General features: G+C 45.3%; 1 protein-coding gene across 1 annotated transcript; it reads right to left on the minus strand.

Annotated features, from left to right (window-relative positions):
* Window positions 1-18,651: 18,651 nt before the first annotated feature.
* Tbh (Tyramine beta hydroxylase) lies at window positions 18,652-120,129 on the minus strand. The gene is made up of 12 exons (XM_037414043.2): window positions 119,885-120,129; window positions 106,730-107,090; window positions 76,968-77,114; window positions 63,497-63,670; window positions 57,827-57,913; window positions 54,594-54,773; window positions 52,818-53,087; window positions 49,930-50,112; window positions 48,801-48,860; window positions 48,199-48,326; window positions 45,183-45,336; window positions 18,652-19,228 (listed from the first exon to the last, which is right to left on the minus strand). The coding sequence occupies exons 2-12, from the start codon at window positions 107,036-107,038 to the stop codon at window positions 19,124-19,126; spliced, it is 1,797 nt and encodes a 598-aa protein (XP_037269940.2). The 5' UTR covers window positions 107,039-107,090; window positions 119,885-120,129; the 3' UTR covers window positions 18,652-19,123.
* Window positions 120,130-135,285: the final 15,156 nt, after the last annotated feature.

Below are 135,285 nucleotides of genomic sequence, written 5' to 3' on the forward strand. Positions count from 1 at the left end.
GAAAAAGAGTGTTTGGCTCTGGTGTGGGCGCTTGGAAAGTTCCGGCTGTACTTATACGGCCGCCCGTTCGATCTAGTAACTGATCGCCACGCGCTTTGCTGGCTCTCCACGTTGAAAGACCCTTCTGGCCGCCTTGCGCGATGGGCACTTCGCATCCAGGAGTACGACATTCGCGTCGTATACCGCTGCGGACGCAAACACTCTGACGCTGATGCCCTGTCCCGCTCACCTTTACCACCAGATCAGACGTGCGGAAACACTTGCCTCCAGACCTTGTCATCGCTAAATCTCGACTCGATCGCCACCGAACAACGTCATGACCCGTGGATCGCCTCTCTTATCGAATATTTATCTGGCACGCCCCACCTTCCAGTATCTCGATCCCTCCGACGTCAAGCTTTCCATTTCGCCATCCGCGATCAACTTCTTCATCGACGCAACTACGCTCCCGATGGCCGCCGGTGGTTGCTGGTCATTCCACGCACTTTACGATCGCAAGTATGCGCCTCCCTTCATGACGATCCGCAATGTGGCCACGCCGGAGTGTTCAAAACATATGAACGCCTTCGCCATCGCTATTACTGGCGCGGCATGTACAATTTTGTACGTAAATTCGTGCAGTGCAGTCCTGACTGCCAGCGACGTAAATCAACACTGCCACGTGCGACTGGCGCATTGCACCCACTTCCATGCCCTGCCAAGCCATTTGATCGCGTCGGCGTTGACCTCTACGGTCCCCTTCCATTGACACCAGATGGTAATCGGTGGATTTTAGTGGCGGTTGACCACCTGACACGCTACGCCGAAACAGCCGCTTTGCCGAGCGCTACAGCTCAGGATGTCGCCTCTTTCATTTTGCAACGCTTTATCCTTCGACATGGTGCACCTCGAGAGCTCCTTAGTGACAGAGGCCGCGCTTTCCTTTCCGAGGTCGTCGAAACTCTGCTTTCGGAATGCCACGTCATTCATCGGAAAACGACAGCATACCACCCGCAGACTAACGGACTAACGGAACGGTTCAACCGCACGCTAGGTGATATGCTTTCAATGTACGTGGCATCTGATCATAGCAACTGGGACCATGTTCTCCCATATGTCACGTTCGCATATAACACCGCAATACAAATCACCACGGGATTCTCACCTTTTTTTCTTCTTTACGGACGTGAGCCTTCCCATACAATTGATACCCTACTTCCTTACCGTCCTGATGCTTCCGAGTGTCCACCTATCTCCGATGCTGCTAGACAAGCCGAAGAGTGCCGCCAGCTCGCCCGTGCGTTCACCTCGGAAGAGCAACAACGCCAGAAAGAAACCCGTAGCACCTCTCTTCCGGATCCCACCTATGCCCCAGGGTCTCTTGTGTGGCTTGCCATCCCATACCAAACACCGGGACTCTCCTCGAAACTTGTCCCCCGGTACGAGGGGCCTTACACCGTTTTGGAGAAAACCTGTCCGGTTATTTCCTAATTGAACCAGTTTCCCGATCGGACGACATGCGCCGGCGTGCACGTGACATCGTCCATGTTTCCCGACTGAAACCGTACCATGAGCCTTTGCCTGAAACGTCTTAGGTCGCCAGGATGGCTCCTTTTTCAGCGGGGGCGATTGTGAAGAAGAAGATGTGTTTGCAGCGAGCAGCATCGCCAACGCCCGGCTCGCTCGGCTCGTGCTTCGGTCCGTTGCTGTGCCGATCGCTGGACGCTTCTTCACGCTGTCTCGTCGCTGTCTTAACGGCTAATAAACCTCCTCACACACACACACACACACACACACATATATATATATATATATATATATATATATATATATATATACCAGATTCTTTGAACGTCATTCACTCTGACGAAGGCTGGTCCACCAGCTGAAAACGTTTAGTAAAGACGCTTCCACGAAAGTTTCGTCGTCTCTTTCTTGCCTATATATATATATATATATATATATATATATATATATATATATATATATATATATATACATATATATATATATATATATATATATATATATATATATATATATATATATATATATATAGGTGTGTGTGTGTCTTGTAACGGAAGTTATGTCGCGGACATGCTGATTCGTTGCTGAGTTATGCTGTGAGCGCAGGCTATTTAAATGACTTATTTGTCGCGTTGGAATGTTTCAAACACCATGGTTTGGTTGGTCCACTTGTACAGTACTTGTTGCACTTTTGCCGAACGGTTACTTGGTACGTCAGATGATCCCACAAACGCGTCCAAGTCCTGGTGGTTCACGCAAGTGTTTCCTGCAGTGATTCAATTGATAAGTCCAGCGATATTTATTTATGCTGTCGCCTTCGTCAAGCAGTGTCAAAAGCAAGTGAAAATGACCGCCCTTATAGCAACATCTGAACCTTTATTACAGTCTCATATCTAGACGGCGGGAAGTGACGTCAACCTTACACATTGTCCCTAGAAATTCAACAGTTGCGGTGACAGCCTACGGGTAGCACGAGGGGAACAGAAAGAAAGCAACGATAGTAATTCCAGGGATATGTGGTTTCGTGATCGCCGGGATAGATATATAACACAGACATTTCAACAGCTATTTTAATGTCGACGCTGTGTCCTTTCGTGATCACGAAACATTTTCTTTTTCAGAAGACGCACTCTAAACCATGACATGTTACGAGATCAGTAGTTCCTTGGGTTGTCAAGAAAAATACTCTAGCTGTATAAGGAATGGATTCCGCTTTGTCTTGGAGCGTCACACAGCACAGCACTGTGATGCTTCACAACACAACACGCAGGCTTGAGCAGTATGTTCCTAAATTGACTTTACCCTTTCTCACATCTCTTCTCAGAGGATGCGTTTCTGCCACTCAGAATAGTGGGAACAGGGAATGCCAGGTAAAGTGACAAAGTAGACGCGGACTACCAGTAGCATGACGCACGCGTAATCATGAGGATGGGAGTTTGCGTTCTACCGGTGGTATTTCTTCTTCTTCTTCTTCTTCTTCTTCTTCTTCTTCTTCTTCTTCTTCTTCTTCTTCTTCTTCTTCTTCTTCTTCTTCTTCTTCTTCTTCTTCTTCTTCTTCTTCTTCTTCTTCTTCTTATTATTATTATTATTTTTGATGTGGTTGTTGTTGTTGTTGCTTTTTCCATCGCTTTCCAGCTTATAATTTCTGCTATAAAACTGAAAAATAACTTCCCAAACATAATTTTGTTGTATTTCAATATTTACGTTAAACGTATATCTGATGTAATACAATATAAATATGCAAAGCATGTACATTCATCGTGTGCAACTTAAGCGAACTTCACAAGATTAGTGAAAGAAAAAAATCGGCAGATCCCACGTACCTGGGAATCGACGTTATGCGAAGCATGCGGAGGGAAGGTGACCGTGTTGCAAATTTTTCATTGAGCGACACGTCATGAAATGACGATAAATATTTGTACAAATGTTGCACGCACAGACATATGTTAAAGAGTTGCAGATGTTTATATAACCAGTTGTTCGCACTTGCGACACGATGCCAACTGGAACTTGATATTAGCAACACCAGAAGCTGATATGAAGCGCTTATGCTCGTGAGGATGCTGGCCCTGGACACTGCTACATAAATCAACTTCATCGCATGGCAACTAACCATAATTGACGTTAACTCGACGTGACGGTTGTATCAAAGGAGTACATATGTAATGTTCATAAATTGCGTAGGCAGCACTGCAGCCACTATTGACGTTGCACAAAGACTAGCGTTATTTGAAGAGTAGTTCGGAGACCTGGCCCAGCTCTGTGGTAAAATACTTCATTGCCACGCAGAATGCTTGGGTTCGATACTAGCTGGGACCCTGACATTTATTCTTTGCATTCGTCGGGTTGACGCTACCGAGATGGCGGGTATTTCTTAAAGCTTGAACCTTAACATTGCACATGTGTGTTCTCGTCGTTCCTGGGTAGATACTAATGGCATCTTCAGCTGAGGTGCGCTGGCACCGTGACGGTATAAAAAAGTTACGTCAAACACCGCCTGAGTTTCATGCCTCGCTACGGGCCAGCCGAGCGTGTGAACCACAAAACTCGAATCCGCTACAGCAGCGCTGTATGCGAGAGACAGATTTAGCAGACGACAATTGCCAGCGTCCTGTTTGTACTGGTAATAAGAGAGCAAACAAAAGAAAATAAAACAATGACACACACTTGCGAGTTACTAAGTGACTAGTAGGTGTGCATCTGTTCTCCAGGCGGTTGTGCTGCATCAATTTTGTACCAACTCGACGAGGGTTACGTTAATTTTCGCATCGCCTTCGGTGTCCAGTGGAATCCTGGGTGCAAGAGTAGCCTTGTGCGAGTATGGTTGGACAATGTAAGCTTACGCACGCTTTTGCCATCCTGCCCGGCCGTGTCATGCGGCAGCGCCAGCTGTAAATCACGCCTGAAATTATGGAACGTCAGCGCGTCGTCTGCCAGCGCGCGCAGGCTGATGGGATTGCACCGCGCTCCACCGTCGACCTCCGCGGTGCCACCGTGGCGTGCACTCGTGTCGTGGCCGGCCCAGCCGAACATGCGGCACAACACGCATAGTGCCCAGACGAACGTACGGCATGGCACGGGTACACAGAAAATGCCACCGGTGCCGCCACCCGAAGATGCCATAAGTTTCAATAAATTGTGGCGCATAGCAGCATATTGTATAGGTGAGCGTAGTAGGGCTAAGTAATTAGTATTTTTGCTTTCCGACGTGAAACCTAATTAAGACGGTAGACTTACTACATTCGACACTATGATAGGCCTCGATCGTGCTTTGATGTTTTCTGGACTTAAAGGAGCACTGACATCAAATTTACTCTTGCCAAGATTTTTGCGTCAGCGAGTAGCTATAGACCCCTTAGCAGCGATTCGCGACCTAAAACGCAACTTAGGGATGAATAACTATCAATTTTATTGATTGATATTACTGGAATCTAGCACTATTCAAAAACGGCTGGTAATTCCGCCATTTTCAGCGCTGGAAGCACCAGCAGTGGCGCTACCTCACAGTAACCTCCAGATCACGGCACAGCTGACCACTTCTCGACAGAAAAGAGTGACGTCAGGCTCAGCTGCTCCGTAAACATTTCGTCTGCTAGGCGAACACATTCAGTCATGCCTTGTCACCTGCCTTACTGTAGTCGCCGTACAAAGTGTGGACTCAGGTTCAATACGATAGTCTGGAGCTTGGAATCCCCGTGATTCATTACGTCGCGAATTATTTTTCCTTCAATGGACGTTTTTCAGAACAGACCTTTTGAAATGGACGAGGTTCCAAGCAGCACAGCAGAGGTGCCCGAGGATGCACGCTTCAGCCATGTTCGGTCGTGTGTCTCAGTTAGCTATATTGGTTTGTTTTGCCCAGCAAAGGAAGGAAGGAAAATAGAGGGAAAAGAAAGGCAAGGAGGTTAACCAGCCTATAGGCAGCCGGTTTGCTACCCTGCGCATGGAAGATGGATGGGGGAGATGAAAGAGAGCAGAGAGGGAAGATAGAAACAGCACATTCGGCAGCACATGCGCGCACACTTAGTCATAGTCCAGTCTTGTCTTTCGCGGTGTGTGACATTGCTGTTACAGTCGCTTGTTCAAGTCGGTGTCGCGTAGGAATTTCAACAGAGCTTTCGTCGCCTTCTGTTGCAGTGTCTTCTCTCGGGCACTTCACAGAATAGTGTCCACAGACATTTGGCTGTTGTCGATTCGCGCAAAAGCAGACGCCAGTGCCTGTCTCTGGATTTCATACAATGAACAGTCACACAGGATGTGGTGTAGCGTCTCTTCGCAATGACAGGCATCTCAGAGAGCGTTGTCGGCCATTCCTATGACAAAGGAGTAAGATTTTGTAAATGCCACTCCTAGCCATAAGCGATGAAGTAGGGTGGCTTCTCTTCGGTCGAGTCCAGTGGGCATGCGGAAAGCCATCAAAGAGGACAGGTGGTGTTGACGATTCGTATCGATGCTTGGTGGGCACCATAGTGAAAACGTGATTTCACGCGCAAGTCGTCGAAGATTACTGGCAGCATCAGTCCTCGAAAGTGGTATGGCTTCTTCTCGTGTTCCTTCAAGGGCTGCCCGCGCGGCAGTATCGGCATGTTCGTTCCCTATGATGCCGCAATGACTTGGCAGCCATTGAAGCGTCACATGATGCCCTTTCTCGAGTAAAGTGTGGAGAAGGCATCGAATTTCGAAAACAAGCTGTTCGTACGGGCCACGACGCAGTGCTGAGAGCACAGATTGTAGGGCAGCCCTTGAGTCGCTGAAAATCGACCATTGTTGCGGTGGTTCCCGATTGACCACACAAAGTGCAGCGCGCAAAGCAGCTAGTTCCGCTGCTGTAGATGCCGTGGAGTGGTCAGTCCTAAAGCTGATGGTAACATCTCTTGCTGGGATAACTACTGCCCCTGACGAACACTGGTGGTTCGTGGAACCATCGGTGTATACATGTATGCTGTCTGAATATTTCTCGTGCAAAAAAAGAAGAGACAGTTGTTTCAGCACGGGCGACGAAAACTCAGATTTCCTCCGGATTCCTGGTACACTAAGATGAACTGTGGGTCGAATAAGACACCAAGGTGGTATGGATGGTTTAGATGCATGAGTGAAGCCCGAGGGAAGTTTATCGTTGTATTTCACGATAATTTTGGCGAACGATGCTTGGCGCCTCTCTGAAGGCAACAGTGCAAGGTGATGGCCGGGGGCACGTGCGAAGTGTCGGATGTGCGTTCTCAGGACTTCTACAACAATGTGAGTTTGTATCGGATAGTCACCAGCAATTGCAATTGTTGCTTCTGTTGACGTACATCTGGGGAGACCGAGGCACACTCTCAGCGCTTGGGCTTGTACTGCCTGTAAAACACGAACATTGGTCTTGCAGGTATTGCTAAGCACGGGCAAGCTATATCTGAGGAAACCGAGAAACAGGGCCCTGTAGAGCTCTATCATTGCGTCTACTGACATCCCCCACGTCTTTCCTGCCAGGAACTTGAACAGTTGAGAAATAGCGGTCAGGCGCTTCTTCATATAGGTCACATGCGGACTCCAACAGAGGTCCCTATCAATAATAATGCCCAGAAACCGGTGGGTTTTGGCGTAAGAAATCGGTCGCCCGCAGATTGAGATGACATAAGGGGTCATTGCTTTGCGAGTGAAAGCCACCAGCGCGCATTTTTCTGGTGATATGCTGAGACCTTGTTTGAGCAAGTAGTTGGCAATCATAGTTGCTGCTTTTTGAAGCCGGGAACGTATCTGAGGACGCGTGAATGCCGATGTCCAGACACAGATGTCGTCTGCGTATATTGAGATTTTAATGGTGCTTGGCAAGTATTCAGCAAGGCCAATTAGTGCAAGATTGAATAGCGTCGGGCTAAGAACTCCGCCTTGAGGAACACCCCTGGAAGTATAGCGTCGCGTAGTTGGGCCATCTTCTGTTAACACAAAGAATGATCTTGCAGCCAGGTAACTCGAAATCCACCGAAAGACTCGACCACCAAGGCCAACCACCGCAAGAGCACCCAAAATGGCTTCATGTAGTACATTATCATAAGCGCCTTTCACATCTAGAAACAAAGCTGCAGATAGTCGCTTACGGGATCTTTCGTGCTGAACGTACGAAACTAGATCAACGACATTGTCAATAGAAGAGCGGTCGCGTCAGAAACCAGCCATTGAATTCGGATAAGTCTTGTAGTATTCAAGATACCACTCCAGGCGGCCTAGTATCATCCGTTCCATTATCTTCCCTACGCAGCTGGACAGTGCTATTGGGCGGTATGAGGTTAGTTCGAGTGGAGATTTGCCCTGCTTCAAGATGGGTAACAAGCGGCTTACTTTCCAGTCATCAGGAACATTGCCATCCTGCCACGAGATGTTGTAGAGGCTCAACAGTTCTCTCCTTGCACCTTCCCCAAGGTTGCACAAGGCTCGGTACGGAATACCATCTGGGCCCGGAGAAGTTGAACGCCTGCAGAGAGCTAGTGCCGCCTCGAGCTCCTCTATTGTAAAAAGGAGGTCCATGTGGTAGTCACGGGAACGGGGGACGTCACCTCTCACTGGAGAATCTGGACGAGTGGCTTGGTTGGCGATCTGCGCACAGAAATCTTCTGCGACATCGATGTCTTGCCTCCTTTGAAATAGCGCGAGCACTTTGAATGGAAAGCGCTGTTCCGTAGGGTGACGCCGATTTGGGTGCACGTTAAAGAACCCCAGGTGGTCTAAATTTCCGGAGTCCTCCACTACGGCGTCTCTCATAATCATATAGTGGTTTTGGGACGTTAAACCCCACATATCATCATCACCGTAGGGTGACGCCGACCTTGCACCGTTTTCCAAATGTGTGAGGGTGGCTTGCGAGGGTCTAGTGACTGGCCAAACGTTGTCCATAGTTCCGACGCTAATCTATCCATGCGACGCCGAATCTTTTTTTGCATCCTCCTGGCTGCCCTAAGATCGTGAATTGATTTTGTACGCCGATACCGACGCTCCGCCCGGCGTCGCAGTGCTCGGAGTCGCTCCAACTATATATCAAAGTCGTTTCGTGTGGAAGATATCATCACCGTGCGAGTGGCGTTTTGCATTGTGCTCTTAATTGTTCCCTCTAACCCAGATTGTAGGCCATCGCTGCAAGCATCTTCCATGTCAGATTTGAAGTTGGTCCATTGGACTGCTCGAATGGTCGTCCGTGGACCATAACTAGACAAGCCTTTGATGTTAAGGTAGATTGGAATGTGATCACTTCCTCGTGTCTCAACATCTGGAAACCACTTGACGTATCTCGCGAGAGAGTTGGAGACAAAAGCAAGGTCGAGACAGCTGCCATATGTCACCCCTCGAAGAAAAGTGGGGCTGCCGTCGTTCAGGAGAGTAAGGCCATAGTTGTAGGCGATGTTTACTAACCTGCGTCCTCTTGCATTTGTCCGCGTACTTCCCCATGCGTGATTGTGAGCATTGAAATTACCTATGAGGACCCATGGTGCAGGACACACTCTCAAAATATCCGCTAATCTCCTGGAATCGAGATTACTTGACGGCGATATAACAACACCTATGAGAGTAAACATGAGTTGGTTCTTTTTCACAGTGATGCAGACATACTGATTGTCATCGTGAGGTGCAATTGGTTGCACAATATACGTCAGTTCACGACGAACAAAGACGATGATTTTGCTGCACGCACCGTTCGTTGAAGACATGACAGCTTCGTACCCCGATAGTCTTATTGGTTTCGACAAATTGGGTTCACAAATGACGATGATTGGAAACACGTTGGTAAACACAAACTGACGAAAATCTGAAAGGCGTGATTTTAGTCCTCTGGCATTCCATTGGATGACGGATGCAGCCTGGACTTCTTTAAGAAATGTTGAGGCGTGAGTAGCCATCTTCCTAGTTGAGAGATTCAAGCACTGGGCTTAGGGCGTCCAATAGTTCAAGTGCGCTTCGAGCAGATGGTGTCTTCATGTCGACTAATATCGCTCGGATGGCTTCTATAAGGGAACGAAGCACCGAGATCACTTGACGATCAGTTTTAGGCAAATCTTCCATGGTTGGAGACGGCTCTTGTGTGGCCACAACCTGCAGAGGTTCCTTGGCAGAAGAGCGCGTCGGGAGCGTGGGCCATTCCCCGCAGGGGCGCCTGTGAAAGCAGGCGTTTGGTGTGTAGCGACACCACGGACCCGAGCTAACGGGGGAGTTTCTACTCCCTCCCAAGCCTAGCCGTGCGTGGCTTTGCCGTGTCCGGGGAAAAGGGGATCCTGGGGGTTGAGCCGACGCTGGGTGATTGGACCTTTAAGGCCCCCCGGCAGAGGCAACACACCCCTTTGGCCCCGGCTTCACGTAGATGGCACCCCTGGGCTGACCCACTCAGGGGAAATCGGCAGTCGCCTTTTCCTATCCCTCTCTCCCTACATCTTAGTCTTTATCTCTCACTTTTTATCTGTCCTGTCTTATCCTCTCTTCTGTTTACTTCCAAACTTCCTGGCGGCTAGGGTTAACCTTGTGCAAATAGCCTACCGTGGTCTAGGCGCATTGGGTTATAGTAGCGTTGTACGGCTGGCGTCTGCAGGTTTTAGCACCCGCAAACTTGTAGCGTCCCCTCGTTGGGCTCCGTGGTGGGTGGCCGCCAACGCTTCTGAAGAAAACTAAACTGGCATGCATAGAGCATTTCCATTATTAAGTGATCGTACCACCTTAAAGCGCGTACGCACCGAAGACTTAGGATTTTTCAACCGATCAACTGAGAACTTCCCCCATTTTCATGTTATACATAGTGAGATAAGCAGCAAGCAAGCCAGAACTGTATCCCCCTTTGTAGTAGCCAGATGTCTCACAGAAACTCTAGGAGCCGGGTACAAAGTTACCAAAATGGCCAGCGGAGACCTCCTCCTTGAAGTTCGAGAAAAAGAACAGTTTGAAACGCTACAGAATCTTTCAACTTTTGGTGACACTCCCATCACTGTAACGCCACACAGATCCATGAACACAACCCGTGGAGTAGTATCTGATGCCGATTTGCTCGGCTTGACTGAAGAGGAACTTCTGGAGGGGTGGAAGAGTCAGAATGTGACCAATGTACAAAGGATCACCATTAAAAGAGACAACAAGGTAACACCAACAAAACACCTAATACTCACGTTCGCTTCCAGTAATCTGCCAGAAAGTATTCAAACATTGTACACTAAGACGTTGATCAGACCATACATACCTAACCCACGTCGTTGTTTTAAATGCCAGAAGTATGGCCACGGCTCACAAAGCTGTCGTGGTCACCAAACTTGTGCACAATGTGGAGTGTCAGGCCACAACTCTGACAATTGCGAAGAACCATCACACTGTGTGAACTGTGGCGGAAATCATGCCGCATACTCACGGTCTTGCTCATTTTGGAAAAAAGAAAAAGAAATTATCACATTGAAAATTAAAGAAAATATTACATTCAAGGAAGCAAGACGAAGAGTGTCGCCATTTTATGGCGCTACATATGCTGATGCGGCGCGTCAGGGGGCAACGCCGCACCAGCCCTCGTCACTCCTTCGGCCAGCGCAGAGCGAGCCGACGGCTGTGGCACCTGCCCCCAAGGAGGCAGTAGTTCAGTCTACTCTGCCGCCTAGCGAATTGAGGCCGGAGACTCCAGGGTCCTCTGGTCTCAAGGCCTCCCCTCACCAGGCGAGGCCTAAAATCCGAACCACCAGCTCGCATGTGCGGGCAACCAGTGCCTCTGGGGAGGCAATGGATACAACGGTACCCTTGGTACCAAAAGAGCGGCGCGCCTCCTTGGAGCGCGTTAAGAAAAATAAAAAACCAATAACGGGGCCGGACGACCGTCCTGCCACCTGAATTAACGAGCTCACTCCAACACAGGATATTCTTTGTACACACAGCAGCATCTCTCTTGTTTAAATATGCAGACAGAAATATTACAGTGGAACATCCGAGGCCTTCTTCGAAACCTCGATGACTTACAAGAACTCCTCCATGAACACAATCCAAGAGTGCTGTGTATACAGGAGACACACTTAAAACGAACTAACACAAACTTTTTACGTAACTACATAATCTTCCGAAAGGATAGAGATGATGCCATGCTACCATCCGGTGGTGTAGCGGTTATAGTTAGTCAAGGGATAGCATGCACACAATTACCCCTTAAAACTTCCCTCGAGGCGGTGGCTGTCCGAGCAGTTATTCTAAACAAACTTGTCACAGTCTGCTCTTTGTACATACCTCCGCACCACCGTCTTGAAAAACTTCAATTCCAGTCTTTAATAGACGAACTACCTGAACCTTATCTGGTCCTTGGGGACCTGAACGCACATAATGGTCTGTGGGGTGACTCTCGCTGTGATGCCCGAGGTCGTCTCATTGAACAATTCCTCATTTCATCGGGTGCTTGTCTGTTGAATAGGAAAGAGGCAACATACTATAACCTTGCCAACAAAACTTACTCCTCCATAGACCTCAGTATCGCATCTCCTTCACTTGTACCCTTACTTCAGTGGAAAGCCATAAATAATCCATACGGAAGTGACCATTTCCCTTTGGTTTTGAGTACACCAATAATAAATGAATGTCCTCCACATGTTCCCAAATGGCTGGTAAACAAAGCCAACTGGGAACGATTTCAAAAGCTTACTCACCTAAATTGGACTGACATATGCGGGTTAGGCATAGATGAAGCTGTGCAGTACTTCACGGCTTTTCTTACTGACGCAGCAACCAAGTGCATTCCACAAACATCTGGACTGCCCGGCAAACGACACGTTCCGTGGTGGAACACTGAGTGTCAGAATGCGCGAAAGGAACAGAACAGGGCATGGAGGTTGCTGCGGAACTCGCCGACAGCGGAAAACCTTGAGAGCTTCAAGAAAATAAAATCTCGAGGCAGGAGAACGCGTCGGCAGGCCAGAAAAGAAAGCTGGCACAAGTTTTTATCAGGAATAAATTCATATACACAAGAGGCTAAAGTCTGGAACATGGTTCGTAGGGTAGCAGGAAGACAAGTACACTCACTCCCACTCGTAAACACACAGGGTGATAGCCTGGAAGATCAAGCGAACTTCCTCGGTGCACACTACGAGCAGGTGTCTAGCTCGTCACACTACACTGAAGCTTTCCAAAGACACAAAGCAAAGATAAAAAAGCAGAAACTAGAATCCAAGTGCACAAATTACGAGGAATACAACCAACCTTTCAACTTAGCTGAGCTACAAACATCACTAAACTCTTGCAATAATCCTGCTACAGGCTACGACCGTGTCACATATGAAATGTTGAAAAACTTGCCGCTCGAAACGCGAAAAACTTTACTCTCTTTACAATGCTATCTGGCTTTGAGGCACCATCCCTGCTTCCTGGAAAGAGGCTATTGTTATCCCAATTTTGAAACAGGGCAAGGACCCTTCCTCAGTTTCAAGTTATAGGCCCATTGCACTAACGAGCTGCGTTTGTAAACTTTTTGAAAAAATGATAAACCGCCGACTTTTACATTTCCTTGAAACACACAATCTGCTCGACCAGCTCCAGTGTGGGTTTCGAGAGGGTAGATCCACCACCGACCATTTGGTGCGTATCGAGGCACAGATCCGAGACGCTTTTGTCCACAAACAATACTTCCTCTCAGTGTTTCTCGATATCGAGAAGGCTTACGACACAACATGGCGTTTTGGGATATTAAGAGACTTGTCTCACCTGGGTGTGCGCGGTAGAATGCTTTCCATAATCGAGAGTTACTTGTCCAATCGGAAATTCCGCGTCCGTGTGGGCAGTACTCTCTCCCAAATATTTGTGCAAGAAACGGGAGTACCGCAAGGTGGTGTACTTAGTTGTACACTTTTTATTATTAAAATGAATTCCTTGCACCTGTCCATCCCCCGCAACATGTTCTATTCCACATATGTCGATGACGTCCAGCTTGGCTTTAAGTCATGCAACCTAGCAATGTGTGAGCGGCAGGTTCAGTTAGGTTTAAAGAAGCTCTCCAAATGGGCAGAGGAAAACGGATTCCGGCTGAACCCAGAAAAAAGCACGTGTGTCTTGTTCTCCCGAAAGAGAGGCGTGCACTCAGAACCTGACATTGAACTGAACGGTCAACGTCTGTCTGTCAATGCGGAGCATAAATTCTTAGGCTTAATCTTGGACAACAAGTTGACATTCATACCACACATCAAGTATTTAAAAACAAAATGTTTAAAAGCCCTGAGTGTTATAAAAGTGTGTTCACCTACTACGTGGGGTAGTGACAGGCAATGCCTCATGAACCTGTATAGAAGCCTCATTCGCACCCGCTTAGATTATGGGGCCGTTGTCTATCAGTCTGCTACTCAAAGTGCCTTGAAGATGCTGGAGCCCGTGCACCATTTGGGCATCCGCCTTTCTACGGGTGCTTTTCACACCAGCCCCGTAGAAAGCCTTTATGTTGAGTCAAATGAGTGGTCGCTTCATCTGCAGAGAACTTACATGTCCTTCGTTTATTTCCTTAAGGTAAAAGCAGACAAGAAGCACCCCTCATACTCTACTATTAATGATTTGTCGAGCTCAATTCTGTTTCAAAACAGGCCTTCGATGAGGTAGCCCTTCTCAGTTCGCCTGAAGAGTCTAGCTGAGGAAACTGGAGTCTCACTTGAACACAGTTTAATGGCTCCTGTAGCATACCCGCCACCGTGGCAATGGCAGACTATATACTGCGATGTGTCTTTTCTAGAAGTCACAAAACATGCGCCCATTGCCCATATTCGAACATATTTTCTGGAACTTCAACACAAATACACACGTCCTGAGTTCTTTACAGATGCCTCTAAGACCAACTCCTCTGTGTCCTACGCTGCTGTTGGCCCTTCCTTTTCGGATGCTGGCCCTCTACATCCAGGCACAAGTATCTTCACAGCGGAAGCTTACGCGATACTTGTGGCAGCTAAACACATCAAACAATTACAACTACAAAAAGCAGTAATTTATACAGACTCCCTCAGTGTGGTAACGGCTCTGCACAGTCTTAAAAAACAAAAAAACCCTGTCCTTGTCTCACTTTACTCTATTTTTTGCACACTCTACACACTCAACCAACATGTTGTAGTGTGCTGGGTGCCAGGGCACCGTGAGACCCAAGGCAACCTGAGGGCGGATCAGCTCGCTGCATCCGTCCACAAAAACACTGCCCCTACACCCATATCAATCCCGGTCCTTGATCTGAAGCCGTATCTCAAACGAAACCTCAGGGACTACTGGCAGAGCAAGTGGGATAAACACACACAAAACAAACTACACGTTATCAAGCCACACCTTGGACATTGGCCACCAGTATCAAAATCTCGTCTAACAGAGGTAACACTAACAAGACTCAGGATAGGACACACATACACGACACACACACATCTTTTGTCCGGTGGCGACCCACCATTGTGTGACAGATGTGGTGAACCACTAACAGTTCTTCACATTTTAATTCAGTGCAAACAATTGGACACTATAAGAAAACAACACTTTCCATTACCCTACCGACAACATATGCCTTTACACCCTGCAATGTTCGTCGGTAGGGAACCGCTTTTTAGTTATAAATCATTGCTAGCATTTTTAAAAGAAATTCATAGTTTTCATATCATATACCCGGGCATTCCGTAGCACGACCTCTCCTGAGAGGTTTTCGCTGCGGTGGCTACACAAGAAAGCACTTGCCTCACGGCCCTTGGACGCAAGGGTATAAACGAGTGAGGCACTTGTGCTAATGCCATACATATCCACCATCGTCTTTTATTACCACCAACTTTGTTCATCTATTCGCACCACACACACCTTTCACGGCATGGTCATGATTTTATTACTTGTATGTTTTTACCCGCCTTACCGCGAGGAATTTTATGGCCCTTATACAGCCGCTAATCACAATCATTGTCCACATCTCTTGTCCAATGAACTGGCGCTCTTTGGCCATCAAATGGCCCTTGCGCCAAAAAACACCATATATCATCAGCGTGGGCCATTCCTCCAGAGAAGGAGGCTTCTCTGTTTCTTTCGTAGAGGTGGTGGGCCTTTTCGCGGCGCTACTGGATAGAACCGCTAAAGAGTGGGAAGGAGCGTCTCGGGAATGTGCCTTCTTTGAAGACTTTCGATGATGCCGACGTCGACGCCGACGCCGGACTACTTCGGCTGCCTCCCTGTGTGTTGAGTTGTCTCGGGCCATTTGTCTGAGAACCGCGCGCTCCTTTAGGATTCGAGGACAGTCTTTCGACGAGGCAGCATGAGGACCACTGCAGTTGGCGCACTTCAGAGTAGTCGCCCGACAGGCGTCTTCAGCATGAGATTCAGCGCAGCGGGGACACAGTCGTAAGTTGGGGCATACGCCCTTGACGTGTCCTAGCCTGAAGCACTGATGACATTGAAGTGGCTTTTGGATGAATGGTCGAACCGGATGTCGAAAATGTCCAACTTTAACGTGGGACGGTATGCAATCTCCCTTGAAAAACACTTTTACGCAGCGCGTATTTCCAAGGCGCCGCACTTGCGTAATGACAGTTCCCTCATTTGCAGGCTTGATGAGGGTAGACAAGTCAGCATTAGGAATGGCAGTGTCGATGTCATAAATTACACCGGCAATTGATTTGTCATCCATCGGGATAAAGGGGCGCATTTTAATGCCACCTAGCTCAGTCATTTGCTGCAGCTGTCCTAGCGCACTCACATCGTGTACGTCTATGGCGAGAATGTTCTTCCTTGGGTTTACTCGTACGTCCTTAATTTGATGTGGCACCACACATTCGTGAGCAACCGAAAGGGCTTGCCTGTTCAGGAGCCGTAGGTTGCTTGATGGATCTTCGGGCATGAAGATGATGACGTGCGGCCAGCGCGCAGGTCTTGAATGCACAGTCGCTGTGCTTGCAGGAGCTGATGCTGCTGTATTCGCCGTCCTTCTCTTTGCCCTCTTACCCCGGACAGGTATAAAGCTGCCATCGGATGTGTCGTCTTCCGACATAGAATAGAGATCGGTGTCCTCAGTGTCACTGGGAGAGCCAGCTCGCTTCCTTGTGGTTGACGGGTGTGAGGACCTGTGACCAGGCCGGCCTCTGGCATGCTCCATGTCCATCACCGCAAGATGGAGAGGCGAGGCACCTCAAAAGACCGATGATTTCACTAAAATGAAACAGAGCGCTGAAACAAGCGTTCTTCTAAAGAGTCACTTCTTCTTCCTCCTGCAAAGCATTCGGGTATACGCAGAGGGGTCAATGCAATATAGCTATCGCGAATGGGCATCAGCGAAAAAATAGAATACCTTTCCTGCTTGTCAGGTTCTTTTTCGCGACTCTAGAAGGCCCCACCTATTTATCCTCTCGTGGTTAACACGGCACTACCACTTTTACGTGGACGCAAAGTCTACAGATGAACTAAAATTCAACGATACCTGCATGTTACTTGTTAGCGATGATATCTGACTACATGCTGTTTCACTTTTGATAGCTTGTGGTAGTGTTGATGTGTAACACATACGTGATATGAAAAGACACCCTCATTGCGCTTTTTCCATGCTTGAACTAGACGACTGCAACTCACCTGCAACTCACAACGATTCCCCATCATGCTGACCGACAAGCTCACGTTTAAACATGCTCTTTTGTTTTACCATTAGGTGGTTTTTTATCTTGATTATTTTATGAAATCATTCAATCCGGTGCGATGAAAATGAAACGCGACGAGCCACAGCCGGGCTAGACTGCACCTGCGCGCGCTATAGCCAGGCCCTAGCCCGGCCGTGGACGAGCGAGTGCGTTTCTGCACTTCGTAGCCAGTCAGCGCCACGATAAGAACACTCGGATCGTACACGTCATCGCTACCAGGGCATCGTCACTCTGGATGGTATTTGTGGAATGTATCACGCCGAACACGTAGCACTAGTGTCGATGTTGCAGGGCAGTCTATTTTTCGTTTTTTCTCTTTAGCTTTTCAACGCTGTTTGACATCGAATTAAGAAAACTTCAACGCGATGGATGCCGTTCAAACTTGGCCAAGAAGACCAATGCTTACAAAGCGATCAAATCATGGGCAGATCTCGATCTGGAAATTTGATGTCAGTGCTCCTTTAAATGTGCGTCTTATAGTTTTACTTTGCAGTCTATAAATTTTGTTTTGCTCACGAAGGTAATACGCCCCAGATGAGGGCAGTGTTTCAGATGCGAACGGAACAGTGAGTTGAATAGCAGTTGTTTAATTTTCAATATGTGGTAGCTCCCGCTATACAGATTCAGCTGACCGATGGCATACGCTGATTTCGACAATGTGTGTCCTACGCGTGGTGAAAAACGAGAAAGTGTTTCGAGTTTATCTAGAGTTTCAAGTTGATGAGACCATTTTTGCATGTCTTTTGCATTTTTTTCAGTGCACGTGCAATGCATCACGCCCGTAGGAAGTGCTCTTCTGGCTTGATCGTAACGATGTAAGCTTTCAAAAGAATACTTTTCTCATTAATGTGAAAAAGAAGTATGGGGCCTGACACGCTGTCTTAAGGTGGTACTGTGCATGCTAGCGCATTACTTTACCTCTCTTCTGTTTTCTATTTTTCCCCTCCCACTGTGCAGGGTGGCAAGCTAGGTGCAACATCTGGTTAACCTCGCTGACTTTCCTTTGCTTTTCTTTTTTCTTTCAGATGAAGAGGCGTGATATAATCATGTTCTGGTTTCTGATCAGCGATTGATGAACAAAGAAGTCGTAACTGTAACCCTCTGATTCCGTGAAATTCAAGTTTATTCAATATGAGCTCTTTATCAAACATTCAGATGCCATAGATAAATCAGCACATATCCCAACTGCAAATTTCTTGTTTTCGAGGATGTCTTCCTTTGAGTGAAGGAGTGGTAGCTGAGATTCATCCTTGAAAAATCAGAACTTTGTGTGTTATTGTGTACATTACTGTCATGGTGTTGGGATAGCCGGCTCTAACGTAACCTACCTTCTCATATTGTGCCAAATATAAATATAAAATAAGACCTTGGGAATTCAAGGACTTTAAAACAGGGGCAGGTGACTATGCACATATATAGCCTATTGGCAGCGTTATTAGTGCCGGTTCACGGCTGGTCTGCTCACACAATGAATTTAATCACATATTAATCGTGTTATGATTTTTCTAATGAGTAGAACATGAGCAAGTACATTAAAAAACGCCTCGTAGACAGGCACGCAACATTATTCACCTTCTTTTATTGCAATGAATGAAATGCATATGTTGCTGCAGATGCTGCTTGACTGCGGGTGACAGTTATATACTCGTGCAGTGCGCAACGCGCACTTAGTTTCTAGGATGGAAACCTTGGTATTTCAGAATACGCATCCTGTGAGCAAGGGTGGTTGGCGCCATTCGAACTGAACCGACAGTTATAGACACGTGCGGGTCGCGCTGTTTGCGTGTGCTGTGTTCCGAGAACGTCTGTACATCTTGAGTTGCGCGATGGTGTGGAGCCACAGTCTACCCTTCTGTCACTCGAACATATAGGTGCAAGATGTCTTCGTGAGACACCGTTTATCGACGCTCATAGCGTGAGCCAAGCCCACAGTGGCGGTGGCACAAGCGGTTTCGCTGATATCCTTCGTTGACTTGCGCAGCTGCGGCCACTGGTCCTGGCGACAAGGTGTATGCAACCCCCTACTCTTGGCCGGGCTGTGGCAGCCCTTCAACCTCTGGGCAGTTCCTGGTTGGTGGCGGCAGTGGGTACAGGAAATCGGTCACCGGCATTCCTTCCCAGTTGCCCTGCGAGCACGCCCATGGGTTATATACGGCGCACTGCTCACACTGGTCACATCACAGTTCTTCACGCATTTGGCATACTCTCTATTAGTGCATAGCTCAGTTTTGCAGCACTGAATAATGCATCGGATACTACTACATCCATGCATGAGTTAAAGAAGGCCAAGTAGTCAAACATTACAACTGGTACTGAACTGCACCCCTAATTGCCTATAGGTGTAGATATGGAACAAAACTGCACTAGTCTTATCGTCGATGCGTCTCAACAAGGTATCATCATTTTCTTCCAATGGCCTTAATTATTATGAGCATTCATATGAGAAGACTCGTTTTCAGACCACGTGCTGGCTTAAGATTTGCATAGATCACTAAGAACAAGCTAAGTGGCTACTCGTGCCCATCGGTCTGGGCCCTCAATACGAACTATCCAGGCCGTTGTAAAGCAGTGTACTTGGTCACATTGGTCACTCGCTCATGTGTGGCTTGAAATATCAAAGTATGCTTTCCCCTTCGTGTTTCTGTATACTTACCTCAACCAGTCTATTCACATGTTGTAGACCCAATAGGAAATTGAACACCGCGCTAAGCATAACCATGCCCGGCGGGTAATAAGCAGCACACTTAATATAATAGGTATGGGTCGGCAAAAACTGTGGAGCTCACTCAGTCTCGTTCATGAATATATAGTTTGCTCTCAAGGCTCTCGATAACTCAGAATCACCTAACTTTTCCTCAACTGGACTCACTCAAACTTACACTCACTAAAATTTCTCTCCACAGCACTCCCTCGGACGGAAACTCACACGAATGATAATTCACTCGGACTTCCTCCAATTCAGGCACACTGCTTGATCGTAGTAATCGGAGTGAGTTGACTCATGAGTCTGTTAGCTTATAATAAACAATTTTCACCATGGTGTCAATGTTATTCCACGCCAATATTTCCCATAATTGGGCTCTACTTCACGCCATGTTATACAATACCTTAAAATAGGAGCTATCAGATATTGCAATTGAGAAATGACATGTTTAGTGGAAAACCTTACTCATACGAAATATCATTATCAAGAACTTTCAGTGAAAAGTGTGCAGGGGGATGTTGAGGCACCACCGCTTCCCCTCAAGTCCTGGTGCCACCCACGGCTCTGATCTATATATATTAGGCAGTGACTATGGTGGCAGGGCCCATCAACTCAGTACTATCGTTAGAGTAAGGGGGCTTGTCAGCGTAGTGTAATCGTTACTACAGTTACGGGGCCCTTCAGTGTAGCACTATCGCTAAAGTGACGGTGCCCGTCATAATAGAGATGTAGCTATAGACCCTTTTCATGAATACGCCATCTGACGGTGAGCTTTTTGTCAGTTTCGCTTTGCAAAGGAGCGTGGGATAGCTCTCGCCATCATGAGGGCATGAAAAGCGAGCCATCAAATGCGTCAGTGCTGTGATTGGGTTGGCGGCTAGTTCTCCGTATCATCCGCTAAAATAACACCTGATTCTAGCTTGAACGAGCTCCTAGTACTCTCCGATAAGCTTTCTGAGCTGCTTCCGCTGCACAATCAGCAATATTTTGTACCCTTCAACGGGTTGAACGAGCAGTTTGGCTTGTCATGACTAGCAATGCATGGATCCAGCCTGCAAGGGACACTCATCGGTGTGCCCTCCCGACGCGGTCCGCGTCCTGCAGGAACGCAAGAGGTGTCTGTGTCAGCGTCGCTGTGACACACAGCTTGCGTCGTCTGCTGCAGTGCCCTCACAATGGCGGCGGCGGACTGTAGTTCGCGTCCGCGGCACTAGGGGCGCCTTTTTTCAAATAGGGTCTATAGCGATAGACCCCGGCACCGTAAAGTAATGACTACGATGAGGGGGCCCGTCACCGTAGTGTGATGGTAAAAATGAGGAGGCCCGTCGCCGTGAATTTGTAGTCGTTTAGTCGCCACCACCTAGCTGTTGTGGTTGCTTAGTGGCTTGACGCACAGTTGGGGAAACAGTTGTGTCGTGACGCAAGTCGTCGGATCAAAATGCCGTTTAGAATGTTTTACTTTTTCTTCTTTTTTTTCAAGGTAATGCTGCAAAAAATCATGTCGCTGTCTGTGGTGGTTGTTAGACAGTCATAACATGTGGATTTCGTGGTGCAGCGTCTTGTGTCGTTGGTGCCCTACTTCAGTGCGAATCACGCTCTTTTTAATTTTCTTCCTTTACTATTGTTTCAACTATTGTTACTTGTTTTTAAATAATAATCGTGTTCATTCATCGAAGATATAACTATCAACTTTCTTTTACGTCCAACGTGGGATGATTACCTTTCCTGGTAGTTTCCTATATATACTGCACTGGGCAAGCAGATTCTGTTGAATGCGTGCAAATCAATTTTATTATCGCATTGAACAACCACCCTCAGTGGGGTTTCCGTTCCTTAGCATTGATACCGTATCTCCAACTAATAATTTCTTACACATAATGCGATGTTCCCAAATCAGTCCATTCCACGCATTTTCCATGTCGCTGTATAAAGGCGATGTATGGGCGGATGCCAGACGTTGTGCAGGTCTACATGGAATGTGTTCCAACCCTGATGGCTGTGTGGGTAGACAGTATGTTTGAGTAAGCCCCAAAACTAAAATGCATATGACTACAATACGTGTAGCTCCGACTTCGGGCCTATACTTCGGCTGAAATCACACACAGACTTATTCATGTGATTTAAGTAGGCTTCTTCAAACAAGGTCATATGCAAGTCGCTTTCACTTCATGAACGTGTGCTATTGCTACATGTAAACGTATATAGACATTCGAGCTCTCTACGGTGCTGTAGATACTCGCACGATGGTGTGCTCTCTGTGGCTGTCTTCGCATCCTGAGATGACGCTTGTCCTGCGGGAGCGAGACGTGTTCCGTATCGTTCTCGGTGATTAACATGCCAGCGCGATGAAGTCGTTGGCGTGACCGGTTGTCTGGATGCTTTAATTTGCAAATTGAAAGTGCTGGAATGGTGCGGTTGTGGGCTTTTGTAAACCTCAAGGTGCCACCCAGTCGATGAAGCGAATGCGCAATAATGAGCGTGGCTCTGGCAGCGTCGATGTATCCTGCGGTGAGGAAAGGTAGCCGCAGGAAACTTGAACTCGAGGCAGTAAAGAAAAAAAAAACAAATAAAAAATGGCAGCATATCCACGGAGTGAATGATGGAGAGTGGGGCGAAGCATTCGTCCGTCCATGCGTCCGTCTGTGTGACCGTCGATGCGTCTGTTCGTGCGCCCATCCCGGCGTTCGTTCATGCATCCGCCCCTGCGTCCGTTCATGCGTCCATCCATGCATCTGTCTGTGTGTCCGTTCGTCCATCTATTCAACACTCCAAGTCCCACCATCTCGCATCTTTTTATCATATATTCCTCATATAGAAGCACCGCCATTCAGTGGACATTCCAAGGACTAAACGAGAGGTGGCACACGCACACTTTTTTACGGCTTGCGCTTCGGGTCTACTTCCCACCTTCAACCACCTTGAGTTCATGGTATATACTAGTTCACTGTATTCATGGCACTGCGGCCCAATGCTCGCTAAACCTTTCTAAAACCAAGAAGGTTACGCCCAGCGAGTATAACGTAGCAACCTTTTCCTGTCAGATAGTGCTCAATGTGCATGCCAGTGGCTGCTAATGTGAAATGAGAGACAGGAGGGTTCAGCTTTTAATTTCTTACGGCTTGCGCTTCGTATCTGCTTCCCCCCTTTAACCACCTCGAATTCATTCATGGTATGTACTAGTTCATTGTATTCATGGCCCTGCGGCTCAACGCTCGCTAAGCCTTTCTAAAACTAAAGAGGTTACACCCAGCGAGTATAATGTAGCAACCCTTTCTTGTCCGATAGTGCTCAATGTACATGCCAATGGCTGCTAATAGGGATCGCAGCGTGCGCGTTGACTAAAAGCCGAATGCTCCTGTCTCTCATTTGCCATTAGCAGCTATTGGCATGTACATTGAGCACTATTTTTTATTGTTAAACAACGCACAGAAGAAATCTCTCACCGGCACCACCTTGGAGGTCAAATGTTATACCTATTTCGGGTATGTGCCACTGGTGGTTACGTACTACGGGAGACGCACAAGCCACGCCATAAGGAGCTTCGCCCCTAAAAATTCTCTAATCACACCAGTAGGAGCACAAATAGCAGCACTATGTTGAGGTCCGTCACAATAGGCAGCGTTGTTTAAAGGAGCCACCTCATAATTACATCATTACGGAGCTGCCTCGATGTGGTATGTGTCTGTACAGGCGATTTTAATGGTGGCAGTGAAAACTCGTTACACTTGCATTACTTGAGGGGATATCGTGGTGGGGGCAGCTCAGATTAGAATTCTACGGTAAGAGCATGCCTTTCAGCGGGCCGGGTCCGTCAGCGCGAACCTCTACTCAGCTGATCGCCCTGGTTCTCGCTCATCGCTGCACTGTAGAATGCTGCCTTTAAAATCAGCTACCTTACTCTGAACAATATCGAAAGCAGAGAAGAAAGAGAGAAAGTTCTGTTGGTCAGCGCGACTCGAACCGAAATTGCACACCAACAACGCATCATGTTGCACACCAACGTATACCCACTGCACTTCGAAAAATCAACGTGGTAGGGCTATCAACCGGCACAAACTACGCTGCGATTTTCTTGCGAAAAAAGCAAAATTATGACTCCTTGAAAGGTGTTAGGTCAATATTGACGCATTACTATAAAAATAAAATAAAAATAACAAAATGGGATTTGAACTGCTCACCTGCGGCACGACCACACCCCCAACTGCGTTTCAACTCACTGCACCACCAAAATAGCGAGACAATGGCGTCTAAAAAGGCTACAAATTTACGGAAACGGGCCTCCCCCTCCCCTTCCCTCATTTTTACCATTACACTATGGTGACGGGCCCTATCACCGTAGTCATTGCTTTTACGGTGACGGGGTCCATCGCTATAGCTGCATCGCTATTATGACGGGCCCCGTCGCTGTTACGATTTCACTACGGTGATGGGCGCCGTCACTGTAGTCACTGCCTAAATATTAAGCTGACGTGTGAACGGTAGTGTGTTGAAGTGCGTGTGAGTTGACGTGAGCATAAACGGGCACCTATATAAGGCTGGTAATCCTGAAGTTGAGTAAAGTACCATAGGTTGAGGAAAAATGAGGAGCTCACTCATACTCACTTCTGGAATATATTTTGCCCTCAGGGCTCACTCAGACTCACAAAAATTTTTCTCAAACGGACACACTCGGACTCATCATAATTTTTTTCAGCCAGATTTACTCGGGCTCACTCACCAAATATAACTCACCCGAACTCACTCAGACTCGTGGCTCGATCCGAGTCTGAGTTAGCCCGACTGAGTGGACTCGTGAGCTACGGGGGCATTTTTGTGGGGAAGAAACATTTCGTAGGCTTAGAAAGGGCTTATACTCAGTTCACAGTTATCAACGTCGCCATGAAGGCACCATCTTCCGTGACTCAATGCATCACACGTTCATGATTTATGAACTGTATACAGTCAATCTGCGATAACTTATGTGTCGTTCCACGCCAAGCAAAATAGAATTTAGCATCTTTTAATTGAATTTCACTATATAAGAAACCATGGCACATGTGCTGGCCTTTCGCACTTTATCACTGTATCATGTAGCGCTGTACATTCAGCACTGTATGATGTAGTACTCTGTACGTGACCTTGTTATGCGAAAGCGCGCACTGAGCTCTATAGGGAACCTGCGCTGGAGTTTTCACGGCCACCCTGGCGGTGAGAACGCGCACTTCTCAGCTGCTCCCGCAGACGAAAGTGGCGGCTGCTAGAGGCGGTGCGTGCGCGCATCACCGTAACAAAACCAAAGGGCGCTGGCGGTACTGCTGCGTATTGAAGTGCAACAATATGTAAAAAGGGGGAGGGCGTATAGAGGAAAGGGAGGATGTGGAAAAATGAAGCGGCGTTGCATTCAAGCGCTCGGGAGAGCGAAATTCTGCTGTCGCTCTCCTGTCTAGTGCTGTCGGGCTCGTTTCGAAACCAAACGGCGCGCGTCTGCTATATTTATTCGATAGTGAAGACAGCCACCAGTGGAAACGAGGGCCAAACAGTCGAGTTTAAACGGCGTTTTGCCGGAAATGAAACGAGTGAGTTATGCACAATGCGGCATATGTAAACTACTTTTTAATCTGGCCCACTGAGCGTCGAGTCGTGCACTTCAGAACTAACAAAGTGTCCATGCGTCCGTCCATCTGACCACCACAACCAAACTCCATCTGATGCCACCAAGTGAAGTGAATGATACGATAGGCAGGTAGTCTCACTCTTCTTTTTTTTACGTGTAAACAGTTGCGTGTAAAGGAAAGCTGCTTTGTCCACAAGCCTTGTGCGTGGCCATGGTCACCTATGCCTCTGAGCTGTTATAAAAGATACTCTCGCGGTGAACACTCGATGCCGAGATGAGTCTGTTTAACTTAATTTGTGCAAAAGTAAGGGCTCTTGTTACTAACAAAGCAGCGGACTACTCGAAGCTTAGATTTCTGAAATCAGGCGATGCGGTAAGAGTTTTTCTCACTGACTGCCATGGCTAAGTAACATCGGAGTTAATGCCTTGCTAGAGAAGTATCAAATGTCTTCGATTTTTACTCGTTGTTTAGTTCGCCTAACACCCAGTTTCAGTGTTTCCGCGTGCCTGTGTCATTCTGAAATGAAGGTGTCATTCTGAAATGAAGGTGTCTGTTCAACATCGATAATTGTTAGGCTTTCATGCACCAAACAAGATATTGTTGTGGGGTATGCTGTAGTGTGCGTATCAAGATTGTGACCACTCGGGGTTCTCCGAGGCGCACTTATATCTACGGGTGTCTCCTTTTCATATTTCTCTCCCACCGAAGTGCGGCCGCCGTGGTCGCTAATCTACCCCGTGCCCTTAAGAATAGCAGCGCGACACCACGCGTGCCACGCTGCCACGGTGGTTTGCTTGATCAACGTCCCTGTGCATACATACCGTGGACAGCGCGTACGAATTATGCCAAAAAAAAAAAAAAATTGACGCAGCTACCACTTACTCTGCTTTAGTTTTTGTTTTGTTTTACTGCAGATTTTGGCAGCGTGGTATTGTAGCAGCACAGACTTATCAATGGGGGCATGTCAGCCAGCACTAGCATTAGCCCGAAACCTAGTACGCAACCAGAAAATGAGGACGAGGGAGCTGCCATCACGGCACAACACTGTCCATTTGATACTATATGCATAAACGCAGTCCACTTGCAGGGCTTCTCTCCGTGTTTCAGTGGTTTTTATGTGAGAGTATCCTTCGGGCAAAGTTATTTTTCTAAACCACAGTGCAGTATTACTGGCGCTATGCCTTTTCGAGCTGCTCGTTCCAAAATGAAGCACGGCAGCGGCGCACGAGCGTGCTCTCGGAGTGGTACACTGCGGCCAGTCGTCTGGGCGCGAGCTGCTGAGTTGCGCCGCGACTCTCCGCCAGGTGCTCTTTTTCGGCGCGCCACCTATCCAGTGCTGGTGCCCCATAAAAACCAAAGCAATGCTTCGTAGCCCTATAACTTTGAACAGACAGCGCCATCTCTGGCATAAAAATAAAAATTCGGGACGCACGTCGCGCGTTTTCCCTTCATTCCACCGTGCTGCCGCTCCCTTACGTGCAAGTGCAGGGCTCTCGCACTGCACCTGGAGTGAAGAGCACTGCTTGAAAAAAAAAAAACTCCCAGCAGGACAGGTATTTAGAAAGAGCGAATGTAGTCAAATCAGAAAAAGTTCGTTATCACGTTTACGTTGTGGAGCAGACGACAACGACGCCCGACGTAACGCGAAATGCATCTCCGAAGTCCACGACGTTATCGTGTACGAGATGTAGAGGTAAGGATTATTCAGTAATGCGTTAAATATACCTAATGGTCTATATGAAATCCGAAATGAAGCCACACACGTGATCGGTGTTCTACATTGTCGGCAACGAAAGTTACGTGACCGTTGTTTAGATGTGCATACTGACAGTATAGCAGACGCGTAGTGCTGTGAACGAACGTGGCATATGAAACGGAAACAAAGATGACACGGCCATAGCACTAAAAAGCTCGATAAGGTTAGAGCTGTGTCCTCCGTGCCACTGGAGCATCAACTGCTGACTTAGCCGCGAGGCGGCTAGTAAAGTTGAACTGCTACCCTCGTTTTTTTTTCCTTTTCGATTCTCGCGTCGTGCTTGCACCCCCATGTTATGAGAATATCGACTGCACAGGTGTATTAGGCCTGCTGTGCGAACACGGCTCAGCGTGAGAGGTGCCGAATTTCGGGCACGATGTGATATCTGGAGTGCGACGAGGTCACGCAGTTAGCGCACACGCGAACGTACACACACTGAAAGCACATTACGGAGCCTGTCACACATACACGCAGCGCACGTGAAAGAAAACCACAGATCTCTGAATGCATTAAATGCCAGTTCGAGTCAGCGGCTCGAATAAATACCATCAATATGAAGCGACAAAAATAGAACAAACCAGCAAGGCGATGTCAAAGTTTGCTGAAAATACACGGACATTCGTTCCGTTGCGACAATGCAGCCTTCCCGATGCGTGAATTTCCGGCGGCGAAGCTTTGACGATTTGCGCAGTTCACTTGAAAGCAACCAATAACACAACGCCAACCACGGTATGAATTATGCGAGTGTGAACATCCAACACCGACAGCTACGTTTCAGAAACACAAAAACGAAAACACAAAGTTGTTTCTACGTACAACCATTACTGGACTTTCACAATGCGAGGAGACAGCGAGCTATCATTAGTTCAGTCGTTCCATGAACGCGCCGTGTTACGCACTGATTCATGCAGCCGAAACAAATGATTTCAAGCCAATTGATACAAAACAGAAGGCGAGACAGACCTAGAACTTAATTTTTTTTAACTGCAGTGATCCACGGTTGTTTCCTTTCTCTCTCTTACGACATGTCCGGCAACCGATAGTTTTACAGGTGGATCGCGTGTCTTGGTACTGTGTGCACTCTCGTGGCACAGAACAATACTTCGGACCTCGCTGACATGAGATCTCTTCTGCCAGAAAAGCGAGCGTCTTGTTCCAGCGAACCAAGCTGATGGCACGGCGCCCAAGTTATAGAATGCGTGCCGCACGTGCTCCCGCTGCGGTGAACGATATGATGACGATGCGGCCAACCCTTTGAATCGGGTGGGCGTAAGGAAAGAAACACTTTATTGGGCGAGTGAATTTGGGTCCTTTATAAACTCTGGGTCCCCCCACGATCATGAATCACATTGCGCGTATGTGTCCAGACCATGCAGGACCAGGGCACTGGTACCTCGGTTCACACTACCACCGGGCGTGTTGATGATTGGTCTGAAAGAACTCGATGAGGCTATTTCTCTATGTGATAAAGAGAACGAGTGCCGTGGGTGGTGCAGACAAGGTCATCAGCTTAATTGGTCTTTTGCGCTCCGATTACCTGACTTCACACCAATTTATCTCGCAGAATTCCTGGCTATTACATTGGCTCTTCGAAAACTAAATTATCAGCAATCAAAAGCTATTATTATTTCGGATGCTTTGTCTGTATGTAAACATCTAACGTCCGCAAAGAAGTCTCTCTCCTCTTCTCAGGATATTTTGGTCTCTCGTACCGCATAGCCTATCAGAAGTTCGGTTTATTTGGGTCCCCGGGCATGCTGGAATTAAACTAAATGAAATTGCTGATTCGCTCATTTCGGCATCTTCAAATTTCCCGGTGGTGCTAGTAGCTCCACAGTTTCCTTTTATTACTGCCGAACGATTCAAACGCCTGTTAATTTTAAAAATGAACGAAACGTCGCTTCTACAATCTGAAGAATTTCGGCACTTGCAGTTCACATGGAACACCACAAAATGCCTTTCCCGTCAATGTGAGGTGACCCTCACAAGCTTTCGCTGTAGAGTTCCTCTGTTAAATTTTTATCTCAACAAATCAGGATTTTCATTAACTAACCTATGTGTAGTTTGCAATCAACCGGAAACAATAGATCACTTTCTTCTCACATGCCGCCGCTTCGCCTCACTGCGCCGAATAATCCTTGAAAGACCGATTGGTATGCTCGGATTGCCAGTCAATACATCCACCCTATTATCGTTTGGAGCCAGTCAGTTGGGTGTGGGCCACAGTGCTATTCTGTCAGCGCTGCAAAAATTCATTCAGGCAACCGAAAGGATACGCTGCTAGTGGTACTGCCAGATATATCCAATTCTTTCTCCCCCTTCCTCATTCTTGTTAATTTGTTTTATATATTCTGGTTTATCGCATTCTTCTTTGATGTTTTTTCAAAGGAACATTATTATTGTTCCTATCTAATTTCTCTTTATTATTTTTAGCAAGCGTTGTAAAAAATGATCTATTATGAGGTACAGTGTGGCCAATCCCCCATGTGGGTATGAGCCAAGATCTCCTAGGAGACAAGACAAGACAAGACAAGGTGTTGAACGTATAAAGCTGCAACGGTGGCTGCTTTGTACGCCTTCATCTTGCAATATGCTGCCAGGTATGATACGTGCCGAAAAAGAATTGAGGAAACTTTTTTTTTCAGTCCATGTCATACCTGGTAGCGCATTACAAGATGAACAGTTGTGCGACATAGTGCATTGATACGGGGGTGCGTTTCACAACAGTCGCTCATGCAGAGCCATGCTTCCCCGGTTGCCTCCCTCCTCCGCCTCGGCACCTTCCTCTTGCTCCAATCACTGCTACACTCATGCATTCTGTGATGCGCTCGCTCCCTTTCATCCTACGCTGTGTCAATCACTCATTCGGTTACACGCATGACGTGGGACGTACGAACGTTCGCTTAAGAGCTCTTAAAGAATTTCCTTTCTCCCACGGCTATGAGCACGAGGTCAGCCATCTTGTCCGGGGCAACACGAAAAGCGAGCTAGTTAATTCCTTAATGTTAGCAGTGCTACGAAGATAAGGGCACAAGTCACATAAACAATACAAGCTGCAATACAAGCCACCTGCCAACTGCTTATCAAGGAGACATAAGGACTTGAAGTTCGCAGCCAGAATCTCAATCAAAGCCACAAAGTGGCAGTGTACACGCCTTGTTACCGCTATCACATCGGCTGAAGAAGATAGCTCAGCGATTTGGGCTCAAAGTGGTTTTTTTCCGCGAGTACAGCAATTTTACCAGGATATATGTTCGATCGGAAACAGGCTTGACAACGTCGTGACACGTGATTGCACTATTGATCTCAGTGTGAGGTTCGTGTCTTGTAGAACCAACGCTGTGTATTTCATCCTTCTGTCGTGTGGACGTGCTTACGTTGGCTAGACAGGCCGATGTGCGAACATACGTCTAAGGGAGCACCAGTCACCAGTGCCGATGGCAAGTGACGGAGATCTTTTAGAGACACCGCGATGGAACCACATGGGAACTGGCGAAAGCTTATTACTAGAGACCGGATTATAGGCAAATGCCTATTTTGTTTCTTGCACTCCCATCGTGCCATTTTTATATATGAGCATGAATTAGAGGTTAAGAAGGGCTTTCATGGTGTTTTTATAGTGCCTATAAAGCCAATTGGTTGTTTGTGCCTAAATGCCTATGAGTGCCTATAATTGCCTATTTTTCAAATGAGCGCGTATATAAGCGCTATTCAAGCCCAAATTTTGTTTTCGAGCGTGGTGTGAAACCGTTATTCATGTAAAAATGGCAGCATTGATATTTCCAGACACTATAAGGTTCAACGAGGACAAAGCTCACATGTTGCGAGCGATTAAAGGAGGAGCATGACGAGTGTAAAAGATGGTATTTCTGCAGCCCTAAGTGGAAGAATGTCTCAGCGTCGGCAGGGGAAGGAGGAGAGAGTATTAAGGATGGGGTAAGCAAAATAAAACTGACGTCTGTGGCCGAGGACAGGGCGACCCCCTTCTACAAATAGCTGTCCAATGCCCTGAAGGAACTGAAGAATTCCTCTGAAAACCTGGGTTTTGCGGTGGGGAAAGAAGAACAAGTTTTTCTGGGCAGCTGCGGGTAGCTGGAGAACGAATGAAAAACCATGGAAAACCACTCATGGAATGCTCTTGTTGATTAAGTGGGGGCGAAGGTCACGAAATTATTGCACTTTTAGATGCGGAGCATCTTATACTCGCGCCTTGTAGTGCGCCGTCCGCGCCGTCCGCACCGCTTCTCGAACATTTGACAGCTGACGCGCGCGCATGCGCCGTCGCGCCGTCGCCCACTCTTCCACCATCTGTGCATCCCTTCCTCCTCTACACACCGCGCGCGCTTCACTCCTCCACCATCTGTGCACCCTTCCTCCTCTACACACCGCGTTCGACATCTACAATTCTCCTGATTCTCCAGTGGACGCGCATGTGGCGTCGCGCTTCGAGAACATTCAACAGCTGACAGTGCATGCGCCGTCGTGCTGTATATATACTCAAGGTCGGCGCTCGCTCGCTCAGTTGCCGCTCGTCGGTTGGTTTGTACGGCGCGTCGACGTCCAAGGTCGCGGTGAAATGAATTCCAACGAATCCACAAACACAATGATCAACGTCCCTTCGACCAGCGCCGCCCTTTCGCATACGTGTGTACGTGTTCACTCATTTAACACCCCCTCCTACAACCACGTTAACCAATTTAGCCATCGACCCAAGTAAGTCGCAATTTAACACCCCATTTCACAACCACGTTAACCAATTTAGCCATCGACCCAAGTAAGTCGCACTTTAACACCCCGTTAACCAATTATATGGTCCGCATCCTCCTCAGTGTTCCCCCGAGGGAAGCTGCGGGCAATTTTTTACATTGAAGCCTGAGACAGGTGCCGGCATGTTTACGATCAACGGTACATTTAGCATGCATTCACCATATGATTAAGTATGCTTGTTCTGTACGAGATCCCTTGTCATATGTCTTGACAGTGACAAAGTGACAAAAATGACAAACAAACATCAAATTGACAAGCAAGTGACAAACATGAAAAAATACTGAACATGCAGTACTTCAAGGTTTGTCCTAAGCCATTATTCAAAAATGACAGCTGTAACAATATAAAAATTAACTAGTATGAGAATTACTATCATGGCGTCGAATTAAACTGTGGCTAAAACTCTTAGGTCAAGCATTTCATGCTAAACTCACATTCGAAAATGAATGTACCTAAACAGTCCTCTTCGCGCTATGGTAAATCAGATTTTAGAATGTCGTATACAATATATCTTTCTAATAATTTGTTTTTTGTTACTTTCATGACAGAATAAAATGAAATATAAAGAGATCAAAGTGTGTTGTGTCAATGAAGGCGTGTTTTCTTTGACATTATAACCCATCTGCTGCAGCGCCTTCAGGTAAAAATTGTGATGTGCACGAGGCTATTGTTTGGCTTCCATTTACTTCTTAAGCGTCTCTCTCTAGGGGACATGATGAGTTGTAGTTAGACACTACACGTTCTTGCGTGCCCAATGAAAAGCATTCTACTATGGTGATTTTTTTTAAAAATTGGTTCGCTACGAGCCATCAAAGCATGATGCGAAGAAGCAAGCTTGAATCCCTTGCCTCTCGTCCTCAGTAGCCATTGTGAGCTCTATTGCTTCCCCGTTTTCTTCGGTATCGGGGCTGGAGAATCAGATGACGCATACGTCCAAGAACAACATGCGGAAGCAAGGTCACGCTCGCATGACGTGCCCCAGCCTACTCATGCGCGTACGCCATCGATGTTGTGTCTATTTGACGTTCTCTGGTAGTGCGGCGATGGCGCAGTGGTTAGAGCATCCGCCTCGCATGCAAGAGGTCCGTGGTTCAAATCCCGGTGCCGCGCAGTTCCCAACCAGATTAAAAAAAAATCCGCGTGTTGATGGAACTGCATTAAGAGGCCTGGGGTGCGGCCTCACCGGTAACCACCGCCGGGAACGCACTCCCTCACCAGAGAAGGATTGGCCACCCTGGTGCAGTATCTGGCCACTACCTCCCACATGCATACGTCAAATACCTCACGGCCTTCAGTCCCCAGCAGCTGCGAAGCAACTGACCACGGCAGTGGTCAGATCTGCAACGCAGCAGAGGGTGCTAAGAATCTCTGGATCCGGACAGGCCGCCATTGGAACCTGACCTTGGCAACGTTTAACGCTAGAACCTTATCTAGTGAAGGAAGTCTAGCTGTACTATTAGAGGAGCTAGAGGGTGTTAAATGGGATATAATAAGGCTCAGTGAGGTTAGGAGGACAGATGAGGCCTATACGGTGCTACAGAATGGGCACGTCCTTTGCTATCGGGGCTTGGCAGACAGAAGAGAACTGGGAGTGGGGCTCCTAACTCGCAGAAACATAGCTGGCAACATAGAGGAATACTATAGCATTAATGAAAGGGTGGTAGGTATCGTAATTAAACTGAATAAAAGATACAAGATGAAGGTAGTACAGGCTTACGCGCCCACATCCAGCCATGATGACGCTTCAGTTGAAAGCTTCTATGAAGACGTGGAATCGGCAATGAGTAAGGTAAAAACACAGTATACTATAGTGATGGGCAACTTTAATGCAAAGGTAGGGAAGAAGCAGGCTTGAGACCAGGCAGTAGGAGATTATGGCATCGGTACTAGAAACCGCTAGAGGAGAGCTACTAGTAGAATTCGCAGAACGCAATAATTTACGGATCTTGAATACCTTCTACCGAAAACGCGAAAACCGCAAGTGGACATGGAGGAGCCCCAATGGCGAAAATAAGAACGAAATAGACTTTATAATGAGTGCACACCCAGGAATCGTGCAGGATGTGGAAGTGGTTGGCAAGGTACAATGCAGTGACCATAGAATGGTGCGGTCTCGAATTCGCCTAGACTTGAAGAAGGAACGACAGAAACTGATACGCAAGAACACAATCAATGAACTCGCACTGAGAGGGAAAGTACAGGAATTCAGAGTGTCGCTGCAGAACCGGTACTCGGCTCTTAGTGAGGAAACCAACCTTAGCGTAGATGCAATGAATGATAATCTGACGAGTATCATTACGGAGTGTGCAGTGGAAGTTGGAGGCAGGGTAGTTAGACAGGACACTGGAAAGCTTTCCCAGGAAACAAAGAACCTAATTAAGAAGCGTAAAATCATGAAAGTGTCAAGTACAACCGACAAAATAGAACTGGCAGAGCTTTCGAAGTTGATTAATAGACGTAAGGCATGCGATGTAAGAAGGTATAACATGGAGAGAATTGAACACGCTCTGAAAAACGGAGGAAGCGTCAAAGCAGTGAAGAGGAAAGTTGGAATAGGCAAAAGTCGGATGTATGCACTAAGAGACAAAGAAGGCAAAATAACTACCAATATAGATAGGATAGTTAAAATAGCGGAGGAGTTTTACAGAGATCTGTACAGTAGCCGAGACAACCACGACCTTAATACTATAAGAACTAGCAGTAACCCAGATGACACCCCACCAGTAATGATAGAAGAAGTCAGAAAAGCTTTGGAGAGCATGCAAAGAGGCAAAGCTGCTGGTGAGGATCAGGTAACATCAGATCTGCTGAAAGATGGAGGACAGATTGTGTTAAAAAAACTAGCCACCCTGTTTACGAGGTGTTTCCTGACGGGAAGAGTACCAGAGTCTTCGAAGAACGCTAACATCATCTTAATACATAAAAAAGGAGATGACAAGGACTTGAAGAATTACAGGCCAATCAGCCTGCTCTCTGTAGTATACAAGCTATTTACAAAAGTGATTGCAAACAGAGTAAAGAAAACATTAGAATTCAATCAACCAAAGGAACAAGCAGGATTTCGAACAGGCTACTCAACTATTGACCACATTCATACTATCAATCAGGTAATAGAGAAATGCTCAGAGTATAACCAACCACTATACATAGCCTTCATAGATTACGAGAAGGCGTTTGATTCAGTAGAAATATCAGCCGTCATGCAGACACTGCGGAATCAGGGCGTAGATGAAGTATATATAAACATTCTGGAAGAAATCTACAGGGGATCAACTGCTACCATAGTGCTTCATAAGGAAAGCAACAGAATACCAATCAAGAAGGGTGTAAGGCAGGGGGACACAATCTTCCCAATGCTATTTACCGCGTGCTTACACGAGGTTTTCAGAAGCCTAGAATGGGAACAGTTAGGGATAAGAGTTAAAGGAGAGTACCTTAGTAACCTGCGCTTCGCCGATGACATTGCATTGCTGAGTAATTCAGGGGACGAATGGCAACTCATGATTACGGAGTTAGACAAGGAGAGCAGAAAGGTGGGTGTTAAAATTAATCTGCAGAAAACAAAAGTAATGTACAACAACCTCGGAGAGGAGCAGCGCTTCAAGATAGGTAATAGTGCACTTGAAGTTGTAAAAGACTATGTCTACTTAGGGCAGGTAATAACCGCTGAGCCGAACCACGAGATTGAAGTAACTAGAAGAATAAGCATGGGGTGGAGCACATTCGGCAAGCACACTCAAATTATGATAGGTAGATTGCCGCTATCCCTCAAGAGGAAGGTATATAACAGCTGTATCTTGCCGGTACTTAGCTATGGAGCAGAAACCTGGAGTCTTACAAAGAGGGTTCAGCTTAAATTGAGGACGACGCAGCGAGCAATGGAAAGAAAAATGGTAGGTGTAACCTTAAGAGACAAGAAGAGAGCAGAGTGGATTAGGGAACAAACGGGGGTTAAGGATATCATAGTTGAAATAAAGAAGAGGAAATGGACATGGGCCGGGCATGTGGCGCGTAGACAGGATAACCGCTGATCTTTAAGGGTAACTAAATAGATTCCCAGAGAAGGGAAGCGGGTTAGGGGGAGACAGAAGGTTAGGTGGGCAGATGAGATTAAGAAGTTTGCGGGTATAAATTGGCAGCAGCAAGCACAGGACCGGGTTAACTGGCGGAACATAGGAGAGGTCTTTGTCCTGCAGTGGACGTAGTCAGGCTGATGATGATGATGATCATGATGATGATGATGATGATGTTGTGCATTACCAGTTTTTGTGGGATGGATCAGTCAGTGCGTGTACTTTAGGAGAGGCTGGCAAGGTTCATATATTGTGACCGCTATACGCCACGTCACACCGCTGAAACTGCGTTCAGAGACGACGCACCAAACAGAAGCTAAGCGTTTCCAACGTTGGCGAAGGCACGATGCAGGAACTACGAGGAGACTAACGCAAGCGAAACGGGGTTGTAATAGTAGTAGTGGTAGTGGTAGTATTGGTAGTAGTAGTAGTGGTAGTATGAGTGGTTTTACGTAAGAAAAAAACAACACAATATGAATATGAGGGACGCCGTTGAGGAGGTCTCCGGAAATTTTGACCAACTGGTGTTCTTTAATGTGCACTGGCACTGCACAGTATACGGGCATCTACTCTTTTCATACCTATCTGAATGTGACCGCCGCGGCCACAATTGAACTTGCGGCATCCGGGTCAGCAGCGGAGCACCCTATAGCGGCTGCTCCACCAAGGTGGACGCTAAACGAGGGCTGATTAGTGAATAGCATCTAGAGGCTGTTCAAAACAAAAATAAAAATAAGAACTAGCTGAGATTTCGTGTGCACGTTTTATTATTTTTTTCAGCGTTCATTCATTACACTGATTTTGAAAGGGCAGTGCAAAGACACAGGGAAAAGAAAGACACGGGGACAAAGAGTGCTGTTTTTCTTTTCCCTTTGTTTTTGTGCTTCCCTTTCAAAATGATATGAAGCAGCTAGACCAAATCAAAGTACTCTTAATTCATGCTACATAAGACAACACACAAATTGCACATGCCAAGTAAAATAATGTCACGTGCAACACTCCAAGGAGGTACCTTTATTCTTTTTTCTTTATTCGGTGAGTGCCCCGCTTTGCTCAAAAAGGCGTTACAGCAGGGGGGTTACAGACTGGAATAAAACAATTCTTCGTTTATACAGCACACTTGCTTGTCTTGCAGCCGGTTCCTATCTCTAATGTTCATCACAAAAAAGGAATTATAAAACATGGTCGTTCTTGCACGATACTCTTTCACTTTGCGTCGGTGGCCATGTCGACTAGATATGTAACTGGGTTCACTGAAATAGTTATGACGGTCAATCCCAGTCCGCCCATGAAAAACAGAAAAGAAAAACTTCAAACGCAGTTTTTTCCTGCGTAAAGAAAGCAATTCCCAACCCAATTCAGCTTTCATAGCACTGAAGCTGTCTCTCCGGTCGTACCGCCCTAAAACAAACCGCGCAGCTCTGTTTTGTATTTTATCAAGCTTATCAATCAAGTTCGCCTGCATCGGGTCCCACACAGGACATGTGTATTCCAAAATCGGTCTAATACATGTGAGATAGGCTGTATTTTTTAATGTTCGGGGTGCCAATCTTAGGTTTCTCTGAATGAAGTTTAGAGCCCTTGCCGCTTTGCCAGCAAAGTGATCAACATTGGCATTCCATGAGCAGTCATGCGACAAAGCAACGCCAAGATATTTGAATGTTGGTTCGGTAATAACAGTATGCGTATCTATGGTGTACGCCGTTACTATTGGTTTCTTTTTTTTGGAAACACGCATATGAACGCACTTTTTGGGGTTTAGCGTCATTTGCCACTTCTGGCACCACTGTACAATACAATCCAAACCGTTCTGCAAATAAGCACAGTCACCTTCGTTCTGAACCTGTCGATATATCACACAATCGTCGGCAAATAAACGCATGCGCGACGAAATACCCACAGAAATATCATTTACAAAAATAAGAAATAAGGGAGGCCCAAGGACAGAGCCTTGGGGCACGCCTGATGTAACGTTAACATAGGATGAACACTTCCCATTTAAAGAACGCATTGACGCCCGTTCAGCAAGTAATTGGTTATCCAGATGAACACATTTGGGTCGAAATTTAGAGTCTGTAATTTAGCCAGGAGAAGGGAGTGTGACACGGTGTCAAAGGCCTTTCGAAAATCTAAAAACACACAATCTGTTTGCCCACCTTTATCAACGTTGGAAGCCAGCTCGTGAAAGAACTCTACAAGTTGCGTCGTACAAGAAATACCTTTACGAAAACCGTGCTGCTCATTTATTAATACATTATTAGCAGTAAGATGGGTCAATATGTGCTTGAATAATATGTGCTCGAAAATTTTGCATGCCACTGACGTCAATGAAATGGGTCGGTAATTTGTTACATCTTTTTTTGAGCCACCCTTATGAACCGGAACAACATGAGAAATTTTCCAATCTTCGGGTAGAGTTCCCGTTCAAAGGGATTTTGAATAAATTATATAAAGGTAAAGGGAAATTGGCAGTGCACATCGCTTTAGAATACGAGGAGAGATGCCATCAGGACCAACTGCTTTGGATTCATCTTAGTTTTCTAGAAGAGAACATATGCCATGGACACTCAGTTCTACCGGTGGCATCGGCGGAATCGTGGTTGGGTGTGGTTTTAAAGGAACGTCAAGCTTGGGCAAGAACACAGACTGGAAATATTTGTTTAAACAGGTAGCTTTTGCTTCCTCATCAACTACAACCATATTATTAAAGTTTAGTTCAGCCACTCCAACATGATCAGACACACACTCTTTGATATAATGCGAGAAACACTCTGAATTAGTTTTCATTTTATTGCTGAGCCCTTCGAAATATTTCGTTTTTGCGCTTTCCACACATGATTTATACTGCTCCGTTAATGCTTGTAATTCTTTCACGTGGTCACTGCTTCCAGATTTCTTTAATTTACCAAAAACCCGTCGCCTTTTCCGGATTAATCTCAAAATACCGGACGTCATCTATGGCTTCTTGCGTTTACGAAGCTTTCCGGCTTGTTTCGCAGGTATATACTTATCTACGAGTGCTAACAACTTGTCCTTAAAGCTAAGCCATAAATCATTCATACTGTAGTGTTCAGCTAGGCATTCAAACACGGGCAAATAATCTTCTAGCTTTTCGACTATTCTTGTGTAGTCACCCCTACTGAACAGAAAAACCTTTCTTGCCGCACTATTTGAGGTGTTTTTACATTCTTTTTTGATTTCTGCAACAACAGCCATGTGGTCGCTGATTCCTGGAATAACATTGACATTATTCACCAAACTGGGTGAATTTGAGAACACAAGGTCAAGAAGGTTATTATTTCTAGTTGGGCAAGTAACAAACTGGGTAAGGCCGTAGTTGTCTATTATATTTTTCATTTCTATGTTTGCGCGGCACCCAGTGCCTCGTACGCATATTCCATCATGCCATTCTAAGTCTGGCAAATTGAAATGACCAGCAAGAAGGAATGTTCGGTTTGAAACTTCCGAGATAATCTCATTTAACGACTGAATTGTTTTGTTGTCCGAGTTTGGGGGTCGATAAAATGCACCTACAGCGAATGAAGAATTATCATCTAGGTTAATCGTGCACCAAACAGATTCAATATCACACTGAATGTCGAGGGCAGCAGATTTCAAAGAACTTCGCACAAGTAAGAATACACCACCCCCATGGCTTGGTCTATTTTTGCGGTACGCGACAAAGTCACTTGGAAATCACCCTTTAAAATGCAGGATATAATAAGAAGGCAGAGCATTTTTTGTGTGTTCTTATAGATACAGCTAGCTTTCAACGAAGTTCTGGTCAAGAGCGTACAGTATGCGACGTCAGCCCACCAAGGTCAACGTAAAGAGCGACGTAAAAACAGGACCATTCCTTGTTGTACGTCCCTCCTTAGACCTTAAGGCGCAGGCCCATGAGAAGGGCAGATGCATTCATTAGAAATTGAGCATTTTTCCGCGACTTGTAATTTTTAAAATCTTAACAGGAGTGATCCGGAGTGCGCAGTGCACTATTACGCTTGGAAGCTCGAAATGCTCAAACCTAGTGAGGGGTTCTTCATGGTGTTCACCGATAGGAGAGAAATTGGTCCTACGCGATTAGACCTAGCATGCCTCTCTTCTGGGGTATCAGTGGTCTGGTTATTTGCTCCTGCGCTGCCCTTCCCAGTCATAGCGAAACGGAAGAGACACATGAGAGTGTTAATTGAATGGTGGACACTTGACGCACAATGCTAAACAACAAAACGAAAGAAAACATACTGCGAATCACGCGGGAAATGCATGCCTATATTCAGTCGCTGGTACCTTTCTGCTTTTTTAAATATAATTTTTTTTGTTTCATGCCGTAGATACAAGTCACCGACGTCGTTGTTTTGGGATAATTCAGTTTTTGTAGAAATTCATTGTGCCTGTAAATATGATTTTGAGGGCCTAAACTGGTGTTTTACCTGCTTGTCTTTGGCACCTGAAACACACTTATTTAGTGCCAAAAAATCGGGCCTCTAGGTATAACATGTACACTCGGGCGTCCCTATGTATAAACAATCCATCTTTGGCCATGTCGGCACAAAAAAAAAAAAACCTACAGGGGAGAGGAGGTAGCTCATTTGGGGGGGGGGGTCGTGTTTATTTGACATGCGTATTCATATTCCGGTTTTTGTTTTGCTTTGTCCATGGTGAGCACGTGCGGGTTGCTGGGTCGAGTTAGGGCATTCCTTTTTTTTTTCGAGCAATACGCTTTTTAGTTGAGGTTACACTGTGTTTGTGAGTGAAAAGCACCCATGTCGTTGCCTTTCTAGTCGTTGTCTTCGTAGTGCTTCTATAATTTAAAGCTTGTCCCGGGCCTTTTCGATGATTAGCCTACATGTTTACGTTTACAGTGTGTATTATTTCGCGTATCGAATGATGCACAGTTGTGCAGACACGGTGACACAGATTTCACATTCCTGTCATTGGACGGTCCCTTCGTCGCATCTCGACGACGTGGGTGGTGGAACGATAGCATCTGTGAAGGCTAGAGGACACTTTTATAACGCTTTCTAAAACAATCAGGGTGTTTCCGCACATTAGTAAATATAAGCGATCGGGCTTAACTGACCCATTGGTGAATGAGTGCAGTATTACGTCAGTTTGGGTGAACGTTGCCGATTGCCTATGTAACTTATTGCTCGAAATATTCACTTTAACCTTTCATTACTCCACAAATACTTATTGTTCAGGAATGTCCTTTGCCTGTACTGTGGGCGGCAAGCTGAAAAATACGTTTTGAGGTGATTCTTCACACATGTAACATTATTTTTTGCGCCTCCATTTTTGATTAGCTTTTTACTAATGTGTGTCCTATGATCCTAGCTCTACGGGTACGCTGATCCGGATGTCTGAACGACTAAGCACGGAAATAGTCTCCGCAGGTAGGACACACGGAAGACTTAAGTCGGAGTCGAGGACGAACTCAATGTGGTATGTTTGTTTAGGCTGTCACACACGGAGCTACGAGAAGATTACCAGCCGGGCTTGTCGATACTGTGTGTTAGGCTGCGACACTCGCAAAAAGAATGGCGACTGTCCCGGATAATGAAGGCTCATGGTGGAGGGCATAAGTCAAACGCAACAAAAGATAACCAAAACAAACACACAAAACACACCCACACAATGACAAGGTGAAGAGGAAGTATTCACAAGCCACGGATGGCGCTCAGCTCTATTCCGTATACACGCTTTATTATTTATTTATTATTTTGTGAATGACATGTTTTATGGGAATCGAAGAAAACGTACGTGGCGCCATAGTGCTGAAGACTACACGCTTGCGCAAGACGCTTGTCAGCAGTTCAGTCAAAGAAGTATGCGAGAAGAACATACAGGTGTACTTACACGCACGCACGCACGCACACACACACACAATCCTAATCAGCATCGAAAAGATTGTTCTTGAGTTCGCTTGCTCATTTTTTTATTATTTTTGACTGAGCATATATCTCTGTTGAATACCGATGCTGCAGAGCTTATCACTTTCTCAAAACAGATAGAAAACAGCTTTGCAGAGGAGCCTGCTTTATAAGAAAAAAAATCCCTTTGTCTGTTTTCTATTTCTTTTTTTAGTTTCTCTGAACATTTGTCATAATATTGAATGAGTACTTCTCATTCCCGTGCTAAGCAGAAAGAGAGCGAGTTCCTCCTAAACACGCCCTGCTTTGAAATTCACCGACAAGAGTTTGTTATCAAAGCTTTAACTGACGGCCTTGTTTACCTTCTGAAATTTCGTTGACGCAAATTTTATACTGCTAGCAACAGTTACGCAAAAAAACGCCAAGCCTGCGCGGAAGGCTCAGCACACTCACAGCGAAAGCTAGAAGAGCAGCCCTCAGAGCCTTTTCAAAACACTCATTGGGTAACTACTGCAAGCACACTTGCTTGATACACACTAGGGCATTAATAAAATTTCTGAGCAGTAGGCCAGCATTTGCTATGCTATTTTTCGTCATTCTGAGGAGCGTGATACCCGCTAAACACTTGTAAGTATTTCTGTGCAATTTGTTCATGCAGTGGTTGATGACAATGAGGAAATATGGCTGAATTGGGCGTGCGCCACAGTTAATAGGGGAACAAAAACAAGCTTTTGTAATGGGTTGGACGACCCACTCGTTACGCTATTCAGATTGTGTGACGACTGTTTGTTTTTTCGCTGTTTTGAAACGCTTTATAGGTCGTATTAACGCGACTGCTTTCCCGAAATAAAGTCTGGCTAAGGCAAGTTTGCCGACAAGTCCCAAGCACCGGTGTGGCTCAGTGGTAGAATACTGGGCTGGCACCCAGCGGACCCGACTGACACCCAGCAGACTGGCACCTAACGGACACCGGTGGCGGTGGCGGCGGACAACTGCGCGTCACCCGAGCTGTGATCTCATAACAAGTTTGGCTGTAAAAACAAAAAAAAAACAAACAAAAAAACGGTAGGATGGATGCTTGCGAGGAAAAATCCGTTAACAGGGGTTGTGTCGAGCCGACGTTTCGACAAGTGGACTTGTCTTCCTCAAGGCTATAGAAGTTGACTGATTTCTTTAGCGTTAGCGTGTCTACGCTTCGTGCCCTCTTCTCCATCCTAAGAAAGGAGGGTGAGAGCAACATTGGTTACTGGCGTGTGGGAGAGCGGAAGGGTGCTGCGACAAATTGTGTAAGTGAAGAGCGAACAGGTGTTCTGTGAATAAAAAAAAGAAGCGGTGGGGATTTGCTAGGCGTGTTAAATGAAACTTGAACAGCGGCAAGCCTTCGTGATGGTATGGGGCGCGGCGCCGTCCACTTATCACCAAGGGCAGGGACGAATATATGAGCACAGCTGCCGAACAGGATGCGCGCGCCTGTCACTCGCGATAACTGCATGGTGCGCACTATACCATCGCGAAGGCTTGCCGCTGTTCGCATTTCATTTGGCGATGATAGTACGCGTGTCGTTGAGCTCCGGTTGTCGATCCGGTTGTCAGAAGTTAACGATGGTAGGTTTGAAATTCCCCGACGGAGCCTTAAATTGCTGTGGTATTCTTTGTGTATGTACCATACTGAGTAGATTCAAGAGCCCGTTTAAAAACGTTTATACCTACTGGTTGGAGTGCATTGAACTTGTTTGTAAGGTGCGACTCTGTATATTTTTGTCTCTTGTGGGCCGGAACGTTGACTGAAGTATGTATAGTTCGAGGTCGTCCAAGTTGTGGGCTGCTACATTAAAATGATGTGCCAGTGCTCTCGGTAATTGCTATGCCCTGTCCGCGCGATGACCGTTTAATCTAATATGAAGAAGCTGTCTTGTTTCGCCAAGGTACTGTTTATGACAATATGAACATTCGATCACGTAGATAACATTTGGACTACAGCAGGTAAATCTAGATTTTACATGATGCACAAAATAACTTCCGGTGCTTTTGACTAAATGTCATTTTGATGGTGTTTGCAAGTCTTGCATCTTGGGCGGGAGCAAGGTGTCACTTGGGCCCTAGAATGAGAGTTATATTTTGCATGCTTTAACATGTCCTTAAAATTTCTACTGCGGTGATACGCGACCTTTGGTACTTCGGAAAACGCTTTTCTAAGGCGCACGTTGCTTGCCAATAATACAGATAATATTTATGAAGGATATTACTCATGTTTGGGAGCATATTTGAGTATTTCATTATAAATGCTGGTAGCTGGTTGAATTGGGCTCCGGGTTTTTTTAGCTAGTGTTATTTTACTATTTAGCTTACATCCGTCGTTGTAGACCTTGTTTACAGTGTCTTGTGGGTAATTTCTTTCAACTAATGTTTCTGTTAGGTTACTGAAGTGTTGGACCTATTCACCATTGTCGCTACAGATCATTCTTATACACCTGCAGGCGTATATTTGCTCGTGTTGCCATGATTAATTTTTCTGTGCCAGGAGGCGTCATTTTCGGGAAATGAAACTCATTGGTTTTCAATTAGAGGAGACACGTGGTTGAGTCAAATGGAAATTTGAAGTGTTTCCACAAAGAGCCGAGTTTTGTTTTGAGGTTTCTCATTAGCAACCACTGGTAATTTTGGCAGAGTGATGAAATCTGACCAATTTTGTCCGTGAAAGCGAATTACGGAAAAGTGAAGTTGCTACATTCTTCTGAGAGAGTTGGGAATCAGCGAACTTCGTTATATCAATCATCGATAGATTTCAATTCGTGGGTGTTCGTGCTGCACTTCTGAATATATCACACATGGCACACATGCATTAACGAATGTGAGAGAACTAACACCACTGAAATTTTTATGAACTGTGGCGTTATTCTGGTCATTTGTTCAATGCGCACATGGTTGCTTCGCTTTCGGTTTCGCTAGTGAGTTTGGTGGAATATCATTCCGCCGCAACAATTACTAGAGGCCACTTTTTCAAACTCTTGATGTGGCAGTATATGCTTTTCCCAGAAAGAACTTCTTCCCATATGAAGAGACCGCCTTTCTTCATTGATGAACAAGTTAAATAACTTCATTGCTTTAGCTACTGCGGTAAATGATGTTGGTAGTCATCTTTAGAATTATACTGCTATAGAAAATGTAATCATGAAGTTTCCTTTACTTCCAAGGTATTTCGGACCCGTTTCTATAAACATCGTGTATGCACTAGTACTAAGGGGCACGACGGAGGTAGAAACTTCATTCAGGCTCTCTCGCGAACTGTACGAGCCAGTGAAACGTCTTAGCTTACGGGAAACCTGTCCCCCGACGACTTGTTGCACTGCATCGAGAGTGGCATCGTCTCATAGAGTCGGTCCAGCAGAAGCACGTTGTGGCGAGTCCATGGGATTGACTTGTAGTTGTCGCTGATGCCCTTCTCGTCACTCGTGGGTGCATCATGGTAGCTGCACAGAGTAGTGTCGAACAAGGTTGTAAGTAATAGAACGATCAAGAGAACATTCGCAGCTTTTGAGCACGTGGATGACACTGATGGCACTGTCCCGCAGAGATATTGTATTGCGACAGCAATTATATGGGCACTGCCGATGTGGTATTGCCGTGGGCGTTGCCGTCATGTTCCGTATTAATTTCACACCGATAACATCCCATCGCTCATGGCATGTTCTTTCTGCGGGGAAGAGCGTGTGAGCGAGAACGACGAATGCGGCTAAAGCAGAGATAAAAAGAGTCGGGCCACCTTCATCGATCGGAGGGCGCATGCGATAACATACCCCGCGTGCGAAGTCTGCCGTCGAATGCAGCTGAAGCATGGAGGAAACAGCCCGCCCGTCTTGAAGGCGCATGAAAATACGCGTGGGTGTGTCGTTCGAGCAGCAATTGCGGATGTTGACTATATACGTGTGCGCATGTGATTGCTGGCGTGTGCGCTATTTCGGCAGGCATCAGTGGCTGGTTCTTATACCTTTCTGCATGCTGCGCTGTCAATGTGAAGACACCGCGTGAAATCCGCTTCTCTTCCTGGAGCGGTGGCGTTTCGTAGAGTTACACGAGACTATATCTAAAAGCGTTAGCTGCTAGCCCTATATTTGGTATAACATTGCTCTTTGGTGCTATCGCATTCATTGCTTCGCCCTTGCGGGGAAAGAGTGATTTTTTTTTTGCTCATCACTTTTGACAGAATTGTTGTAAGACGAAAGACACGCAGTAAGTAATTTTTGGAAAGCTAGCTAGTTTATACGGGTGTTTTAAGGCGAAAGCTTTAGATGCCTTATCAAGCACGAAAACTGACCGTCGGCGTCGGAGACGAGGGATGCAAAACATCCCGTGATTACGTCGCCATACCAGGTCACCAACACGTCAACTACTAGAAAAAATTGCGACGTCATGACGGCACTGTGACGTCAGGCGATGTAACGTCACATTATGATGTCATCACACGACATCGCAGCTCAGTCAAAGAGGTGCCGATCACGGTGGCATGGCAAAACCAGGTGAGCTACTTTTGATCTCAGAGGGAGTGGAAAAACACGTTCAGCGCAGAAAGCTTTCAGAGGGTGGCGGGGCAGGATCAATGCAGCGACAGCAAAGAAAAAAAAAGAGGGCCTTCCAGTCTTCTTAAAGGCCAACTCCAGCGATTTTTCGACCATGTCGAGGTACTGCTGTTTTCATGTTCCCTAGACACTTTTGTCAGGAGCCCAATAGCTGAAATGCTCAGGAAATTTGAAAACAATTTTTAATAAATAGAATGGTGCAAAACCGAAACCGAGACTCGACCGGGCGCCCTGTCTGCGTGTGACGTACTATTTTGTAAGAACCGGAGGCCGTATACTGGTTCCACTGGCGCGTAGTATGAAAACTGTGAAAGCCAGAGCAGCAAAGCGCCAGCCAAACACCACAGAGGAATGAAGAAAGCTTTCCCGTGCTTTACCCGTGTCCAACGCTGCCGCCGTTACCTTGTGGCCAGCACAATATACGCTGTAGCGACCAAAGTAGCAATGCCATCGGCTGCGTCACTTCCGTTGACATGCCAATCATGACGTCACACAGACAGTGTTGACAATAATTCTAGTGAGATGAGCTTTTCAAGGCAATCTTAAAAATTCATTTGCTAACAGTCAGCGCATCTCTCAAACTTTTAATTTGGGATGAATGATTTGAATGTGCAAAGAAACGTACCCAGTGAATTTCATTGAGATCCATTGACTTCGAAAAACCGCCGGAGTTAGCCTTTAAGCGAATTTGTATGGGACTACGCAAGTTTTGAATTCCCTGGCCAAGCGAAAGGGGCTGAAACAAAAAAAAAGTAGTCTGCGCTCTTTCCTGTCATATCTACTGTTTTCGTCTCTAAACGTAAGGATGGTTCACCTGCGCCGTGCATTTAAAACCGACAGACACACGTGCTGTCTTATACAAGTGAAATAACCTTATTAATTTTAATAACGAGAAGGTAATAAGACCTTAGCGAAACTACAGAGAAAATAGCATTAGATGAAATAAAAAAAAACGTGTAGTGGGAGAACGCCGAATGACTTTTGCCACCGGGGTTCTTTCCACGTGCACCTAAACCAAAATGAATGGTCGTTATCAAAATTCACTCACATCGAAGCATGACTGTGGCGGTCAGAATCAAAGCCGTGCAGTGGTGCTTAGCGGAGCAACGTACGTAATGACTTAGTCGCAATGTTCATTTCGGCAGGTTATCTGTACACCGTATGAAGCGTTGGTTATCTGTCTTCTGTTGATGGAATGAAGATGTCGCTACTCAAATATTCTCGAACGGCTTAACCTGTCACTAACTAATTGTTGTCACACGCACCTAATGAATGACCAGTGATTACGATGAAAGTGAGATGAGTGAATTTTGACGTGACGCTGCACTTGAGTAGGCTCAAAGAAAGAACGATGCTTTGGAGAGCACGCATTCGTGTTTTGTGGCATCAGAAAAACACGAAAAAAATGTACAAAGATGTTAAGAATTGCACTATTATAAGTGTATCAAACATACAAGACCATTAGGTTTCGCGCTATGCAGTTTGCCCGACTAACGGCGGCTAGTAACTTTCTTCAGAGTGTTCAAGAGAAATCTACTTGAGCTATGAAATAGAAAATGTAGGTTCAGCTACAGTGGTTCAGCTCCTTCGACATGCGTATAATAGACAAGACCCACAATGTTTAACTAAGACCTCGCCTTTATTTGAAGCAGGACAGGTGCTGGCATTAGTAGGGCAACTGGGCAGCGCAGAGAAGCGCACTTGAAGATTATGAAAATACTGTGTACTCGTAAAAAGAATGTAGGTCCTACGTACATATTCATATACTTGAAGTATGCCTGGAGGAAGCTGGTCTCTATGGAGCTTTTACAGACTTCCAAGTCCGTCTTGGGAAAGTAATGAATGTACGACACACACATTTCCTCACGAATGCCGAAGCCGCCCTGCAAGATAAGCGCTGATCAGTTGTGATGATCAAGCATAGATGGATCGAAATGGCACGAAGGAATTATTTCGACGGTGTGTAAGGTTCCCTGCACTGCGTCTGAGGCTGCAAAATTCCACCTGAGCTTGTAACACATTCTTTTAGGTGTCCAACTGTAGCTGATAGCAAATTCACAAGGTAAAAAAAGGGATGATTATCTCACCATACTAACAAACATTACCAGTGATAAACAAAGATAACATGTTTCACGCGGTGTTCTGCCATTCACCGAATTTATACGTTCATATTACTTCATGCGTCCAATAATATATACCAGTCCGAAGGTTTTCGTCGAATCAAAGTAAAGACCCCACTAGTTTGAGGAGAGGGAAAGATGTAATGGAAGTGCGCAATTTAAACTACACACAACTCCAATTAACTACCCACATTTGGAACATGTCATGAAGTGTGAAACAATTCACGTAAAACTTACCAGTGTAACATTTGTTCTTTCAAGCGTGTTGTAGGTGCAGTTGATCACCAAAGCGTCACCCTGTGCAGTGATTGTCAAAGGACAAAATATTATGATGTCGTTAAACGCAGTATCTTATTCAAACAGCCCCTTCGTTGGAGTAAATGGTACCTTAAAAATTACTCGTTATGTTCCTATTCAGACCAGGAAGATATGCTGATTGTTTGATGTTTGACAGACTCAAAAATTGATTTTTTTACCACCAATTGCTACAGAATACATTTTTTCTCCAGTGAGACACTTGATGTAGTTTTTATAAACAGCGTATCCTAAGCACTTTTTGAAGTAAAAATGTGAGCTCGAGAGCTCTACACAGTGGGGTGGTTTTACAATGCAGAACGAGAACCAGGTATTCGCACCTGAAATGTCGGAAGTTGCATTTGTACACCACGCAGCGCCATCGAGGAGCATTATCCCTTTTCTCTCATTCACCCCCGTCCCAACATATAGAGAAGAATGTACCAGTCTGAGGATTCTTACTAAGTAGAGATGTGCCTTGAACCCTCCCCACCTTGAATATGAGATAACCGAAATACATACTGTGTAAGCAACCTATTCGGTTGCTTACAGAGTAACACTAACTCTTGCTCCACAAAAATAGTCAATCTTCCACTCATGGCAACATTGAACCATTAGTGGTTTTGTAAGTAACGATGATGTAGTAAACGGGAATATGGTGCAAGGATTGTAGTTTCAGGCCCTTGTGTTTCGGCTTCATTTCCAGCTTTAGGGCGTTGTCCGCCATCTTTTAGGGGTCACGGAAGATGAGTGGCAAAGCGCACCTGCTGAACATTGACCGCTACCCCATGAATACCTTTCGAGCAATTGCTTCAAAACAACCAGTAAACAACCAGTGTGCAATTAGTGCTTATTGAATTAGAGCTGTAATTGCACATTAATTGATGTCAGGCGTTACTGCTGATACGATAATGACAATAAATAAATAAATAAATAAATACAAACACCACTTCAAAACTGTTCGCAACATTTTTCTCGAACCTGGCCTTTATATTTACCTGTAGTTAAACATGTATATAGCGGGTGATGCATACATACGAATCGGCGATTTTATAGGCCCTCATGTAAATACCGGCATGAGCTGTAGCCTCCTCTTGAGAAGCCTAATCTCCTGGAAGTGGGTGCTGAAGTGGTCGTCGCGAGCCATCTCGGGCAGCTCGGCGCCTCCGCGAACATGGCGGACCCTTATCCGTTCTCCGGTTAGGTGGGTGTGCAGCTGAGCGGCGACCAGGGTGATTCCAGCGGTGGGCAAAGCCTGTGGGACATTGATCAGGATGCAGGCGATGTTACTAGTGGGCACAGACAGAACCGGTACCGTGCAGAGGGCTTCAGGAACGACGTGCTGACATTCGATATTCACAACATGCATGTAGGCTTGCACGCGATATTCTATTGAATGAACATCTACCAAATGCAAAACCAGTCCAGAGGTGTTATTATGGATACTATCGAATTCCGCCATGTTGACATATTCTGTCATCGATCAATGCTGATTGGCTCAGTGGACTGCTACAACCTCTCTGATTACCCTAAAATGCCGCCATTACGAGCTTTGACAATATGATGGAATGAGAAAGTGTCCAGAATAGCACCCCGGACTGACAGAGCGTTAATTGAAGAATCAGGTTTTATTGTGGTGACAAGTTCATAAGTGGAGGGGAAGATATAAGTTTCACTTTTAGAATTTGGGGGCTTAACATATGCACTGGCAAATTTAAAAGTATCTTTTCATGAAGGAAAGATGTGTAAATTTTAAGGGCTTCTTTTTCTTTGTTAAACACAATAATAATGAGAAATGCCAGACAACACTGCCATGGAAAGTATGAGGGATGTTATTGGTAGTAAATGTAATGTAATTGTGAAGAAAGAAAGTGGACGAAAAGATAGCTTGCCGTCGGCAAAGACCAAACTTGTGACCTTTGAAAATTGGACGCGGACGCGTTATTTGGAGGTCGCAGGTCGCAGGTTCAGTTTCTGCACACGGCAAGTTATCTTTTTGTCCACATTTACTTCTTCACAAATACACTGCATTTACTGCTACTAACATGCCCCGTACTCCCCTTGGCAGTGTTCTTTGTTAGTTCTCATTAATAAAGTATTTTTTGTATTTGGGTTGTCGTTGTTAGTAAATGTTCATAAATTTTTTGTTTAGTCACCGATTTTTTTAAAAGGGCTTGCAAGTCCGCCTTGCCTGGTACAGGCTTAACAAAGCTTGTGTACAAGCCAAAAGAATCCATAAATGTCAGGCGGACACAGCCACTAGTCTTTCATTTTTGATTGGTGTCTTACTCACTATGCCTCGTTTTTCGGTATTGTATAGATATACTGTCTGCGCCAACTATTTGTTTGAAAGGTTTACGCTTGGTAAATAAAATGGTTGGGTAATTTATTTACATTGGGTATTGATAATAAAACATTTCGTGGATGCCTTCTATGCATCACTGGTAAAGTTGGGTCTCCTGGGCTACTGTCGTATCCCAAGAAGCATGAAAAATTTCTTCCAAGAAATATGAAAGAAAACACACATGAAAACTTGCTCACAAGAACATGAAAAGCGAGAGGAAGATCAGTTTCGTAAAGCGTTGTACACCTCCACAGAATACTATAATGGTGGAACTAAATCTTTGATAGCCCAACAGTCCCACCCAGCTAACAAATAAACAAGCGCAAATCAGCACTGTGTTATATTCAATTTAGCAGGCTTAGACTGAAATATTTCAAGTAAGATGGCTGCAAAAATTGTAGCCTACTGCAGCCAAAGCAGATTTCGTCGTTATATATAAACATGAAATTTCGGTACGACGATGGTCCAACTTGTTTTTTGCACTTAGTTCCTCTGCTGTGGCTACCACGGCACAGATTTTTGTCAACTATACAACTGTATAACTTTTGTTCATGTTTTACCACATTGGTCATTAAACACTAAATATATTATAAATACAGTTTTCCCTTCAGATGCTACCGGGGTGTTCATACGTGCCGAATGGCATGTCACTTATTTGGCTTTTAGTCCGTAACACACACAGTCAGTTCGTATCTTGCTGCTCGAAACAGCTTGCGAATCTATCCTGCACAGTACAGTGAGTGTCACCGTGACAAAGATAGAATCTGCATACTTGACGGTGCCTGAGCATACGCCGCCTAGTTTCGCTACATTACTTGAACACGCCCGAAAGTGCTACCTGGGACGTCACCATAATGACCATTGGGCTCTGGCTCATGCGTGTAACCACTAACTAAAAATAAGGGGGGTGCACCATGCCAACGCCTTCTCTATTTTATCAATACCAGCCAGATGCGCCTGATACAGCTGCTCACCATTCTTTCCTCTAGCCCTTTCCTGCTTTCGCCCATCGCCTAGCCTTCGCCCGTTCTTTGCTGTCATGGAGGTGGGAGCCCCCTTATGCAGTATACCTCACGACGGAAATTATACGAAGTAATTTTTGTTTAGTTGTGTACAGATCCATGGAGCGGCGTGTTTTGCATTCCTCGTGTTCACTTGGCGGTGACGCTGACTCTGTAAAAAATAAGGTGTTTTAAGATAACCCGTCACTGTTCGTGGCGCTATGCGAGCAACCAATGGGGAAGCCTCACTGCAATGCTTCTAAATGCGATGCGCCGTGATGCGGTGGCAGCGTTGCTTCAAGTCTAAAAAAAAAAAAAAACACACGAAGGAACGAATTTGCCAGACGTGCGATATTGTAGTGGGGAACACGTCTATCGCATCTCCGGGGGAAAGCGCGCGCTCGGAAGCACGTGTTGAGCAAGCAGCGCGACCCCTCATGCAGCGTTGCATCCCGACCATTCCCTGAACTAAGGCGGACCGACAGCTCCCGCTGATAAGCGCGCGTTTGCTTTGGCATTGAAATAAAGGAGGCTTTGACCATGCACTGTACACTCGTGCCAGCCTACAGAGGACGCGTTCTCCGCTAGAAAGGCGTATAGATTGCACATGCGCACCACACGTGTGCACTCCGAGATGCAGTATCCGTTTAGGTGAAATCCCGGCTGCCGCGGAGGAATGGCCATCTTGTCTGTGTACTCGAGCCCGATCTCCAAGATTCCCACGTCGTATGGGCGAAGTTCTCCCGTGTAGTAGATTGTGATGCCCGAACTGTCCACGTAGTCAGGGTGTAACGCCGGGTTGTTGTAGTGAACCTCGAGCATGACGTACGGCGAGTAGTCGCTCCCACCGGCGGAAAGGCCGGCCTCCTCAGGATACGCCAGTGGCTGCGAAGTGGTTGCCGCGGAAGTCAAGCATGGCAAGCAGGTATGGTTCATAAAGCTCGCGGTAATCATAAGCGATGGAGGGTCAGATCGCCACCCTCAGTGTTCACCGGCAGTCTTTAGCTTGCAAAAATAGTGTTACGTGTCCATAGCGAGTGTTCGCACAAGAGGTGAACTGGCTGGGTGTTTTCAATTCAGCTTTGACTTCACATACGAAAGGATTTATTGCAGTGGCAGTTGCATTGATACTGACACTAGTGAGAAAGTGCAGGCTAAAAGGGTAGTGCATTTTTAGTTACATAAAAAAAAACAGGAAAAATTATAGCGAGGTAGGCTACGTTAGAACCGGCTTATCGTCATGGTATAGTAACATTCAACACATACCCAGATAAGCTGTCGGTGCAGCCATGGATGCCTATCACACCTTCTAGCTGCTGCAGATAACGACCTCTGTCTAGACTGCAGAAGTTTTACGTGACCAGCTGCAGATTTTGCGACGTTGACACGGTCATATTTACATACGGGTAGCGTTTGCTTACAGTACTAGTCGTTCTGCCTTGCTGCTGCTGTCGTGCGGTGGCTCTTAGGTTTTTCACGGACATCCAAACTACCAAGTAAAAAAACAGTTTAACTTCGTTATTAGTCGCTGGTTTGGCTTTTAAAACCAACACTCATCAAGTGTGCAAATTCTGGCAACTCTGAATGACCACGTTACTTCTAATTTCAACCAAAAGTTCTTTTTATCACAGAAATTTAGCACAAAAGTCGGACATTGGCCACGCCCGTTCAGTCAACAAGAAACATCGATGTAGCCATTGTTTCAACAAGTACACTTGTGTTCGTCCATTTTTACTAACGTCGGCTCCAGCGACATTCCTGGTTCAACAAGTTTATCGCACTCGGAACATTTACATTCCCCTGAACATCGTGCACGTTTCCGTAAATGCCTCATAATATAAAACAGGCGTTCCTCAAAAGTCATAATTTTTTTTAAGTCTTCGTAGGTGGTTGATATGTTACTGATACTACTTGAATTGAATAATTGACTTTCCAACTTTCGTTTTTCTGACTTTTCAAGTTTCGTATGCATGCCAGTATACCCTGTATAAAAACACTTTTTAATCATCTATGCGGAATGTTCTGCTAATCAGAGTTGTTACTCTTACTTTTGAATACGATCAAGGCACTGTAACGAAATTAGGATCACCAGACTATGGCCTCAATTGCAATATAGAAACGACAACTATAATTTATATGATGCAGTAGGTGTAGCGTACCACTGTGTGTTCACCGCAACCACCAGCGCCATTGTTATCATCTCTCTCTCTCTCTCTCTCTCACACACACACACACACACACACACACCTCGTACTAGATGAGGATTTGGATGATGTAGCATCTCCTAGGTGGCCTTTACATCTGTAAACTTAGTGAAGCTTCGAATCAACAGATCACGAAGACATGTCTTAAAACGGGTAATGGGGTACTTACCGTGAAAGGTGTACTTACCGGAGCCCCCATGGCCCAGGCGGCTATGACCCTTTTACAGCGGTCCAGTGGCTGAGGCCTCTCGGGGCTGTTGCAAGGCCCGTTCCACGAGGGCAATACCTCGTCAACCGGTGCCTCGCAGTGGAACAGCTCCATGTGGTGGACCAGCGCCTCGCTTCCCTTTTGAATGTTGGCTTCGTACTGTTGTAGCGGATGCGTGAACGAAAAATAAAGAAGAGCCTATCTGTATCTATATATTGCCACGGGAAATGCTAGTAATGAAGGTGTCGCTGAAAGCTCTTTCATGTTGAAATAACTTATCATGATGTTCTATGGGGCTGTATGGTGATCAACCTGCCTGGCTATCTTCATACCGTATCTCTCTCTCGTTATCTCTAGCGGGGTTGCCGTTTGTGGCTACATCACCCCGAATTGACACCATTACGATGCCATCTGGCCTGTTTGGCAGTGGAAATTTCAACTTGGCTCCAGTACTCTTTTTGGTGACATTGAACTTTCATTGTGTTATATTTAGTAGCTAACTTTATTACAATATAAATTATACGGATACTCTCAACTGGATTTTGCAGCTTGCGTCGACGTCGCCATCACTCACCGTATAAGTATACGCATCTATATACAAGAAAACGCAAGAAAAAAATCCAGAAAAAGACCCCGGTGCGCGGAATCGAACGCGGGACTTCTGAATGGTGAGTGCGAGGCGTTAGCCACAGAGCCACGAAGAAGCATCTCCTTCGACGTTCAAACGGCAACCTATTTATATCTACCATTCACCACTGGTAACGAGCATCTCTGGGGGGAACTATCATACTTTCAGCATTACCAGCAAGATGGCACAATGAGCACGTGTCGCCACATCGTCATGACGCGGCGGCGCGTGCTCTCATCTCCAACGCGTACTTTGCTCTGCGGAGAGAAGGCAAGGTGGACAACATGGAGGAAGGAAACAACTGAGGAGAGGCCCTGACTTCACTCGTTGTGAAGCCGTGGTGAAGATGGAAGTCGGCTATATTGACTGGGCTAATTCTCCTCTCTTGTTTACATCCAAATGTGAAGCAGAATGCGTGACTCTCTCTCCGCCTTAAACAGCACCTGGGCTGCGCGGCGCGCGTGTCGTGGCGATCTGAAATTAACGGAACGGGGCTTAAGACACGCTGGGCCAGCCCGATTACGTTGGGGAAATCATTTTGTCTGAGTATTAACAACGAGTAACAGCTCGCCTACAACAACGCAAGAGCAAAAGAATGCGAACCATGCGCGCTAGATGGCGAGTGTGGCGTCAGTGTTTTGACATCGTTAATTCACGCACTGTACAGTCAACACGGTCGGCCGGACGCTGCCTTTTACGTTGCATTCCGTCTCTCACGCACCCGACGTGGCGCCCGGTCACCGTGCCCGTCTTCCATGTAAAACTCACCGGCGTCAGCCTTGTGCAAGCATGCACAGTGACCTTGTGCACGGTAAAATTACACTCGAACGCGGTTGCTCTAATGCCGAAGGGGTGAGCAGAGCAAACGAAAGAAAAGGTGTTTCAATGCGCATGCACGTGCAAGCTGTTTCTGTACACATATCGAACAGGAAACTACATGCGTGCACATGATGTTTTCAGCACAAATGTCTCGTCCGTTTCCACAAGCAGAAACACTGCACAACCTTCAATGACCGGCAAGGACTTCTTCGTGGTTCCGTTTCGGCATGTTGCCCGAACGCAATTTCACTGAGCACTTCAATTACTTCATCCGCCGCATGGCACATGAATATGCGCGCTCGTTCTATGCACTGTTGAGGCCCCGTGGCAAACAACAGGTTTTGTAAACGTTGCTGCTCGCACAATAACCGTAGAGAGAGCACTACGAAGCCAACAACGCGGCAAAAAGCTCAGATATTCTGTGCCGCACGTCAGTACGAGAGCTATGGATCTGCACATGCCATCACGGCCACAATCATGCCACCGCCATTCTTTACTAGACCAACGAAACTGCACAACACGTAACCATAGCAATGCCCTCATTGTGCCCTGTAGATATGGCCACCATTACGTCTTTCCTCTACACTTTTCACGCAATGCGCCGGCTGGGCATGCCCTTTCCTCTCATTCCTTCTTCTCTGGTGGACGCTCACGCGTGCGCTAATCTCGCGCTGGGGACAATCGTACGTCTTGGTTGGCCTTCGGCTTTCACCGGAATAATTCTGTTGTAGCTACGAGCGCACAAAGGTCAGTGGGCATGGCTTGGCGTCGTCTGCTCCTGGGTGCATGCGCGGCTAACCGATCAGCGAGGCTTCGCACTAGTGGTGTCACAATTGAAGGAACAATGGAGCTGGTGGCCTTGCTTGTTTTATTCTATTTCTTTCTGTTTCTTCCCGTCTTTTTTTTCTTCCTTTCTGTCTATTGTACTAAACCATTTAATTGTCTCTGCTTCTTTGATTTCGTCATTTTTCTTTCACTGTCTATTTCTCACTTTTTCTGTCTTTTTTGCAACTTTTCCCTCTCTTTTTTCTCTCTATTTCTTATTCTTGCTTTCTATCTTTTTCTCTCTTCCTCTGTTTTTTATATCTTTGCAGTGTCGATCTCTTTCTTTTTCTCTGTGGTGCTCTTTCTCTCTTTTTATTCCCCCTTCTCCCCATTTCCTTTCTCTCGTTCTGTCTGTCTTCCCCTCTCTCTCTGTTCTCATTCACTCGTCCGTCCGAGTTATTGTACCCCACGCCGGATAAATGAGCGCAGTGGGAGAAAGCACGCCTACAGCACATGGTCGGAAAGCGAAGCAGGAGAAGGACGGCTAAGGGTTATTGCAGAGTTATTGCGTTGCGTGTGCTTCGTTAGGAGCCATTCATGACAATGATAGTTTTACGAACGCTTAACGGCGTAAGGAATAGCATAGCAGCACAGCTGCAAAAAATCAATGCTATTCATCTGCCATAAAGAAAGGACAACTTTCAAGAGAGGATACTTAAAATAAATACTGGATATTTACTTTCCGAAACAAAGATATAATTATGAGGCATACCGGAGAGAAAATATAACTATTACCTGGAATTCCTTAACATAACTATTACCTGGAATTCCTTAACACCCTAAGCCTAAGCACACAAGTGCTGAGGCACTTTACTTTCGCCGTGCTGAGGCACACAAGTGCTGAGGCACACAAGTGCTGAGGCACTTTACTTTACATTGACCTTGCGGCCTTAAACTCCATGAATAGGAACATACAAAATTATAGAAACAGGCATCTTACCCTCACGATGTGCTTCTTATAGCTGAAGTCACTTGGAAGCTTGAGGAGCCGGCACCAGTACGTCGTTTCTTGGTCTGGAACTTTTACCTACAATGGCAAAGGAGCTACTTTAGCCAAGCAATGTGATAGTAATCAGTTGGGTATGAAAAATTCTGACCACAATTTGAATAGTCCGTAGTACAAGAAGCTGTCCGGATGTTGATACTGTAGAGAAAAAGATGAACCGCTGTCCCTATGATTTTCTTTACCTCAGATTTCATCTTTAGGATTTTCTTAAGTTTTGAGTAGCGGGAAGTTAGCAGATTGAAGCTCATACTTATCTATATGTTAAGCTCTGCACAAATATATGTTCATGAGAGAACTCAGCGAAAAGCAGTGCATACTATTTAGTGTCATGTTTAGACTCACTAATGCGTCTAGCAATATACAATAACGCACGAAATATCATTCGAGTCAATAAGCCTAAATGTATGCAAATTAAAATAAAAAAATCGTTAAAAAGTTTAGCATAGAATTTTGAAGCTCTATATTTAACAACGTAATGTAAAGTTTAGAACCTACAATTTTCATCACAGCGCGCTCGCAAAAAAAGCAAAACAGATTTATTTTGATTGTGCTTCAAGATACTCCAAGCACAACCACTACTTTCATGCGAGGGAACTACCGAAATTGGCAGGAAACTTCATAATAAAGAACAATTATACTTGTTCGCACCCTAGTTAAGTCATAGCTGTGGCTCTATAGTGGCGTTCCGCAGTGGGTAGTGACGTACCACCAGAATCAAGAAGTACAAGGAATAAATGGAGGACATGGAAGGCTAGATAGATATGTGGGGTTTAACGTCCCAAAACCAATATATGATTATGAGAGACGCCGTAGTGGAGGGCTCCGGAAATTTAGACCACCTGGGGTTCTTTAACGTGCACCCAAATCTGAGTACACGGGCCTAAACATTTCCGCCTCCATCGGAAATGCAGCTGCCGCAGCCGGGATTCGAACCCGCGCCCTGCGGGTCAGCAGCCGAGTACCTTAGCCACTAGACCACCGCGGCGGGGCGGACATGGAAGGCTTTGAGATCTCATGACACTGCTGCAATCACCTAATGTGGCCTATCTTGCTATCATTATATAATATATAACAGGTACACAAGCCTTTATACGCTCTAAGCAGGTCAAATATGGCAAAAACAGCGGCGCCACGAGGCATCATATTAAGCAACGGCGACAGTGGCCATTGAAAAAAAGTTCATGCAATATTGTGGCTGTATGTGTCTATGAGGGCCTTGAGTTTATCGGGCACAAGTAAATTGCGCGTAAGATAATTCTAAGCGAAGCTCAATGCTGTTAGTCTCCGTCTATTACTTCCGGTAAAATATCGTTCATGACCACATTTGCAATGACATCACGACACGCAGTCACAGCGACATGCATATGCAATGAAGCTGCAAGCAAAGCATTGGGGTACTTTTGGTCCCAGATCAAACAGCCAGAATGAATTCCCCTCACATAGAAAAAAAGAAAACCAATACAACAAAACACTATTGATGCCAACTACATGGCGAACAGGGCAGACGACAGTAAAGGTTATAAGTATACAAACAGGCCAGATGCACCTGCATAGTCGATGTCTCGCCATGCTGAATGTACTATAGCCCAGTTTAGAAATCATAAATCAGACTATAACAAGTGTGAGTGCTGTGACTTTTAAAAGAAAAATAAACGAACTAAGTTCTATTGTTGAACTTAAGTGCGCTCAAAACATGAACAAGCAGCAACTAACCCAAAACGGTACATAGTTCATCACTGACCGTCTCATGATTGTGGGGCGAACTCACAAGGCGAATAGATTGGAGAGAGGGAATTCGGCGAAGTGCACTGAATCATGGAAGCTGCTTCTTCGAAGCAGGGATTCATAGTTTGCCCTTCACTGTTGCTGTTTCTAATAAGTAGTGAATGTTCATTAGATGCGTCGTTGCTAGGTAAGCACGGCTTTTGGCGAATACCCAGTGAAGCATAAAGTGGCATGATTGAAGGGTGACCATAGGTGATCGGTCTTGCACACTGCAACATTTGGGTAGTGATAAGTAAGGTTATTCAAATTTTGTTGTTGTTTCATGCTGCTAAACTATGACAAAACTAGGATATTAAATGGTTTAATCCTTATGCATACCCCCAGAATGGTACTTATAATACCTTGTGCAAGCCATTGAGGTAATTACTGTAGCATTGGCTAATTAAAGAAATTTGCATATCGACGACTTAAGTTGGGCCATTGTTTCAAAAGCAATACGTGTGTCCTCTTTCCCGCATCCCCCCCACCCCTTAAAAAATGTTGGTTTTTGCGAAAAGCGGTTCTAAAGGGACACAAGGTGCTCATGAGAGGACCTGCTGGCTTCTGTTATACATTGGTTGCTGTGTACGAATCAAGGTTAATATTACTCCAGCTAGTTAGTTGTTCCGTCCTGAAAAAAAATTGAGGATACAAGTTATAATAATGAAAATGGCGTCTTATCGGCAGCGTCCTCGCGTTAAGGAAGTTACAAATTATTTAACTCCTTGTCATACATGAGTAATATTATAGCATTATGATGTAAATACGCTTTCCAAACATTCTTGAGACACTTAGTGAGGAGCGGTTTGTTTCCTATTAGACACAACTAATGAAACCAACAACCATTGAAGTTGAGGAATACCGTGTATATAGCGAAGTACGAATCCCAACATAAAAAAAAATAACGTAAGAGTCATTTATTCGATTAGCAGTAGCAGCGGGCAAGCCTGCTGACGCTATGATCACCTGGGTAGCAAAGCAATAATACACTTCCAAGCTTGGTGGCCTGATCATGGCCTGGTTGCGTAGCGACCACCGGTGGCGTATCGAGTGATGCTTCGGTGGCACTGCGGCTTATCGGAACATGGAACAGCGTGTAGCCATTGCGCAGCCGTGTCAGGCCGGGCTGAAGGAGCGTGAGGTAGAGGGCGCGTGGCATTATGCGCAGAGTGTGCCACCACAAGGCGAAGGAAGGCATAAGAGACATTATTTGTTGTTTTGGTAACTGCTGTATAATTCAACCCAAATTGAAAGGACGAAAAAGCACTCTTTACGCCGGTGTATACCCATCAACCACAACATTCTATTTACGCATCTGATGACACGCCAATTCAGCTACAACCATGATGCGAGAAATACTTTACAGCAGAGGCGTTCTGTAGTCCCTTTGTAGTGCGTATTAAGAGCGTTCAATCTCTGGTAAGGTTAGCCCCAGGGGAAAAAAGTGTGTTCCACACTCGCTGCCTTGGCTACGAGTGGTGCTGGCCAACATTTGAAGGGATCAAACGCACTTAAATACCCAAGAAAGTGGACTGGGCGCCCTTTGTCGCTCAATAGGTAGAGCATAGGATCCCTTCGATGGAGACTGATTTTGTGTTTGTTTCCATTTTTTTTTCAATTTAGGTCGAAATCATTCCACTAAAATTACAGAAACAAAAAATATGTCCTCTATGCTTTCGTTGGCTGAATTGGTTGACGGTTGGTGACGGGCGTGTATTGCAGTAAATATATGTGATACGACCAGCTTCGCGCACGTGAAGACGCGACGAAAGTTGGGTGTTTTACGCCGCCAGCGACAAACGACGTAAGAGGTTAACCTATCATGACCCTAAAAGAGAACGAAAGTCGGAAACAAACACTTTTTGAGAAGGCATAATAATGTTTCTAGTTATGAGGGATAAATAGAATATTTACTGGTAAGTTGAGTGAAGAAAAATTTACCCATAGAAAGTTAAAACCTAATTAACAGCACCACTCACACCCTATAAAGTCAAAGAAAAAGGCCTATATGTGCTTTATAAGTGGGCATACGAAAGTGACGTTTGGCAGGTAAGCGGTACCCAAGTGTTGTGCTAGGAAGGAGTGTACTTCCACATGTAAATCCTAATTAGGATTACTTAAGTATCTTTAGACCATAAAATGCCTATAGCTTTTCTCCAAATGGAGCTGAGGAAGTGGGGGTGGGGTTTGCCTGTCCTATCTACTCATCTTTACCGTTTCTATCGGCATTACCTTTATTCACGTTTATACTCGTGTCTAATCACACGTATTCCAAAGCACTGTCGTTCATACATCATTTCCACATGTAATGATCAGAGGCGCAAATCACGTAGGAGAGTGCTTTGATTCTCCCTCATCCCCCGACCTTTCCGGGGAATTTCTTTGTGCATATATTCACGTTGTCAGCTCTTTCAAATGACCTTACTGGTTTGCAAGCACTAATAACTCGTATTCGAAGGTACTAGTATATTAAAAGGTGCCATGAAGAGCATCGATCACGTGAGATATCGGAGTTTAAGGGCATTGACACCGTGGTCGAAAAAGCTGATTATAGGCTAACGGACTCATGAGTCGACTCACTTGGACTGAGACTGAGATAGAGCCATGAGTCTGAGTGAGTCCGCGTGAGTAGTGTTTTGGTGAGTTTGAGTCAGAGTGAGTCCGATTGAAGAAAATTTTCTTGAGTGTGAATATAAGTGAGTCCGGCTCAAAAAAGAAAAGAAAAAAAAGAAAAACTTTTGGTGTGTCTGAGCCGAGTGAGCCTAAGCGCAAAAATATTTCATCAGTGGGTCTGAGTGAGCTCCGCAAGTTTTAACAACTTATGCCTGTGGATGCTTGTGGGTACTGCGGTAGACTACAGTAGTGTACTGTACCCTTCGTCGCAGTTAAGGGTAAGGGAAACGGTGATGCTACTCGCTGCGCCGGTATGCGCGGCCTCCTGCGCTCTAGTGGCTCGAATTGCGTGCTCCCGCTCGCTGGAGTCAGTTGCACTTGCGTACGCTCCGTTGCGCTTACGTCATGCACGCGTCAGGTGCAAAACATGGTCTTCTCGTTGTGTTTCTGTTACGGAGCTCGCATAACCACGTCCACTCCTTTCCCGCCTCTCTCCATTTTTTCAGCGCTCGCGTGCGCAGACGCATTCGTACACGTCGGCGCTCTCCTGGCCGGGTTCCGTAGGGGCATGCCGTGTGCGTGCTTGCGCTGGCTCCGTTTCAGTACGACAGAGGGGGACGATTGTCAACCACCAGTTCCTAGCAAATCTGACTGTATGCGTTCACACAGTTCATAGGTTCACAAGAAGTGCCCGCAAAGTTTATAGAAACTGCTCATCCCGCACAGAGTTGCCATCAAAGGAAGCTAACCCAGCTAGCTAACTTATGTCCCTTGAGGGCTGCTGAGGACGTAAAACTTTTTAAATGTCTTTAACCAGTGCTGTCCAAATCAGCTATAGCTATAGTCGACATTATCAAGAGTCTCTCATTGGTGCACTCTAACTACAGAAAAACAAACGGATGCAAGAAATTTTCCCCATTGATGCTGAAGAAGTAACGCACTGGTGTATTTCTGGGCGGGAAATGCAGTGTGCCTCATGCTAATATTTTATGGAATACTAATCGCAACTATTACACGAACAAGCTTACATCATCGGGCGTAACTGTTCTGAAAGGACACAATTTGATATCTGTTTAGCGTTCGTAGAATGCACAGCTCATAGATCATGTGATTGCGACGCTATTAAAAAGCAGTGCTTCTCTTTACAGTTTCGTATGCAGTCAGTGACTATTGGAATTAAGTATCAAATGAAAAGAGAAGTAACCGTAAAACTCCATGCGTGGTTACCTTGTCATTGAGGAAATTCGCAAACTTGGTGTCGGATGGAAATGGCGGCGGGTCTTCCATGACTTTCAGGAGCTGGGCCCTCTGAAAGCCGTGCTGCGTTCGAGTGAGCCGCAGACCCTCCAGGCGACGCAGCGGTCCTTTGCCCGTCGCGTAGACCAGGTGCACTGTGCCATCCTGCGCCACAGTGCGTAAATGTGAAGAAGCCAGTGAAGGGCTAACCATGCAGAGGACCAATGGGGTTCACGATTCAAGCAACAAATGTCAAAGAAAAAATATTCTGGAGACACTTGAGGAATGGTCTGCCACCGCTATAAATGCCTCTTTCCTATGAACCAATGGGTCTATGTGATATGGGATATGGCGCATTTGAAAATGCAATGTGCATTCATAAACCGTACTGAAATGTTCCACAGGCGCTGCAATATTTTCACATGTATTGTGAGTGACTAAGTAAAAAAAATCGGCCGATATTTATATTAGAATGATGTAGAATCTGTATCAAGGCACGTGGAGTTATGTATGTAGAATTCTGGGACATAGAACTTAATAGGACGAGATAGAGAGGGCGGCCTGATCTGGTGCGCTCTCGCCTGCTACCTCACACACAGGAAAAACAAAGAGTGAAAAAGAGTGATGAAGTATAATACTGGGAAAAGGAAGAAGAGTTGCGTATAGAATGCCCCACTTGCTTTGTTTTTATTTTCCCGTTACCACCCCACTATAATGTTACTGTTGCCTTGAGCAAAGCGTATGGAGGCGGAAATGTTGTAGGCCCGTGTACTCAGATTTGGGTGCACGTTAAAGAACCCCAGGTGGTCGAAATTTCCAGAGCCTTCCACTACGGCGTCTCTCATAATCATATGGTGGTTTTGGGACGTTAAACCCCACAAATCTTGAGCAAAGCGTGCCTTAATGACAGGGAACTATCTAGATAATCTTAGAACCTTCCGATAAGACGACCTGCACAACGCGAACCTTGAATTTCTAAAACTTACATTGACGATGGTTATAACGCTGGAATTTTCGATTATGCATGTATAGGCCTCCCAACCTCTGCCAGGCGGCGCTGGAGCGAGCGCGTTTGGCCGCTTTGCCGTTAAGAAACATGCCATCTTGAAGTGCGCCCGCTCGAACCTTTACGTGGCTGAGCAAGGATGAATACGACCAACCACTGGATGGCGTGCCCATGCTCGCTTCTATTCGTTGGTCAACCCATGTAATAGCTGCTTCAGAAGGGCCATGAAGACCCAAGTTTGGCACCAAACATTTTTCCAAGAAAAAAGCTCGTTTTCAAAGCGGCAGCTCTATAACACCCGCAGCTCAGGCATGTGCAAGGATGAACTATCTTACGTGTCAAAGTCATGACATAATTAGAAGGCACGCCGTGGTGTGACACACCAGATCTTTTCCAGCCACCCGAATTTTTCGAAAGTGCCCCTAAATCGATTTGAAGTGCAAGGGGCGAAGATGATAACGGACAGAGTGTGCGCATACACCGAGAGCCAGTTCTGTTTACATTGAGTGTCATTCCGCCTGCTTCAAATATGCCTATCTAGCAGGCCCTTTCTACCATTATTACACCTTAATTTATCGCGGGATCAAATCCTGGCTGCGGCGGCTGCATTTTTGATGGAGGCGAAAAGGCTGTAGGCCCGTGTGCTCAGATTTGGCTGCAAATAACCCCCGGTGGTCAAAATTTCTGGAGCCCTCCACCACGGCGTCTCTCATAATCCTATGCTGGTTTTGGGACGTTAAACCCCACATATCAGTCAATTACAACTAAATCCAAGCCCACTCAGGTTACTACATTTCACTGCCATGGAAATGCAGCTGACGTATGCGGGAACTGAACTCACGACTTCAATCTTAACATCGCAACACCTTAGCCTACTATGCTTGCAAAATATGAGCTCAGAAAACACATGTAGGGCTCGCGGTACAATATTTTAACTATGGTGCATTAAGATGATAAGCTCAACCACTCAGATTGTACAGCGGTTGCCTATTTATTGCGCACTTTCTTTTCATATGAGTCTGGCCATCGCGTTTTTCCCAGTTAATACTGCGCATAACAAAACATTCTTCAATATGACAAGACCAGTGGAGTACTGGCCAACTGCCATAATCCACTCTTGTCGCCTTTGCTTCTCGCACTGTGCCCCGCCGTGCTGATCTAGTGGCTAAGGTACTCGGCTGCTGACCCGCAGGTCGCGGGATCGAATCCCGGCTGCGGCGGCTGCATTTCCGATGGAGGCGGAAATGTTGTAGGCCCGCGTGCTCAGATTTGGGTGCACGTTAAAAAATCCTAGGTGGTCGAAATTTCCGGAGTCCTCCACTACGGCGTCTCTCATGATCATATGGTGATTTTGGGACGTTAAACCCCACATATCAATCAATCAATGATCATCTTCTCGCACTGCTTGCATTGAAAAACGGTAGAACTTGACGGGCAGTTTACAGGTCTTTGTCACATTTAAACTTTTGTAGCAACTCACAATGCACCAGGATTGCGTGCCTGCTTTTCAGGATGATTAGGAAGCGGTACCCTTTGCGTGCAAAATGGGAGATAAAAGCCCCAAAGAAGACGTTTTCTGTGCGTGCGATTGGGAAAACCAAGCAAGCGTGGCTGGTTCGAGTGACCGGAGCTTTGCCCTCTGTCCGCTAGGGCGGCGAACTGCGTTGTGTTTCCGCCACCTGTCGGCCGTCGTGTGCATACCGCCACGTTAGGGGCTCCGCGCGGCGCAGTACGCTCAATCCGCGTGCGTTTACGTACACGTATATGCAAGGCGTATCGACGTGGGGCGTGTATTGGCTGATAATCGCAATGACGACGTATTGCTGCGTCCCTTGCTGCACAAGGAGAACTGGAAAGGCTGAATGAAACAAAAAGGCAGATCCCACGTACAGTGGGAATCGATGATATACGAAGCACGAATGAGGAAGGTTTTGTCGCTTTATTATCAGCACAACGTCACTAGGCGGACATAATTTATGCCGTACATGATGTCCATGTCATGATTATCAGGTTTGAGTCTGGCAGTTGTGTTCGTCGTCCATTCATGTCACGTAATACCAAATTTGGTATATCTGAAGCTAGCCAAACGGCCAGAAGCGCACTATGAGCGTATCATCTAGTCAAGTTTTACATGACACGCATGCTATGATTATCATCTTTGGACGTGTCATTTACCTTCGCCTGCCATTCACGTCACGTAATACCAAAATCGGTATATGGGAGGATAGCAAAATAGCCGCGAGCGCATCATGAGCGTGACCTGTAGTCATGTTCTTTCTTACATGACACAACACACATGTCATGGTTATCATGTTTGCACCAGTCATGTTCCTTCACCATTCATTAACGTCACGTAACACCAAATTTTGTATAGGTGAAGCTAGTGGAACTGCCGCAAGCGCATCACGAGCATTACATGTAGTCATGTTCTTACATGACAGGCATATCATGATTCTTATGTTTGCACCAGTCATATACCGTCGTCATTCATTCACGTGACGTAACATGAAATTTGATATATGTGATGCTAGCGAAACGGCCGAGAGTGCATCATGAGCATGACATGTAGTTATGTTCTTACATGACACACATATCATGAGTATCATGTTCGCACCAGCCATACACCTTCGTCATCTATTGACGTCACGTAACAAACAAATTGGCATAAGTTTAGCAAGCGAAACGGCCGAGGGCGCATCATGAGCATGGCATGTAGTCATGTCCTTACATGACACGCATAACATGATTATCATCATTGCACCAGCCATATACCTTCCGCATCTATTCATGTTACGTAACACAAAATTCGGTATAAGGGAAGTTACTGAAACAACCTAGAGCGCATCATGAGCATGGCATGTTGTCATGTTCTTACATGACACACATATCATGATTATCATGTTTGCACCACTCATATACCTCTGTCATCCATTTACGTCACGTGACACAAACTTTGGTATAAGTGAAGCTAGTGAAACGGCCGAGAGCGCGTCATGAGCGTGGCATGTATTCATGTTCTTACATGACACACATATCATGATGATCGTGTTTGCACCAGTCATATACTTTCGTCATCCATTCACGTCACGCAACAGAAAATTTGGTATAAGGGAAGCTAGCGAAACGGCCGAGAGCGCATCATGAGCGTGATATGTAGTCATGTTCTTACATGACAAACATATCATGATTATCATGTTTGCACCCGTCATATACCTTCGTCATCCATTCACGTCAAGTAACACAAAATTTGGTATAAGTGAAGCTAGCGAAACGGCCAAAACCGCATCAAAGCATGGCTTGTAGTCATGTTCTTACATGACACACATATCATGATTATCATGTTTAAACAAGTCATATGCCTTCGTCATTCATTGACGTCTGTTAATACCAAATATGCTACACGTGAAGGTAGTGAAACGTCCACGAGCACATCATGAGCCTGGTATGTAGTCATTTCCTTACATGACACACATATCATAATGTTCATGTTTGCAACGGTCATACACCTTCGTCATCCATTGATGTCTGTTAATACCAAATATGGTACATGTGAAGTTGGTGAAACACCCGGGAGCACATCATGAGCCTGGAATGTAGTCATGTTCTTGCATAATACGCATGTCATGTTATCATGTATGAATGCGTCATTTTCACGTTAGGGCCTGCTAGTTATGTTCGCCATGCAGTCATGTCATACCATACCAGTTTTACAGTATGTCATGTGAGCGAAATTACCGCAAGATCAGGAAGACCATGACATGTAAATCATGACATACGGATAATGTTCATGTTATGACTAGTCACTTATTCTCGTCTCACAGTCATACCGATTTATGTCATACCGATTTTGGTAGAGAGCCCATTATCGCAATGGCCAGGAGAGCTAAAAGAAGTAGGCGGATAGATAGACACGATCAGAGTCGCCAAAGTTCGCTAAGAAATGCTTCGCATTCAAAATTTGATGGAGAGTTTATAAATTCCAAGGAGGTTTGTTCGACGTAAACCTGAGGCTATTCGACTGACAATGGCAAGTCTTTTTAAGGTATCGGGGAAGTCCACAATCCTGGGGGAGGCTTTTTGGAATCGCTTGCCGACAAATCACTTGCTAGCGTGCCAGCTCTTCTGTGAAATCAGTAGCGTTAGCTGGTTTTCGCTCAAATCGCAAGTAGTGTTTGTCAGTGAACATAAGAACTACGCCTATTCTTTCTTAAAGTTCACTGTTATAAATCATAATATGTGTGGTCGAAGGAAAATGCCACAGTATGCAACAAAACTTACCTAGACGTCAAAGCTTGCAAAGTAAAACCGATGACAAAATTGTAAATCTATGCTATGACCTTGACAAAACTATTGTGTGTGACGAATTTCGAATTTCACGCTAGTTAGCATTCCGTGTAAATTGTGAAGCCCCCGGGACAGCATTTAGCCCTCCCATCATAGAGTACCAAGTATTCTAAATCGTCAACAACTTTTTCTAAACAAACCGGGACAGCTCACAACCCTCCCATATTTGGCGTGCTTAGCCGCTTGTGTGTTCATCGATGACCGACGCTTTGTGCGTTGGTATCAGTGTATGGCGTGCGTTTCTTGCTGCAATATGAATTTCCACCGTGGCTGCAAGTTTGGACAAATAAGAAGTTTTGCCTAGAAGAAGCTGACTCCTGCCGTCGTCCACGTCACGACCCCGTTACAATACAATAAACACAGTGAAATTATGAAAGTTTACTGTCCAGTCTAGTAAAAGGCGCTGTCGAAATGACATAAGGAAGATATCAATAAAAGATGTGGTCAGTCAAGGCATGCCGTTATGTACACTAGCAACGAATGGTATATTATAAGGCGGTAACGTAAAGGCGTCGGTTATATAGCACCACGGTTCCTTATATTGCACGTACAAAGGCGAAAAAAAAGTCTTGCTTTGTGTACTGTACGCCATGATGTACTTGTTGACAGTCTTCGTTTCTTTTCGTTTTTTCTTGCGACAAACGTTAGCGACTGGATCTGTTGGTATAGAAGAAACCACTCAACCACTTTCCGTAGTGATAATTATTGCTTCAAGACTATTACGTGCCTGTACCATGTAGCCACTTAGTTTTCACCCACAATGATGGCCTAGTGGCTAAGACACTCGGCTGCTGACCCACAGGTCGCGGGATTAAATTCCGGCCGCATTTTGAATGGAGGCGAAACTTTTCGATGCCCGTGTGCTTCAATTTACGTGCATGATAACGACCTCCTGGTGGTCGAAATTTCCGGAGTCCTTCACTAAGGCGTCTCTCATATTCATAAGGTGGTTTTGAGACGTTAAACACCAACAATTATATTTTTGTAGTATTCTGTTCTTTTTCTCCAATTCCCTAGCGTAGTGCAGAAAAGCGGGTATATGGTTGAACTTCATGCCTTTTTGTTTGCCTTTGTCTCTCTATTGACCAGGACTAATTGAAAAGAAATCACACTTGATTTACTATTAGGGAACGGGTCAAAACTTTTAGCAGAGTACAAGATACGCTGTTGACAAGTTTAAAAGAAAACATCATGGTGGAACGACCCTCATGATATACTTAAGTATGTCATATGTGAAATAGGCGAACACAAGATGCTCCACGTGAAGAGATCATTTCAGTAGCGCTAGTAAAAGATGATGATGATGTGTGGTGTTTTATGGCGAAAGGGCCATTTGATGGCCAAAGAGGGCCAGGTCAATGGACAAATGATGTGAACAATGATAATCATAGGTGGCTGTAAAAGGGCCTAAAATTACTCGCTGTAAAGACGGGTAAAACAGAGGCATTAAAATCATGAGTGTGCCGTGCAATGTGTGTAGTGAAAATGAGTGGCAAGGTTGTGATAAATTAAAAGCTTTAGAGGGGCGGTTTGAGCACGAATGTCTCATGAAACGCCCTTCTTTTCAAGGGCTCCGAGGCATGTGCTTCTTGTGATGCATCTACCGCAGCAGCGGTCTCCGTTCAGAGACCATGCTGCAGGTTAATTCACGTGAAAATTTGGACATTTTTAAAAAGCTTAAGAGTGAATATAGGCTGAAAAGAGGAGATGGACATAGCTGGATGGAGCGGCATTTGCTCTCGGCAGAGTAATGGGAAATGTTTTTTCTAATAGGATCGAATTCACTGCATTGTACCAATAAATGAAGGACCGTAAGGGGTTCACCATATTTGTCGCAGATGGGTGCATCACTACGGGACAGAAGATGTGCATGTGTACTGGGTGTGTGTCCTACTTGTAGCCTGGTAAGTGTTACTTGTGTACGGCGGTACTTGGGATTCTGCTGGCCAGTCTTCAATGTTCGGCTTGACAACGTGTCGCTTATTACGTGTTTGTGTGTCCCATAAACACTGCCAGCAGGCTCTGAGTTTTCGTCTTACCAGGGGTTTTGTGTCTAGTGGAGGAACAGCTAGGGAAGTATCAGCAGCGTTTACGTGGACAGATGCAGCAAGCTGGTCCGCCAATACAATTCTTCTTATCTCGGGGTGCCCTGGCACCCAGCACACTACGACATGCTGTTTCAGTGTGTAGATAGTGCATAAGAGAGAATAAAGTGAGACGAGCACATGATTTTTGCGTTTTTTTGAGAATTTTCAGCACTTTTAGCACATTCAGGCTGTCGGTGTATATTACTCCTTCTTGTAGTTTTAATTTCTTGATGCGTTTGACTGTCGCAAGCATCGCATAGGCCTCCGCCGTAAAAATGCTTGTATTAGAATTCAGAGCACCAGAATTTTAAAAGAATGGGCCTATTAAAGTGTAGGACACAGAAGTGTGAGTTTTGGAGGCGTCAGTGTTAAATTCAAAACAAGTCTATTTGTGCTGCAATGTGCAGAAATATGTACATATATGTGCAATAGGCACGTACCTTCTTACTTCTAAAAAAGATGTATCGCAGTCTACAAGCCGCCACTGCCCCGGCAGGAGTTGCGTCGCAGGAGGAATAAGGTGTTGGAACAGCGGGACGTTTGTTTCTTCAGCCAACTCTCTAACGCGCAGCGATTAAGGGCGCGCCATTCTAGGTCAATTGCGAAAAATTGGAGCACTGGACAGGCCATTGATGGGAGAATATGTGGGCTATTCACTGTTCGCATTCACTTCCAGGAAATACGTGAAGCACAAATATGTTCTCTGTAGATGGAGTGGCCATTTGTCTGATTTCACATAAAGGCTCTCAACTGGGCTTGTTATAAAGGCACCTGTAGAAAAGCGGATGATGAACTGGGTCCAGCACTTTCAGAGCTCTTGGTGAGGCTGGATGATATACTATTGCCCCATAGTCAACACGTGAACGTACCAGGCTTTTGTACAGATTCATGAGGCGCTTTCTGTCGCTGCCCCAGGATGTGTGCGACAGTACCTTCAGGATATTCATTGTTTTCAAGCATTTATTTTTAGGGTGTTTAATGTGTGGAACGAATGTTAGTATTTGCGTCCAAGAGTATACCTAGGATTGATTGATATGCGGGGTTTAACGTCCGAAAACTACCATATGATTATGAGGGACGCCGTAGTGGACGACTCCGGAAATTTCGACCACCTGGGGTTATTTAACGTGCACCAAGTCTGATCACACGGGCCTACAACGTTTCCGCCTCCATCGGAAATGCAGCCGCTGTAACCGAGATTCGATCCCGCAACCCACGGGTCAGCAGCCGAATGCCTCCCGCTATACCACCGTGGCGGTCAGATTATACCTAGGAACTTATGTTTTGTGCTTACGGGAAGACGTTCGGCTTTCATGACAATCTGAGGATCAGGGTGTAAGCCTCTTTTCCGTGCAAACAGGACTCATGTGCTTTTTGGTCGGTTGACTTTGAACCCATTTTCATCAACCCCTTTGGACACTTTGTGTTTAGCAAGCTGGACCTGTCGCTCACAGATGCCGAGGGAACACGATTGAAAAGCTATTTAGATGTCGTCAACATATGTGGAGTAAAATATGTTATGGGGGATGTAAACAAGGAGAGAGTTCATTTCTATAATAAAGAGCGTGCAGCTCAGAACCCCACCCTGTGATACTCTGGTTTCCTCTAAAATGTTCGAGACAAGACAGTGCCCACTCAAACGCGGAATATGCGATCAGACAGGTAATAACTTTTGATGATATTGAATAAATTACCACGTATACCCATATGTGAGAGGTCTCACAATATCCCAAACCTCCATGCCGTATTATAGGCCTTTTCCATGTCAAGGAATACAGATAGAAAAGACTCGTTATTAAGAAAAGCTTCACGTACGCCTGCCTGAATCCGTATGAGATGATCGTTAGTGCATCAGCCTTCTCTAAACCCGCACTTGTATGGGTCTAGCAGTTCGTTTGATTCTAGGAAGTGGAGTAGGCGGCAATTAATCATTTTTTCAAAAAATTTACAGATGCAACTGGTTAATGCTATAAGCCTGTAGTTTGATGCAGTCGAGAGACCCTTACCCTGCTTCAAAATAAGAATTATCACAGCTTCCTTCCAAGGAGAGGGGATCACACCAAAAAACCAGATAAGATTGTAAAGAAAAAGGAGAGTTTTTTTGGGTTTCAAAGGGTAGTTGCTTCAGCATCTGATACATTATGCAGTCAGGACCTGGACAAGATGTGTTGCAACAGTTCTGTGCTCTTTGTAATTCTGCTAAGCAGAATGGCTCGTTGTGAGCCTCGACTTTTTAAAAGATTTTCTTTCATGGTTTTGTTGTTCCAAGTGTGCTTTGTACTTTTGGAATTCGTCAGAATAGTGTGAGAAGCTCGATATATTTTCAAAATGTGCACCACGAAAATTTGCTTGGTCTTCCAAGCTTTCCCCGAGGGTATTTTCTAATAGGAGAGAATATGTTTGTAGGCCTTTAATTTTCTGGACTTAGTTCCACTCTTTTATCTGTGAACGAGTTGATGCTCATTAATGAAATTTGTCCAGCTCTCTCGTCTGGCTCGTCTACAAATACTCCTTCCCTGCGATTTGACCTGCTTAAAATTTTTCAGGTTTTCCGCTGTTATAAAGTTTTGATTCCTCCGAGCTTTCCTGCAGGCATCGTTCCACAATGAAACTCGCCGATTGGAACTCTTTCCACTGGTTTGAACAATGCAAGAATAAACAAGAATAAACAATGCAAGAATAAACAATGCAAGAATAAAATCTGTGAAATAGGTGACAGTGTCATCTATAGTCAGAGCGGACATCTCGGTCCATGTCATGTGGGTAAGAGTTTGATACTGTTCCCGATCAGCTGAGTCGAGCTTCCATCTCGAAACCTGTGGGAATGGTTGGCCTTTGTTCGGTGCGCTCGAGATGATCGTGAAGTGGTCACTCCCATAAGGGTTTTTATGAACATTCCATTTGAAATTGGCTAAAAGAGATGGTGATGAGATGCTAAGATCTATCGAGGAGTGTGAATTGTTCGCTAGGCTAAAATACGTAGGCTCCTTTGTATTTAAGAAACATAAACTAGACGAATAAAGAAGGTGCTCAATGAGACGTCCTCAAGCATCACAGCGAGAATCACCCCACAGGCTATTGTGTGCGTTAAAATAATCTAAATCTAAAAGGGTGCTGGGAGTTCATCTATTAACATTTCCAAGTCGTGCCTTTTAAACTGATGGTGTGGTGGTATATACAGGTAGCATACAGTGATGAGTTAAAAAGTACAGCCCGAATGGCCACTGCCTCAAGGGCTGTGTGGAGCTTCAACTGCTGGTATGCCACACTTCGATCAGCTATAATGGCTACTCCACCAGATAATACGACAGCATCTTCATGGTCCCTTCGGAAAGTAATGAATTGGCGGAGAAAGTTGCTGTACTTAGGAGTTGGGTGTGGTTCTTGTACGTCATCCGAGATTTCTGAGTAGCCCTCTAACATTCCACTGAATGATTTTATCCATCATGAACTAGAAAAAAGTGCTGTGTGTAGGCAAGAGTGAAGTGGGCTCATTTTAAAGGGCCTTTGTGAGGCCCTGCAATTAGTGTTTTGTCTTTTTGGAGCGGTCGACAAGAGGTCACCACTCCTTTGGCGCTACCTGCGCCGTTTGCCTATAGGCTAATGGTGCCGGCATCTCTATAGAGGTGGTGTCCATAGCCTCCTGCGAGGCACTGGACATCCGCTGCACAGAGCGATCTGTGTGTCGCTTAGACTGCACCTCAAACGAGGAAGTCTTTGACCCCACCGGGCAAGAGGTTGTTGGGACCACCTTAGCCTCTTCGTTGCTCTGGCGGCTGCCAAAGCTTGTAGAGGCTACCGGTGTGGACAGGTTGGCTATGGGCAGGGCAGCGCTGGCTGCTCCCACCAAAGGGGCAGGTGGCTCTGACCTGGCTATGCTAGGCGTAGTCGGTTAGGGGGAGACAGAAAGTTACGTGGCAGATGAGATTAAGAAGTTTGCGGGTATAAATTGGCAGCAGCAAGCACAGGACCGAGTTGATTGGCGGAACATGGGAGAGGCCTTTGTCCTGCAGTAGACGTAGTCAGGCTGATGATAGTGATGATGATGATGATAATAATTAGGTGCTTTGTTGCGGCTTCAGTGTTGTTGCGTCTGATTTTTATGCGCTGCACACGTGTAGGCCTTGGTGCATTTTCGCTTAGTGTCTTCAGGTCTTCATCGGATACTACGCCCTTCACTGTATTCGTGGTACAATGTGCACTTACTGATACGGTAATAATGCCAAAAGCTACAAGATGTGAGAGTTTGTTGAACTCTTCTTTGTCTTTTAATTCGAGGAGAATGTCCTCACTTGCCATCTTTGGGGCCTTATAGCCTGTTCCAATGATGTATTTTAGGCACTTGGCCACAAGCAAAGGTGAGATTGCTCTGGCTTTGTTTGGGGATTGTTCGCAGTGAAGATCATAAAATTTGAGAAATTTTCAATGTATCGGGGAAAAAGAAGAGATGATGCATCGGTGCGTACCATTTCGAGGGCATGATTGGTTACAGGGGGTTCAGAGGTCCCATGAAAAGTGGCTTCTTCGGTAGCGGCGCCTGCCACCCACCACGGAGCCCAACAAGGGGACGCGGCAGAACATGTGAACAAGTCTGCACTACGCCAGCGGTGCGCCGTTACTCTAACCGAATATGGTTTGCCCTGTGTAGGATAGTTTGATTGATTTGTGGGGTTTAACGTCCCAAAACCACCATATGATTATGAGAGACGCCGTAGTTGAGGGCTCCGGAAATTTCGACCACCTGGGGTTCTTTAACGTGTGCCCAAATCTGAGCACACGGGCCTACAACATTTCCGCTTCCATCGGAAATGCAGCCGCCGCAGCCGGGAATCGAACCCGCGACCTGCGGGTCAGCAGCCGAGTACCTTAGCCACTAGACCACCGCGGCGGGGCCCTGTGTAGGATAGTCAAACAAGGTTAATTTACTTCTTTGTTTCCTAGCCACCAGGAAACAATGAAGTAAATGAGAAGACAAGATTTATCTAAAGAGAAGAAAAAGACGAAGATATAAGAAGAGAGATGCAGGAAAAGGCGACTGCCGATTTCCCCTGGGTGGGTCGGCCCAGGGGTGCCGTCTGCGTGAAGCTGGGGCCAAAGGGGTGTGTTGCCTCTGCCGGGGGGTCTTAAAGGTCCAATTACCCGGCATCGGCTCAACCCCCAGGATTCCTTTTTCCACGGACACGGCTCAGCCACACACGGCAAGGCGTGGGAGAGGTCGAGACTCCTCCGTTAGTTAGGGTCAGCTAGTAAAAGAAGATGAAGGTGGAACTTTGTTCTGAGGTTTGATTGCAGTGGCGAGGATCCTCGCGGCATTTGCAAGGCGGGCTGGCACAATACGTATAATGGTCTGTGCTAGTTGTGCGATACAGAAATGCACTATGATTTTTAACTTTTCCCCAGGTTACACTGTATTATGTTATAGCTTCAAATTTGCGACACTTTAAGCTTGAATAATGATTTCTTATAATGTTATGCTTTTATAAAGCTAAGAAAAAAAATTCACGATAGCATTTTTTCGTTTCAGGGGTGGAACAGTCTAAACTTTTATGCTTCAGCTTTTGTACTATAATATTTTTTCTTCTGTTCAGAAATATGAAGATGCATCAAGCTTATTTGCAGCTTGGCACCACTACTGATGCTTTAAGATGTCGTTCGTGTTATGGCCTAAAGTATTTCTCTCAGAATTTGCCATTGCCTACTAGAACCGCTGCGATTTTAAGGCCACCAACGCTGCAACCAGCTTCGATCTGCGTGTAATTCAACACGCGGAAACCTATTCACAATCAGAAATACTCGTTTGTCTCGATACATACGGTGGTTTTTGGGACGTTAACATCCACATATCAATCAAACAATCGATACATCCAGTTCCATGCAGCTGAACATGGGGCAGTTATTGTAAAAACTAGGATTCGTAGCAGCATGTTATGATTTGAAATAAAAGTAGTTGCAGCTCCATCACTGCTGTTTCTTTTGTCACAACAATCAAACCCTCTCTTCAAGTGATGTCTCGAGGTATACTTACCTCGATGACGTAGTCGTGGCTGTCGCAGGTGTCGAACTTGCGAGTAAACAGAAACCTCAGTGTGGAACCCTTGCGTTTAAGGCTGCCCAATATGCAGTCATTCTGCTCATCGACAGTGACATAACCAGCGTCGTCCGTCCAGCCATCCTGCAAAGGAACAAAGCGAAGAAGGAATTTGGTCGTCGAACAGAAGTGATACGTCCTGGTGTTGGAACGTCTTTGACAGATGAGTTCTCTTCTTTTTCGAGGAAGAAACGCTATGAATACAACGCACCCACGAGTTTACTTCTGCACACATGTATGTATAGTATATAGGTTTCTATACTTTTTCTTGTAAAGTGTGTTTTTATAGTCTAAGAGCCTTAATATCTTGAAGAAGAGAAGACCTTCGGTATGAAATTATTTCACTGTAGCAGTACGCATATACAATCACAGTTGAGGTGACGGTACTGTAAATGCGACAGTTGGTTTTAGCGTTTTCTTTAAAACAAAACTACTTATTACACTGATTAGAAATTTGGTGAGCGAAAAAGAAATGTCATTTAGCTTAAGATTCAGTAGCCTTTTTTACCATGGATGTCCAAATACTTTTTGTAATAATCAACTATTGGGGTAACATTCTCGCAATTTCATTACTCGCTTTTTTGCAGAAACTATTGACAGGGTGACAATTTAATTTAGATAATATATTTCATGTAATCTTGCCTCAAAATTAAATTTTAAAAAGTATGACTTTTATAGGCATCAATAAGTAGGAATATTAATCGTACCAAAATTAGGACAATGTTTTTTGCCAATATATATGAAGCAAAAACTTCACAATTAATTTATTTTTGAGGTTATAACAAGCATTTACGTGTTATGCTCACATTGTTAGCAATACAGGGTACGATCAACGGTATGATCAGGTGTGTAGTTAACAGGTAAAGATACATCAGGGGAAAAAAGCGCCAATGCGTTGTTTTTTGCCATTTTGAAAGAGGCACTTGTCTTAGATTTTTACTCGTTGTTGCATTCGCCTAACTTATTGTGTCAGTTTTTCTTATTGACCTTTGTCTCCTTAGAATAATGACATTACATTAACAATAATAATAATTGCTAGGGTTTCAGGTGCCATACAAGATATGATTGTGAGGCGTGCCGTAGTGTGATTACCAAGATTAATTTAACCCACTTGGGGTCCTTTATTGTGCGTATGAATCTACACGGTAGGCCTTTGTATATCACCCTTATTGAGAAGCGGCCGCCGTGGCCGCAAATCTACACCACGCTCTCGAGAAGAATAGCAGCACGACACCATACGTGCTATGCTACCGCGGTGGTTTGCTTTATCAACGTCCACGTGCATATATACTGCGGGCTGGGAATACATACCACGCGAGAGAACAATTGACGCAGCTACCCACTGCCTCTTTTTTTCTTACTGCAGAAGTGGGCAGCGTGATTGACGCAGCACGTACCTATCAATGGAGGTGTGTCAGCCTGCGATAGCTGGACACAAATCCCAGCTAGCAGCCAGAAAATGCTGAGCAAATCTACATTACGGCACAGCACTCTTTTCGACACCACAAGGATATACAGGGGCACTCCACTATGCGGAGCTACTGACTGCTCTGAGAACTTACTGTCTTTTACGGCTAACCTCCGGACAAATCAATTTTTCGAAACCACAGGGCAGTAATACGGGCGGAATGTTCGAGCTGTTCGTGCTAAGATAAAGCATGGGAACGCCGAACACGCGTGCTCTCATCGCGGTACACTGTAGCCGGTCGTCTAGGCGTGAGTGGCTGAGTTGTGTGGCGACTCGTCGTCAGGTGCTCTATGGTGCCCCGATGAGTGAAAACGCGCGCAAATCATTTTTTGGCGCGCCACCTATGCAGTGCCAGTGTGCCATACCTAGTCACGTATCGTTAGAGCAAGAATAAACCAGTTTTATTATTCAAATCTGCAGCGCATCACTGTAGAACATGGTGTCAGAAGTTTGGATAGCGATACCTCGCGTCAGCAAGTGATTTCTCATCAAAAGCTACAGCCATGACTGAAACCGCAGCAGAAAATGATCGGTGCATCAAGCTCTGACCCCTTAAAGCCTTGAGCATCATCGCCAAACAATGTATGGCCAGGAAGCGAAGTAATGAGTGATTCCGAACTGCTAGTGGTCTTCATCACTAACCAGATACTAATCAAATCAACTCATTGATCTGCATCATGAGTGGCAAAGCTGAAGACATACTTACGGCACTACGTCTGACAATCAACGCGAAGAAGTGTTCCAAAGTCACCGAAGCCTTCGACAGTCACTTTGTCGTTAAAAAAAATGCGACTGATTCCTCCTTCTAGGAGTCGGTAAAACACGGAAGGGAATCATGTCTTCACAGGGGTAGTCGAGCACCTATTCTGCATTGTTTCGTGACAAGACTGAAGGAATGAATGCTGTAGCAACAAATTGCAGAGTCAGGAGAAGAACGGCATGAAAAAGCTGCTCGAAACTTGTAGCGCGTACGTCAAGAAAAAAGGACGCATGAAATGAGCATACACAGGACGAGTGCGGGCTAACTGTTTAAACAGAAAGAAAGGCACACGAAATGAACGCACACGTATACACAGGACAAGTGCGAACAACTGTCACAATTCTTACTTCGTGTGTGATCAGCGTGCTCCTTTCGTAAATGTGGCTGCGGCAGCGAGCGAAGTGATGTTCGTGCTCTCTCGAAACACAAGCTGATAAGCGCGCTCGCAGGAGAGACCACGCTTCGTGACTGCGGCGCTCTCTGAAACGCGAGAGGCGACGACGAGCCGGCACAACGCGCGTTTGTCGTGCCATCTCGCTACTGATGACGAAAACGCACAAAATCTGCGGAGCTATGAGGGCCACCAAGTGGTATATGGTGTATATAAATGGCTTGCCGTTAGCGCTATTGACTACATGAGCATTGTGGCGTAGTGGTTACTGCCGTGCGCTGCTGTTTGAGAGGTCAATGATTCGACGCCCTTCAGTAAAGCTTTTGCACAACCTTTTTTTTTGCAATGTATTGTGTATATCTTACAACGCCATATCCGTGACGGAAATACGTCAGTAAAGCCGTGGTGGACCCCTGCATAAAATACGTGTAAAACATGATCTGGGAGAGAGCGCTCTTTCATCACCGTATCCAAGACGAATGTGAACCAATGACAGACTTAACCACAGCTCTACATACTTTAGTCGAGCTGTGCGACTACGGCGACCTTAATGACGAGTCAATCCGTCACAGGATTGTCGTCGGCGTGCGTGGCCAAATGCTGTTCCCGAAACTTCAGCTTGAAGAAGACCTCACACTGGAGAAAGTAGTACTTCGCGCCAAGTAGTTCGAAGAATTCCTCAGGCAGCAACTACATATTCATGCTCGGAAGACATGCCATCGAACGTCTGCTTGCAGTTAGCGAACTAGAACCCGCTGATAACAAGCGCAACCAGTTGGGCAACCGAAGACTCGGCGTTCGTGCAGCTAATGTGGTAAGCGAGACACGCACCTCCGAAAAGAATGTCCGGTGTCAGAATGGCACTGCAAAATGTTTTGCAAAAAATATAATTCGCCATTGTATGCCGATCAAGCAATCACATGCTGTGGAACGACCCCGTGGAGAATACAGTTGTGCGTCAACGGACAGGAGGTGGAATTCTGATTGGACAATGGTGCAGATGTCTAAATTCTGCCGGAGGATACATATCTCAGCTTCAGCTCATCAGCGCCACTGCGTGAGTCTGACCGATTCCTCATCGGGCCTTCTAAAGAAGAGTTAGAGGTGCTAGGCATGATCTAAAACTGTGGTTTACAAAGGAGCAACCACCCCGTAGGAACTCTACGTTGCCCGAAAGCTCAACTAGCCACTGATGGACTTAGGTCTGATAGAGAAGCACAACATATTAAGACGGGTCAGTGATATTTCAGTTAAACCAAACTCTGACGCTCTACGAAAATTATACAAAAGCTATTCTCTGTCCTCGGTGAAATAGAGAATGATTTCACTGTGAGACTGAAACCAAATGCGGTGCATTTCACACTACGTATAACCTTTCCGAAGCGCATTTCCATCCCGCTGCACGACGCCGTTGAAGCTGAACTGAAAAAGCTGGAGTGTGAAGGAGTGATAGAAAAAGTCTAAGCGCCGTCTCCTTGGTGCGTGCCGATAGTGATCATAACAAAGAAACATGGCGATGTCAGGCTTTGCGTGGATTACACCAGGCTTAACAACGGGGTTCTCAGAGAGCATCACCACATTCCAAGCGTAGAACAAACGTTGGGACTTTTCGCAGGAGCGAAGTATTTCTCGAAGCTCGATGCGTACTCCGGATTTGACCAAATCAAGGTGGATTAAAAGCCATCTGAACAGACCATCACTCCTTTCAGAAGTTTAAGAGGATGTTCTTTGGAATCTCAACAGCTCTGGAGCACTACCAAAGGATGGTGAGTCACGTACTCGAGGGCTCGAATGGAGTCTTGTGCCAAATAGACGATAAGCTAGTGTGGGGAGAGACCAAGCCGTCCCACGACGAGCGTCTTGCCCTAGTCATCCAGTGGTTATTCAAGACAGGTGTGTCGCTGAACAAAGTGAATTGTTCCTTCTAACAAAAGAGTGCGAAGTTTCTAAGTCGCATCATCGATCAAAGCGGCATGCGTCGAGACAAGGGTATGATTGAAACCATCGTTAAAATGAAGCCACCAACCAATGTTAGAGAGATCAAGCGCTTTCTCTGGATGACGAACTTCGTATCTCGGTTCATTCCGAATTTCGGTGCCATCGCGCAAACGCTGACAGAGCTTTTGCGAAAGTCGCACCATTTTTGTGGGACTTCGCGCAGCAACAGGCTTTTCAAGAAGTTAAAAAAACATTAACTCGACAACCGGTCCCAGCTCTTTATGACCCGAGGCAACGGCTCATTGTCACATCAGACACCTCAAGGTACAGTCTGGGAGCAGTTCTGTTCCATGAAGAGTTGCATGGCAATCGGTGTCTGGTGGCGTATGCTTCAATGACGCTGACCTCAGCTGAAGCAGGCAACTCTAAAATCGAGAAAGAAGCTCTCAGAAATCGGATGAACAAGGGCATGTGAGAAATGCAGGGACTGCCTAATCGGACTTCATTTCAAGATAGAAACTTATCGCAAGCCTTTGGTGCCCATCCTTCTCAATAAACCCATCGACAGCCTAACCCCCAGGCTTCGGTCTTCGTCTACGCATCATGCGGTATGACTACGAGACCACGTTTATACAGAGCAAGCAGCTAATCACAGCTAATGCTCTATCTCATCAACCACTCACAACGCAAGATTCTGGAGATATCTCAGGCGAAGTAGCTACCTACGCGAGTGTCGTAGTAGGCCTTTGTCGTTGGAGGTGGCAAGCCTCGAGAAAGTTGCTATGGCACAGAAGCGTGATTCGACATGTAAAGCTATAAAAGCCTTTGCAGAGATGGGTGGCCAACGCAGAAGAGCAAGACTCCGAAATATTACCGGAAGTACTGACAATTCAAGCATGAGCTCACAGTACACGATGACGTCTTATTAATGGGCAACCAGCTTGTCATTCCCCAATTTTTACAGAAAGCAATACCGAACGTCTTGCACGAGGAACATGAGGGAAACGCCAAGTGCTTGCAACTTGCCTGACAGACGTGCTGGTGGCCTGGGATCACTAGAGACATAAAGGACTTCATGAAAAAGTGTCCCAACTGCATAGGACATCGACAACAAAGGAGCAAACTGTTAATACCTATGACGCGAAAGGTTCCACCTATCTCCTAGTGGCTAAACACTACTCACAATACTTCGAGATAGCGCTCTTCTAATATCAGCGACATGCGACAAGCATACGAAAGATGAAATCAATTTTCGCGTGCCAAGGTATCGAAAATACTGTTGCAACTAAGAACAGCCCACAGTTTGATCCTTCTTTTGGGACGTTAAACCCCACATATCAATCAGTTTCATCCTTACGAAAGTCTCTAGATGTTTCTGTGTTTTTTCTGATGTACCGACAACCATTGAAGTGCCATCGATGAATCTCATTGGTTAACGCTCGTTTTCAGCCACCATGCTATTCTTAACGCCTTGCCAGCACCTGGGAAAACAAGTTCCTCACTCACAGACGACGAGGCACTGACAGGGGAAGAAAAGCGCGTCGCGTACGCTAAAAAATGCGCGGCTGTAGTGTACTTAAACATACGTCTCTTTGTAAACCTTCCAAGTTAGGAAGAAAATGGTGGCAGATGCCGGCTGCGCGTGGGAGAGGGTTGAGAAAGGAGGCAGTTGTTGGTATCTAGGTAAAAAAAAATTTAGGCACTTTAATCTCTGCAATACGTCCGAGTTTTTGGAATTCACGAGAGACCCCGCCGCGGTGGTCTAGTGGCTAAGGCACTCAGCTGTGGACCCGCAGGTCGCGGGATGGAATCCTGGTTGCGGCAGCTGCATTTCCGATGGAGGCGGAAATGTTGTAGGCCCGTGTGCTCAGATTCGGGTGCACGTTAAAGAACCCAAGGTGGTCGAAATTTCCGGAGCCCCCCACTGCGGAGTCTCTCATAATCAAATGGTGGTTTTGGGGCGTTGAACTCCACATATCAATCAAGCATCGAAATTCGCGAGAGGCTATAGAAATTCAAACATATGCCATGTAGACCGAAGTACCCACAGGGCAATGGATTCGCTGAGGTGGGAAATCGCCAAACAAAAGATAGCCAAGGCCACTAACCCCTAAAAAGCTCTTCTGGCGTACCGTGCAACACCTCTAGAAAACAGCTATAGCCCAGCAAAGCTACTTTTCGGCTGGCGTGTTCGCACCACAGTTCCTGTTTCTCCCCACATTGAAGCCGAGGCTCACAGACAGTCAACGACTTCAATAGACCGAACAAAAAATCAAGCTGTGCCAGCAAAAGAACTACAATCGTTGCTTATGGTATGCGTCGTTTACCTATTCTGAACTCGGGGCAGCAACTGTGGATAAAAGACCTCAAACGCATAGGTACTGTCTCAAGACAGGCTGACAATGAATGTAAACATTCGACAGAAGTCTGTCTGGTTGGGTATAAAACTGGCTCACTCTCCACGCGTTCGTATTGGATCCAGTGCGAAACGGGCAGTGTCTGTCACAACAGAAAACACCTCGTCATAGACATCGCAGGTGTGGCGTTTGACACCGCAGGTGTGGCGTTGGACAATTACCCGACATCACTGGAGATGCCATCTCATCTGTCTGCTAAGGCTCTTGGCATGGAGCAACAGAGAAGGACGCAGTCAACACCAACCGCGCCACCTCTTTACGTCACCGCGCACGAGAGAACTGCGTGACATCGCCCTGCCGCTGTAGTCTAATAGTTATGGCACTCGATTGCTAACGCAAAGGTGGCGGCTTCAAATCCCGGCTGCGACAGCTGCATTTTCGATAGATGTGAAAATGAGGCCGATGTACTTAATCTAGGTGCACGCTAAAGAAACAAAATTTCTAGAGCCATCTACTACAGCATATCTAATAATGATATCGTGACTTTGGGACGTTAAACCCTAGATATTAAGACTAACTAGGCGCCCTCTTGCACGGTTCTACTCCTAAGGGGTGAGATGTAGTACCGGAAGATCACCTCACTGATTCAGCGTGATTACAAGCGCCATCTCTGGGCCTGACACAAACAGCGGAAATCAAAGGTGCCCTATTGTTGCCTATGCACATGGCCTCCGAGATGGCAGACGCGCGGCGTGTCTCTGTCCGGCCGTCCCAATCGTCGCGCTCCCCAGCAAAACCAAGTACCTCCTCGCGCGCCCGGTTACCGCGAGAGGGCACATTAAGTGAAGGCTCCGGCGGTGGCGGGTAGCATGGCATACAGGAGATCACACGAGATTCAAGCGTGCACATGGTTTTTTTTTCGCCTACGAGCAAGAATTACCGCCCGTATCTTCTGGCTGAACTGAAGGAAAATATACGAGCAAGAATTACCGCCCGTATCTTCTGGCTGAACTGAAGGAAAATATCTCTTTTTTTTTCCTGCATTTACTTTGGTCCAATTAGCGAAGAAAAACATAGAAACTGCTGCATTTTGCTGATGGGTTGTTGTAAGGAGGTATCAATTGGTCTGGGACAGTATTACTCTTATTCATTACGGGCCACTTTGTCTTTGTGATAAATACCTCGATTTGAGAAATATTGATGCATTTTCGCATTCCCCTTTTCTAGAGACTTGTATTGTGGAAAACAGGGCTAATTATCGTCGTTGAATCGTATAGCTCTTCTATACTAACTCGTAATTTTACTATTATGTCGCGTACGGACACTTATGAGGTGGTCAACCAAAGCGCAGTTACGCTCTAGATAACTGAGTGCCCAGGTCTTGTCATTGAAATAAGCTACATTAGAAGTAATTTTGCTAGAATGAAGGCTTCAATTAGCCGACCTACATTCACTTCCCACGTCTTTCACAGTAAAAGTGCCTGAGTTGTCACCGTCTCCTTTTTCATCATTTGAATTTTGATTTTTTTTGTAGTATAATGGCAGTATCAGTGTCGTGTTCATTTACTGCACTCTCGAATGAATCAAAATCAAAGGGTGGCACATGTAGCATAACGGCGTCTTTCTGATGAAAACCATGTACTGGCTGAGGTAGGCTACTAACAAAAAAAAAGTGCAAATTGTGACAGCCATGTAACACCACAGTGTTTCATACAAGGTACGTCAAACTCAACTAGTCTTGCGTATACTTCTTGAACAAGCAAATCATTTCAATGTTCGTTCTCACATTGCCCAACGTATTCACTCTGCACCGTAAAATTCACAATGGGAATGGGTGCCTACAAGTGACCAAACATGCCCGTAACGAGCCCGTGGTTGTCGCTGAAGCGGCGACATTCTGTATAGACGCATGGCGACCGCCTACACCCATATACCTGTATCCTGCTTCTGCGGCTTGACGGGAGGATTCTTGAAGGAGTGGTATACAATGAAAAGCAGCGCTAGTTTCATAAAACGAAAGACAAAACAACCCATTTAATTGAGCTTAAGCTGTGAACCACGGCAAGAAGCCGGTTTTCGCTCTGTGGGGTGAAACCTTGAAGCAGTATCAGGCTCTGATGTGGTCAGCCTCACAACTAGGACACGAATGCTCCTGATACACCACTTGAGCCCGAAACTGTCTCAAGGTTTCGTGCCACGGAGCGAAAACTGTCGGCTCGCGTGCTCTACACAGACGTGGCCGCGGCTGTACGTGTGCGATACTGCGAGCAATTCAGATTAAGGGAGGTCGTGGTGTGCGCGATGTTTCTCGTGCGCGTCACCAATCTGCATTTGTCAGCGTGCCGTGTGCATGGTCAGAGCCTCTGACCATGTACAGGACACGCTGCATGGTCAGAGGCTCTGCTGAGCTTCATAGTCAATGTTACCTGGGTTTTCTGTCACGGCTACTATAAACAATAACAGGAGGCCCATATTATCACATTTTCATGCGACCGGCTGGGGAGAACACGAGTAATTTACTTAGCACGTTCGCAATGGCCTGTATCCAGCGCACTCACCGTTCTGCTTCGTGCGACAGCTGCAGACATTAGTAAAACTGAACATTATCGTTTAGTTTATCACATTCGAGGCAATTCACAACGCAACAGTATGCATATAAGGTCGATTCCGGCGTCTTTTCGTAGCGCGCGGGGCTGTTGCGCCTGCTCTTGTTTTCTTCCTCGTTCTGGTGAGTTATCCAACTAGCACATCAGAGTAGTTCGCTGGTGCGTCCGACTAGCTGAGAGAAATTCGTAGCTCTTTTTCTTGGGGTTATGTGCGCAAACACGCGCAATATTCAGATCAATTGATGTTTCGCACTCACTAGTTGCACCTGATTGCATAGCAAACTGCTCAAGGGAATCAAATTTCATCATCATCATCAGCCTAATTACGTTCACTGCAGGACAAAGGCCTATCTCATGTTACGCCAATCAACTCGATCCTGTGCTTGCAGCTGCCATTTTATACCGACAAACGTCTTAATCTCATCTGTCCACCTAACTTTCTGTCTCCCCCAAACCGGCTTCCTTTCTCTGAGAATCCAGTTAGTTACCCTTGATGACCAGTGGTTATCCTGTCTACACGCTACATGCCTGGCCCATGTCCATTTCCTCTTCTTAATTTCAACTGTGATATCTTTAATACCCGTTTTTTCCATGGTCCACTCTGCTCTCTTCTTGTCTCTTAAGGTTATACCTACCATTTTCTTTTTTAATGCTCGCTGCGTCGTCCTCAATTTAAGCTGAACCCTCTTTGTAAGTCTCCAGGTCTCTGCTCCATAGCTAAGTACCGGCAAGATGCAGTTGTTATATACCTTACTCCTGAGGGACAGTGGCAATCTACCTGCTAAGATTTGAGAGAGCTTGACAAATGTGCTCCACCCCATTCTTATTCTTCTCGTGGTTCAGCTCTGCTGTTAATACCTGTCGTAAGTAGACATAGTATTTTACAACTTGAAGTGCACTATTACCTATCTTGAATCGTTGCTCTCTTCCGAGGTTGTTGTACATTACTTTCGTTTTCTGCAGATTAATTTTAAGACACGCCTTTCTGCTCTCCTTGTCTAGCTCCGTAATCTTGAGTTGCAATTCGTCCCCTGAGTTACACAACAGTGCAATGTCATTGGCGAAGGGCAAATCATTAAGGTACTCTTCATTACCTCTTATCCCTAACTCTTTCCATTTTAGGCCTCTGAAAACCTCCTGTAAGCTCGCGGTAAATAGCATTGGGGAGATTGTATCCTTCTTACTTACACAATTCTTGGCTTAGTACTACCCAATACTACTCCGACAGGTGTCACAATATGTCTGCGAAACTCCACAGTCTGATGTCTATAAGCTTGTTTGGGCCAGGAAACACAATTGCTCTCACCCCATGGCACATCTATTCCCGTCCCTACACAATTAACGTCTTCTACAGCTATATGCAGAATAACTGCGATATTTCTAGTATATTCATTATAGGCGGGTAGAGAGCGACCTTTCATTGCCCTGTGAACCAATTTTAGCAAACCGATGCAGCAATACGCAGGATACCCCGCCTCTTTTAGGCGATAGATCACTTTGCAACTGGAAACTACTGCTCATCATATTGTCACGAGGTTGTGATACACGCAGCACTTGAGAGGAAGCATGCAGGAGTCAGGGCGGTGTCAGGCGAACTGTTTATTGGGCGAACTTGTGCCCAGCAAAACAGGGCCAAACACAACTCACAGCGGCGTGAACAGTCGTCGGCCGACGGAAAAAAAAGAAGACCCCCAGTGGCGCACTGCGCCGGCTTTTTATACACGCGTCGTAACGCGTTCCAGAGTGGCATACAAGATAAACGCGGCCTGCGTTGCGCTTAACAGAAAGTGATAGCGGCTTTCTTCGTAAACCAAAAGAACCGCACGTGTCAATATGTACGTAAGTTTCTTTCCGATGCGGTGCGTAAGCATGACATCACAATTCCTCCAATATGAGGGCCACTCACCACTCTGCTTTCAAAGACGAGGGGGTGGTTTTCTTCCCTCCTTTCATACTCTTCGCACACGCGATGAATCCTCCTTGCCCCTCAGTTCGTAAAAGAACGTGAACAATGTTAGCACTAAGCCGCGGTGCAAGAGTACTTTAGGTGAGTGAACGCCGGGACAATCTGCTGCCCTATAATGGTCTGCTTCGCTAGGAGCCTGGGAGACGGCGCTACAAAGTTTGCCCCGGCCTATCCTCCTTCCTTCTTGGTGTAGGAAAGCCCCGTGTTGTAAGAAAGTAGCGGTGCTCATTTATCGTCGCCACAACACCCTCGCCGCACCGTGAACCTCCTCCTTTATCAACTACTCTTTCGCGGCGCCGCTCTTTGCGTGTCGCGTGGTTGATATCACATGATTACCCGGTTTTCTCAGATTTGGAAAGCGTCGCTCACGTGCCGGATGTGCTTTGCGGAATTCGCCAGCAGCTCGCCACGGTCCTCAGTCCGGCAAGCCATCTATCGGCACGCCGCAAACGAGAACGTAATCGGTCCCTTTCCGCCAAGCGCTCGCTTCGTGGCGTTCGCTTACCTAAAGTATTTTTGCACCATGCACTAAGCGCCGGAGCCCGTTAAGATTTCACAATTCTCGGCTATCCGCTGTTATCGCCACTTGCAAACCTCTAAACATACAAAATGAAGTGTGATCGGTTGATCATGCACGATATTCATTCGATACAGCGAAGAAAGAATTGGTGGCTGCATGGCAAAACAGTGCAGGAGACAAATCACACTTGATATTCCGCGCATGTGGACCAATCAAGAGCATGTGCACTATAGGCGTTACGGGAACTACTGTGCGTCACTGAAGTATGAAAAAAGGCCAAGAAACATCAGGAGATAATATTGCGCTTGTTTCTTTTGTATTTTGAGAGCCTGGTGCACCGACGTGCCAATCAACACTGTGGTTTCAGAGGCGTATACGTAGAGTTTTTCTTTTTTTTGGGGGGGGGGGGGGGCGGGCATCAACCTTAATCATTAGTAGCGGCTGGACAGGAAGATGTGGTTGAGCGCCTTTTCTGCTTTGCAGGCTGTGGTAAAAAAATAACAGCAGATCCACGTACCTTGGGAATCGGTGTTATGCGAAGCATGCGCATGCAAGCTGACTGTCTTGTAATTTTTTATTGAGTGAAATGTTATCGTGTTGTGCTAAAGATAGATACAAATGCACGCACAGGCGTATACGTTAAACAGCCGCATATCTTTCATATCACCAGTTGTTTACAGTTGCGTAAGAATGCTAGCAACAAAATTGGTATTAGCAGCACGAAAAGCGGCAGGCTGGTATAAAAGCACTGGTGCTCGCGAGGATCGTAGCCCTGGACATTGCTACATCAATAAACTTAATCAGGTGGCACCTGACTACAATCGATGTAACGCGACGTTACAGCTGTATCGTAGGAATACATATGTGATCATTATTAAAGTGGAAAGCCAGCACTGCAACCACAAGTAGCAGTTCTCTGGCCTTAGGGTCGATATTAAAGGTAGTTTCAAAACTTGGCGTGGCTCTGTGATAGAATACTTGATTGGCTCGCAGAATGCTAGGGTTCGATTCCTGCTTGGACGATGACATTTATGCTTTGAATTCGTCCGGTCAACGTTGCTCAAGTCCGCTTTTTCTGAACGATCAAGCGTTAAAATTACCCATATGTGTTCTCGCCGTACTTGCGTAGACATGAACTGTCGAAAAATACCCGCATAACTGTGGCACATATCCGCCTTTGGGTATTGTGCTACTGTTCTTTAGAAAATGTTGGACGACGTACTTGATAGGATTGTGACATTATTCATGTCATGACCAGGAAGTCGCATTCGTCAAACCACTTTACCCTCCCATACTGATTTTTGGTTTACCCCAAGTTAAGGAGGTGATCGTGAGAGCACCGAGACGTACAGGGCTAGATTGACAGATAGATAGATAGATAGACAAACAGACAGACAGACAGACAGACAGATAGATAGATAGATAGATAGATAGATAGATAGATAGATAGATATAGATAGATAGACAGACAGACAGACAGACAGACAGACAGATAGATAGATAGATAGATAGATAGATAGATAGATAGATAGATAGATAGATAGATAGATAGATACGCAGATAGACGCTCAAAGTGCTTACAGTACGCAAAGAAATGCTTCGCATAAAAAAATGAAGGGAGGGGGCATGAGCCCTGAGTGCCACTATTCTCTGGCAACGCCACTTTTTTTGCCAAACCTAGGCTACATTTCGCGTAAATCTGCCAAGTCAACTTTGAAGCATGTACAAAGAAACTGCGAATTATCAGAGCAAGGCATGTCGCAAGTGAATTTTAGTCTCCCATCCTACTTCCCCCTTTAAACACGTTTAGAATGGGCTTGTTGCTTTGTATAGCGCGTAGCCTAATTGTCAATTAAAAAAACGCCATTTCTATTCCTTAACACTGTAACAACTTTCTGCGGTTTGGTTAAAAATAATTTTTTTCGTATGGTGGTACCACAGCACTCACGAGCAATGGGTGACCGAACAGCTGGGGCGCTCAACGTACACAATTTTTCGATAGTGCTTAGCATGACCGCGGGGAGTTCTGGAATTGCTTGAAAATGGTCTATTACCTTTACCACCTCTAGCGCGGTTCGTTTGCACGCGCAGCCCTTTTAAGGACTCTTAGGAGTGATGGGGCCTCTTCGCTTAAGATCTCATTAGCACGAGATCAATGATAAATACGTACAAGATGTGCGCTCAAAAAGAAAACAAAAGAAGCCACATCCTTGGTAGCTTCTCCACAGTAATTTCAGAAGCCCATCCCGCTGCAACGCAAATCTCATCCACAGGAGAACCAGCAGCGAAGCCAACCACCAGCGCAGGAGAGAGAGAGAACAGCGTTGTTCCAAGCTCCCCCTCCCAAGAAACACGCACGAAAACCTCGTCTTGGGAGCATTCAACTTTTCTTCCCCCACCCACAGCCATGGCTTCCAGCTAGGAACAATCGCCTGGCTCCTCCACTACTTCACCTCTCCCACTTCTCCCGGCCGCCGATAAAAAAGGCGCCCGTTTCTGCTGTCGCCGGAGCTCATACTTTGCAGGCGCTGCGCCGTGCTTGCAACCTGGCTGCAGAAATTAGGTGCCATCATCTTCTAACCACGACCACCACCATATTGTCACGGGGTCGTGACGTGGCCGAAGACAGGAGACTTCGTGTTGGGATTTAACTGTTTATTTGGGCGAACCTGTGCCCGGTAAACGGAAAGTCCAATTACAGCAGCAGTCTTGCACAGATAGCAGTCTCGGACTGATAGCGGCGAACGGAGCGTCGGCCTTTGATCAACAATTGACTATTGACAAGCGGCGAAGTACGTCGGCATTTATACTCTTGCCGACGATTGTTCTAGCGTTATCGCTGGCGGTGGCGTAGGTTCCAGAACAAACTGTACCGTTCGCACAGTGGGCGTGATCTTATCGAAATGATCTCCTACAGTCGAGAACCTTCTCGAAAACTGCAGGCGCGGTTTGCGCTGAGAATCGTTTGGTGTTTTGGGACGATAACAAAAACTCAAGAAATGGAACATGGCAGTGCCCCCTCTGAAAGAAAGGCATCGCCCCGATGCTTTAACTAAAGATGAAGGTACAACAACAGTGCAAGAAAGTACAATTAATAAATTAAGATACCACAATAATACAAAAAAAAACACTGTTTCAGTTTGTTAACGCGCATGAAACAGCTTGAGGCGCGCGACATGGACGACTTCAAGTCGTGATCGGCGTCGTTGAGAGTTCGTGATGCCGTCGGGGACAACCTCGTAATCAAGTGGGCCGAGACGTCGAACCACCCTGTACGCTCCGAAGTACCGTCGCAGAAGCTTTTCACTTAGTCCACGTCGGCGTATCGGCGTCCACACCCAAACACGTTCACCGGGCTGGTATTCCACGAAGCGTCGTCGAAGATTGTAACGGTGGCTGTCGGTCGTCTGTTGATTCTTGATACGGAGACGCGCAAGTTGTCGGGCTTCTTCGGCGCGTTGAACGTACTCGCTCACATCGAGGTTTCCTTCATCGGTGACGTTGGGTAACATGGCATCGAGCGTCGTTGCCGGGCTCCTTCCGTAGACCAATTTGTATGGAGATATCTGCGTCGTCTCCTGCACCGCCGTGTTGTATGCGAAGGTCACATACGGAAGAATGGCGTCCCACGTCTTGTGTTCGACATCGACGTACATTGACAGCATGTCGGCGATCGTCTTGTTAAGCCGCTCGGTGAGGCCGTTGGTCTGTGGGTGGTACGCTGTCGTCCGGTGGTGGTTTGTTTGGCTGTATGCCAAGATCGCTTGAGTTAAGTCAGCAGTGAATGCCGTTCCTCTGTCGGTGATAAGGACCTCCGGGGCACCGTGACGTAGGACGATATTTTCGACGAAGAACTTAGCTACCTCGGATGCACTTCCTTTTGGCAGGGCTTTTGTCTCGGCGTAGCGGGTGAGGTAGTTGGTAGCTACCACGATCCACTTGTTTCCGAAAGCCGACGTCGAGAACGGCCCCAGTAGGTCCATACCAATCTGCTGGAAAGGTCGGCAAGGTGGATAAATGGGCTGCAGAAGTCCCGCTGGCCTTGTCAGCGGTGTCTTGCGTCGCTGACAGTCCGGGCATGTCCTCATGCCCGTACTGTCAGCGAGTGACGTCGGTGGTAAGACGTGGCCAGTAGTACCTTTCTTGTATCCTCGCGAGCGTCCGAGAAACACCGAGGTGCCCTGCCGTCGGATCGTCGTGCAGGGCCTGCAGGAGTTCTGGTCGCAGAGCTGAAGGCACCACAAGGAGGTACTTAGCTCGAAGCGGTGAAAAGTTTTTCTTTTGTAGAAGACCGTTTCGTAGAAAGAACGACGCACGTGCGCGCTTGAATACCTTCGGGACTTCGGGGGTCCTGCCTTCGAGGTATTCTATTAGTACCTTAAGTTCCGGGTCGGCCTGCTGTCGTTCAGCGAAGTCGTCGGTAGTTATCGCTCCCAAGAAGTAGTCGTCATACGGGTCGTCAGGAAGCGGTTGGTCGACAGGCGCACGAGAGAGACAGTCGGCGTCGGAGTGTTTTTTGCCGGACTTGTAAATGACAGTCTCAGGCTCCATCGTGCGAGGCGACCTGAAGGGTCCTTCAAGGTGGCTAGTTAACACAAGGCGTGGTGGTCGCTCACAACTTTGAAGGGCCTGCCGTAGAGGTATATAGGGGCGAAATTTCGACGTAGCCCATATGAAGGCGAGGCACTCCTTTTCTGTTGTGGAATAATTCGCTTCTGCTTTGGATAGCGATCGGCTGGCGTAACTAATAACCCTGTCAAGTCCGTCAGCCCTCTGTACAAGAACGGCGCCAAGACCTACGCTGCTTGCGTCGATATTGTGGCCTCACAAGGCACGATCGCCATCCGCGAGCCCTCAGCGCAACCCAGCACTCCACCGCTCTCACTTCAGAACCAGCTACATGAGCGCACCCGTTAGGAGGTGTGTACCAATGCTTCGGGAGACACTATATTCTTTCTTGTCGGGGAGAAGGCAAATTGTCTTTCTGTCTTGAGGGATGCCATGGCCGGATATACCGCATAATTTCGCGCTCACCGACGTGTTCGAGGGAACCCCACCGCAACTTCATTGCTGTTGACGCTTTCCCCGCCTCCAACCCTTCCCCACTATTCTAAGTTGAGATGATCTCAAGGTGTGGGTGAAGATCAAGCGACTCGCCATCAACTCCTGCGTCGGCATGGTATTTGGTGTCGGCACCAACGACATCGCGACGGGCATTACATCGGCAGCCCCCGTGGTGTCGTACTCGCGCCATGGCTAATGCCTCACACACGGGTTTGAGGGCACCACAATTCCCCCAGGCATCTCGCTTTTCAAGCGAAAACGCCAAGTCAACCGACGTCTCCCACTGCCTCTGCAGAGCAACCGCTGTGGTCGCTACGGGATCGCTACGGCCACTTGCTCCCGTGACCCACGCTACTTACGGTACGGTGATGATCCACGCTGCCAAGCCATGCGTGGCAGACCAACCTTGCAGCTTTATTGCAGTGGGAAGCACGCCACAGCTGAACCTCACTGCCCCTCTTGGCAGCTCCAACACAAGACCATTGTCATCCTCGCCTCGTTCGATGGCTCCGCGACTCGCCGCCAAGCGCTGGAACCTGCTGCATCAGCTGTCTACATCGGCAATAAGCGGGACAGTGCGGTGGTTGAAAAGGGCCGCTCCTGGCAGAACGCGCTTGCCGGCAACACCAGGACCAACTCGGTGGCCTCTCCAAAGGCTCCTACTAGTACCCCAACTCCCATCGTTAAACGCAGGAATCCAGTGGTGACTGCACTAGTTGCGGCCTTGAGTGGACACATGGTGCGAATGTGGGAGCTGTTTGACGTCTGTTCGTGCCAACACCCTCAACCAACCGATACTCAAAAGGTTCCAACAGCATATGGTGACGACTTGCACGCTGAGCGGGCATTGCTGAATGTAGCCGCGCGGGCACCGCATGGGTCTGGCGGCCACAGCCAATGGTAGCGCGAGAACACCACTGGTGGACGCCCGTCGCTGCTTCGTTCCTCGCTGCCACAATAGCTCCAAGGCCATGGTATTTGTAAATATGGCTGTTGCCGGTGGCATAACAAAACATTAAACTATTTCTGACAAAAAATAACTCATGATTGAATAAAGTGGTGCTTTAAGTGTTAAATTTTTGCAAGGCGACGACCGTTGCCGAACTACAAACAGGATATTGAGCTGTGATGAAAGGCCATTTCTCAGGTAAACGATGACACCGGCCGTCTCGGCGGACCAACTCGCTTCGTTTCCGCCTTTACTCTCCACGTCGATGCCTTCGAGAAAGCCAATTGCGTCAGTAAATGCATCACATAGGTGCACAAGTTTTTATGGTGTTGTCAAAAATAAGCGTTTCACATCGAGCTTGGACTTGATAAGAAGCGGTGCTACCAAGAGCGTCGGCCTAGCTAGGTCAACGTTTGGAGTCGTGAGTGAATGTGGGCTGTTGAGATGTTTGTCGCTCACGCAGGCGTAGCTTTGTTGGCGAAATCTTCAGAGAATGAAGCATGGCTGCTGGAGGGTAATATGTTTTGTACATAATGAAAATGATACGATGTCTTCTGGGCGTGCAAGCTGAGTTACCGTATGTGGGTGAAGCCTGAGAGCTGATCGCTCGTTCGCCCCATGTCGTGAATTGCCGTATGCCACGTGCGGCGCCGCACGTCGAATCAGATTTCAAATCGCACAGTGTGTCCAGCGCTTTAGGTAAAGTACGAAGACAAAGGGACAAAGAAGGCAAAATAACTACTAATACGGATAGGATGGTTAAAATAGTGGAAGAGTTTCACAGAGATCTGTACAGTAGCCGGGACAACCACGACCTTAAAACTATAATGACTAGCAGTAACCCAGATGACACCCCACCAGTAATGATAGAGGAAGTCAGAAAAGCTTTGGAGAGCATGCAAAGAGGCAAAACTGCTGGTGAGGATCAGGTAACATCAGATCTGCTGGAAGATGAAGGACAGATTGTGTTAGAAAAACTAGCCACCCTGTTTTCGAGGTGTCTCCTGACGGGAAGAGTACCAGAGTCTTGGAAGAAAGCTAACATAATCTTAATACATAAGAAAGGAGAAGATAAGGACTTGAAGAATCACAGGCCGATCAGCTTGCTCTCTGTAGTATACAAGCTATTTGCAAAGGTAATTGCTAACGGAGTAAAGAAATCATTACAATTCAATCAACCAAAGGAACAAGCAGGATTTCGAACAGGCTACTCAACAATCGACCACATTCATACTATTAATCAGGTAATAGAGAAATACTCGGAGTATAACCAACCACTATACATAGCCTTCATAGATTACGAGAAGGCGTTTGATTCAGTAATAATATCAGCCATCATGCAGACACTGCGTAATCAGGGCGTCGATGAAGTATATATAAACATCCCGGAAGAAATCTGCAAGGGATCAACTGCTACCATAGTGCTTCATAAAGAAAGCAACAGAATATCAATCAAGAAGGGTGTAAGGCAGGGGGACACAATCTCCCCAACGTTATTTACCGCGTGCTTACAGGAGGTTTCAGAAGCCTAGAATTGGAACAGCTAGGGATAAGAGGTAATGGAGAGTACCTTAGTAAGCTGCGCTTCGCAGATGACATTGCATTGCTGAGTAAATCAGTGGACAAATTGCAACTCATGATTACGGAGTTAGACGAAGAGGGCAGAAAGGTGGGTCTTAAAATTAATCTGCAGAAAACGAAAGTAATGTACAACAACCTCGGAAGAGAGCACCGCTTCGAGGTAGGTAATGGTGCACTTCAATTTGTTAAAGACTATGTCTACTTAGGGCAGGTAACAACCGCAAAGCCGAACCACGAGATTGAAGCAACTAGAAGAATAAGAATGGGGTGGAGCACATTTTGCACGCACTCTCAAATTATGAGAGGTAGATTGCCATTATCCCACAAGAGGAAGGTATATAACAGCTGTATCTTGCCGGTACTTAGCTATGGAGCAGAAATCTGAAGACTTACAAAGAGGGTACAGCTTAAACTGAGGACGACCCAGCGAGCAATGGAAAGAAAAACGGTAGGTGTAACCTTAAAAGACAAGAAGAGAGAAGAGTGGATTAGGGAACAAACGGGGGTTAAGGATATCATAGTTGAAAATCAAGAAGAGGAAATGGACAAGGGCCGGGCATATATCGCGTAGACAGGACAACCGCTGGTCATTAAGGGTAACTAACTGGATTCCCAGAGAAGGCAAGCGCGTTAGGGGGAGACAGAAAATAAGGTGGGCAGATGAGATTAAGAAGTTTGCGGGTATAAGTTGGCAGCAGCAAGCACAGGACCAGGTTAAGGGCGGAACATGGGAGTGGCCTTTGTCCTGCAGTGGACGTAGTCAGGCTGACGACGATGATGATGATGGCGAAGACTAGGCGAGTCCATGTACTACCCATAATTCCCATGCTCGCTGAAGGGTCATACTTTGCAGCTCCCGTAGACACTACCGCCAGAGTTACGTGCCGTTTTTTTGGTCATACCGGTGTATTCTTCGGCACATGGTTTGTGTGCCGTGGTTCTCACCGCGCACGACACCCTGAAGCATTAACCACCTTAGGATACCTATATTGAGGTTAACGGACATCAACCATGTAAGTACATTGGACTGTTTATTTTTTCTCCAGTGGTAGTACTTCGGCTCCGGCTAGCACTTTATGCACGTACCCTTTTAGGAGCTGGCTCGTCAAGCTTTTCATGCTCGCGCCTTTTTTTGTTCGGCGGCTTGTATACTTGTTCTCATTGCTTCCGCTTGAGGCACCACTGTTCTCTCTCGCATCTGCGTGACCACCGGTCAATCATGCTAGCGGGGTGCCGCCAGTGCGCCTGTACACCGCCCGCCACACCACCCGCCCATTCAGCGCCATGAACTTTCCTATATGTACACTAGAGGGAACTCTGGCGCTAGTGTTTATGGGAGCTGCAATGCATGGCCCTTCAACAAGCGTGGAAATGAGGGTAGTACACTGATTCGCCTAGTATTCATATTTTAGGTTCACTTAGGCTTCGCGTGGCTTGAAGCTGCTTTGTCATGAAACAACAATCGGCAAATGTTTACAGTTACGCTTCATCACCTTAATATTTTAGGTTTACCATTTCAAAGCGGGTGACGAAGTTCAAAAGGGTTCGTTCTTTCCTTCAAACAAAACCGAAACACAGCAATAAATGAAGCCACAAGTGTGATTCAAGGTCTGCAAGTACGAAAACTAGGGAAATCCGTGTGATTCCAATGGTCGCTGGACGATCGCAGTGCCAGAGTACCCTCAAGTTAATTTTAGGGAACTATGCTCGGTGGTTCGGGCTCTGGTTAGACAGGTGACCTTTAGATAGCAGCGCCTGTATACAGAGTTCACGTTAGATGCGTTTCCTTTCTCTTCTCTGGGAGATTATTCAGTGAACACTCTTCGTTACCACCTCGCAACATGAACACTCCAGAAGTCAAGGCAGCATCGTAGTGGGCTCGCAACGTAGCAGAAGTTCGGGCTTGCAGCCAAGACCTTGTGGTGAAAGCCCAGGAGGCTGAATAGAAGAGGGCTCGTCGTGAAGCAAACCTGTCATGTCTTTATATGTTGGTAGATGAATGCGTACGGAGGATTCGCGGGTTACACGATCATCTCCAGAGAAGCTCCTCTAACATAATTCATATTATGAGTATCGCTGTTATAATTTTTCAACGCGCCAGTGGCCTGTTTTTTTTTCTTTTCTTGTTCGGCTAGGCTTATCTCTCGGCATCCTTGGCGACTTTCCTTGCGGCTGTATCTGGCGCGTGGTGACTCACGTCTGCACATGGCTGATGAGTCCCTCATTATTTTAAATTTCCCACCCTGATTTCTTTAACCTATGTTTCATTCCACAATCCCCATCCCCTGTGTCCTACTGCTGAGCTGTCTTTACCTGATAGAGAGAGAGAGAGAGAGAGAGAGAGAGAGAGAGAGTTGCGGGGCTCACTTCTCTCTTCATTCCCAAAATTTAAAGTCACTACCTCTTATATTTTGTGAAACGTGCTTTAGTGCAATTGCACTCATCATGAAAAAAAGCCACTTTAGAAGGAAGGCTTTGGTCATGTCCTGGATTCATGGCAGTTGCTATAGTCTTTCAAATTACTTACAGCATTAGTTAAGTGGGCACAACACCGCATGCCACACGATGCTTAACACTCTGTTAACCTTTCAGGCGATGGTGTCCTGGCTCTCTGCCAACGCCCCAGTGTTTCCCAACCCACCACGGGTACCTGGACCGGTCCGCGAGCTTCAATTCTGGAGCTTCGAATTTCCCTGGAACCTACCAAACCCGCCCGGAAATCCAGTTTTGGCTGCATCCCGCTTTGCATGGCAACAACCACCGGCTTCAACGTCATCGATCACATGGCCCGAAAGAACGCAATATATTCCTGCAAGTGACGCCGTCTGCTCGGGGCACAACACCGCATGCCACACGATGCTCAACGCTCTGTTAACCTTTCAGGTTAGTTACCTCGACTGTTCGAAACAGTATCGTTCTAGCGATCGTTTTCTCGTGTTGGTGTTGTGCCCCGGCAACACTCAACACGTTGTCAACTTTCATTTGTGCTGCGACATGCTCACCTGTCTTTTGCTTTCTGATTTGATATTACTGCTTTCCGGCGACATAGAACTTAACCACGGACCCCCAAATGCTGTTGACCTCCCATATGTCTTGAGCACTTTTAGGCAACTAGAGAACGAACAGGCAGCGTTGCGCACTGAACTAAACCAGCTTAAAGAAGCATGCAATCAACAATCCATTCTTCTGACATCTTTTGACCAACACGTTACAGCACTAGAAACAAAACAACCCTTTTCACCCACGCCTTTAATTAATGCTGAAACAGGCCAGCTAAAGCAAGAAACTGCCACGCTTAGAGCTGCTAACATCGACGTAAGCAATCGCATGCGTCGTAATAATCTTCTTTTTTTTTTGGTCTTGATGACGACCCCAAGGAAACATGGCAGCAATCGGAAGATAAAGTTAAAGCGTTTTGTTCGACGCAGCTCTCCTTGCCGCTGCTTTCAAGCAACATCGAGAGAGCCCACCGTATCGGCACCTTTACGGCCAGCAAAAAACGTCCTGTTATTGTTAAATTTTCCAGCTTCAAGGCTAGAGACGGGATTCTATTTTGTGGACCCAAGCTGAAGAACACCAATTATGCGATTAGAGAAGATTTCGCTGCCGCCACTCGCTTGGCCCGCTCCAAGCTTCTTAAGTACATACGTCCCGCCAAATGCACTTTTAAACTGAAACTTGATAAACTTCTTGTAGGTAAACGTGCTTACTATTACGATAGTGTCAGTGATACCGTTGTAGGATGCACCCAAAATGTCTCTGCTGAGCCTTCACGTACTGAATCATCTACAAACGCAAGAATTATCACTGATTGACATCATGTGAAGGCGTCCACGACCTTGCCCCGCTATCGGCCCTTAACATACCATCTTTTTAACATCGCTTTCACGAATTGTCGCAGCATAATCCCCAAACGTGACCACCTCCATAGCCCAATCGAAGACGTTGATGCAAACATTGTACTCTTAACAGAAACGTGGCTACATCCTGACATTAGTGATAACGAAATACTGCAATCTAATCTGAACTTCAGCATATATCGTCGTGACCGGCTGGAACGGAGAGGGGGTGGTGTTCTCATTGCTGTCCGCAATACCTTGTGTTCCACTTTTTTATTCCACGACGACACCCTCGAACTAACATGGATCTGTGTCCGAAACCGCACAGTTACGGCTGTATTTGGTATCTGCTACAGGCCTCCCGACATTCCGAATTCTTTCTGTTCATTACTCGAGCGCGCCTTAACTAAAGTCAAAGAAAAACTTCCCGATGCCTGTATCTTTTGTTCGGCGACTTTAACTACCCTTCAATCAGCTGGCTCCTTCTCTCCACTCCAAACGCCCCCAACAAACGAAGCTTATCAGTTCATCCACCTTACTCTAGACTTTAACTTGCACCAAGTCATATCATGCCCCACTAGAGGGAACAGCACACTAGATCTTTTACTAACCACGAACCCTGATGATGTGAATAGTGTAACGGTGTTACCTGGTATCAGTGATCATAGCGTTTTGCACATTTGCTTATCCTTGCCTCTCATAAAGAAGTCACCCGAAACTAAAACGATCACAGATTACAAAAGAGGAAACTACGACGCCATAAACATGGGACTAGCACAATTCCACGAAACCTTCCGGCATTCCCACCAAAATCGTACCGTCAATGCTAACTGGGAACTGTTCAAAAACAAGCTCATAGGTCTCAAAAATAAATTTATCCCTACTATTCTTATCAAAACCGACTCGCTCAATCAGTGGTTCACTAAACGCCTACAATCCTTACTCAACAGAAAAAAACGCCTATACCGATCAGCGAAATTACGCAACAATACCGACGCCTGGGAAAAATATCGCCTGTGCGCCGATCAGTACATGAAAGAGGTAGCGGAAGCAAAAGCTAAAAGCAAAAGCTTCTCAGTGGATCTGCTATCTATCCTAAAATCGAATCCTAATAAGTTTTGGCGTTTGCTTTCACCAAAGTCAAGTAGCAAACAAATCAAACTTGCTGATTCAGGAGGTCAACCGGATAAACAGTGAGGATTGCGCATCCGTCCTTAATGACTACTTTGCATCTACATTTAACCCCGCCAATAGCACTGCCGTCTCGCCTTCTCCCTTCAGTTCCCCTCGAGAACTCTCCCCATTCGACATAAATCCTGACGGAATTTCTAACTTAATTCGTAATCTTAAATCTTCTTCATCGGCTGGCTGTGACTGTATCACCACCAAGCTTTTGAAAAACACTGTCCATTATTCTAGCCTATTACTTTATCTAATATTTTTGCAATCCTTAGAGCTGGGCACCGTTCCAGACGAGTGGAAAAAAGCCCAGATTATACCGATCTTTAGGTCAGGCAACCGGTCAGTCCCAGCTAATTACCGTCCAATTTCTTTAACGTGCATTTGTTTTAAACTATTTGAGCACATTATAGCATCTAGTCTCATGAGCCACCTTGAATCAATTAATTTTTACCATCCACTTCAACACGGCTTTCGCAAACATTTTTCCTGTGATACCCAGCTCGCCGAATTTACGCACGATTTACTTAATTCCATGGATAATAACCTTCAGACAGACGCCATTTTTCTGGATTTTGCAAAAGCCTTCGACCGCGTACCTCACAATCACCTGATTCGCAAGCTAACTTCTCTTGGTATTCCTCCGAATTTATTAAGCTGGATTAAGCACTTTTTGACGGGACGCATGCAGTTCACGTCAGCTAATAACTGTCAATGAGCATTTGCTAAGGTAACATCCGGCGTGCCGCAAGGTGCCGGTTTATCGCCCCTTCTGTTCCTCATCTACATTAATGACTTGCCGGCTAACATTAAATCTAATATCCGACTTTTCGCTGACGATTGCGTCATCTACACCGTCATCAATAGCCCTGCCGATGCTAATAAGCTACAACGCGACCTCGACTCAATTGCTTCATGGTGCAATAAATGGCTCATGCCCCTAAACATAGATAAGTGCAAATCATTATCATTTACCCGTAAGCGTGCCGTACTTGCCATCATATATTCTATTAACGCCGTGCCCATAGCTTCCGTATCATGCTACAAATATTTTGGCGTCCACTTGATTTCATCGCTATCCTGGATCACCCACATCGATTCCATCTGCTCTACAGCATCCCATACACTCGGCTACCTTCGACGCAATCTGAAGTGCGCATCCTCCGACGTAAAAAAACTAGCTTTTATCACCTTCGTACGACCTAAACTTGAATATGCTTCAGCAATCTGGCCTACTTCACAAGCCTACCTAACAACTAAATTAGAGTCCATCCAAAATCGCGCAGCTCGCTTCATATCTTCGCAATACTCACACAAAACCAGCGTTACCGAGCTAAAACACTCTCTTTCCCTTCCAACTCTTGAATCCCGCCGCTTGATCACCCGTCTATGCCTTCTGCACCGCTTCTACTATCATCCACGCTCAAGACATCAGTTGCTCCAATCTGCTCACAGAACTTCATCGCGCATAAATTATAGCAGGCCCATTGCACGCATAAATGGCCGGACGACAGCATTTATCACCTCATTTTTTCTTAATACAATAGCCCTGTGGAATGCCTTACCGGATGACTCCGCTTCATGCGCCGACAGAGAAACGTTCCGCGCAAAACTGAACGAACATTTTTTCAAGCCTCTCTCCTGATAATCTCAACTACTTCGTGTTTATCACCAATCGTTTTAGGATTGTACTTAGTTTTGCTCTGCAATTGTTTAACATATGTAAAGCATTGTATATTCTTTTTTATCTTGTTCTAGTTCGTTCATGTAATTTCTGATTCCTGTCTCCTGTGTAAACTTATTTGCTTTTATTTACTTATCCTGTTGAACATTGTACCCTATCTTGTTACTTGTCCCCCCTTAAGTAATGCCTTCGGGCCTTTAAGGGCAAAATAAATGAAATGAAATGAAATGAAAAGTGTTCGCGCGACTATACAATCCTTAATGTTGAGAGCCAAGAGCTTAGGAATTTTTTTCTACTGGCAGTGGGCAACGAAGACGATGTTTGGACTAAACTGTGATCACCGAGCTCAAAAAACAGCATGCGGCAAGCCAGACAAGAGGATGCATGTTTTGGCAAAAAAGACACATATACCAATGAAGTAGAAAACTTTGAAGGAGCACACGCCTAATTGAAAAAATACTTTCTGGATGGTTTCTGGGTGGTTTCTGGATGGTGACATGGTTCAAAATTCTGTGTCACCTCTGTGTAATGTGCTAAACCTTGGTCGTCAATCTTCACAAAGTAGAATAACTCCTCAATATTTTTGTCTGATATATTGATAGTTATGCAGAAAAAAAAGCAGTCTCCCGAATATAAACACATCAATATGTTATGAATGTTTCAATAAAGACTGTCAGTATTTCTACTGCTGGAAATCATAATATTATCAGTAGAATAATCAGCAGAAGAACAATTAAACATTGCCGCGGGATGTCTCGGTGCACAGGCATACTAAAAGAATTCATCCAAGTGTAACTGTGAAGAAACGCGACTGCCTCCAACTTTTCAATATAAATAGGCCCGCTGGCTGCAGTCATCGAAAAGTTCATTATTAAATCTTACCTGATTTTGTCACTGACAGTCATATTTATTGTCTCCCTTTGTGTCCCCCTGGATACACAAGTTATGCGCAAAGGTGTTTTATGTTCTTCCCAGTTCTGAATTTCAAGAAAATAATAAAGCTTAACTTTGAACACCAGGTATACCTCAACTGCCATTCACGATTTGAGAAGGCCTCCAAAAGAACTCTACCCCATTCTTATTCTTCTCGATACTCCAGTCTCATGGTTCGGCTTCACGTCCCTACTTTTATTCGGTATAGTATTTTTTTACCATTTACATTGCTTCACTACTTATTTTAAAGCGTGGTTCTCTTCCGAGACTGTTGAATATTACTTTAGTTTCCCCTCACACTAATCTTTCAGACTGTATCGTACAACTTTCCTTGTACAATTCTGTGAGAACATCTTGCCTCAATGTTCAGCAAATAAATATTTCTTCGTCCAGTGTGAACTTGTTAGGTTCTCGCGTGAATTATATTCGCGAGTGTTAGGTACACGCGTGAATTTCGTCCTGTCTTTTGCCGGGAATTATAATTCTTAAGACGTCGGGAGAACATGGACGTACTAACGGAAAGGTTACTTACACACATGAATATTGAGTAACCATACCAGAAGAAACAAAGATGGCAGTGGCACAATATATGGTCTCGGGCTGCTTTTTATTGAATTCTCTCTCACAGCCGAAAATTCCTTCCAACCCACTGCCATATGTGCTGGATCTTTGCGCCGTATCACCTGATTTATTTTTCTCTTGTTTTACGAGTTCTTGCGACATGCGTGCATAATTTACGTCAGAACTTTTCGAAGAGAAATTGCCGCGCTTTGATTGGCTGGTCCGGCCTTTTGAAGACGTCGCTGCCATCACATTGCCGCTGTTTTTCCTTGTCATTCTCCGAGCTTGTCTTAATCATTGCAGTGATCGCACAAAGGAGCACTAGCGAGGTCATGAAAAGACAAGAATGTGCGCGACCAAAAGACGTCGGCGTGTCCACAGGGCAGCTGATGATCTCAAAGGGGCGCCTTTGACACGTCGTGAAGGTGCGAAGAACGTCGATAGAGTAGATGCCGGGCGAGATTACGCCGCTTATGCTGTATATGCTATGTCTCCCGGAGGCTTCTGTATTAACCGAGGTGAAAGTAGTATATTTTATCTCTCTTACGTCCGTAGCTTACTACGTCAACTCTCTACATTGCTACCTTGAGAATTGTGAAATCTTACTTGCGTTAGAAGAAAAAGTACACGTAGAATCTTCTGTGGCAGTTGTGCAAATGGTATGTGGGCGTTTATTGCATATCACCTACGTGCTGTCGTCATCGCATGGTGCTGTGTATGGCTGAATTGCGAGGAACGCCAAAGCGTTAGGTGAGACCAGCGTGAGATGAAAAAGAAAAGACGAGTAGCGCGCTTCTCAGAGTTTCGTACATGAGATTACGCTGTAGAATTCCGCGATTGAATTATTGCTTACCTTAAGGTGAATTAAGGAGTCCCTGTTGGAGTGGGAATTGGGCCGCAGACACGGAAAGATGTTTGTCATCTTTTCCAGTACTTGTGTAATACGCCAGGGAATACGCACATTTAGTTGTAGATTGAACATTAGGAATGAGTGGAGCTGTCGCTGGTAGCCAACGGACGACAGATTTCTTCAATCTGTTTGGTGTCATGACAAGTTTGGCATCTGTCAGAGTGAGCAACCGGTAAGCACCTTTCAAAAAATTGCGAACGCTCCAAGTAAACAAAGTAAGTAAAAATCACGCGTGTGAGATGATCAGCTGCACAGTTTGCCGTGCCCTGCCTGAATTGTCAGTAGGCATGATTATTGTTTTTTTCATGCTATCTACTGATGTTGCAAACGTTTTTCATTTTAGAGTCACTTATAATAACAAAATGTTGAGCTGTAGTTGGCAGGAATTCATTGTGGAAGATGGTGAGGCGTTCAAACATGGTCACTAGAGAGGAGAACGAAATAAAACACACGCTGAATAACAACTGAAAATGCTCATTACTATGTTGAATATATAATTTTCCCTGCTTAAATCACGTATTTTAACGGCGAATTGGTTCTTTGTCGAGGCTTCCCGTCCGTTGACGTAGCACTGGTCATGGGGCCTCGCAGTGTGTGAGAGTGAGGTTCGGTTACTAGGGATCGCTGCGACGTGGTGCAAGAGGTGAGGGCGTAATTCGAGAGCTGAGGGCGAGGGTTGAGGATGTCGGTGTTCGAAGGAGGGGTGAACTTTCAATCAATCAATCAATCAATCAATCAATCAATCAATCAATCAATCAATCAATCAATCAATCAATCAATCAATCAATCAATCAATCAATCAATCAATCAATCAATTTTGTTACTACCTATTTTGTTTCAGAGTCGGCTGAATCGACATGCGCTCAGCATTTGCGTTTATCTCTTGATGGCTCTACGAGAAAAAAACAACTTTGTCACTCTGTCACAGATGTAAAAAGACAACTTTTGCGTACACGTGAACTTTCTCCAGATGCCCCTCTCTCGCGTGCTCACCTCCAGGTGTGGCCGTCCATGAGGATCTGCCCAGAGCACGCAGACGTCTGCGAGAGTGATGTCTCCACGATCAGAGAAGCCGATGGTGAACCAGTCGTCGGAGGGCAGGTCAAGCTTGAGCTCCGCTGTCAGCGATTCGGCTTCGTAGTCGACCGTCCAGTAAAGCCGGAAGCGAGACTCGGGGTCGAGCACCAAATCAAAATATCGGGCCGCTTTCGCTGCCACAGCGCAAGCGACCACCAGCCATGACATCCAACGGGGGAGCACCCGCAGTGCGAGGCTGACTGGTCGCCTCAGAGCCGAAGCCATTATATTCTCGCAGGATGGACCTTGTAGCAAGTAAGTCGTCCCAGTGGTCGTTCTGTAATAAAAAAAAATCAATTGGTTCACCATCACATTCACCCTGGTGTGAAATCTAAGAGTGTACAAGTAGTGTGCGAGTGTATTCGTGTTTTAAGAGCGAAGCTCCTTAAAGCGGCACCCGTTCGTCCCTCGTCGTAATGCGTAACCAGTCTTCCGTTTTGATCTGCAAGGTGGTGCTGGTGGGAGATTTCTCCTGTTCGTTGTTGAACAATGAAAAATTCGCAGCGTGCGCGTTAAATAAAAGGCGAATTCTCCTGTCTCTCATTCTCCATTAGCAGTCATTGGCATGTACATTGAGCACTACCTGATAATAAAGCGTTGCTACGTTATACTCGCTGGGCGTAACCTCTTTGCTTTTTTACTTCATTCATATACAGCGGAATTCAACTACGCTGCATTTACATCTATTAATAAATCATACGTAATCATTTTATGCGCTGTTGGGCGAAGATAAATAGCATTTAGGTTGTTTGAGGATTAATAGTGGACACTTGCGGTTCCTTAAAGTGGGTAGAAGTTCCAATAAACTAGTCGCCTTATTCTAGAAACCCCATACGCTCTAAGCTCCCTTTTGAATCGAAAATGTTACGGCAGTGTCACCCTTAGGCAGAGATGGTTATTGCATATGTGCGACAATTGGAAGGAATGCTTCATAATCGCGACGTCATCTTTTGACGTCATCATTCCTCTCACGCCGGGGCACAGCCTCAGTAGGCAGGAATAGAACTCGGGATACAAATTGGGATGCTGTACCAGATTATACACAACAGCAAATCAAACAACCCCAGATGTTCGAAATCTCCGAAGCCCTCTACTATATACAGCGTCTCTCGTCATCATATTATGAATAGTTTTGGGACGTTAAACTCAAACTATTATTATCAATATGAAGCAGCTCAGTGGGTATGCATGTGTTTTAACTTGTGAAAATTTCTTTACATGCAATTTATGTATATAATATACACTCACCGCATTCGAAGCACTTTCCGGCACATTACATAATGCTGTTTCACCCCCGTAACCGATATTGGCTACACTGTGTTTTCGATTTCCCATTGGCCATGTGCGGGTCCGCACGTGAAAGCAAGTTACAGTGAAGCATGCTTGAAATACCAGGATACGCTTGACACTTTCAATGATAAGGCTTTATAGCCATGCAAGGTGGTTAGCGGTAAATATAGGAGAGGTAGCCCACAAACCAGCTGTTATAGAGCGGACATGAGGTATGGTGTTCACGATGTTTAGGTGTACATAACTACGCGAAAATTCGAATAGATTTAAAACGGGGGCGGCTCTTGTGTAGTCGTGCCATTTTAGTCAGTCGCCTTCACGTACCGCAGAAGAGCTCGTGTGGCATCTTAAGGTTATCACCATAAGGCTAGGATGCCAAGTGTAGCAAACTGAACAAAAAGCAGTTGACATTCCTGCGTTTTCTTCCTTCGATCGGCCTGCCGAAAATCAGTGGCTAGGGCATCTTAACATAAAGTCAACAAAGAATTATTCGGGGGTGACTGATCCGCAAACGAGTTCCACATCACACGGTGCTATTTTCCGAGACAATGAATATTTAACTGACAATGTACCCATCATTACGATCATAGTCAGCACTACTACTACTTCCGTACACACTTGCACGAGAAAATAATAGTGAAAATTACCGTTACTCGCAAATAAATCGCACAGATTCCCTGACATTGCGTGCTTACTCAATTTTCTATCAAAAGCTGTACCTAAATGCGTCGACACGCTGTGTAATTGATGACTAGCAACCAAGCGTATAGCGTGTGTACACGACGTCAATCTGCACCAATAAACAAGTGCATTCCAGAGCCATTCTTTACGACTTAAATTTTTTTTGCACTGAGACATTGTTTTTGAATTAGTGACGTCTCGTCGTAAGATATTGTTAGATGTATCAATAAATAATTGACGGGGTTTTACGTCCCAAAATAACGACATGGTACTCAGAAACGCTGTAGTGGAGGGCTCCGGAAATTTCAACCACCTCTAACGTGTACTCGTTTCTAAGCAAATGGGTGTCTAGTGTTTGGCCTCCAAGGAAACGCTGCCAACGCGGCCGGGATTCGATGTCAATTGGCGTTAATATTCAAGCACACCACAACGTTCGATATATGTTACTATATAACCTTGGAAAGAAAACTTTCGATACAACAAAATATATCTTTCAATTTATATCTTCATGCCCACAAAACGTCCACCGATTTTTCACTTCACTATAAAGAAGCGTACGCATTCGTGATTTTAATGTAACGAACTTTTATTACTGCGGCAGAGGAAAACGAAGATGAAGTTTCCGCTGGTGCCGGTGTTGCAAACACTTCTTTGCGAGCGCTGTTTTCAAAACGCGCGTTGCTCGACGGAGAGTGGTTACTAAAGCATATCCCCGATTCCTTAACCAACCATAGAGCATATTAGCGTTTAAACGAAACCCCTGTTTTCACCAATCCTACATTTTTATATCACGCATTTGACTCCGGTTTATTATTTGTGTCCACCATTTTCTCGCTGTGAAAAACAAGTGCATTCCCAACCTAAAAGAAGGAGTGTACAAGAAGAAATAATCAGAAAATGATGCGGGTCTGGCATGACAATGGCCGAATTTAAATGAATGCAGGTGCTATTCGTACTTATAGGAACAAAATGAGTTGGAAAAATTTTTGAACCTATACAAAGAGCTTTCAAAAACACTGATATATACGAGCAAAAGAGCAAGAAAAAAAAAGAATCAACATATTTGCACAGCGCAAGACTACGATTAGTTACGACGTAACTGCTCGTAGTCTTGCGCTGTGTGCAAATATGTTGATTCCCAATCCCCAACTAGCTCAAGCATCTGTCTTATCAAGAAAAAAAGAAAAAGAAAAAAGAAAAAAAAAATTTTAATCACTACTGGTTAGCTCACGAGCCTTGCGTACAGCCTCCCAGAGACGCAAAAAAAAAAAGCAGAAGTGAGGGCTGCCTTTCTGGAGCGATGTTAACTACAGTTGCTTGAAAAATTCTATGTGTCGGAAAATCACTGTCGAGAAGGTGGATTGACTGGTGTTTCTGAAGGAGGAGGGAGAGGAGGATATCAAGAGAGGTCTTTGTCTGGTTGTCGCATGCTTGGTAGTTAGTCGCGACGTTTTTACTGTTCGCAACGTGACCTCTAATTCAGTGGGACTAGACACAGGTATCTGAACTGCCATTAGGAAAAGTGTATTGCGTCATAAACTGAACCAAAAATAAGGATAAAGACTGAATTTAGGAACAAAGCAAAAAGAAGTCATGGAGCTCTATCCGGCTGTAATTACAACAAGATAGAAGTTCTGGGGAATGGAGATGGGGGCTTGCACCTATGAAATATTGTTTAAATAATGATGCAGCTGAAGTGAGTGTTAAGACGAGCGGACTTGCCTTCTTCTGATCATGACAAGTCTCCTTGTCAATAGGATTGTCTGACTAGGCAGATTTGAGTTGATGGATTACATGGGGCCATGGGGAGAGTAAAAAAACTGTTAATTTTCCAGACCATGTACATTTAAAAAAAATGTTATGACATCCAGGGCTCTGTCGTCTTCGTAAGCGAACCCTACGCTAAGGCGGAAAAACTTTGCCTCACCTGAAGTTGCACACAAGTAAGTAACTTACAAGAATTCATTAATTAACTTTCTAAGTTATTAAATTGAGAACCTATGAAAGAGTTGCTACACAGGGGACGGATTTCCTGCGTGGCCGATGCATTCAGTTTCAGTATCACCTTCGTCGGGATCTTGAATTTTGATGATTATTATGTCGAACTACATGTGACCTTATACAAGTTGTGACCTTATACAGGTTTTCTTTATTACAACGGCCCTAAAGTTTAAGAATAATAAAATAATCAACAATTTTTTTGCTAATTTCTCATTGAAATGTAACTCTGGGTGGCACAAAGTTTTTCGCCTAGGCGTACAGTTAGTTCGTGAATCCGACAGGCACCTGACTTCAATAGCAAGTTTTCGAAAGATTTGAGTTTCCTGGAAAAAAAAAAATTCTCATCGATGATACATATAGGAGTGAGTTGAAAGTAATCGCCTGCTATTTGGTAGAGTCACAGAATCTATATAAACGTTACAGGCCCTGGACGACTGTGAGCTGAAGATGAGGTACTCAAAGTTCACACTTTTTCTATCGCCGCGTCATTGTTTGGTCGTTTCGATCACGGTAACATAAAGGTATAACATCAGGAGATACTGAGCCTAGTTGATGATTGGAAGTCCGTGTTAAAAGTCTAATGCACCGGGGTGACAGCTGAAGCAGCTTCTATTTTCTTGTCACAAGTACCTTCTTTGGCTTCCATAAAAAGCATGGTAGTTTCTTTAGCTGGAAATGTTATTGCTATGTACATGGAACACTTTTAGTTTTCCATGCTTTTTTGATAGTCTGTAGAAGAGCACCAAAAACTTGTCATTCCATGGTTTAGACTTATTCACAAAACATTCTACCCACCTTTATAAAGCGCTTCGTTCTTCTCTACAGTTCCAGTTGTCTTCATGAGCTTGACCGTACCAAAAGCAATAAAAAGGTCTATTTTGGGCTGCAAGGTCGAACTCGTCAGTGTCAGGCATTGTGCCTTTAACACGTGATCACATTTAAAGAAAATACCACAGCGGCCCACTCCCCCAAGTCATTATGCATATTCTGCATCGTGAGCTGAAAACTCGTCTTCGCGAGGGGTGTTTACAATTCAGTTCCAATAATCGAAATCTACACCAAATGAACCCGTTTTTGAAACCAAATTGAAAATATTTGCACAAGCTTCACTGACGTAATCGTGACATCTCCTTCATGACAACACCCGCAGACCCTGGTCACACAGTTAATACTGACACTAGACTATGACAACGTGTGGTGCATGTTCCTTGGCCTGAATAGACTTTGCACGAGGCTGTCGAAATGAGATAAGCCAACCCTAGTTACCTCCGTGCACACTGTGATTGTGAAGGCACGTTTTCTTAGCAAGAGTCTTGAAGCGAAGTTAACGTTCAAAGGCTTTGTGGGTGTCTTATTAAGGTATAATTCCGGAAGCTTAACTCAATGAGTGACCACTGCTCCACGTCGGCAGAATTTCTTCAGAAAGACCATGTGCAAGCTTATAAAGCTTATAAATATTGGAGAGTGTCACCGCCTCAAAAATAAGATATAATCTCGGATATTACAGGTTTTGAAAAACACATGATGTTCACAGCATTCGTGACAGAGACCTCAAGTGCATTGAACCTACGAGGCCAAAGAAAAAAAAACTCACATAACTGGAGCCTTTGAAACCTAATATGGCTTGGGACTTCACACACTTCTGCCAATGGTGCTGCTATTGTTGTACGCATTTTGAGAAGGCCCAGTTCGGAATGGAGTTTAGCTCAGCCGTCGTTGCAGCCATAATGTATTCTCTTGTCTGCAATCGCGCTCCTTTCACTAGCGTCTTGATATTGCGAAACAGCCAGAAGTCGCAAGGGGCCATATGACGAGAGTAAAAAGCCTGTTGAACTACAGGAGTCTGACTTTTTGCAATAAAAAAGTCTGAAGCAAGAGTGAGGAATATGCAGGAGAATTGTCATAATATATGCACCAGTATTCTGTTGACCACAACTCCAGTCTTGCGCTGCACAGCATCACATAGTCGACGGAGGAAATCGCTGCAGCACTCTTTGGTGCTTGTCAGACCATCCGGGGCGTACTCGTGATGTGCCACAGCGCAGGAGTCCCAAAAAGCAGTGAACATTACATCGACATTGCTGCGCACCTGGCGGGCTTTCTTTGAGTTTCCACTGGGATGACTAACATTTGGTTTCGGGTCATACCTGTACACCCAAGAATCGTCACCAGTAATAATGTTGTTCAAGATGCTGGAGTCCCTGCTCATAGAGTCCAGCATATCATGTGAGACTTCAACGCGAAGTTGCGTTAGCTCCACCGTGAGCAGCTTTGGCTCAAATTTTGCCGCGACACTTTCCATGCATGGCCAAATTTTCGTTCATAATAGAATGTACAGAAAAAAATTCTGGTGCCCACCTCTTCCGCACTTTCTCAAATAGTCACGTGACGGTCCCGCATCACCACAGTGTTCACATTAGCAATGACTTCGTCCTTTCGGCATGTTGATGGCTGACCGGAGCATTTAGAAGCACGAAAATTTGGGTGAGTTCGTACTTTTCCATAGTGGTATTAAGAGCGCGTAAGCAGACAAGCTGCAGTGTAGTGAAAGAGCCCTGTGTATTAGAAGTTAGATTTAGAAGCAAAAAATTTGGATGAGTTTGTACTGGAGCGTGGCTCGCTCTCCACTTAAAGGCGGCCGTCTTTAAAACGGTTGTACCAATACTTAGTCTGTGTGCTGCTCACTGCATCGCCACCGAAGGCCGTCTGAATCGTCCCATTTGTTACCACTTGGTGGATTCATGTCACTTAGTTTCTGACAAAATTTAATACCACTGATCCGGTCGCTCTGTCATTTTCCTTGCAAAAAAAATTAAACGTCGAGAGCACTGCGCACACACCTCACTTAAACGCTACGTCCCCGCGACTGACGCTATCAGCAGTAAAAAAAAAAAATTCGTGCGTGCACACGAATTCAAAGTCAGCTGATGAAAGCGCGCTTGTTTTTGTCGATGTTGACGGAATGATAGAGTCTGGTGTGCTTAGATTTAGGTGCTTCCTTACGGTGTCCTTCATAATGATATCGTGGTTTTGGTATGTAAGCCTCCGATATATTAATGGTATTATAAAAATGGTTAGCCACTGCCAAACAGTCAAATACTGTAATATAATTTGTTACGACATCTTTGACATTGCACCGCTTTCGAGAGTCGTGTCACGACCATCACTCGGTACTCAGACCATTTTGCTGCTTATATAATAAGACCATTTCGTATATGACCTTCAGGCTTCCAATTTTAACCACTGACGTAGCCCACTAAGTTTTGCGGGCAATGAAAGCAGTCACGAGTAGTGGATTGCGGTAAAATAGAAGCTCGTAGATTTTCAGGCTTGCAACAGATTTCTTTCTTTGTATAACCATATCTTGGGAAAGAAACATTATCCTTGGTTATGCACAAAATATTCAATATTAGTCTTGAATCTTTACACGCCTTTCTTTTAGGTGAAAACGGGTGAAGAGTTTTCTTTGTAGCTAAGCAACTTGGAAATACACATTCCGTTTTGTAATACTAGACTCATAAAGCACATGACCAGAAGTTTAGTGGAGCGAAATTCTCGCTGGTATTACCGCGATCACGCAACCTTCTAAAAAGTGTATTGGGATTGCCAAGGTACACATGTTGACATTAGTACGCATGTGTTGCAGGGTATGGGCTTTTGTATGGCGTACGAAGAGACAATGATGTCTGATCATGCTATTAATTGGTACCATCAATATTTCAAGAGGCCTGTTTGTACTTAACCTCGAATCAATCAATCAATCAATCAATCAATCAATCAATCAATCAATCAATCAATCAATCAATCAATCAATCAATCAATCAATCAATCAATCAATCAATCAATCAATCAAATAACCAATTTATTTATTTATTTATTTATCGATACTGCAGGCCAATATGCTGGCCCATGCAGGAAGGACAAAATACGATAATATAGTGACAAAGTATTCGCAATATACTAACAATGCAAGAATAAAAACGAACAGTACAAGACGCTTGCTTCGCAAGGCAATTTACACAGGTGATAAAATACGAAAAAAAATGAACTCTGAAGGCAACAGCAATGCACTAAAGACACATGAGATTCACGAAAGAATTGCAAGAAAAGTTCAAGCACTGCTAATATTTATACTCAATTTTAGGAGAAATGATTTTCTATTTCTTTTGTAAATTTCTTCAATTGTATGGCGTCAACAGGTAGAGAGTTTCACTCTTTTATGGTGCGCAAAAAAAAAAAAAACTATTCCTGTGAGATTAGGTTTTGGCATTTACTGACGTAAGAGAAAAGTTGTGTCTGTGCCTAGTCTACCGTGTTTTTTGGGGTACTAATAAACGAAGCATCTGCAGGCCAATTTCTCATTTTATGAGGTGGTGTAGGAACTGTAGGCGACTAAGTTTACGGCGATGTTCCAGTGAACTTATTTTATTGGTAAGCATTAGAAGTGTTAAGGAATGTTCTCTTTTGTATTTTCCGAAAACAAATCTAACAGCCTTCCTTTGCACATGCTTCAAAATCACAATGTCATTTTTTGTGTGAAGATCCCATGAAACCACCGCATATTCAAAATTTTGAACGCACACTTGTGTTATATGCTAAATGTTATGTATTTGCTGGAGGTTTTCTAAGCTTTCTTTTCAAAAAACACAATATGCGCAAGGCTTCAGAGTATGTAAGAGGTATATGATTTGACCAAGTAAGTCTGTTAATAAACGTGACACCTAAGTATTTGTAATGGTCAACTTCCATTATTATGGTGTGGTTATTAACGTAAGAGAATATTCTAGGTATTTTAGTGTTAATCACTGAAAAACTGTTTTTGTACATTATTTATATTTCCTAAAGTCTACACCACTCTGAAATAGCTATGACTGACTGCTGTAAGCTTTGGTGATCATTCTGCGAGGCAACTTCTTTAAATATGGCACAGTCGTCCACAAATAAGTTTACATGCACGGCACTAGGAAGTTTTTCCGAAATAATATTTATGTAGATCATGAATAAGAGTGGTCCCAGTACGCTGTCTTGCAGCATGCCCAGGGTTTCATGGCACGCAACGGACGAGCAATGTTTGATATCTACGAACTGCTGCCTGTGTCGTAGGTATGCTTGGATACACGATATAATGTTTGAAGGGAGTGCAATGCACTCGAGCTTGTAGATTAATTTTGCGGGAGGCACCCTACTGAAGGCGTTACTGAAATCGAAAAATAGCATGTCAACTTGTCCGGACGAGTCAAGTACCTCAGAGATATTATGAACAACTCACACAAGCTGAGTTGTTTTGCGTGAAATACGATTTGGTATACGTATATCATCGTTCCAAGGTCTGTTGCAGTTAGCGACGCGTGTAGCAGGAATGATAGATTGCAGTAGCCTTTAGCTTGAAACTAGGAGTGTAGCTTGAGACTGGGAGTGACTCGAAGGTGAACTGCGTATATATACTAAATTTGTACTTGAGAATTCTGCCAGTTTACGCAGGCTGTGAGGCTCAGCTCTGGAAGCTGTCATAGAGAGTTAGCAATAATGCAAGTAATATTCAACTGCTAGTGTCAGTTAAGTAAGCGAATCTAGAGCTGCTTACTTTAACTGATCATTCGGAAGATGCAAGTGAAACTGTGCCGGTTGGAAGAGAAGGATAAAAAGAAAAAAAAGAAAAAACTCCAAGGACAGGAGGGTTAGCCAGTTGATGACTCACACGAAGCCGCGACCTGTTTTCACCAGGATTGTTTACTCAGAGGGATGAATAACAAATGAGTATAGATTTGAATGAACCATTAAAAAGTGCATCCGTAAATACCATGTTAAAGGTATAAAAAAGAAGTTAAATGACATTTCGTGCTAAAACCACGATGCAATTATGAGGCAGTTCCTAGAGGGCGACTCCAGATTGATTTTGATCCCCTGGGGCTCTTTAAGATGCGCAAGGGCTTTTGCATTTCACCTGCATTGCATTTTGGCCGCTGGGTATAAAACTTGCGTGCTTATATATAGAGATGTAGCGCCATAACCGATGGGTGCGTTCAAAAGCTCGCACGCTGTGAAGGCTCATGGGCAGAAACACCAGCCGAAGGCAATATAAACTGGCAAATATGGCAAGCCAATCACGTACAGTTATTATTTATCTTAAATAAAAAAACCTTTTAATAAAACTATAAAAAACTTTTGTGACTATGGAGCCACGGACAAGATTCGCAGATATTCGATTTCGTAGAGACTGCTTGCAATCGGTGAGGTACTGTACATACTAAAATAGTTTTTGTAGAACAAGCTGGAAATAAGGAGCAAAGAAAACTTGCGCGGTGAGTGTGGTGGTGCCTTATTGTTGCATCATACTCCGGCGTATCATGTATGCTATACACAACTGCACGGCAGCACAGTGATTTGAATCTGGCGTGCCGATATATTAGTGATGTCATAGTGGTCTTGCAGTTTACTCAATACTTAATACCTACCACACCTGAGGAAGAGCATGAGGATTCGGAGCTAAAGCAAAGTAAATATGAATGTTTTTTTACCTGTTTGAAGTCTTTTACTTCATAAATATTCAGACTAATAGCCGTGTGTGGAAAGTTTATAGGATGCTAAATACTACAAATAATGCCCTCTGAAATAATGTCTAAATAGAGACAATAATATAGACAAATCGGCCAGCAATATAGTTCGTAAGAGCTTTTTGTAATATTTGGTGGTGTTCCTAATGTTACGCTTACTTTCATGATTGACTGGCCTCTATTCTACGAGCCATGTTTTCTTATATTTAATAATGTAAATGAAATACAAACTGAATTCGCAAAGCGTTTTGTTGGCTAAGAACTGCTCGTCATCCCGTTAGTTATACGAATTTTTCTGTATCCACTGTCTGTTAAAACATCCTTCTTAGAATAATAATTTTGTGGATATAGGGTTTCATGTTCCCCTGAAGTGAACGGAAAGTTTTGAAAAATCTGTACGAATAAAGTGCTCGTCATTGGCTGTCACTTCGATGTCTTAGACTATTAGTGAAACGCTTGAACCAGCGATCACCGTTATGAATCTGGGTTTGTCGGTTTAACTCGTCAACAGCTTATAAGACATGCCTGCTTGAAGCCACAACTTTTTGAGTATACGGCTGGAGGAGCCGTATACTCAAAAAGAGCGCTTATCTGTGTGTTTATCACGTGCAACACAGTTTTTATATCACGACACTTTTTTGGACGAGACCATCTAGCCCTAGTACAAAGTGAATTAAGGAACACTTCAATCACCATTGCCGGACATATCTTGGGTACTTACAGTTTCACGTTGAACTTTTGCAATTGTGACATAATAATACAAATACAGAGAGTCATCTTTATTCTTTAGACTATTTTACGGATGGGTTTCGGTGCCGCCATACGGAGCTGTAGCCTTGCAGTTATGACTAAACGAGCCGTGCTACGAAGAACGCATGCTCATTAAAATGGCTGGGGCAGTGCATTTGGCGCTTCATGATTTAATCAGTTCACATCACGAGATACGAAAATCGAGAAAGATTTGTTTAACAGCCCAAAATGGTGGTGCCCACATGTCTTATGTAAAATCATCTTTCATCAACATCAGCATGATTACGCAAAGGCCTCTCTCATGTTTCGCCATTCAATCCGGCCCTGTGCTTTGTGCAGTGCCTTTATACCTGCAAACTTCTTAATCTCATCGGCCCACCTAATTTTCTGTCTCCCTCTCTTTCTGTCTTCCTTCCTGTCTCCCTTGGAATTCAGTCAGTTACCCTTAAGAACCAGCGGCTGTCCTGCCTACGTGCTAATCACCCTGCCCATGTCAGTTTGTTCTTCTTGATTTCAACTATTCTTGACCTCCTTTCGTTCCCTGACCAACTATGATCTCTTCCTACCTTTTAAGATTACATCATTTATTTTTGTTGATGAAGCGATGGCGTAGAACTGTAGCCATCAGCCTCGCATGCAAGAGGTGCGTAATTCGAATACCGGTGCCGGACAATTCCCAACCAAATTTAACAAAAAATCCGCATGATGACGGACTTGCAAAAAAAAACAAACAAAAAACATGGGGTGTGACCTTACTGGTGACTACAGCCAGCAGTGCTCTCCCTCACCATAACCGAATTAACCACCCCGGTGCAATACTTGGCCACTACCTCCCACATGACTACACCAAAAAAAAAAAAACCTCTTCTATACACATGATCCTATATTGTAGATTTAGGTACAAAAATTGTCGCCTTATTATGACGGGTGCCATGGTTGAAGAAGCCAGAATATTTTCGTCCACCTCTAGTTATCTAACGAGTGCCCAAATATGAGCGTTTCTCCTTCATGGAAATTCAACCATCGGGATCGAACCCGCAACCACGAGAGCAAGAGCACATTTTCACAGCCACTGCGCCGCCACGGCAAGCGATTCTAGACGTTTGCAGTCTTCAGTACTATCACTGCAGCAGAACAAGTTTTCGCAACCTGAAATGCCGTACGTGTTAGGAATAGATATGAGTAGAATGTGGGGGCTTGAGTTACCCAGAACCACGTTCTTCTTATATCTCGCCCTACTGACAACTTTAGGGGCGACAACTGTCTTAATGAGTATGTCTGACTTCAATATCTTACAAGAAAGGGGGGTGAGGGGAGGGGTAGGGAGGGCCTTGTTGCGCCCGTTTCATAATATTAAGGCTGAATGCTGCAGTGTATGAGGATTAACAGGCTTAGTCAGTATTGCTTTAAATTGTGTTATTTCACTCTAACACTGAGGTGGCCTTTTGAATGAAGTTCCGATCGCAGCATCTTGCATAAACTGCGCTATTCTTTGCCCGAAGCTTTCCTTTCAATACGGCACTGACGATGCCGTGTTGGGACCTTTCTCAAACTTTATCGAGATTTTAGCTAGCTTTACTGCTGCTCACTCAGGTGCACATATTCACCTTTGTCCTTTTTGTTTGTTTGTAATGGTATACTGAAACTTTCTAAAACTTCCAGAGTGGGAAATAAATCCCGCTTACATTCTGCATGTTAAAGCGATGAATATAGTTAGAATACCATAGTTAGCGACGAGGAGACAGCACTGTCATTGCAAAGAGAAGATAAAAGCAACTGTAAAGAAGGACTTAACGTGAAAGTTGAAGTTTCTCTTCACGCTTGGCCTCGGAGTTTTACTAGCGTTGTCGACGTTCGTAGCGGTTCTTCCAGAGCGAGCGAATGCGCCCGCTGTCTCTCACGGCCGAACAGCTGAGCCCATGGGTCAGGCTACCCAGATAGGTGTGCAGAAAGCTTGTGAAGGGAAGTACACCGCGTCGATCGACACTGAGTCGTGCAAAGCGGTTGTATATGAGGCGATAGAGAGTGCAGCGATTAATGCGGGAGGAGAATAGTACCGCGGGCCTTTTTGGGAGCTTTAGACACGCGAGACGCCAATGAACGGGCATCAGAGGCGTGGCCCCGAACCTTCTGCGTTCCAATGGGGAGAGTCGAATGCGGACAGCGGTGACATCGGAGGAGGATCTGCCCTTTGTTTGGGCTTGCCCACCCCACAAAGCGCTGCCCCCCCCCCCCCCGTTCCTCTACTGGCACAGAGGCCAAGCGGTGCAGGCGTAAACGACTAACAATAAAAAAATAAAAGCAAATGTGGTAAGAAACTGGCAATGGAATGGAAGGATTATAGCTGGCGTACGCGGTTCATAAACCCGTACATGAATGACCCCATCTGATTCTAGGCGGCCCTCTCCCCGTTTTCCTCCAATTCTTCCCGCACCTTATGAATGCGCCCGCAGCGCCCAATATGAACCGCCTCGTCGTAGTCTCCCATATGAGGCCCGGTTGAATTCCTTTGTCATCCTACGCTGTAAGGGCACGTTGGAGCGAAGTGAAAGAGGAAAAAAAAGAGAAAGATAAATGCGACGATATTGGAGCAGGCAAAGGAGAAGCGGCCATCATAAACTTTGCGTCGGTGCTTTGGAGGCCTGAAATGATCGCCGGGCTTGTTTCTTTGAGAATAAACGCAAATTGAGCTCATATCCGTTTGAGAAACTGGTGTGTTTGGCAATGGAATAGCGTGAACTGGTGGCGATAATTTGTTGAAGAAATGTCGTCGGTGTTCACGGGAATTCGCCACACACACATATATATATATTATATTATCGCCGTCGGTTCACGCAATTACATTGCCAAAAACGCCAGTCTCTCAAGCTAAAGTGGCGTTTATACTCAAAGAAATAAACCTACTAGGAGATTTCCAAATCATGCGTGTTTGCTACAGTGAGATATATATATATATATATATATATATATATATATATATATATATATATATATATATAGAAAGCTTCCGTACAGCTTAATAATAAACCGCGTAGTAGCAGTTGCGTTTCTTTTTTTTTTTTGAAGTGCACTTATTGCAGCGTTACTAAAATAGGTGATAAGAACGAGAACGTTTCACAGTTTGCAGAATGGACTGTATTACAGATCTATATAAAGCTGCGTATTTAGGCATTTTTCTGATAAATTAGAGCAAAAAAAAAGTCAGAGATAGTGAGAGAGAGAGAGAGATTGTGTTTCTCGAATTGCTTTTTTTTTAACACTGTGATTGCCCGTTTCTTTGTACTTTAAATAAATAGCCCGTTGCTTTATTAGGTTTACTTTGTATTATAAAATAAACATGTGTCAGTGTAGAGACGGAATCTGTTTGCGTTTTCTTTTTCTTTGTTTTATTTGTTCTCTGTGTCCTTGGTATGTTTTTTGGGTACTCCGCATACTTGTACGGTGGCTTTCTTTATTGGCTATATATAGTTTCCGTACAGCGCTGGCATATATTTGTTTATTTTGCTGCACTGTGCTCGACGTCAAGCACATTAAGCAATGTATACGGTTCTGTTGGCTCTTTGGGTGCTACAGACTGGTTCATTCCCGTCCCGTAGCATATTCAGCCACTCTGCTGATCGCATAACTCCAGGATTCCCTTGTTGTGAGGCACATAACTGAACACTCGCTCACATGCTCTGGCAGTGCCCGGCGTTACATGGCGCAAAGTTCAGCACAAAACAAGACTGGGAGAGGGCTCTTGAAAGCTCCGAGCTCTCAGTCCAATACTCGGCAGTCCAGGAGGCCTGCGAACAGGTGGAGGGCCACGGTCTTCCAGTCCCGGTGTGGACGCGGCCAGCAACTGTGGCGGACCCCGCTTAGGGGGGTGTCAGACCTGTTCTCCAGGACCAAATAAAGTTCATTTCACTTCACTATGCGCGGCCTCGCTTTTTCGTACTTTATAGTTTGGTACCACGTAACCACGTAGACCACGTAACCACATAGACCACGTAACCACATAGACCACGTGGTACCACGTACCACGTAGACCACGTAAGTGACCTTCTTGCTATAAACTCACATAAGATTGACAGTGTAAACAAATGAATAAATAAATAAATAAATAATACAAAGCATTTATGTAGTTGAAAACACGTATTTGTTGCAGTGAGAATATTTATTAAGGCTATGCGTGCTAATAATGTAGGATCATTCTGAGACCTGAAATAAGTTCGAGAAACAGCAGTTTGCTAAAGAGACAAAATAAAATGAGGTAAAGGCAGAAAGGTCTACCGGAATCGTATCATTTGTTTCACCACGCTCCAGTAAGAGGAGGGGAAAAGGGGAAGATGAGGAGGAAAGTGAAGAGAAAATTACACACGTGAAGAAAAAAATGAACAAGTGTGGGGGTGCTATATCATATATAATAGGCCACTAACAAGCAAAAAGTCAATTAGGCCTTGAATGATTTTATGTGCCAAGACAGTTCATGTGTCGGTATTCGAGCACTGACTGTTCTGACATGGGTCTGTCGTCAAGGCGCGCTAGGCAGTTAGCGGCAGTCTGTGCGCGCTCTAGCGAAGGCAGCGAGAAACAACGCGGTCTATCGTTCCATCGCTGCCTCTGTGGTCGCAAGCAGCACTGTCTTCTATGACGATTCGGAAGGCGAAAGATTTGGTGAAAGTGACACCAAGCCACGGCCGGCAAAGCACCGTTGTCTCGAGAGAGCACGGACAGTGACCGAAGTCGACGAGACGGGTGCAGTGTGTGCAGTCGTGTGTGCTATAAACTTGGTGTGTGCCATACGAATTGGACGTCTTGGTTAGCAATCTCTCACATTTTCATGGCAGCATCTGTCCTTGAGAAGGGGATGGATTCTGGTACATCGTCTTTGTGTACAGATCGAAGAGCTACGTTGGCATGTTCGTCGCCCAATATGCCTAGAAAGAAACGCAATTGTCAGGGCTTGCGGTAAATCTACTAATTATGTGGGATATTCACGCTATAATTTATAGAAAACATAAGCTGTCCATTTAGTTATTACTGAATATTAAAGTTCTGGAGAAGACCTTACCGCTTGACTTACGCCTATGATCAAACATTCGCCCGAAAGCACTTGGATGCCTTAATGGAATCCTTGGGTTAAATTTAAAGAAAAGAAGCGGGAACTTGAGGTTAATATTAATAATATTTTTGATGTAAATGTGAAGAAAAGAAAGGTGGACGAGAAGATAACTTCCCACCGGCAGGGATAAAAGCTGCGACCATCGATCAGCACGATGCTCACTGAGCTACAGCGGTGGTCACCCACAAACCATCCACTCTTTTTCTTTATTTCCTGCTTTCTCACAATTCACTTTATGGGGTATGTATGTGTATTTAAACGTAGAAGGTGGCGTGTTTGGTCACTGCCAGCGGCAAGCTATCTGTTTGTTTGTTTCCCTAGATAAATGGCACGTATTCACTTTGGAGGTTTGGCCAAGAATGCAACGTTGAGATTGTTAAATATTATTTTAGGTAAGCTGCTTAACAAAAAACCAAAAATAAGGAAAGGAAATGGCAATAATACGTGAAATATTTCATTTAACTACGAGTAATATGCTTTTGAGCTTGTATTTCAGAGTGCCATAATTACCTGATGGGAATAATTTTGAGAACTTAGGTTTTACCCTGATGAAATGAAAAATTTTAAATACCACATTTATGTGGTACTCGTTGAGTAGTTTCAATGCGCCCCGCCGCGGTGGTCTAGTGGCTAAGGTACTCGGCTGCTAACCCGCAGGTCGCGGGTTCGAATTCCGGCGGCGGCGGCTGCATTTCCGATGGAGGTGGAAATGTTGTAGGCCCGTGTGCTCAGATTTGAGTGCACGTTAAAGAACCCCAGGTGGTCGAAATTTCCGGAGCCCTCCACTACGGCGTCTCTCATAATCATATGGTGGTTTTGGGACGTTAAACCCCACATATCAATTGAGTAGTTTTAACGAAATTATACACGGCATCAACCGCATTCATGTTACAGAATTCCTAGCCTTAGGCACTGAAACTTAAAACATTTTCCTCCGATAAGGTCAAGCCTATTTTTGCAAAAGGAATAATTAGAAGTCTAGTTCTAATACGAGAACATCTTGAACATGACAAAAAGTAATGTGCAATATTTTTTCGACCACTCTTCTTTTTTAACAGTCACATTACAGTTTTTTTATTCATACTGACTGTAAACCTTAACAGGCTCATACAGGAGCGGGTCCAAAAGGATACAGAATGGTTACTACATATGTAAACATCTACCAAAGAACAATATGCTTAAGCATGACATTATTAACAAAAGGTAGTAAAAATCAAAACAAAAAAAAGGATAACTACACAGACGACTGGATGGGACTACATATTAAAAAAACAAAAAAAACACAGCAAAGACTAACAGAGCAAAGCACACATTTGACCACTCTACGAATGAAAACTGCGCATGTCATAGACTTAAAGAAGTATATTCCGCGAACAGTTGCGCTGTTATGTACGGCGTCGCTACTTACTAGTCAAAATATATCTCAAGGTCTCCAGTGAATGAGTGAGCAGATTTTGAGGACACTAAACCACGTGAGAGGCTATTCCATAGTTCAATGACCGATTGAAAGTAGGAATACCTAAATGTATTGCGACGGGGAATAAAAGGCCTGATACTTTTGTCGTGGTTTGTTCTTGCTGAGCGCTGATATGGTGGTTGTAAGTACTCGTGCTTGTTTATATTGATGCCGTTGTGATAAAGTTGATAGAGAAATTTTAAAGCAGCAATGCGACGCCGGATTGCCAAAGTTTGAATGTCTGCCCTATTGCGTAGCGTGGATATGCTAACACTGAATACTGTAGTATGAATACTGGGAATGCACAAACTGAAGCGCTTTATTTTAAATTCCCTCCAGTTGGTTGAAAAAATAAATTTGGTGTGGGTTGCAGACAATACTGCCGTATTCAAGGATTGCCCGTACAAGTGCTTTGTAACTTGTTAGTCTGATGTTGGCAGGTGCTAGAGCAAGTTTTCTGTGAAGATAACCCAACTGTCTGTATACTTTTGTGCACGTATGGTTATTGTGATCGTCCCATTTTAATGTGTTCGTGATGGTAACGCCCACGTATTTCCCTGAAGTGGGCTCAGCTACGTGTAGTCGCATTAGCGGATACACAAATTTGAAGGGTGCCCTCTTTCGAGTAATATGCCAGTACGAAGTTTTTTATACATTTATTTCCATTCTCTACTCATGACACTACCTCGAAATGTTAAGGAGGGAGGCATTAAACTCGATTTAATCATCTATTGTTCGTACTGTGGTATAAATGACGCTGGCATCCGCAAATAGGCTCACCGTTACATGAGGTTCAACGTAAAAATGAATGTTGTTAACAAAAATCAGAAATATAATGGGGTATAGCACAGACCCCTACGTAACGCCTGCGTGAACGCCTAACTCCCCAGATTCAGCATCATTTATTTTAACATACTGGCTGCGGTTCGAAAGGTAGGTGGCTATCTATTGTACTATACAGGTTACAATCCCGATAGCCTTCAGTTTATAAATTAGATTATGATGGGGCACCTGGTCAAATGCTTTAGAGATGTCTATAAATATTGCATCAAATTGAAGTTTTGAAGTAATTATGGTAGCAAAGTCATGCGCGATTTCGAGAAGTTGAGTTATGATAGAAAGGCGTTCACGAAATCCGTGTTGTTTGGAGTAATGTAGGTTGTTGTCTTCTAAGTAGGTGCTGATCGTCTTGTTGATAATATGCTGCATCATTTTACAACAAGAACTAGTCAGCGAGATGGGCCTGTAGTTGTTCACAAATAGCCTGTTGCCCCCTTTATGAATAGGGAGGATCTTGGCACGAAGCCAGTCTAACGGCAAAGTGGCTATTTGAAGCGTGGCTACAGAAATCGCATGTAAGAAAGGGGTTAGTTTTTCTGCGTAACGCCGAACAAAAGCTTCTGAAAGATTGTCAGGGCCTGGATATTTTTACCGTCAACCCGTAGCAATAAATTAAGTATTCCATCTTGGGTTATGACCAGTTTCGGCATTGATAAGGCAGACTCCGGCACTGATTCACTCTCTGCAAGCTCACGCGTACGTGTAAAAACGGATTGGAAGTACCCGCTAGGTGTGTTAGCGAAAGTGTAAGCTTCATCTGTTATAGTCCCGTTTATATCGACCTGAGTCGCGTGGTCCTCGGGCTTGGATAGATAGCGCCAGACCTTTCGCGGATTCTTAGTCATGAAATTCGTTCTTTTCGTTTAAAGGAAAACATATCTTGAGTTCCTAACGGATCCCCTTAGCTCATCGGAAAGTCGACGAATATCATTATGATTACGGTTTTCTTTCGCATCCTTTGCAGCCTTCTTTTCAGATGGTTACTACTAGTTACTACTTATTACATCCCCCATACGTTACTCGGCATCATTACCTGTTAGTTTTCATAATGATAATAATAATTGTTGGGATTTAACGTTCCAGAACCACGATAGGATCATAAGAGACACGATTATCAGGCCCCGGAAATTTCGACCACCTGGGGTTATTTAACGTGACCTAATTGAAGTACACGATCCTCAAGCTTTTTCGCCTCCATCTGAAATGCGGGCGCCCGGCAGCCGAGATACGTTAGTTCTCATTATAATTGGGTGGACTTCGTGCTTCGCACGCTGCCGAAGCGGATCTCAAAGCACACAGAGACAGAAGCGCGTGGTGTAAATCTGTTCTTCCAGGTGTCGCCGCAATCCCAGCTGCTCCTAACCTTTAAGTGGACTCAATAAAACTAATTTTTGTTAATTATTATGACAGTTACTTGGCCTTTTTATAAAGCAGATATATGCGGCTAACTGCTGGCCAATGTTGGACAACGTTGGCCGTTCGAAGGCTACTGTCAGCTTGTGTGTGCTTAAGTGCTCCGTCGTGTGGGCCATCAGTAACTAACGCCTCTCACACAAAAGTTTCCCTTATGGTGGTTGATCGCAACTTTTCATAGTGTAGATCCAACCGTTGCACCCGTAAGGGTTGTAAACATCATGGCACCTTGATCAAGTGCTATCTTCTGTAATGACCTTTGTCGGTAAATGGCGCAGTTTCCACAAAATGAAAGTTTAAACGGGAGACACCAAGAACGAACATCGGTGATGAAAGTTGTAACCCTGTCTAAGTAGAAAAATTAGGTTTCAATAGTCTTACTCATGTCTCTTATAGAGTGATCTGTCCCTTTCTCTCTCTCCCTAAGCATTGTTGAAAGGCTGATATGAGTCTAGCTTAACACTTCACATTGAAGAGTGCAGCATCACTGCTTGAAGCTTCGCAGAAGCGCACGTAGGCGACTGCGGCATGCTAGGAAGAAGCCTGTCATTACGCTCCTGAAGGCGTACCTGCTATCGATGCTCCCTTTATTTGCGATCGGATCCCAGTGGCGATGGTCCGGAATTCGAGTAATTTATACAGGGAGTACAAAGAACCGGTCCCGCGTGATGCGGTCAGTATATGAAGAACGCCAATATTTATTATGCCCGAGGTGACCCTCTATAGTTCGCTTGCCTTGAGGGCCACCAGAAGTTGTCGGGAAGAAATGGCGGTATAGCATGATTATCAATGTTTCCTGCCTCGAGATAAAGCCCTACTGAAACAATGCAAGGATGACATGTAAAACGGTGGATGGGAAAGCAATGGCAGTGTTCACAGTAACAAATTCTGTGATATTGTTACGTACCTTTTATTCATAATACCGCATGCCTCTGTAGCTTTTGGGAGGCTGAACTTTCAAGTAAACAAAATTAAGCAACGATACCACTGCTAGGGACAACAAAAATTTTAGGCGAAAGCCTTAGATTGATCAGAAAATGCGAAAACATACACAACATATCCATGCATTGAATGATGGTGAGCGGGGCGAAGCGTCTGCAGCCCATCCGTGCTTCCGTCCGTTCGTACGTCTATCCAATAGCCTGTCCGTCTGTCCATTCGTCCGTCCGTGAGTCCGCCATCCGTCCGTTTGTCTGCTAATTTGTCTGTCCGTCCGTCCGTGCGTCCATCTAGTGCACACTCCAAGTACCTTCATCTCCCATCTCGCATCCTCTGTGGCACATACCCGATCTAGAGCGGGTATGTGCTACCGGTGGCTACCTAATACATACATGGGAGGATGTGCACACCCACGCCTTAAGAAGCTTCGCCCCTAAAAACTAGCCGTCAGCGTCCAGTAACGTAGACATCAACGCGAGTGATGCGAGTGGTCATTACGTGATGACGTTATCATATGACGTGACATTGACGTCGCAGGTCACCCACATTTGTGACGTCATCACTTGACATTCTCGCTTGGTCAAAGGTGGACAAATCATGGGGGCAGTGCAAAACTAGGCGAGGTGTAGAAAGTTTGCAAGGCGTTCAAACCTGACGCAGACCACGCGAGAGGCAGAAGGCTTCTGTAGAATGGAGGATACGGTCGTATGCCTACTGGGAGGAAAACTTAGAAGATGGCTTTTCACCTACGGGTCGTCTTAGGTGAATGCATAAGGAATCTTGTGAGTTTTTGCGTAGCTAGCTATGTTACTTTTGAATGCTTTAAAGTGCAGCTTGAACAATGTAATCTACTGGTAGCTCGGTAACGTACTGGTAGATCATCAGATTACTTCCCAGCGTCTTCAATCTCGTTCGTCTAGAGTTATCTTGTGATAGTTGCAAGTACACAGCACGAATTTGTGTCCTTAATGACAGCACCTGTACATTCACTGGTAAGGCACACGTTAAAAGACAGACTACGGAAATAGACACCGTACAGTGGTCAGGATCAGTGGGACCTCCAGAAGTACTGCTTCGTCATAGCTGCCAGCACCGCCACTCACATCATGATGATGTCATAGGAATATGACGTATGGAGTAGATCTATTGGTTTCCAAAATCACCTGGCGTCCGGGGAGCGCCCGAGCACGTTCAGTTACCAAGACAGCTTCTTCGGGAACATACGATGCTTTTGTAATTACCACATGACCTTCGGAAAAACAGTTGAAACTCCATTTAACGAAGTTACGGGATGATCTAATTGTTTTGTTAAATCGGAAGTTTTGTAAAATCAGGCAAAAAATGTCTTGGTCTTTCAAAACGAAATATTGTAACGTAGCTCAACCCAAAAGCTACAACAACATTATTTTTGTCGGCAACTGATGCCTGCATGTCTGAAGAGAGTGCCCTGAGGGTGGCCGAGAGGTAAGGGACACCCCGCTCAGCTGACACGTTATAGATGGTTACGTGGAGTTATGAATGCCTACGATATGCAACGACGTGGAGAAAGAACAAAGGTCGAGAGAGAAAGATGGAAGGCGATGATTAGTGCTATTCATCGCGTAAACCACGAAATACTGTTCTTAATGGTCACTACTGTAGGAGCCTTTGGCTTGCAGTAATAATAAATAAAACTAAATAAAATAGCCAAAGCAACCACCACCGCCTCTAGCACATTTCACAGCGAAAGCTATCATGAGATCACGACAAGGGTGCCGCAGTTGTGCGCCGCCGCTGCCGGTGTCCGTAACCGATATCATGCAAAATGATAAAAAGAAATATATCCAGGATGGAACGGGGTTTAAACCAGGGTTCAATCCGTGGCAACTCAGTAATATATCGCAGAGCTATGCCGTTTCTTTTTATTTTCAGTTGAATGTCACACAGAAGGGGACAAGAGAATGCAGTGCCCTTGTAGAACATTCTGAGAAGCACGACCATAAGGTTGACTTAGCGCTTCGATCAGAGAAACGGAAAAAAAGAATCTGGAAAGGAGGCTCTTGCTCGAGTCCTGCCACATACAGCACACAGTGAACGTGAACTGGTCCCTGGTAACAATGCCTCTGATATACGTCCACGGCCTCCGAAACGTGAAGGAAAGGGAAAGATGGAGCCTAGGACAAGGCCCGTCGACGCTTCCCTGACCATTACAGTCACTCCTGAGGAAGAGACCAAGCCGATCTCGAAACGTCGAGTTTTCTTAGAGATGTGGAGATGATTCAACTTCCTTAATATTCCACCCAGTCAGAGAGACCTCTGTTAAAATATTTACATTTAAGTACACAACAAAGACGACAACTAAGGCTACCATGGTCACCACGGCCATCGAGCAAGCGGGATGTTCTTTAACAGAGCTATGCGGTGCTCGAAATGCCTGCGCAAAAAAACATATACAAGCGTTATGTCTGAAAAGAACCACGTTAACATACGTGCAATAGCGTGGTAGAAAAGTACAATAACGACCACGTGATACAGAATGCGACTTGTGTAACCAAACGTCACACAAAATGAATTGCGTAACGAGTGGGTCGTAGAGTGCTTCAAATCCATTAAATAAAACTGAGCCATAATACTTTATCTTCATAAGCAACCGAATAAATTAACGGTCTAGTGGGTACCTAGCATGCGTATACTTTGATTAGTTGCCTCAAGAGAGTTTGCAACAGGCTCTAGAAATGGCGCTCTTCCAGCTTTTGCTGTGACTGTTAGGTGCTTTCCGCGCAGGCCCGGCGTTTTTCTTGGCGCCCTCCGAAAGAGGAGCATCTCGGTACTCAGTGCAGCTGCAGCCCTTGCGACGCATGGAAACACGTGCTCGTCATGTTCATCTACGATGGCACACCCCTTCACAAGTTTAGGTTTTCCACACTTGCATGCATTGTCTGAACTATTGTAGTGAAATTTTAGTGTGCACCCAGTTGTGAGCTACTTTTCATTGTTGGTGAACGTGTTGGGTATTTAACTGGCACTGAAAGATTCTGATGACATTTACCGCCGAGCGTTTTTGTGCGGAAATGATTTGATTAGCGGAGCTTAACGTCCCAAAACCACCATGTGATTATGATAGACGCTGTAGTGGAGGGCTCCGGAAATTTCGACCACCTGGGGTTCCTTAACGTACACCCAAATCTGTTCGTGCGGAAACGATGTTCTGTGCAAGGATACTATATAAACACACGTACGCCTGGCTACCCACGTTTTGACGATAAGAAACCGGTACATCAGTTCGGAATATACCATGCTTTCTGGATGTGATTGATTGATATGTGGAGTTTAACGTCCCAAAGCCACTATAAAATTATGAGGGACGTCATAGAGGAGGGCACTGGAAATTTCGGCCCCCTGGAGTTATTTAACGTACACCCAAATCTGAGCACACGGGCCTACAACATTTCCGCCTCTATCAGAAATGTAGCCGCCGCAGCCGGGATTCAATCCAGCGACCTGCAGGTCAGCAGCCGAGTACCTTAGCTACTCGATCACCGCGGCGGGGCTCACTAGGTTTTCGTCAATCAATATTGATGCGACCCGGTTTCCTCCGTGGACACACAGTCTCTACTATTACACCTGTTATCGGTGAGCGAATCAATCAGCTATCTATCGCGCCACAAGTGATATGCCTGCATGTGTTACACGTAATGATAATTTATAGCAGCTTATGACAAAACATAGCGCACGTATAGTGTCCATGCACTTTTTGTACTTATTACCACCCGTTGTGCTCATTGTATGCAGACTAATAAAATCGAGTTAGGCTGACCATTAAACAAAACAGAATGGCCATTAATTTTGGCGCGAATAGGTGTGATTGCTGAGTGTTATAACTGAGGCACACGAGCAATGGGCACTTTAAGGAACATGCGTGTCTGTGAAACAGGTAAGCAACGCTGCGAATATGAGAGGTATGTTGCTACTTATTTCAATCTTTCTGCGAAAGATGCCACCAGTGCCGCCGAAAAGTTTTAAGGGTGCGTTTTTAACTAAAAACAAGGCGAATAAAATAGTTGTATGCCACTATAGTCATAAGGAGATATTACTTTGACGAGTGCTCTTCAAGCAATGCCAGCCAATGACTTGCCGGCTCGTCATAGAGCAAGTCCTGTTTTTAGATTAGATAGAGCAAACTGTTTTTAGATTAAATTTCACGCGACTGCCAACAAAATGACGTCACCTGTTTACCAGATATTGTGTCATATTCGTTCTATTTTTGTTCCACCGGAAGTGTTTGAACCTCAAAGAGTTGGCGCAAAGGCGCAAAGCCCCATCTCATGAGCAGCTGATGAGCCGCAATTAATGTATATATATATATATATATATATATATATATATATATATATATATATATATATATATATATATATATATATATATATATATATATATATGGAGAGACACCGTCGATACATTGTCGCTTTTAAGCGGCAATACACAGGTCCGAATGCTATCGTTGTTTGCACGCGGGACGTTATGGAGCCCTTGAATCCCGGCGATCATAGCTGCAATCATCTGTACAAAAAAAAAAACCCACAAATACTTCATTACGGAAAGTGAGAAGCTGTCTAATCGACCACTTTGAAAAGCGATCGTCAACTTTTTAATTTGATTTTGTTTCCACCTAGGTTCATTGCGTTAAAAGTGGGTTAATTTATCTTATCTAAGTAAGCGCGCTTAGATGGAACGCACAAAATAGCGCGACTTACTCCGCGCAGTAATCAGTAACACGCATGTGGTCACGTTGTCATACGGTGCGTCGGGATTATTTTATATGCAGGCTATAAAGAGTGCTCGGGCACCTTGTAGGTTTACATCGAGAAAAAGAGGAATCAGAGGCAGCGGATTGGTGTGGTTGAGAGCTACCTTGCTCAAATGAAGGTACAGCCATGGGCAGGTGACATACGAACACAACAATGCACAGTGGTATAGCTTTCAGAAGCGATTATTAAAAGCACAGTGCGTTATTCGTATTGATGTTTTTTCCTAAAATTATGATGGCCTCGAACTAATCGTGAAAACTGAAACTATCCTGAGATTAGGAGTACTGGCGAAGAACAAATTGAGAAAATGTAAAGAACTTGTTTTAGTTGGCAATAAATTGTGAATTCAATGGTGCTCCACCGCACACGTAAATCGCGGGCCTATAGGCCATTCGGTGACAGCGGCTCCTGTGTTTACAGCGTACCTAATGCTGTGAACTCGTGTAGGCGCGTGGAGAGCGCCATGTATTTTTCTCGAAGGAAACAGAGCGGCTCCAAATGACGCAGAGCGTCCAATAAGCGTTGAAAACAGCCTCGATAATTGAGACAGTTAAACTTTCCTTAATATCGTCAAATGAGCGGCCAGATACCATTCACATAAAATGTTTTGACTATTTAGTTTTCAAAAACAGACGCTCTTAGCTTAAAGCAAATAATGAAGGGTTGTGACAGTTGTAGAAGAACAATAATCAGAGTTTCTCGCGAATTTCTGAGGAACTACGTAAACGGGAAAACCTAGTCGTACAAAACGAAACACCTGTATGAAAGGGGACCATAAAGCCACTCGCAGCGAATAATGATTGAGGGTATAAAAAAGAAACAACAAAAAAACGCTTGCTTATGCAACCGATAATGGAGCTTGGTGTAGCATATATCTTTGCGGAGGAGAAAGGAGTCATAAATAAAAAAATGGCCCCGTATCTGCACGTTATTGCGCAAATGTCGTCGAAAGATGATATTCTTGCGTACGGAGAGAGTGAACAAAACATTTATTTGATGTTCTGCGCGAGAAAATTGGTGAATGGTATTCTGGAGGCACTGTGTTAGAGTGCCTCGAGCGTGCAGCGGAGGCGAACGAGGGCATCAAGTCACGTCACACGTGAGACATGAGTGCCATCTGGCAGTTTTCTTGGAAAACGAAGCGCGTGGCTCTGAGACGGGTGTGCACACCCGTCTAAGAAGTGATAAGGTGTAGAACACAAGGCGACGGGTAGTTGCCACCACCGTGTCGTCTTTGCAAAGCGTTGGAAACACTCGCCTTTTCGTGCAAGCGTTGCATGGTCAGCGTAGCGTGATAAGCGCCACGGCCCTTAAAATTATATGTATGCTTTTTATAGTAAAAGACGCACATGCAGGCTATATATGTGTTGTTAGGGTGCCCCAGACATGCGTAATAATTGCTTTTTATTTGAAAATTGCACAAGTATGAGCGCTAAAGCTTGAGCAACATAGGTGGGCGCTGCGGGTGCGGTCGGCCGTTTCAAGTACCTGGTGCCGTTAGGAGTGGACGAACAGACAAATGTACAGACAGACAAACAGACAGACAGACCCAACTTTTTGCGTCGAAGGTCCTCAAGAAAGGCTATCGTCTTTAATGCAGGTGGATGAAAGTGAAAAGGAGGGCCACCATCTCGATTTTAGTACCCACCTCGCTGGCTGCACCTGATTGATTTGTGGGGTTTATCGTCCCAAAACCACCATATGGTTATGAGAGACGCCGTAGTGGAGGGCTCCGGAAATTTCGACCACCTGGGGTTCTTTAACGTGCACCCAAATCTGAGCACGCGGGCCTACAACATTTCCGCCTCCATCGGGAATGCAGCCGCCACAGCCGGGATTTGATCCCGCAACCTGCGGGTCAGCAGCCGAGTACCTTAGCCACTAGACCACCGTGGCGGGGCACTGGCTGCACCTGGTAAGTCATTTATGCTTGTCTCGCTCGAAGTTCGGAACACCGGGGAAAAATCACGGGTGACATTGCACCTAAACCTTGAGGTGTCTTCGGGCCACTAAGCCATTTTGTACGTTTCATGCGTGAATTTTGCCGTGTGATCTATAAGGCCGCGCTCGCAATGCTCAATCTTGTATAGAGGGAGCCACGAAACTTTCACTCGTGCTGATACGCGTAAATATACGTTAGACAATTTATACTGCATTTATACTGACACAAGCCCCACGGGCAGTTAGCTGCCTTCCCGCCAAGAGCGGATAGTGGTCGCGAGAGAGGAAGCCACATGTAAGTACGCCATTATATGAACGATACTAGCTGTTACGGTAGTGTGTGTCGTAAGTTGCTGAAGTAATCCTTCAATTTGCGCCGGCATTAGTGTAGATAAACGTCCTGTAGAAAATTTTCTTATCTTTGGTAACTACGTTTTAGATAGAATTTGAGGGCCCGACGCAGGCTGTCGAGCAGACCATCCTTTGGCCCGGCAGATCATCCCGTGGTTGTAGCCTGGTTGTGATTGTCGCTCGAAACAAAATGCTAGCTGCTATATTTGCTTGATGCCACGGCGCTACGTCACTGTGTAGGTTGACTACTATTGTGCGAAATAACATTTTCAGCGGCGACGCCGCCCTGCCTTACGGGCTGTCCGTGCCTGTATGCTGAAGTGAAGCTACCTTGCGGTACTTGGATTCGTAATTAGAACTCG

The sequence above is a fragment of the Rhipicephalus microplus genome, chromosome X, assembly GCF_043290135.1.
Source record: "Rhipicephalus microplus isolate Deutch F79 chromosome X, USDA_Rmic, whole genome shotgun sequence".
Classification (NCBI taxonomy): Eukaryota; Metazoa; Arthropoda; class Arachnida; order Ixodida; family Ixodidae; genus Rhipicephalus; species Rhipicephalus microplus.

Coding starts and splice junctions, on each gene's coding strand:
- Tbh (XM_037414043.2), bottom strand. CDS start 107,038: ATGGCTTCGGCTCTGAGGCGACCAGTCAGCCTCGCACTGCGGGTGCTC. Junction 63,671..76,967: donor GCCACGACTACGTCATCGAG/GTAAGTATACCT, acceptor ACTGTGGCGCAG/GATGGCACAGTGCACCTGGT. Junction 48,861..49,929: donor GGAGGCTACAGCTCATGCCG/GTATTTACATGA, acceptor ATCACTGCACAG/GGTGACGCTTTGGTGATCAA.